The sequence below is a fragment of the Ambystoma mexicanum genome, chromosome 6p, assembly GCF_040938575.1.
Source record: "Ambystoma mexicanum isolate Mex_15411 chromosome 6p, UKY_AmexF1_1, whole genome shotgun sequence".
NCBI classification, from domain to species: Eukaryota; Metazoa; Chordata; class Amphibia; order Caudata; family Ambystomatidae; genus Ambystoma; species Ambystoma mexicanum.
The window spans coordinates 103,852,769-103,996,947 of NC_090935.1; the positions used below are offsets into that span (position 1 = coordinate 103,852,769).

The 144,179-nt window shown below is 45.8% G+C and overlaps 1 protein-coding gene across 1 annotated transcript; it reads right to left on the reverse strand.

The window, feature by feature from the left end:
- Window positions 1-39,972: 39,972 nt before the first annotated feature.
- Window positions 39,973-104,270, reverse strand: LOC138511246 (endonuclease domain-containing 1 protein-like). Its single transcript, XM_069626787.1, has 3 exons — window positions 104,140-104,270; window positions 50,619-50,945; window positions 39,973-41,602 (listed from the first exon to the last, which is right to left on the reverse strand). Exons 2-3 carry the CDS (start codon window positions 50,904-50,906, stop codon window positions 40,928-40,930), a joined length of 963 nt encoding a protein of 320 aa, XP_069482888.1. The 5' UTR covers window positions 50,907-50,945; window positions 104,140-104,270; the 3' UTR covers window positions 39,973-40,927.
- Window positions 104,271-144,179: the final 39,909 nt, after the last annotated feature.

Sequence of the window (144,179 nt, forward strand, 5' to 3'; positions counted from 1 at the left end):
AATAATACATAACGTCACATTAGTCAATTACCTTCTCTTGAGATCCCATGCACCAAGGATCAGATTTATCCACTAAATGCAGTACTTTTCTGGACAAACATTACCTGTATTCATTTAAGTACATGTAAATATTATGGCATGGTATATAAACAATGAAAGTTAAAAGGCAGCAACACGTCTCACAACATGACAATGGGGATAGACACGGTAAAACGTTATTACTTCGTCAGGTATTTTTCAGCTGAGTTTTTTGTCGAAAATATGGTGTTGGGGATAAGGGGATGTAAGGTATGAGGGGATCAGGGAATAGGGACGAAATATTAGTGAAGGGGTGGGGTTGAGGGGAACCCTGCCACCCCACCCCACATTTATTTGTTTTAAAAATCGATGAGTTTTTTCGGCCTAATATTTTCAGCAAAAAACTCAGCAAAATAATACCGGCCGATGTAAGAACATAGAATCAATAGACACAGAAACCTGGACCACAAAAAGCAAAAACACAACATCTCATATCACAGTGTTAGTACCAGTTATCTTGCATGAGAACTAAAACACGGTGCAAATGTCGCTGTATGCAGATTTACATTTTAAAAAATCCTGAGACCCAGGCATTAAAACATAACTGTACACTGGAAGTAAAAATGGAACAGAGTTATATTCTATATAAAAAGGCAGTCATTTCTACATGAAAGGAATTCAGAAATCTCCAGCCAAATATTCTTGACAGGCTTACCCGGTCCGGTGGCAATTATTTCGTTGTATTTGAACTCCACCAATATTAATGCCCCCTTTTGTCCTTGAGCCTTATTGTGATAGCTCCTCTGTAACAATTGGCTAAGCTTATCTGCCCCCATGCTGCCCTGCTTAACACTTATACTGACGACACGCAGTTCATCTTTGAATCCAGAGGGAACTAGTTCTCACAATATGCAGATGCAAGCTCTGTATCACAGCCCTCAAGGTTAGCATGTGGCTGAAACCCAATACTCGTTAAACCAATATTATTGTTATGGATAGCAGAGGCATTCTTGAGGTTGCCAAGCTAAAACCAAAAGGTGAAGGATGGAAGACTTTCAATTAATCATAACCACTAGCATTCCTCTAGGAAGCTTACCATGCCATTCTTGAAAAAATATTTAAATGCAAACGCAGGTTTGATAAGGAGGCAATGATTGAAAGAAATATCTAGTGGCGCTCTCATCCCCTCCCAAATATAAGCTTTAAATTACAAGCAGCGAGCATCGGCAGGGCTGAACTGAAGCAAGAGAAAGATAGATCAGAGGGTGATCGGTTCAACAGACCTTCTTTTTGTCCTTGGAGGAGGCCTCAGATGTGCGGTTTCCCGCGACACTCATCATGGAACAAGCTGACCTCTCTGTTGAATAGATTTGTGAGCTTGGCTTCCAGCTCTGCAACAGTCATGTCAACAGCTTCTGGAATTGTCTACAAAAGCTGTCCAGGATTTCACTCTGCTTTCACTGACGACACAGCAGGCCGCCGGTCAGATATAACCTGGTACATTGACCCGCCCATTTTATATGCACTGGTTTCCAGGGACAGCTCCCATGAGCACATAAGTGTCAGCACAGCCCAGGCTGTTCCTATGCATTGTCTGCTCTTCAAATGCTTTCCACCCACTCTAATTGAGTCCGTCAGCCCTTTTGCTGTCCGTATTGTTGTGGTGTAGGTTCGGGTTGAGATGGCCTCGGTTATACGTTGAAGAAGTTGCCTTGTAATCTTGACTAACAGCTTGGCTTTGTGCAAGTTCAGTTTTGCTAGCCTTGCTCTGCCCTTCTTTCACCATGGCCTTATGGAAATGCTGGAAGTTCACTAGCTGCAAACGGATGCAATGGGATTAGTTACTCTTTCCATGTAATACTAGTTATTACAATCTTTGAACATATTAAAACAACTCCAATATAGACACATTACATCTGAATTTGTTCCCGCCACAACATTGACATATCATTATTATCCGCCCCTTGACTGCTTTGACTCCACCAACTAACAAGAGTCTATTGATTATGAATCTCCCTGCCTTTCTTTCCTTCCTCCTGACTGGCGTTTGCTATGTTGTTGAATTTACTCTATGATCATTTTTCATTAATAAAAAGATTTAAATAAAAAAAGAAAAGAATAAGAAAACCAAGAGACAATTGTGAGATTCCATGGGTGCATGAATGATACGAGCATGTGCATGGAAGGAGCTTGGTAATATGACAGTATAAGTAATTTCTGAGAGGATCATGTATTCATCGATATAGAGCTAAAACCCAGGTTTTTCTGAGGGTATTTTCACTATTGACGATCACATGGACACCAAACCCATATTGCCAGTCACGACAATAAATCTACTAGCTTCGCCACCTCATAAAAAGAAATTCCAGAACCCTTAAGATTGGCAATTCATGTAATTTTTGCAAACAACGCTGTATTGTATTACAACCAATTTCGCATACTTACTCAGATTCTTCTCAAGGTCACAGTCGACACACGATTCAAGTGTTTTACTTTTCCTCAGGACTCCGCGTTAATCTTACACACAGATTGAAAATAAATGTTTATGGTGTCAGTACTGGTCTTGTGCATATGGGGAGTACTTTGAAAATGGCGTAGTGGGGTTTGGTTCTCCAAGGGAACCTCTTACGATGGACGCATTTTTTATTTTTGTTTAATGTGATATTGGTCCGAATTTTTGACTTTTTACACAGAAATACATTCTACAGATAATAACTTTTTATAAACCAGCACAAAAAGAAGAATCAAGAAGGAAACAAAATAAACATTAATAACAAAAGACATTATGTATAAATTAGGAAGAACTAACTCCAACTAAGCAATGACATTTCTTTTCTTACCTAAATATCCGAGATCTTTAAAAAAAAAAAACAAGAAGAATGGCTGCATTCAGACTTGTGTCTCCAGCTGTGTCTGCAGTGCAGCACGGATCTTGTTTTTTTTTGTATTGTGCATTATCTTTAAAATACAAACCGTAGGCCCAAAAATACATATTATATACAACTATTTAAAAAACACATTAACAAAGACAAGAAATACATCTTAATATCAACAAATTCATCAAAAAATACAATATTAAGTCAAATAAACATGGCTAAAGTTACATGATATTCTATAAAAGTCCTACAAAAATTCATAAAAGCTTTTCAAATTTCTTATCATCTGGTTTTGTAATACCAGCGGTGCACAATGGCCCTTCTGCTTGTTCATGAGACCTGTTGTCTCGTCGAGTGACCTGTGAGCGATTTCTTTCTTTTTCCACTATTGTGTATAGACCTCAGAGGAAAAAGTGACTGCACCTCTCCACTCACTCTGTGGTGTGGCACTCGATGGAACCTACACGGCGCATGCACAAGGTTTTGCCTGATCCAAGTGCATTGTTAGGGTGGGCACTCGCAAACTCATCTGTGCGCTCCTCCTGGCTTCGCCATCGCACAGTTTGTTTCAAAGTGATAAGATTAGTCACCTCTGGTTCAGATTCGCCTCCTCAAAAATCTTTTTAAATTGCCCTTTTCTAAATATTTCTTTTTGGTTCTTTTGTTTGAAGTTTCAAATAAAACAAATATTACATATGAAAATATAATCTAAAAACACAAATTGGCATAACGCCGCCTTAGTATGCAGTCAAGGCTTATGAACGATTAGAGCTACAATCAATGTCATACTTGATGACCGAAGCGTTCGGTGCTTGCACTTGCACGCACCTGCAGATAGTACAATCCAGTTTCCTCGCTACGCCGCTTCATATCCAATCCCAATTTTCTATAGCTTTCTAAAACACTAAGAATGTAATGCTCACCTGACTCCCACGGAGGCGCTGGCCTGGTTTGCGCTGCTGTGACCTCTTCTAGGTGATGCTCAGGGTTCGGAAGACGGACTGGACCGGGCCCCCAAATCTTGACTGTCTGGCTCGCAGAGGTACCCTTCTGTAGGCGAAAATAGGGGATTAACTGGCTGCGGGGTAATGCAATCGGCCTCCCACTTTCCCCTCTCACCCTCCTCAAAACCCTTCTCTGATTCCCCGTAGCGTCTCACCTTAGGGTCTGGAAGGACGAGCTCTCCATCCTGCTTCTGATGCAGGGGCGCGTTGGTATCCAGTTACTTCACTGGATTTTCGGATTGGTGAGAACCAAACTTGCTTGGCTTCCAGGTACGTTTTTTGATGAGAGATTCCCCTTGTGTCCATGCATTAATGCGCTAATGCTAGTGTCTTTTTCCCCATAGGGGCCGGGGTACGGAATGCCGGGGAAAAGGCACCGACCCGAGATGAGAGGTGAAATCCTTGTAGAAATCAGGTAAGTCTTTAATGAGCGTTTTGGTAATGTCTTTCATTTGCTCATTAACGCTGATGTCTCTTTTTTCCCCTTAGGGGCCGGGGTCCGGAAATGCCAGGATGCGGCGCGGACCCGAAATGAAGAGGGAATGAACCAACTGTTAAGTCTTAACATGGAGATTTAGCTTTCCATATTCCCTTCTCTCTCTCACCTTTTGTTCTTGTCTTTTTCTCCCTAGGCGCTGGGGCGTGACTGCGAATCCGGATGATCGCTGCTGAACATGGAGGCGCCCTGTAAAGGTGAGTGGAATGCGGCGCTGCAGCGATCGAGGCGATGTGCTTTTAAATAAAAGTCTTCCTTTTCAGGATTGTCGGCGAGATGTCTCCGGGATGCGGATTTTAGGAGGTAAGGACTTTTCCTTCTTCTGTTCTCTTCTTCTCTTCCTTTGCAGGTGATCCAGGATGCTGGCAGGCTTGGCAGAAGTCAGGATGCAGGAGCAGACACGGTGAGCGTCCAGCTGCTAGATGCAGAACAACGCGAAGCACGTGTGGCTGTTCGGGTGGGGTTTAAATAGCCTTGGAAGAAGTTCCAGGTATGTATCCTTCCTCCAATCAGGTATGTATCCTTCCCCGACCACGCCCGGGTGGTAAATTAGTCCCATAGGTAAAGTAGTTCCTTACAGGCCTCAAGGAGGCCGGGATCCTGCAGCATGGTCTGCATCTGGTAAGTGCACCCATGACAGCACTCCCCCCCAAGGCCCCTCGCAAGGTTGAACCCTCCGGGGGTTTTGGTTTGTCTGGGAAGAGTCGGTGGAATTTCCTGACTAATCGAGGTGCATGCACATGGTCACTGGGTTCCCACGACCTCTCCTGAGGTCCGTACCCCTTCCAATCAATTAGGTAGAAAAGTTTTGACCTAAACATTTTTGAGTCTAAAATGTTCTTCACTTCGAATTCGGGCTCCCCATCTATTAGAATAGGTTCTGGAGGTTTGAGTAGTCGGGTTCCGGGTACCACTGGTTTCAGAAGTGACACATGAAAAACAGGGTGAATTCGCATATTAGCTGGTAAATCAAGTTTAACAGCCACTGGGTTAATAATTGCCGTAATAGAATAAGGTCCCAGATATTTTGGGTTAAAAGTTCGAGGCCCTTTGAGCGGTAAATGTCTGGTAGCTAACCACACTTGATCTCCAATCTGATACGGAGGTGCTTCACTCCGATGTAGGTCAGCATTCTCCTTGTATTTTCTCTTGGCTTGTTGTAAATGCGTAGTTGCCTCTTTGAAGGCTTGGGTAATTGTAGAATGCAGATGTTCTACTGCAGGCATTCCGAGGTTCTGAGGTGAGTCGAGGTTTGAGGTTCGAGGGTGATGCCCAAACAAAGTATAAAAAGGACTATGGCCAGTTCCGGAGTGTACCGAATTATTATATGCGTATTTGGCTATCCAAAGAATGTCTTTCCAGTTGCTTTCAGATTGCTATAACATACACCGTAAGTACTGCTCAAGGGTCTGATTTGTCCTCTCGGTCTGACCATCGGTCTGAGGGTGGTGACTGGTCGATAATCTTACGTCGATCTGCGCCATTTGACAACATTTGTGCCAGAAGTGGGAAATGAATTGGCTTCCCCGGTCAGAGATTAGTATAGATGGGAATCCATGTAGCCGAACAATATTTTCGAGGAATTCTTTGGCTAGGACAGAAGCTGAAGGTAAACCTTTCAAAGGAATAAAGTGGGCCATTTTGGAAAACAAATACACAATTACCAGAATAGTACTGTACCCCGAACAAGGAGGCAGGTCCGTAATAAAATCCATTGATAGGATGTGCCAGGGTGCTGGCGGTATGTCTAGAGGTTGAAGGAGACCGGCTGTTTTTTTCTTTTTACCTTTATTTTGGGCGCAAACACCACAGGACATCACAAAAGATTTAACATCTTTTCGCCAAGAGGGCCACCAGAATTGTCGTTTCACCTTTTCCTCTGTCTTGGCAATACCAGGGTGTCCCTCTATCAATGTATCATGATAACCAGAAATAACCAGTTCGTGTAACTCCTTATGAGGCAGGAATAAGTGTCCTTGGAACTAAGGCAAACCATTATCTATGGTAAAGTCTGATCCCTTTAGTATCCAATCCTGTAAGGTTGTAGGGTCCAGGAGTTGTTTCACTCTGGCTTGAATGTCTTCAAGCGTCTGTAACGAAGTCCTGCCGAGAATCCTCTGTTCGGGAATTATTGGTACTGGTTCTGAGTTTGTATCAGATTCTCACATTCCAATTCGGGATAAAGCGTCTGCTTTGCCATTCTTGCAGCCAGGTCGATAGGTAATCACAAAATCAAATTCAGCGAAAAACAAAGCCCATCGGAGCTGCCGTGATGACTGAGCCTTGGCGGTTTTCAAATACTGTAAATTCTGGTGATCAGTGATCACTGTGGTGGTATGTCGAGCGCCAAGCAGATAATGCCGCCAGGCTTTAAAAGCGCACTTAATGGCTAACAGTTCTTTGTCAGTGATCGCATAATTAACCTCGGGTGCCGAGAATTTTCTGGACCAAAATGCTACGGGATGCAGTTGGTTGGTTTCGGGATCTCTTTGAGACAGGACAGCTCCCATGGCTAAGCTGGATGCGTCAGTCTCGACGACATAAGGGAGATCTGGACGCGGGTGTTTCAATATAGGTGCGGAGGTAAACTTAGCTTTTAAATCCTGAAAGGCCTGCTCGGCTTCTTCATACCATTCAGACCATTTATTTTTCCTCAAGAGTGCAGTAATGGGTTGTACCACGCGTGAAAATTCCGGGATAAACCTGCGATAGAAATTGGCAAAGCCGAGCATGCTTTGAACCCCTTTTACAGAGCTAGGTGATGGCCATTTGAGGATGGCATCCACTTTTCTTGCGTCCATTCGGACTCCTTTGGGTGTCAGGATGAAACCTAGAAACTCGACTTCTGTGGTATGGAAAACACATTTCTCAAATTTAGCAAATAGTTTGTGTTGGCGCAGTTTTTCAAGAACTGCCCTGACGTGTTTTCTGTGATCAGATTCCGAAGAGGAGTACACCAGAATGTCATCGATATATACGACTACACAAACATCGATGAGTTCCCGAAGGACATCATTCATGAAGTATTGGAAGGCAGCCGGCGCGTTACACAATCCGAAAGGCATCACCTGGTACTCGAATAATCCGTATTTAGTACGGAAGGCAGTTTTCCATTCGTCGCCTTCTTTAACTCGTACCAGATGATAAGCCCCCCGGAGATCTAACTTGGTGTATATGCAAGCGTCCTTCACCTGGTCAAGGAGTTCAGGGATCAGAGGCAGAGGATAACGGTTTTTAACCGTTATCTGGTTCAATGCGCGGTAATCGATACAAGTTCTAAGGTCGCCTTCTTTTTTGGGCACGAAGAACAAAGCCGAGGATGCCGGGGACTTTGACGGGCGAATAAAACCATTAGTTAGGTATTGATCCAAATATTGTCTCAAATGCAGGTTCGGTAAGGGCATAAATCCTGCTACAAGGGGGTTGTGCACCGGGCACCAGATCGATTTGGCAATCGTATGATCTGTGAGGAGGTAACGTGTTGGCCTGTTCCTTTTGGAAGACGTCCTGAAAGTCTTGGTATTCAGGAGGTAGTTGCATGGAGGTAGAGGTTACAGATGCTAGATTAATCTTCAGGTTTTCTGGGTAGCAGGTTTGTGCACAATCCGGGAAGGATATTCTCTTAGCTCGCCAATCAATTCGAGGATTATGTGTCTCTAACCAAGGAATTCCAAGAATAACCTGAAACTGTGGAGCCTTGATTACATCAAACACAACTGCCTCCCGATGGCCATCGGGACCAATAAGAGTCACCTCAGTAGTGGAATGTGTTACCGGTCCAGAGGCAATTTCAGTTCCATCGACTGTGGTGATGACATCTTTGCTGGTTTTAGGACGGAGAGGGAGGTTAATCCTAGAGACCAATTCACGCTCCACATAGTTTCCAATAGCCCCACTATCGATGTATGCCTTTATTGCATGCAACCGCTTAGGCTGTTCTGGATCTACGAGAACCATTGGCACAATGAAATGCGAGGTCTGAGAGTTAGTTTTCAAGCTCGGCAAGCGGACCCCTACGCTTGTCGGGCGGAATTGTTTCCCGAAACAGAGTCTTCATGGTTTTTAACAGCGGCTCCTACCGCCTTTCGGGGCGGTTTTGCCAGGCAATCTCGTAGAAAGTGTCCGGAGTTCCCACAATAAAGACATAATTTTAACTGCCGCCTCCTTTCACGTTCCTTTTGAGTTAAAGGTCCTTTAACCCCTCCAATTTGCATAGGCTCAGAGACATCAACTCCTTTGGGGTTAGCGTGGGTCTTGACCAACACCCGGGTCTCAAACCTGGACCGATCTGCTTTTCTGTTTTGAAGTCTGTGATCCAATTGGACCACTAAGTCTATATACTCTGTGCATTCTTGGGGTGGATTTACAACTTGGGCCAAGACATCTTTAAGTTCTCCGCGTAGGCCTCGATAAAATAATGTGACTCTTTTATCCTCTGGCCATCCCGTTTCCACAATTAGTCTATTAAAGGTTGCAATATAGGATAGGAGGTCCTGATTGCCCTGTCGCAGGGATAGAAGTTCGTCATCCAGAGCCTGCCCCTGAGAGTGTTGAGCAAATAACCTTTCCATGCTTGCCTGAAATCCTTGAAAATCACAGAGAATCGGGTCATCTTGAGTAACCAGTGGAACTGACCAATCGGCAGCACAGCCGCTGAGATATGACAATACAAAGGCTACTTTGGTCTGATCATTAGGGAAGGCCCCAGGTCTGCATAGGAAGTGTAAACGACACTGATTCATGAATACGGCGAATCGTTTGGGGTCCCCAGCAAAGCGTTCGGGTGGGGCCAGCGGCATGTTTCCAGGTAGATTAATCTGCACAGGGTTAGTGGAAACCACAGGAGCGGGGTTCCCTCCGGAACCGGGTAGAGGAGTTTGTCCAGCTTGACCTTGCAAAAGCTGTCTGGCCAGGTCATCAGTTCTTTCCTTTGATATTATTAATTCCCTCCTGAGGGCATTAGTCTCTTGACGAGCGGCATGTACTTCGGCCCGTAATTCCCCCAGTAATTGGGCCAAGTGATCAGTCTCAGAAGTTTCCATAGCGCCTGGGTGGGAATTTGTAGGAAGGCTTCGCGTTCTGTAACGCTCACCTGACTCCCACGGAGGCGCTGGCCTGGTTTGCGCTGCTGTGACCTCTTCTAGGTGATGCGCAGGGTTCGGAAGACGGACTGGACCGGGCCCCCAAATCTTGACTGTCTGGCTCGCAGAGGTACCCTTCTGTAGGCGAAAATAGGGGATTAACTGTCTGCGGGGTAATGCAATCGGCCTCCCACTTTCCCCTCTCACCCTCCTCAAAACCCTTCTCTGATTCCCCGTAGCGTCTCACCTTAGGGTCTGGAAGGACGAGCTCTCAATCCTGCTTCTGATGCAGGGGCGCGTTGGTATCCAGTTACTTCACTGGATTTTCGGATTGGTGAGAACCAAACTTGCTTGGCTTCCAGGTAAGTTTTTTGATGAGAGATTCCCCTTGTGTCCATGCATTAATGCGCTAATGCTAGTGTCTTTTTCCCCATAAGGGCCGGGGAACTGAATGCCGGGGAAAAGGCACCGACCCGAGATGAGAGGTGAAATCCTTGTAGAAATCAGGTAAGTCTTTAATGAGCGTTTTGGTAATGTTTTTTATTCGCTCATTAACGCTGATGTCTCTTTTTTCCCCTTGGGGTCCGGGGTCCGGAAATGCCTTGATGGGCCGCGGACCCGAAATGAAGAGGGAATGAACCAACTGGTAAGTCTTAACATGGAGATTTAGCTTTCCATATTCCCTTCTCTCTCTCACCTTTTGTTCTTGTCTTTTTCTCCATAGGCGCTGGGGCGTGACTGCGAATCCGGATGATCGCTGCTGAACATGGAGGTGCCCTGTAAAGGTGAGTGGAATGCGGCGCTGCAGCGATCGACGCGATGTGCTTTTAAATAAAAGTTTTCCTTTTCAGGATTGTCGGCGAGATGTCTCCGGGATGCGGATTTTAGCAGGTAAGGACTTTTCCTTCTTCTGTTCTCTTCTTCTCTTCCTTTGCAGGTGATCCAGGATGCTGGCAGGCGTGGCAGAAGTCAGGATGCAGGAGCAGACACGGTGAGCGTCCAGCTGCTAGATGCAGAACAACGCAAAGCACGTGTGGCTGTTCAGGTGGGGTTTAAATAGCCTTGGATGAAGTTCCAGGTATGTATCCTTCCTCCAATCAGGTATGTATCCTTCCCCGACCACGCCCGGGTGGTAAATTAGTCCCATAGGTAAAGTAGTTCCTTTCAGGCCTCAAGGAGGCCGGGATCCTGCAGCATGGTCTGCATCAGGTAAGTGCACCCAAGCACTCCCATAATGAGCCTGGCGCCTATGGCGCCTTGACTGATGTCTTTTTATGAGCCTGGCGCCAGAGGCGCCAGGACAATGTCCAAAGGGCCCCTATATGGGGTTGCTGGGTCCTTCTCTGGGGACTGGATGTCCGCTTTCGGGGACGCAGGGCCTGAACCGGCTCCCCGGGAGCGGGCATCATGACAAAGAATTAGTGCCTGATAGTCCATTTTGTTGACTGATTCATTCATTCATGTACCACAAGGCAATATATGGTCAAAGCTTAAGACTCAACCAGTATGAAAGAAAAAGCAAGAGGCCTGCACTGACTCTCTCCGTCCCCAACTTCCATCCATGCTGTGGTATGTCTACTCCATCCTCCACTTCTATCCATGCTGTGGTATGTCTACTGCATCTTCTCTAACTTGTATCCATGCTGTAGTATGTCTACTGCATCTTCTTCAACTTCTATCCATGCTGTGTTATGTCTACTGCATCCTCTTCAACTTCTATCCATGATGTGGTATCTACTCCATCCTCCTCTTCTATCCATGCTGTGGTATGTCTACTGCATCTTCACTAACTTGTATCTATGCTGTGGTATGTCTACTTTGGTCTACTGATATGTCTACTTTGTGGTACAGTGAGCGGGGGACATCCCCCGCACACGTCTGTTAAAAAAAAGAAAAGAAAAGGACCCTGCACTGTCGGATCCCGATCCCGGAAGTGAAAGGGACCTGGCGCTGCAGGGAACCAGCATGAAGATGAAAGTAAGTGGGGTTTGCGTATTTTGGGTGTGTGGGTGGGGGTGGGTGTTATGGGAGTGTTGTGTGTGTGGGTGTGAGAATGTATGTGTGTTCGCATGAGAAGGTGCAAACCTTTGGTAGTTTCCACCTTTCTCATGCAAACGTTTTGCCCGCGGGCAAATCACTTGGATTCAAAATATTAGCTAACAGGCAGATGAAAGGTAGGTTAAGAGGGTAACTCTGAGGTGAGGAGGTAGGCTTCTAATTTGGTTTTGAGGAAATCTGTATGGGCTGTTTCTCAGATGTACAGAAGAAGAGATTCCATGCAAGTGGAGCTAGAACAGAGAAAGAGCGGAAGCGAGAAAAGGCACATGGAGGGTGAGTGGAGGTGGCAGAGCGCAGATTACGAGAAGTCTTGTAGAGTTGGATAGAGGAGAATAGATATAGTGGTGCCTTTGCATGGATAGATTTGTGAACCAGGAAAAGAAATTTAAATCTGGCCCTGATATGCATCATCAGCCATCCAGCCTGGTGGAGGTACGATGAAGTAGGTGAGAAATGAGGGAGTTCAAAGAGAGTCCTGGTTGCACAGTTAATGATCTTGTCAGGCAGATAGAAAGCATAGTTGTAGATCAAACAGGATGCTGGCACATTAGTCCAGTTTAGAGAACACAAGAGTGGTTAAGAGGTCGTTGGCAGTGTTGAAAGGAAGGAGGTGCCTGATTTTCCTAATATTTAGGATGTTGAGGCAAGCTGCTGTTCCAGTTTTGGAGATGCAAGTAGAGAAGTTGTGAGAAGGGTCATAGACGATGCTGTGGTTTCTAGATGAAGAAGAGTAGGAGAGAGTGTTAGGTGAGAACTGGATAGGCAGAGGAAGACATGAGAGAGAAGATTTGGAAGGGAAGAAGAGAACCTCTGTTTTGGTAGAGTTTAACATCAGAGAGTGCAGATCCACCCATTATTTAATTACAGAGAGACAGTTGGACATTTTGAAAGAGAGATCAGAGTAGAGTTCAGGAATAAGAGAAGTAAGATTTGAGTGTCGTCCGCAAAGAGTTGGTATGAGAACTCAAAGGAGGAGATTAGTGCCACAAGAGCAGAGATGTATAGTGTAAAGAGAAGTGGGCAGAGGCAGAGCCTTGTTAGAGGAGTGAGTTCAGAGGTGTTGTTGCTCCAGAAGACAGAGAATTTGTGCAGTGCAAGTAAGGATTCAATCCAGACAAGGGCTCAATCTGAGGATGGTTGTAGAGTTGGGGGAGTGTAAAATGTAGAATGAGGCAATGCTCTTCTCGAAGGCCTCCCATCGTCCTCCCTTATGCCTCTGAGAACTGTCATACACGCGTCTGCGCACCTCATTAATGGTCTACACAGATACAAACACATCACCCTGACCCTCATTGACCATAACTAGCTGCCACTGTGAGCACGAATCACCTTCAAGTCTTGCTGCATCATCTATAAGACTTGAAGTTACCCAGCTACCTCGCAGAGAAACTCAGCATCTCCAGTGGAAAGCACACTATCAGAAGCCAGGACACATGCAGACTTGGAATCTGCTGCTGAAAAAAGGAAAGGACCAGAAAACAAGCCTTCTCAGCTTTCTCTGCCTATGCCACAAGACTATGTAACCTCCTACCCATCTGCATCAGACTGGCCCGACGCTCTTGCTATTCAGAAAAGAACTTCATGGAGTATTTCCTCCTCAGTACCTAGGCCATCATGTCACGTAACCCCATGCCACCTGATTTGACAGATGGGGCCCCCCTTTGCTCCCCACCACCTTGTACAGCTGTATCCCCATTGCCTCTGTTTCCTACCTCACGCTGTGTATCTGGCCTGTCATGACCTCTGTAAAGCACTATGTTGTGTATCTGTATTGCTCTGTTACCTCTCAAAGCTAGGTCCATGCTCAATAAATACAATAATAATATAATAATAATAATAATAATAATAATAATAATAATAATAATAATAATAATAATAATAATAATAATAATAATAATAATAACAATAATAATAAGATGGATTGTGAGAAAGGTCAAGCAACAGTCTCGATTTTTTGTAATGTTTGCAGTAAAGTATTTAGCTAGGGTATTAGTTGTGAGAATGGAGTAGATAGCCATAGACTTAGGAGAACTGGGGCTGAGTTTAGGGTGTCCTGTAGGCGGGGCGAGGATGGTTGGAGTGAGAGTCCATGAGGGTCAGGTAGAATTCCTTTTCACTCTAAAAATAGTGGACTTGCGAGAGTTCAGGGCAGAGAGGTAGAGGTGCAGGTCCACATGGAAGTGGGTAGGCCTCCATTTGTGCAGTAGCCAATGCATGTCAGTGCTGCGAGAGCGCATGAATGGGGTGACCCATGTTTGAGGATTCTGAGACTTAGGGGTGAAAGTAAGCATTGGTGAAGTGAGAGGAGAATGAGTCATATAGTAGGGATTGGATCTGCAGAAGGCAGTGTTGGTGGAAGAGTGAAAACTGTAGGTCAGAGAGAAAGAGGAAATGGCAGAAGGTTTAAACTTCCTTTTTGATAATAGGTGAAGTAAGTGGTGAGGAAAGGTCAGAGGGTGGAAAGGGTGGACACCCGGATCTCCCAAGCTAATTCCAATATGAAAGAATTATTCATTATTCTCAAAGAATTAGAGACCCCCATCACTCCAGACACATGTGACAAAGATAAAAAATGATGTTCAGACATCCAACATGCACTGGCTAATAAAGTATCTACTCTACAAAATAAAATATCCCAAGACAAAAATCCTTAAAGAACCCACCATCTCCCAAAACAACTGGGAAAACAGCTGAAGCCCAACCCACCCGATTTAACTTCTCCAAAGTATCTACCCTCGAGATTGAAAGAATTATTCTGTCCCTCAAACCATCCAACTGTCAGGGTGATCTTTGCCCGGCACAGCTCATCAAGGTTGCGGCTCAAGACCTATCACCATTCATATCCAAGCTTATCAACGCCTCTTTTACCACCGGCACTATACCCACCAACCTCAAACAATCCTGGGTACTTCCACTCTAGATCCATCAACACCCACCAACTACAGGCCAATCCCAACAGTCCCTTTTCTTCTAAAAATGTTAGACAAGGTGGCATACACGCAAATACAAAAATATTTAGAGTTACACCACCTACTAGGAGCTAGACAGTCAGGATTCCGCCCACAACATGGACCGGAGACTGTCCTCATTGATCTCAAGACCCAAGTCGATGAGCACAGAGACAATGGAAAATCAGCCTTGCTCCTCCTCCTGGACCTCTCAGCTGCATTCAATCTGGTGTATCATACAATATTATGTAACCATCTCGACACAGCAGCACACTTCTCTAAGGACGCTGTAACTTGGATTAGATCCTTCCTAAGTGGCAGAACCATGAATGTTTTTTCACCCTCCGCAGCTGCAGACCCTATACCCATCACTTGTGGTGTTCCACAGGGATCCTGCGTTCGCCCACACTGTACAGCATATTCACCAAGCCCCTTTTTGATGATCTGGACCATCTTGGTATCACCTACACTAACTATGCAGATGATACCCAGATCCTCCTCCCACTTTCAGGGGATTATGACAAGGATTTGGCCTTGGTGAACAGAGTGTACATCATCATCCAGGCACGGTCTATCCCTGAATGATGATAAAACAGAAATCATCATGCTGGGTACACGTACCAACTTAAAAAAACTGGGACCTGACTACTCTTCATTCATAATCGACGGCAACCGTATTATGGTAGCACAGGAGATAAAAAAATTAGGTTTTTATCTCGACTCCACGCTATCATTTTCCAAACAGGTCAACACGCTAGCATCCTCTACTACCTATACGTGCAAACTTATAAGAACAGGTTAGCCAATTCTCTCCAATAACAGTTGTACCATCCTGGCCAGAGCATTTATCCTGTCTCGCCTGGATTATTGCAACGCCCTGTACATAGGTTCCAACAAATTCATCATCAGAAAAATTCAAACAATACAAAACAATGCCCTTAGAGCGGCACTAGGCATCTCTAAAAGAAACCACATCTCTGAGAATAGACAACAGAATAACTGGCTCCGACCCAATGACAAAATCCTTCTAAAAACTCTGTCACTCACCCATAAATCACTCAATAACGCCGCCCCTATCTACCTCTCTGAGAGATTCCACAAACAGACATCCATAAGACCCACCAGATCAGCAAACAGGGACCGCTTGTCCATCCCTAAATTCAAACTAACCACGATCGGAGGCAATAGTTTCCCCGTTAAAGCAGCTAAACTATGGAACTCCCTGCCTCCCACACTGAGAATAGACCAACCCTATCTCAACTTTAGAACCAACACCATCCTGTGGCTGAAAGCCAATTACTATTAAATCGCTCAATATCAACTGAACTGTAACGAACAACACTCTTCCCTAGCTGCAACCCCTATCTGGTGCCCTATCTGGTACTCCCAGGATATAACAGCTGTAAATATTTGTACATTTTGCCATTGTAAAAATGTACTTCACTTTCAAGACTTAACATATGTTTCCTCGCGGGGATTACTACAACATTGTACATTATGCCTGGAATTTCTGTAAATAAAAATATATCCTGCTCTGTAATTTATGCCTCACACATAAGCTTTGCATTATTTTGTAACTGTTGCACCCTGATACCTCTGGGTCTGGCACTCATTATAAATAATAAACAAACAAACAAACAAACAAACAAAGGAGATGGTGGTGTAAACACTTGGGTAATCAGATATGAATTGATGAATGGTGTGACAGTAGTATTAGTGGCTCAGAGAGAGAGGTGGCGATTAATAAGAGATTCAATTAGTTACCCTGGCCCTCATTACGACCCTGGCGGAAATCGAAAAACGATGGCGGAAATGCAATACCGCCATCGAATAGCGCTCGGTGCGATTATGACCCGTCACCGCAAAGTACGATGCCATTAGCGACACCGTAGTGAACGCAAACGCTAACTGCACCAAGTACGCGCGCGCGCGCCATGCCAAACCGTAAATACCACCATGGCGCAACGGTACGCGAATTCTGACCCTAGCGGACATGCACCTAACGCCATCAAGCACGGCGGAAAGTACCATTCCGCCATGGTGAGAAGTACGGCATCGCGAACCAACCGTAAACGGCCCCACTGAGTGCCTGTACACCGCTCCCTGGCCACATTGTACAACTCCCCGTAGGTGCAATGAAGTCACAATGCAACCAGTGAAATGTACAAGTCACCCATGCATGCCAACGAACAAAAGAATCTCAAGAGGGGCCAATGGGAGCTGCAGGGCACAGATGGCACGAATACAGAAGCTATTCCAATGGACATGACCTCAGTCTCCCACCAAGAAACGCACGCAAACACAGGCACCTGTGACCAGCAATATTCCGAAAATCACATCATTCCACCAATCCACCTGGCTGACCGGCATCTGTTACACAAAACCTAATCCCCTGCCCCTGAGCATGACATCATTCAAACAGTCATATTGGCAGCCCTTATCCCTGACCTCACTGGGCTTCGTAGGCAAACGCGCCCAGCACAGTACCACGCAACTATACTCCGAAGCTGGAACCCAATGCAGATCTCCTCACAATACATCGCTCCCCAAATAGGAATATGCCACATCACTTGCAAAGAAGAACGCTACACGGCCCATATCAGAATAGAAATTTAATGCACAACAAATTCACCAAGCCCATACAGCCATTAGGCCATGAACTCCAAAACACATTTCACCATTGTGGGCTGCATCCGCAATAAATGACCAGCTACTTCTTGTGTGACGACCTGTTCCTTCATGGTACACAGGGCCACATTCTCGTACGAAAAGGCAACATGGAAGCGCCCAGAACCGCAGGGCCGTCCCAATGGGGAGGCACTAGTCCAGCTGAAAGGCCGAAATGTTGCTCCGAGCCACTAGTACTGCGTAAGGGCATGTGGCCCATTGGCGATCGTCCCATAAGATCATAATGCTGCTCCACTGATTAACACGAAGCAGCAGGTGTCGGGAGTAAAATCCATCTGCAGGAGTGGCATACAGATGGCAGTGGCAAAAGGGGAGGAGATACCTGTCAACCAAATGAAAAGAAAAAGAATAGAATGGCCATCAGAACTACATTAGAATAACTCACTTCAATGATCACACCAAATCCACAGCCATATGCATGCTAGCCCACTCCAAAGGATCATCACCACCCAAAAACCACTTGCGACTCATAACTATCTATATCGAGGTGAAAACACCATCACAAACGAGTGTACCTGTGCATGCGTCTGTTAAAACAGAATCCATCAGATGGGATTGGTAACGTGCATGGACACAAGTGTCTGAAGGCGCGTCGAGACAGGGAGGGCTCAACAAGGCCAGATAGACGATGGTCCCACTATGGCAGCCCTGCATCACATAGCGCAGGGGAGGCGGACAGATTCCAAGAAGCCCTGTACATGGCAAACTCTGTATCAAATCATCTGTCCATGCATCCATTCATCATTCCCTCATCCCGTAATGATAACGCCTGTTTCCATACTCACATAACATGTGAAAATTCCATTGAGTCTGTGCGTTATGCAGCCTGCAAAATCCACTGTGCCCCAGCCCGTAATTCCAGTGTTGTGAAGTAACATGTATTTGGGAACGTCCGGCCTCATCGTCCACTTCGCTATTGCGCATCCCAAACTATTCATATCAATAATTGCATCCTCGCCATGGCCCCTGTCCCAAGGACATTGAACAATAGAACGTTATATTTGCAGTCAGACCTGTGGGCATCTCCTCGCCGCTAGCTGAAAACCGAAAGCGCCGCCCTTTGAATTCCTCATTTGCAACATCACGTCGAAAAGGCATCTGTGGCCGCTTGAAATCACAAATTAATCCATCTAGTGCGGCTGTGTGTGAAAATGGCAAATGCCTTCACTCACAAATGGGACGCCCCGCCCGTCGTTGAAACTCGGTACAGTGATGCATGAGGGTCCACCGTTACTCGAGTACTACGTTCCACTGACCCTTCACAAGTCTGTTCGCGACTGCTAAGATAGTATGTGAAACAATGGGACCATAGCCGAATGAACATATCAACCAATGTTACACTGCCATCGGGTACAAATACATGATTGTAATAGCAAGATGCCATTCCTCGAATTGCAGCGTTGTGTGCGGGACGTGCTCGCCCAAAGGGGAGAGCAGCTTGCACAGGTGGAATGAATCACCACAGGTGGAGGCCATACAGCCTGAAAACACATAAATAGCACACCCAGTCTCCTCCCACAACCACACCCACTCCGAAATGCTACCGGCAGGACTCGCGATGTTGGCCCTGGGGGACCTGATACCACTGCAAGTACTCCAACTCCAAGAAGAAGACGAACACCAACTACAACCGGCCGCACGGAGGAGACGCAGGAGGAGGAGGAGGGCAAGGCAGGGCCAGCAAGGGCCGCCAGCACAGCCACTACCACCACGCAGGCAGCCCGCAATCCCACGCCTCCGAGCACATCCGTTCAACCTCACTGATGAGCAGATCCACACCCTCTACCGTTTGGACCGGGACACCATAGCCGCCATTGTGGACATGACACAGGCTGACCTTGTCAGCATGATAGATAGCCCAACCGCCATCCCACCCCTACTGAAGGTGGTGTCTGTACTCCACTTCCTGGCCACAGGCACCTACCAGCACACAGTCAGACAGTTGCATGGCATCTCACAGCCACTGTTCTCACGGACACTATTGCAAGTGCTCGATGCCCTCCTGCAGCACGCAGACGACTACATCTCTCTACCACGCTCGGAGCAGGAAATTACCAACACAAAAGTGGGATTCCATGCACTTGCCGGCATACCGGGTTGCATTGGTGCCATCGACTGCACCCATGTGGAATTGGTCGTCCCACATGCCATGGAGGCCCAGTACCGCAACCGAAAACAATTTCATTCTCTGAATGTACAAATGGTGTGTGACTCCAACAGGATCATTACACATTGTTGTGCCCGATTCCCTGGATCAACCCATGATTCTATGGTCTTGAGGAACTCAACAATACCACGCTACATGGAGCGACACGCAGGGAACAGATCCTGGCTACTCGGTGAGTCTCATTTCATGCATGATGATGTGGGGTATGTGATGCGGCAATGACCTGGCAGGAAGGGGGGGGGTGCGTACGTAGCAATGGCATTCCACATAATTCGTTTATCGTCCACATACAGGTGATGCCGGATATCCACTGAAGAGATGGCTCCTCACACCAGTCCGGAACCCACGGGACCAGCATGAGGAGGACTACAACCATGCCCACTCACGTACCCGTGTAGTCATTGAACAGGCATTCGGCCTACTGAAGACTCGTTTCCGGTGCCTCAGCAGGTCTGGCGGGGCACTCCTGTACCGCCATGTGAAGGTTGCAAAGATGGTGATGGCATGTGTCATGCTACACAACATGTGCGTACGTAGAAATGTGCCCATGCCCCCTGACGCAGAACTGCAAGCACCTGAAGATGGTCATGATGAGGGTGGGGATGTGGCAGCACCTCAAGGAGTCTGCGAGGCACAGGAGGGCTGTGACATTCGTCAGCATCTCATAGATGCATGCTTCTAGCACTCACGCCTGGTGGCTGATACATGGACACGGGACTCGTGGCACTGTGTGTGTCTGGTACATGCACAATATGGACTGTACGCCTATAATGGCCTCGTACACAAAGATCAATGTCCACACATCTCATTGGTTGATCGTGCATTGTTTATGGCATATGGAATATCATGTTGAACACCCTATCGACCCGCCACCCAAGTGAGCCCAACACACCCCCTCCACCCTCCTACCTCCCCCCCGAACACCAGTGTCCAAAGATGCTCATTGTCAGTGGGCAGTCGCTATTGCAAGCCCCCTCTGCGGGTATCAGGGGCACCCCTGCCTGTGGAGCGCAGGTTCCTCCCAGATCTACGTTGGGGGCTGCCCTGGACGGAACTTGCAACGGATGATGTCTCTGCCTGCTCACGTCCATGCATGTCCCTAAGGGTTTGTGAGAGCTCAGTGAGCACACGGCGCACTGCGGCAAGTTCGGCACATACGTCTTTGGACGTCGCATGCAGTTCCCCCCTCAGGCTCTCGGTGCTTCTCTCCATTTGTACTCTCAGGCTCTCGGTGCTACTCTCCATTTGGACTCTCAGGCTCTCGGTGCTACTCTCCATTTGTGCCCTTAGTGTCTCTGTACTTCTCTCCATTTCTGCCCTAAGTGTCTCAGTTGATGTTTCTATGTCTGCCTTAGTGCCCCCACATTCATCGGCATGGTCCTTGAGGAGCGTGGCCAGTTGCTGCTGTTGCACAATTAACTGGTCGAGGGACTGTCACCTCTGCTGGGCCATGGCCATTTGCGGTGGTGTCACAGAGTGGCTGTTCGCCTCATGTTGCCCTGCCACAGGGCTTGTGGGGGATGGCCAGTCGTCGTCTTGTGGGTGCCCCTGCGTGGTATCCTCATGGTGTACGGGATGGAACAGACAGGGGGATTGGGACAGGTCATGGATAGATCTGACTTCGACATCCCCGTCTTCTGTGTCGGAGCATGCTGCCATTAATGGAGTGTCACCTATGGTGCTGCTGCCACCAGTGGCAGTGCCTTCTGTGGCATCCATTGGGGGGACCTGTGGTGGTGCTGTTGTGGGCATGCTGGCTGCTGGGGTGCCTGTTGGAGTTCCCTCCTCTGTGCTGCCACTTGATTTGTGCTGCTGCCGTGTCTTGATGCGTGCAGCTGAGGTGGAGGGTCTTTGGCCGTTGGTCTTGGCCCTCTTTGCAGGTGTGCTGGTAGGGGTGTCCTGAAGCTCGTCGTTTGGATCGGACCCTGTGGTGGAGTAAAGGAGGGCGAGCGTTATTAATGGGTCTGTGGGAATTGGAATGGCAATGTATCACATGCATTGGGGTGGTACCTGAGGGTGATTTGGGTCGGGGCCTTGGAGGTGCTTTCATTTGTGTGTGGAGTGAGGGTGCAGTTGTTTGGCAGCCTGCAGTTAGGGTGTGCCTGCTGCACGTGTAGAGGGTGTTTTTGGGGTTTTTAATTATTTATGTATTTATTGTGAGTTTTAAAGTGCGCTGTCAGGCCAATGTGTGTGGACGTTCTCCTGGACATGTGTTACTGTTGCGCTATGTGGACACATGGTGATTCACATGATTGGACATTGTGGATTTGGCATGGTTTTATTTGGGCCACCTACCGGATTCTTCGGATGTCTGCACTCCTTTCTCCATCCCTCCGACTCCCTCTATGCTCTCCATTCCTATGGTGGAGGCACAGATTTCTTCCCAGGGGGTCAACTTGATGGGTGATTCCAATCCTCCCCCGGTGGCTGTGGCAATGTTGCGGTTGGCAGAAAGTATGCTACGGACGCGTATCCGCAGGTCGTCCCATCGCTTTCTGCATTGCTGTGGGTTGCGGGGTGCGGTCCCCACCGCACTTACCCGCTGTGCCACCAGGGCCCATATGGCCTTCTTGTTCGCAAGTGCCGTCCTGGTCATTTGCGTGGAGAAGACGGCGGCAGCATTCTCCTGGAGGGTCTCTGTGAGCACGGTGAGTTCCTCACGGGAGAAGTGGACCTGCCGCTTGCGGTCGCACGCTTTCTTCGCTACTTTTCCCATTTTTCTTGGTTTCACTGGGGTGGATGACGGGTTGGGATGTGTCTCAGGGGAGTGTTTTTAGTGGTTGTGTGGATTTTGTGGTTTTATAGGTGTACGGCGTGATGTTTCCCGTTCCGGGACCATGTTTTTACTTCCGTTTCCGTATATTTACGGTCACCGTACTTTCCGGTTGGCGCTCACTGCGGTGTCCGCTAAGATGGGTCTCGGTATTGCACCTAGGGCGCCGTACGGCGGCGGTGTGGGCCGTTTTGGGGTCATTTCCGCCATCGCGGACTTTGCACTTCCGCCATGGCGTGGTGCTCGTGCCCGATGGGTCGGAATGGGCCGCACTTTGCTCCATCGTGCAATGGCGGAAACGCTATTTACGCTGTGGCGGTCCGGTCAGTCACTTTCCGCCAGGGTCGTAATGAGGGCCCCTGTGTGGGTAGGCAGGTTATGGATAGAGTGGAGAGTGTGGTCACTAGGAAAAGACTGAAGTTAAGATTTCTGAGAAGTGATTGGAGAGGAAAGGTTAAAGTCACCTTAGAGAATGAGGTGATGTTTAGTGGAAAAAGAACCAGGGAGTTGGCCAGGATCATCAAAGAATGGTCCAATGAGAACAGGAGGGTGATAGATAGGGGTGATGGTGAAATGGTGAACTGAAAAGAGGTAGGAGAAGACATGGCATCAGATATTTGTGAGACACTGAGGCATTAAGAGAGTAAGTGCACCTCCTCCACCTCAGTCAGTCCATCAAGGCGAGTGAATGAAGCATAGTTTGGAGTCATGTAGGGCTGCCAGGGTGATAGTATCAGGGTGACAGGGTGGCAGTGTCAGATGGAGAAATTCCGGTTTCAGTGATAGCAAAAGATCTAGGGGAGGAGATCTGGGGTGAAAGTAGTCAGCAATAAAGGACATTTTGTTTGCAGACAGACTGAGCATTCCAGAGTACAATGTTCTCAATATATACCTTATTTCACTTGTTGGTGAGGAGTGAGCGATGGATGGTACACTCATTCAAAGAGGAAATGCTCGGAGTAATGAGGATCACATAGGACCAGTCACAGGAGATTCAACGTGCTAATGTCAAAGCCATTAAACTTCGAAATAGCTCCCCCAGTTCACACCAGGTCCATCCTACATACCTCACACTTTGGTCCATTGCAGCTCTTTCAGCAGCAATCCAACCCCTTCCTAAACTGGGACTTTGAAGTGTTGGAAAGAAAATAAACAATATAAGAGCTAGCATTGAAAATGGATCTTCGTGGTGGTCTGCTTGTGGATATGTATTTATTGTGGGGGCCATTACACAAGACTTGCAGGTGCCATATATTTGCTGTACTCTTAGGGTACCTACAAATGCACCTGTTTGATGATGCCGAGGAACACTAGAATATCAATGTCCTATGGTGCTCACATGCCTGTCATAAAAGCATAGACCTTTTGGTAAACAGAATAGGACTGAAGCCATTTTGCATTACGTTCAGTAGAGAGAGAAAAGTGAAAGTGAAGACATATGAAATAAATATATAAACAGCGATTGCTAGTGCATACTGTTCTGGTAGCAATAATTAGTAAGGTTAACTGCTTTCGCATGAGAATCCCCTTAGGGAGTTCATTTTTTAAAAAATATTACTTATTTTCTTGGTTAACTGGTCTTGCCTGCCTCAAAGCACAATGAAAGGCTACATAAACCAATTACACTCCACCACAGTTGCAAGCTTATCTGTCTGCTAACAATGAATGTCTAAGCTATACTGATGCAAAATTAGTCTATTGAACATGTAATATCTACACTTCGCACTGCGTCACTGATGTGACAGAATTTTCCAGTATATTCTTGTATTAACGACTTTTCGATCTAAAACATAAAAAAGTGTTGATAAATAAAGGATTTCTAGCATGACCCAACCCTAATTGGAGTTCTGTGGTTCTTTTACACAACGATCTTGGTTCCATGAAGTCTCAGATCCATTGCCCAAATTGGCATCCCTGGAACAGGTAACACAAATGTGTCTATTTGTTGAAGCACACTGGATGGTATGCCCATAGGGCTTGGTGAACTAGGAAATTAACCATTTTATTTCAGATCCGTTCACAAATCAAGGCCAGTCTGTCTTTTCTTTCTGTTAATTGTAAATTTGGGTATCTTCTTATTGCATCTTGAAACCCCGCCTGAAGAAAAACGTTATTGGGTACTGTCTGAAAAGCACTTTCGTCCATGCCCTACACTCTGGGGTTGAGTGTACGGAGCTAGTTTTGTTATTCTTGCATGAATGTAGCCTGGTTCAAATGTGTTTTGTTGTTTTGTCCTTTTATTTAGCATGATACCTGCAAAGTACTGTGTGAAAGGATGAACCTACATAAATACACCATCTCACACAACAAAACGGAAAACCCAGTGTGTCGACAATTCACATAGGATGCTCATTCATTGCATGATCTATTTGTGATGAGTCTAAAAGGTGGCCTCTTAAATTAGTACCTGAAGAACCTTAACCTGAAAGACTCTCAAATGCCACAGACAGAGGTGCCGCGGACCGCTGTGCTTGTGGTGGGAGATGCAGCTACAAACCACTCCAATCTCCGGGGCATTGCTGCTACCTCTGTGACCGGAAGACTCATAAACAACCAAAACTGAAGAAATAGAGATTCCAAGGAAAGAGAAAAAATATACTTTGAGAAAAAATATTGATCAGATGATTTTCTCTAAATAGGACAACAAATGAGAGGACGCATATCTATTGTGGTCCGGTGGGAGCTTTTATAACTGGAATAGAAGTTATTTTGGGATACCAGTTTGGTTCCTGATTGTGAATTCACCAAAAGCATTCCTGGTACCAATGAGGGATTTGTTCCATCATATCTGCTACACCCCTGAATTAATTATACAGAGATTGTGAGGCTTACTCCAGTCCATGAAAGGCAAGACAACTAATCTTGACTTTTATGTCCTGAGGAAGGTCTACATAAGAAAGGGACATTACTATCAGTTCCAGGAGACCGAAACACGCGACGACTATACAATCTGTTTGAAATTATAACAAACTATCTAACAACACCAGTAATAAAGACAGGGTCGGAATATGTTGCATAAGTACCTTTACGAGATGTGTGTAATATAAAGTTCTGTTTACACCTAAAATAAGGAAAGCCATTGCTATTCTGCGAGGGTTGATGGGAATGAATGAGACTATTTGCGTATGAGCCAGATTATTTGTAATATGTTTCGTTTTTATGCTATGGATATGCATTAGTATCCCAATAAATATTGCACATATATCTTTGTGCTGATTAAATAAAATGTATATGTAATGTAGTGGGTTAGTAGGACTTGTTATCCTTTATTCACCAGAGAATTTAAACCTACTGTAACCTACGCCGTGATACCTCAGGGTTTGAGCGTATAACACATGCAATAAAATAAATAAATTGAGACTTTGCGCAGACCTTGGGGAGTTAGATAAATGGGTCCACATGTCAAGATGACCCCTTCCCTACATCGATCAGGCATTGGCGAGATCCAAGGGTCCAAGGTGTATACCGTTGTTGACCTGACCAACAGTTACTGGACAGTACCTGTGAGTAGGGAAGACCAGTACAAGCTTGCCTTTACCTTAGGGAGGCAGCAATACACATGGACCTGAACCACCTTTGGATACATAAACTCTGGCAACAAATGTAATATCTTCCTACATAAGGCTATGCCTGACTTGGGCTAAAGGTGAAACCTAGCCTATGTAGATGATGTCTTAATCAAGAGCCCAACTGTGGAGGAACATATAGCTGAAATACGCTATGTTCTGACCCAGGTGCAGAAAGCCAGAGCAAAACTGTCCTTTCAGAAGGCACAGTGGTGTAAAACCAGTGTGAACATCTTATTGCATGAAATCACCCCTGAGGGTCTCAGTCCTCAGGCGAAAAAGGTAGAAGCATTATTAAAATTGAAAGACCCGACTACTCTGCGTGAACTAAGAAGACTTTTTGGACTCAGTAATTATAGTAGAAAGTTCATTGAAGACTACGCAGAGGTCACGCGATCCTTGGACCATTTATTTAAGACAGTGGTCAAGTGGGAGTGGGGTCCACAACAATCTGAGGCAGTAAAACAACTAAAGAGAAGCCTTCCCTAAGTGCCTTGTTTGGCTTACCCTATAAAGAACAAGAAATTCTTCTTGGAGACAGGGTTCTATGATAATTGCTTAACAACAATATTCTACCAAGTAATCTTGCACGTGAGCAAGTCTTTGTCCTCTGTGGAGGAAAAATTAAATGATTGCAAAAAGGCGCTCCTGGCAATGGTGTGGGCATTGAAGAATTACTGCCCATTCATCCAGGGGGAGCACATCATTGTCGAGACTCCTCGCCAGCCCTTGCAATATCTCCAAAGGAACCGAATCCGAACAGGGAACGTGAGTAATTCCAGAATTACTTCCTGGATTCTGTCCATGCAAGGCTTTCATGTGGAGGTCAGATATGGCCAACACAAGAAGAGACCCCTAGCGCAAGGTTTGGCTGACTTGCATGACTGTGCTCAAGAAAACTGTCTCAAGTACGAAAGTCTAAAGACCAAAGACAACATGGAGGCATGCCTTACTTCCCCGCACAAAGTCTATAAGGAATACATGTGCCAGGGGATACCAACAGTTTGTGTTGTTGGATGCTCCTACCATGTTGATAATCACGGAGAATCACGCCCTAAGAATCAGTCACATCTTCTCTCATTTCGGCCTTCCTCAAAGGATTGAGTCGGACCAAGGAAGTAATTTTACCAGTGAGCTGATGACAAAGATGTGGGAGATACTAGCTGTAAAGCGAAAACTCCACATTGCCTACCACCCAGCCTCGAGCAAGAGAGTTGAGAGGTACAGTAAAACAATTGTGGCCATCTTGAGGAAATTCATGGCTGACTCTGGACCTAGTTGGGACATTTGATTATTGCTTGTCCTGATCGCCATTAGGTCTACACCATCTTCTACAAAAATGTGTTCAAATGGTGCTACCTCATCATCTGCTTAACAGAACTCAAGAACAGTCCCTGATCAATGCGTCCACGGGCCATGAATACATTGAAAATGTATGAAAAGACCATAAGCACACTTTTAAGAGACAGGGTCTAACTGTACAATTTCCAAAAGAACCAGACCAAAGAGCGGAAGTTCCTCCCCTCTTGGTGTAGTGCTTTTGAAATTGTCGACAAAATATCAACTGTCGCCTATAAGATTTGCATTCCTAAAGGATAACAGATGGACGAGAAATGGGTCCATATCGGTTGAAAAGCTGTCATCCCAGATAGACTTTGCGACTGATTGAAGAACCCAGTGAGGGTAGAGCCCAGGAACCAGCTGAAGAATAAAAGAAAATAATGGAAACCCGGATGGAGGAAATCACACATTTACAGGGAGTAAAACAACTTATACTAATCAGGAATGTACCAAAAGTAACAATAATGTTCTGAATTGTATATGTGAAGTGAAAAGTAATGCGTAACTGGTTGTTTTGTTGTCAAATCGCACGTCGATCATAGCAGGGAAATTAGTACTGTATAAAATACTTAACCTCTCTTTTATTCACTGCAGATTAAATAACTCCTTGGCTCTACAGGCCGGAGGCAGAGCTACCGGAAAGGGAGGGGTCAGTGACCAAAACCCCAAAATCAGAAAAGAGTGGAGTGTAGACCAGAGCGTCACTCCCTCAGTACAGGGGAAAGTGGTGTGTGCGCTGGCAAGAAAATTCCTGGGATGAACAAAGGCCACAAGGAAACAGAAACCCCACTCTCTCCTTGCTCTTCTCTCTGTATCAATGGACATGTGGGGTACAATGTAGCCCCTGAATGCCAGAAATAAAGAGGCTTGAGTGATTTGTGAAGTTCTATTGAAGTATAAGGCCAGCACAGAAATGGTGATGTCAGACATGAGGCCTATTGAACCAAAAACAGGCATAAATCTCAACAGTGCGGAGATATGTGCAATGCATTTCAGCAAGGAAAAGAAAGACATGTGGCTGACAATGTTGTTTTACTAAATCCATGGAAAATCTACACTTTCTACTGAAAGAGACAGATAACAGTGTGTACATTATCGTCAATGTAATACCAGAATGTGATCCCAAAAATGAAACCAAATTTATTGCATTTATAAGATATAAAATAACTTCCTTTTTTCTCATTCCAAAATGACATTACCCAGAGAGAAGTGCCTACTTGGTTTCAAGGTGAACATGGTTTTCTCATTTAAATGCCCTATACATATGGACAATCCATAAGTGATACTCATATCTTCTGCAAATCTGAGATTAACGAAGTACATTACACATGGCTATATGGTCCAGATGCCTTGTAAAATGAACTGTGTGAGTTAAAAGCCATTTCTCGCATGATGACACCTGCAGTTGGGCATTTCTGCTGAAATGAAACTTTAACCTCAAATACCTTTCCTCTGCTGGTCCTGGAGAGAGGGATGTCTGGTTGTTAACAATCAATCAGTTCAGTTTCTTAAATAAATAAAAAGAAATACACTGCCTAGATGTAAACCACGGAGGAAATAGATGAAGCCATGTCTATTCTTTCAGCAGAAGTGACCTTGAGGTCACAACTCCCATAGAATGTGCATTAAAGCTACAGCCAGGACCATTACAAGGCCAAGAAGGGATAGGCTAAGGTAAACATGAAGCTCACATCTCACACAGTTGTATGGGTAAATGCAGGAGGGGGAGCCAACAATCAGAGTGTAACTATGTAACCCTGCTGGAAGCACACCCTGTCCCTACGACAGGGTGCCTATCCCTAGGCAGCGTGTGGTGCAGCGCCTATCTAATAGGGATAGAATGGGAGAAAAACTGTCCCTCCAATAACCAAATGTATGGGTACCACCAACCTGCATTGGTTTATGTTTTGACAAAATGAAAAAAACTGTATCTAAAAAGAGCAACCAAGCAAAAACCACTACTCCTAATATGTTCAGAAGTGACAGAGCTAGGTATTAGATCACTGTCGTTCTCAGTTAAAGGTAGCTTGCATGAGTGCTTAAAAGACTGTGGGAATTTCTCTACCATGTTTTACTCACCCATAGGCAATTTAGTCAGATCTCATCTGGAGTAGTGGGTGTAAAGAAAGACTTAAAATGGGGGGCATCAAAGTGTGGTATTGATGATGCCTACTAAATATAGCGTTCTATAAAAAAACTCACAGCTTGTGAGTCAAACAATTACTGGTAAACTTTATTCTAGGATATCACCCCTTGTTATTGAGGATATTTGTAAAAGGTCATGGGTCCGCCCATGACCAGAGAGGTCGACCGGTTTCGATGGGATAAAGTGATTCTAACCATCTTCTTCAGGACGAATTCGTCAATTTAGCGGTAAGTCATCTTCCGGCCATGCCCAGATAGTGGGGGCACAGGGTGGGATGGCTGTCCAACTGTCAGGCACACTCCTTGAATCAGCCAACTTCACCCCAGTCTCCCGGGTGCCCCTTGCACCCTCCTGCTCACCTGTGGTCTCCTGGTCCGATTTGATCCCAAATCTCTTTTTCCACAATGCCTCTTCTCTGGAGTGTAGATGAGGTCTGCCTCGAGAGGAAGCCACCTTGCCCCTCCAACCTGGGGCCAAGGGGGCCCCCGAACCGGGGCAGACCGGTTTAGGGGAAAAGCCGAAGGACGCAAAAAAAACCTTCCTTGCTGATAATGGCGACAGGTTCCTAGGCAGGACTGCGTGAGTTAGATGGATCCAGGTGTTCGGGATATCCACAGAGAGTAGTGTTTGGTAGCAGTTCCAAGGGAATTTAACACTACTGATGATTGAGCATTATGTGAATGAGCAGAGAGGGGATGAAACAGGGGAACCAGAGCGAGTGAGAAAGCTAAAGTAAGTGGAGCGAGAGAGGAGCTCCCACAGAGTGAGGAGGGCAGAGAAACAGAAAGAATGCCTGGAAGGCAAACGGGAGAGGAAGAAAGGGAGCGGAAACTGCAGCGGAGGAAAGAACTTCAGCGTACCAACCCGGAAGCCTTCGCAAATAGGTTGCAACGCGCGGGCTTCCGGGTTGGCGCACGTAAAAAGACGCCACTGGGCGGAAGGCGGAAAGGCTGGACCGCTGCAGTCGGACGCGTGCAGCGTGACGGCTCATGTCAATGGCCGCTCCAACGCCAGCGTCTCCACAGCTGCCAGCGACCGCCATGCGTGACAGTATGCCCCCCTCCAGATCCGACCCTTCCGGGTTTACCTGGATGTGTCCGGTGAAAACGCCTGACTAGCCTAGGTGCATGTACATAAGACCCGGGCTCTCAGGATTCCTCCGAACTGGGATAGTCCTTCCAAGACACAAGGTATTCCAACCTGCCCCTACGATATCTGGAATCTAAGATGGCAGATACCTCATATTCTTCAGGCATAGACTTGGGATTACTCAACAACCCTGTAGCCTTCATAACTGGAGTGCCTGGATCCACCGGGCGGAGAAGGGAGGAGTGAAAGACCGGGTGCTCCCGATGCATGGACTTGGGGAGTTGTAATTTGTAAGCCACTGGATTAATCCTCTTGATAATCTTGAAGGGTCCTACGAATCGGGGGGTTAGTTTGGTCGAATGTACCCATCTATGCAAAAATCTAGTAGATAACCAGACCTGATCGCCCTCCTTTCTATCAGGACAGGGTAAACAAGCTCGATCAAATAGATCTTTATACCTGCGTTTAGCAGAAGCTAAACTCTGTTGAGCTGTAGTATGGGCTGTGGTTATTTGATCCAGGGTGGATTCAATGGTGGGTATATTAGTGGGTGAGGAAAAAACCGAGAGAATACTGCGAGGGTGAAAACAGTAAGAACAGAAAAAAGGGCTAAGACCCGTTGCCGAGTGCACTGCGTTATTATACGCAAATTCGGCGGTGGGCAGAAGGCTCACCCAATTGTTGACATAGCACCGGAGGTATTGCTCAAGAGAGGCATTGAGACGCTGTGTCTGACTGTTGGTCTGGGATGGAAGCCTGATGACAAGGCCCTCTCTATCCCTAACGGTTGACACAGGGCGCCCCAAAATCCAGATGTATACTGACTACCTCTGTCAGATATAATCTTGTCAGGCAGTCCATGGAGTCTAAAAATGTCCCTGAGAAAAACTTCAGCCATCTCAGTGGCAGACAGCACTCCCTGCAATGCGGAGAAATGGACAGTTTGGTGAATGTGTCAATTGTAACCATGAGACAGGTCGACCCCTGGGATCTGGGCAGGTCTACTATAAAGCCTGTAGAAATTTGGGACCATGGCCGGCCTGGCAAGTCCGGTTGCAACAACAACCTGTAAGGTTTGTGGGTGGAGTTCTTATTCTGGGCGCAAACCACACATGTCCTACAGTGTTGCCTTACATCTCGAGAGAGTGAAGGCCAAAAAAAGGAACGAGAGATTAACTCTAATATACCTCGGACTCCCCTATGTCCTGCGGTTATATAGTTGTGACGCCACTCCAGAACCTTCAGTTGTAAAGACTTAGAGGGAACGTACAATCGCTGCCCCACCAGTAAAAGACCTTCCGACCAACGGATTTGAGAACGTAAGTCACCAGGTACGGCGGTTGCCAGTTCAGGTTTGGTGCCCGTCTTAATCTCTTGAAGAAATGAGGAGACTATCCCCACGATTCTGTTTCGGGGAAATAAAGGGTGACTAACGGGAGGGGAATGGCAATACTGGCTGAAGAAATGCACCCAGCGAGCCTGTCTTGAGTTGACGCATTCCATGTTTCTGAGAATCTTCAGATTCTTATGGTCTGTACGTAATGTAAATGGATGGGCTCTGCCTTGTAGCAGGTGTCTCCACTCTTCACAAGGCACCTTGAGAGCCAAAAGTTATTTTTCGATTACAGAGTAGTTCCGTTGACTTGTGGAAAGAGTCTTAGAAAGGTATGCTACAGGATGTTCCTTGCCATCCTTGAGTTGAAGGAGTACAGCACCTAAAGCGCTAGCAGAGGCATCAGCCTCAACTATGAAGGGCTGGTCTTGATCCGGTTGAGATAGAATAGGAGCGGAGCAGAATCTCCTTTTCAGTTCAATAAAGGCTTGATTGGCTGGTTCCGACCAGTGAAAAGGTTTGGCGTCTTTCTTAAGTAGTGTGGTAATGGGCAGCACAATCTGCGAAAAATGTCCGATGAATTTCCTGTAGAAGTTGGTTAGACACAGGAACCGTTGAACGTCCTTCAGAGAGGCGGGTGTGGGCCAGTCCAAGATGGCAGATACTTTCCTCGGGTCCATGGTGATGCCTTCCTGGGATAGAATGTATCCTAAATATGGAACGGAAGACATATTGTAGAGGCACTTCTCTGGTTTAACCAATAGGTGTTGTGACTGTAAACGAAAGAGAACTGTCTGAAGATGAAATGTATGTTCGGAGGTGGACTTCGAAAAACCAAGATGTCATCTAGGTATACTATGACACTGAGGTATAGCAGGTCAGAAAACAGGCGATCCATAAAATGCTGGAATATGTCAGGAGCGTTAACCAAGCCAAATGGCATCACCCGATACTCGAAAAGGCCAAACGGAGTCCGGAAAGCAGTCTTCCATTCGTCCCCATCTCTAATTCGGAGGAGGTGGTAGGCACTCCGGAGATCTAGCTTAGAGAATATGGTTGAACCCTGGACTGCTTCCAATATGTCCGCTATCCAAGGCATTGGGTAGCGGTCACGAACCGTGACCTTGTTCAGACCCCGATAGTCTATGCAGGGCCTTAACTCAGAGGAATCCCTCTTAGGTATGAAGCATAGAGAGGCTCCAGCCAGGGATTTGGAGGGTCGAATGAGGCCATTAGTCAGATGGGAGTCCAAATAAATGCGAAGAGCCCTCTTCTCCAGTAGAGACAAGGAAAACATGCAACTAAACGGAAACAGAGCATCTGGCACCAGCTCGATGGCACAGTCTTCAGGCCTATGTGGAGGTAAATCTAAGACAGGATTGTCTTTGAAGACTTCCTTGAATTTGGCCAATGCCGGGGGAACCTTACAGATTTCATTTACCCCTTCTTGTTGGGGAGTGAGGATTTGTACCAAATCTTCTGAAGGATGAAATAAACAATTTTGTTTACAGTATGAGGAAGTAAAGGCCATGGTGTTCTGTGCCCAATCGATGAGCAGATTATGCCTCCTCAGCCAGGGAATTCCAAGGATTACTGGAAAATGGGCTGCTCGAATTAAATCAAATTGCATCTGTTCCGAATGCTGGAGAATGCAGACCTTCATGGATACGGTGGAATGGGTGATAGGCCCCGACGAAAGTGGGGAACCGTCGACTCCTTCTACCTTCTGAACTTCTTCCCTTTTTAACATAGGGAGACCCTGTTTGTGTGCCCACATGGTATCCATAAATACCCATGCAGCGCCACAATCCAGCAGAGCCATGGTGGTAAGTACTTCTGTCGGAGTTTCCAATTGAATTGGAACCACCATGAGGCGTGAGTCCAAGGTGGTTGGGTGTGAAGCTACTGTCACAGTGACATAGGGACTAGCGCTCTGACCTCGATTACTCGTCCCCTTTAGTTCCGAGGTCGTTTGTTTCCCGACCGCCTAGGCGGGACTTCTGGACAGTTCCGAAGTAGGTGGGAATCTGACCCACAATACATGCAGAGCCCAGCATCCCTCCGACATCTTCTCTCTTCGGGTGTTAAGGGGGATCTTGCGGACCCAACTTGCATAGGTTCTTCCTTGTTACTGGAGTGAGGCAGAGAGGGCAACGAGTGGGCACTTGGTGGAAGGGAGACAGGGGCCTTATGCTTCTTCCTTTCCGCCTTGCGTTCACTGAGGCGATAGTCAATCTGAGTGACAATGGAGAATAAGTCAGACAGGGTAGTAGGGCGGGCTATCCTTGCCAGTTCATCCTTTATCTCCTCTTTCAAACCTCGACGGAAAATTGTATACTGGGCCTGTTCTGGCCATCCTGCTTCAGACGCCAGTCGTTTAAAGGTGGAGATATATGTCAGCAGGTCACTGGAACCCTGTTGCACATCCAATAGCTCTTCAGCAGCCACATGTATTATCTCGGGTTGTTCAAAAGTTTGGCGCAGTAAGGCCAAAAAGCCCCCATAATCTCTGATTCCTGGATTGTTGTTGGTCACCAGAGGGGTGGCCCAAGCTAAGGCATTTCCTGCCATGTTGGATACCATAAACCCCACCTTGGTGTGATCATTAGAAAATAACTGAGGTCTAAAGGCAAAATAAATGGAGCAGGCTTCCAAGAATTCCTTGTGGCGCTTCGGGGTTCCGTCAAACTTGCCCGAGGATAAGGCCATGGGAGGTAAGTCGGAATCCCTAGTTTCCTGAGCAGAGACCATCTGTCTCAAGACAGCGTTGTCAGCCTTCATGGCTTGAACTGCGGCCACTAGTTCTTGTATTTGTTCGGGGGTGGCCATCTTTCCCTTTTGGCGTTGCAAACTGTCAGGCACACTCCTTGAATCAGCCAACTTCAACCCAGTCTCCCGAGTGCCCCTTACACCCTCCTGCTCACCTGTGGTTTCCTCGTCCGATTTGATCCCAAATCTCTTTTTCCACAATGCCTCTTCTCTGGAGTGTAGATGAAGTCTGCCTCGAGAGGAAGCCACGTTGCCCCTCCAACCCGGGGCCAAGGGGGCCCCCGAACTGGAGCAGACCGGTTTAGGGGAAAAAGCTGAAAGGCGCAAAAAAAACCTTCCTTGCTGATAATGGCGACAGGTTCCTAGTCAGGACTGCGTGAGTTAGATGGATCCAGGTGTTCGGGATATCCACAGAGAGTAGTGTTTGGTAGCAGTTCCAAGGGAATTTAACACTACTGATGATTGAGCATTAAGTGAATGAGCAGAGAGGGGATGAAACAGGGGAACCAGAGCAAGTGAGAGAGCCAAAGTAAGCGGAGCGAGAGAGAGGAGCTCCCACAGAGTGAGGAGGGCAGAGAAACAGAAAGAATGCCTGGAAGGCAAACGGGAGAGGAAGAAAGGGAGCGGCAACTGCCGCGGAGGAAAGAACTGCAGCGTACCAACCCGGGAGACTAACTCGAATAGGTTGCAACGCGCGGGCTTCCGGGTTGGCGCACGTAAAAAGACGCCGCTGGTCGGAAGGCGGAAAGGCTGGACCGCTGCAGTCGGATGCTTGCGGCGTGACGGCTCATGTCAATGGCCGCTCCAACGCCAGCGTCTCCACAGCTGCCAGCAACCGCCGTGCGTGACACCATCTCCTGCAAGGGAGACAAAAGGCAGATGCAACAAAAGAGGGTGTAAGTGTACCCCGTTAGTACCCCTAACTGAAAACACCACTAGTGTATAGGTAGTAAGGGTTTTGTGGGGAGTGTTTAAGATAGCGAAGGTTTCAAGTTGGGGTGGACCTATGAACTAGGATGTGCTGCTGGCTGTGTAGCATAGCGTTTATTTCTACCACTCCAAAGTAGTAACTCATTTGGGGTCCTTTCCTCCCTAGCCCCCGTTCCACACTCCTGTCATCCAGCCGCCTCTTATCCACCCTCTGACACACCCAACGAACCCGCGATCGAGCTACAGACACATCAGACACCGTGCTATGCTGCGATTGGCCTACGCGAATTAGTCCCGTCTACCTCGGCACGCGACCAGGAAGTAGCTTTCCTGGTACACGTGGATGCAGACGCGATCTTCTCCTCTGTCGGATGGCTGCTATAGGGCTATTTTCCAGCAATGCAGCAGGTAAGCAGCCTGTCCATGTGCCTAGTGCACACGATGCACACAGCGTGTGAGCAGCTGCTCCCTAACATGCTAACATCCTGTTATGGGTGAATTTCTTTTTGCCTCATCTGTAGCATTTTTGACATCAACACAGGCATTTGCGTTTGCCTGACGGCCCCTGACTAATGAGTTCCTCAGGTGGGCACATTTTCTCTTTCTCTTATGAGCTGGTGGCACGTGCATGGAGGGGGCTCTCCCTTTACACTCCTGGTCATTTGTCCCCCCCCACACTTGGTATTTTGGAGTGGTAGAACTAAATGCTACGCTACACAGCTAGTAGCACAGCCTAGTTGATAGGCCCCCCCACCTTGAAACCTTTGCTATCTTAAACACTCCCCACAAAACCCTTACTACCTACACACTAGTGGTGTTTTCAGTTAGGGGTACTAACGGGTACACTTCCACCCTGTTTTGTTGCATCTGCCTTTTCTCTCCCTTGCAGAAGACGGAGCAGCCATCCCACCCTGTGCCCCCACTATCTGGGCATGGCTGGAAGATGATTTACCGCTAAATTGACAAATCGGTCCTGAAGAAGATGGTTGGAATCACTTTATCCCATCAAAACCGGTCGACCTCTCAGGTCATGGGTGGACCCATGACCTTTTTCAGATATCCTCAATAACAAGGGGTGATATCCTAGAAGAAATTTACCAGTAATTGTTTGACTCACAAGCTGTGAGTTTTCTTATAGAACGCTATATTTAGTAGACATCATCAATACCACACTTTGATGTCCCCCATTTTAAGTCTTCCTCTACACCCACTACTCCACATGAGATCTGACTAAATTGCCAATGGGTGAAAAAAACATGGCATAGAAATTCTCACGGTCTTTTAAGCACTCATGCATGCTACCTTTAGCTGAGAACGGCAGTGATCTAATACCTAGCTCTGTCACTCCTGGACATATGAGGAGTAGTGGTTTTTGCTTGGTTGCTCCTTTTAAATACAGTTTTTTCATTTCGTCAAAACATAAACCAGTGTAGGTTGGTGGTATCCATACATTTGATTTTAGGAGGATCAGTTTTTCTCCAATTCTATCCCTATTAGATAGGCGCTGCACCACACGCTGCATAGGGCTAGGCACCCCGTAGTAGGATCAAGGTGTTCTTCCAGCAGGGTTAGATAGTTACACTCTGATTGTTGGCTCCCACTCGTGAATTTACCCGTACAACTGTGTGAGATGTGAGCTTCACACTACATACAGCCTTTCTCTTTGAAATCGTTCTTAATGTGATATAACATTGTTGGCATAACGATTATGGAATGCAATAATGTCTACTTTACTTTTGAATTTCCCTGATGTTTCACCTAAGATAAACATGAGCCAGCATCTGGCTGGTCACATGCTTAAGGGGAAATGCAACTTAAGAAACAAATTGGGGGCCTGAGTGAACGAGGCATGCAAGGCTGGAGTATAGTTAATCGAAAAATACATTTTATTGCATTAATAAAAGGCAGCATATATGCCACAGCGCTCATTGCAGACTTTTATTAAAGGTGACAGTAACCCCTTTTGAACTAATGCAAAACAATTGTTGTGGGATAAACTTAACAGACGTTATTAAGGAAAATATGGTTTGGGCCTTCCCATGATTACGAGAGATTTGAAAGTTGGTGTAAGGGTGAAGGACAAAATTAACATGCAAACTATGAAGTGCCATATTTTTCACTGACACAACTCCTAAGCAAACGAAGAAAAATGGTATCTCTGAACATAAAGGCAGTGCCGACTTCAGATTAGCATCATCTGATTTGCCTTAAAACATAGTTCTTAAAAATATATCCATACATGTAAAGACTTTAAAAATTAGTGTACTTGCCATGTTGATAGAATTTCAAACTTGCCAAACCCACATGTCAGTTTGTGATGTCATTTGCCCTATAAGTATAAGTTTGCATCAGAACTAGGTTTATCCACTTATTCCGGGAGGTAACCTGCTGCTGTACTCTTGCGAGAAATAGCCTAGCAGAGGCCCCAAATCTTGCATTGGAGACAAGGACAAGGAGAAATAGAAGCTGACTGGGAACCCTTGGAGGAGCCAGAGGGGACTATCCTTGACTGACACTTGCTGTCCCAGTGATGCCCTGCTGTTCCCTGATGCAAACTAAAAGGCCTCTCCTGTAAGTAAAACTATCCCAAAGCCATAGATTGTGCTGGCCCTGCATTTTACAAGTATTGTTCTAGTTATTGTTCTACCGTCTATCTGTTTACATCCTTAGCATATTTAATTAAAATAAATCAACTAATTCCCCTATAGAAATCACGGTATGTGTTTTGTTAGCATTTGAAACCAACAGGCTCCTCCTAGTATTTTGCGAGCCAGTATAGACAGAAAGATTTGATTGACTTTTTGTAAGAAAACCCCTGACTTGGGTACAGAAGTGTGGGTGTCCGGAAATCCAATAGAGTTAATCCCCAAACCTTGTTTCCAAGTGTGTGTGCAGAGTGCAAAATGAAATTCCCCATTGATCCCTTCCAGTTAAAAACAGAAGTGTGAAGCCTTGTATTTCCTTTGCATGTGTAGTGGAAGAAAACTAAATTGCCTCTTTGTTCCCATTGTGCTCTGACCCAAACCACAAAGCCCTGACTGCTCTTTTTAGGAGTGGCAAAACAAATGTTCCCATTGCTTTTCTTTCCCTCATATGCAGTGATGTTTCCCCTTGAATCCCTTTTCCAAAGAGTGCATTTTTATCAGAACCCAAAAAGATGTTCCCATTGTGTTCCTACTCTCTGCCACTGGCCTTCAATTCAGAGTGGTCAAGTCTAATTGTTGTTTGGAGGGTGGGGGTTGCTGGGAGAAAAAGTATTATAACCAAATCAGCAATCACTGTGTGTTTTGAATTGTTATTTGTCTGTATTGGTGCGTGATTTGAAAAGAAAGCTGCAGGAATTGTGACTGCATATCTCAGTATTATCTCTGTGTGGGTGCCATTATAGAAGTCATTTTTGTTCTTGTGTTGCCACAGCATTGATGGTTGATGTTAGTCTGTCAAATGTGTTTAAAATAAATTAATAAATATATATTCTTACTACACACTGGCCTGGTTCCTAGTCCATTGTGGCACTGGGTTTTTGTTGGGGTTGGGTGTCTGACGGGCTAGAGTCCTTACCAAAATTAATTTCAATAATAGTGCTTTGTTGTGCGCCACCTTGATTGGGGGAAAGGAACTCCCTGAGTTGAGTGTGGACGCATAATAAACTGCAACACCTGGGAGGACCCGCTCTAGCCAATGCAGAGCTCTCTACGTGAGATAGTATAAAATGTTGCATGGGCCAATGGTAGTCCTGCAACCCTACAACAGTGTAGCTTCCAACATTTAGACATCCGATATGGCTGACCAATCAACTCTTTAGCATATAGATTATCCACATGTAGCCAGCCCAAACTGAGAATATTAGCACCCCGTGGGTTTTCGGGGTTTGAATTGATTTTGTGACATCACACCTGTACAAAACTGTGTGACACATGCTCAGACGTTGTGAATGCTGGAGAATTTCTGTTTTCCTGTGTGATCCCTGTCTGCTTTGGATATTAGAAGACGGTAAACTTTGCCCCACGCCTGTGTCTTCCGTTCTTGCGGTGGGGAGTCTTTGATGGGCCCAAGTTTCTCTGCTTCTTACCAGGGTACCTAATGTTAGTCCCCCTGTGCCAGACTTTAAAACGGTTCCACTATATTTTACAAAACGGCTGATATTATAATCAAGCTTTCACCAAAAGGCACTATTATGTGTCACAATAAAGCTGATTGAAAACAAACCACTCTCCATACTTAAAATCTTTCGCAGGGAGATGAATGGCTCTCTAGCTTAATTATTTTGGTTCCCAATGCCACCCACTAGTATTTGCAGGGAATGTCGTAGATATCACACTGAGCTCTGCAATAATTTGCTGCCCCTACTAAAAAGCCAACTAATGTGAAACTAAATTCCTGACTACAACAGAAATCGTATATATCTTAGAAAAAGTTAGGAATGTCAAGAGATTCTTTAAAGAAATGGGGACAAAAAGAGACCTTCACAATTTCCACAAGTAAAAGCCACTATCTGGTAAGAAACAGTGAGTTTCAAATAATACAACTTGGGAGTAGAGGGGCTCTCCTGCTTACTTACTATCCCTAATCTTGCGTATATTTTTTAATTGGTTTTAACAAAATAAATATGATAAACACAAATAAAGGCAAAATGAAGACCTTACAAATCTTTTCACACATTAGTAACAACTCCTAGAGCATAAAAGGTAATTTCTGACAAATGTGTACATTTAATACATGATATATTGTTTTCTATACAATAAATGTATCATTTTTCATGAATAACAAAATAAAGACAGGAGGAAACACGATTTGGTCAGTTGAGAGCACAACATTTCAACCCCCCGGCTACAGATAATAGGGAGGAGATCACAATGGGGAGACTTCGTGGGACATTAGTTTACTTTTTTTTAATATAACAACTATTTCAACATTCTTGTATTCATACTAATAAAAATGCTCTCATCACAATATAGCTGCAAGTCCGATCTGTGATTTGACGCACATTTTTATCCTACTGATGGCCAAAGACTTCTAGTTAATCCAAAGGCCTCTTGGTGAGCAGGTTACAACTAGGTGATACCTTGTAGTATAGTTGAATTCATGATTGTTGACAAGATTAACCGTATTCAAAACACTCATTTGCCTCTTGTTGGGTAAATTCAAGGTGTTCTCTTTGTTTGTATCCATGGTCTTCCTTTTACCAAGCACACAAGGATGATAGATGAAGTTAGCCTTATCAGGATTAAGACCTCAAGGTTATGCACAGGTCTCCTATGATATGAGTACAAAGTGAGTACAAAGTGTGTTTGGAAAATGTTATTGTTTCTCTACTGTACTGAAATTCTTTCATACTGTCTCTTTAAATGCAGAGGAGTACTGTTCACTTAGATCAAGGATCACTAAGATTACCAGAGAAGTCCAACCCACAGGCAACACCGTATTCTAGTCTGGGACTTTACTTTGCAATTACTCTATTTAATTTGTATGAGTGACCCAAGTCAACAACTCTCAAGATAAAATTAATTGAGAACCAAAAGCTTCAGACTCACCATTGAATTACAATGGTATATAGTCATCTGGTAGCCATATTGTTTTGTGCATGAGAGCTGCACTAAATTATTTGAGGTATTCTGTCAAATTCAGCACTTATCCAGTAGCTTTATGTTGTATCATCCAAAGACTGGAGACTGAGGACTGCAGTGAATACAAACAATGGAATAAAGTTGATAACAACCCTTGTGGGTGGTGTCTTGTTATTGGGGCCTCCGTCTTTCTCCTTAAGGATGAAAGGTGGCGAATCAGAGACCCTGGGGCAGTCTTCATGAAGGAGCTGTTCATTCCTGTTAATCAGTTTGCTTATTTGCTCTTCTACCTCCCCCACGCTGGTGACCATTACTTCATTTTTCTCACTGTTCTCAGCAATGGCAGCCCAGGCCTTCAGCCCACCACTCTGAAGGCAACAAGCAGCAGTCCAGATATGGCTGGGAACATTAACGCGGCCATTAGATATAAATTGGCCCCCTGAAACAGCCCCCACCAGGACGAAGGTCTGATCACAGCCTGCTGTCTTATTTTTCATCATCTTATCTTCGTACAGATTCCATGAGCCCTGGTTAAGCTTGTTGTGTTGAGGCACTATATTGGTTAAGGTGAAGGTAGCTGTTTTGCTATTCTGGATGCTGTGATGAAGGCTTGGATTCAGGTGACCTCTGTCATATGTTTGAGAACTTTGTTTGTAGTCACTGGAAACAGCCTGGCTTTCTTCAAGTTTATTTCTGTCAATCTTAGTTGAAAATTCAATGTCCATGCTCTTGTTGTAGGATATATCCACAAGCTGCAAAATATAAAATGGATGAAAATTGTTAGCAGGGCTGCAAATGGGGCTTTAAGAGGACTGGACATATTAGATATTATAAATGCTGGTCAGGGACGTTTAACCACAAAGATAAAGGAGAGTGCTGCATTTACAAAATTGTTATCTTGTCCGAATCATATTTGACTTTAGCTGATGCGGGTTTAGATGTTCTACTTAATAGCTTACATTTTAAAACTTTTTTGGCATGACAATTTGCAAGATCTTCCTTAAAGAAACATTGTAAACAGAGACTTGTTGCTTCTTCTTGAAATACCTGTGATAGAAAATTACGGTATCTCGTCAATCCACTGAACACCAAAGCATCTAATACCAAACCATCAAATGATATGCAACGAAATTCCATTACATTGAATAGCCATTTCGTTGTATATAATTGAATCGATCCATCGAAATTAGTGGGGTTAGGGTTGGGGCTAGGGTTAGATCAGGGGTTAGATTAGGGTTAGGGCTAGGGTTGGTTAGATTAAGGGTTACATTAGAGTTATGGTTGGGGGCTGGGTTGGGGCTAGGGTTGGGGGTGAGGGTTGGGGCTAGGGTTAGATTAAGGGTTACATTAGGGTTAGGGTTGGAGCTAGGGCTAGATTAAGGGTTACATCAGGGTTAGGGTTTGGGCTAGAGTTGGGGCTAGGGTTAGATTAAGGGTTACATTAGGATTTGGTTTGTGGCTAGGGTTAGGGGTAGGGTTGGGGCTAGGGTTAGATTAAGGGTTACATTAGGGTTAGGGTTGGAGCTAGGGTTATATTAAGGGTTACATTAGGGTAAGGGTTTGGGATAGGGTTAGATTAATGGTTACATTAGGGTTAGGGTTGTGGCTAGGGTTGTGGCTAGGGTTAGATCAAGGGTTATATTAGGGTTAGGGATGGGGCTAGGGTTAGGGTTAGATTAAGGGTTACATTAGGGTTAGTGTTGGGGCTAAAGTTGAGGCTAGGGATAGGTTTGGGGTTAGATTAAGGGTTACATTGTGGGTTAGGGTTGGGGCTAGGGTTAGATTAAGGTTTATATTGTGGGTTAGGGTTGGGGCTAGGGTTAGATTAAGGGTTATGTTAGGGTTAGGGGATGAGGTTAGGGTTGGGGCTAGGATTGGTTAGTTTAAGGGTTTCATTAGAGTTAGGGTTGGGGGTTAGGGTTGGGGCTAGGGTTGGGGGTTAGAGTTGCGGCTAGGATTAGATTAAGGGTTACATTAGGGTTAGGGTTGGGGCTAGGGTTAGATTAAGGGTTACATTAGGGTTAGGGTTGGGGCTACGGTTAGATTAAGGGTTACATTAGGGTTAGGGTTGGGGCTAGGGTTAGGTTAAGGGTTAGATTAAGGGTTACATTAGGGTTAGGGTTGGGGCTAGGGTTATGTTAAGGGTTACATTTGGGTGAGGGTTGGGGCTGGGTTAGATTAAGGGTTACATTAGGGTTAGGGTTGGGGCTAGGATTAGATTAAGGGTTACATTAGTGTTAGGGCTAGGGTTAGGGTTGGGCCTAGGGTTAGATTAAGGGGCACATTAGGGTTAGGGTTGGGGCTAAGGTTAGATTAAGGGTTACATTAGGGTTAGGTTTGGGGGTTAGGGTTGGGTCTAGGGTTAGATTAAGGGTTACATTAGGGTTGGGGTTGGGGCTAGGGTTAGGGTTGGGACTAGGGTTAGATTAAGGGTTACTATAGGGTTAGGGTTGTGGCTATCGTTAGGGTTGGGGCTAGGGATAAGGTTAGGGTTTGGGTTAGATTAAGGATTACATTAGGGTTAGGGTTGGGGCTAGGGTTAGATTAACGGTTACATTAGGGTTAGGGTTGGGGCTAGGGTTAGGGTTGGGGCTAGGGTTAGCTTGAGGGTTTCTATAGGGTTAGGGTTGTGGCTAGCGTTACGGTTGGTGCTAGGGATAGGGTTAGGGTTGGGGCTAGGGTTAGATTAAGGGTTACATTAGGGTTAGGGTTGAGGCTAGGGTTAGATTAGGGTTTACGTTAGGATTAGTGTTGGGGGGTGGGTGTGGGGGTTGGGGGATTGCTGTGGGGGGAACCACCCCAATATACAAAAAAAATCCACAAAATATGAGCACTGGAGAGCTCATGTAACGTTTTAATGCATCGACAGGCTATATTTTACATGTAAAAGTGCATTTCCATTGAAACCAGTCCATTTATATTCTCGATGGACTGGTTTAGATGGAAAGGCACTTTTACATGTAAAAGATAGCCTGTCGATGCTTTGGCATTCAATGCTTTTTATTGGATGCTTTGGTGTGTCGTTGCTTTTTTTTCGATGGAATCGCTATAAACCAATTACATCATGTATAGCACCCGTGTTGCAGCAGTAGCAATCGCTCTGTATCATATGTGTTAGAAGAGCGATTACAATTTATTTCTCCAAGTTGATGAAGGTCTTTGGCTTGGGATGCAAAGCTATGAGGTTGAAGATTATACTGATTACAATATATAACGGGGTGTTTTGTCTACATGTAATGTGGTTGTTGAAGTGAAAGGGTTTCATGAACTGCAAATGATGGAACCCATTCACTCATTCACTTCCAACCGTAAGCTTGAATATCACACAATAAAAGACACAACGTTCACATGTGTAGGTTAGACCCGAGTCACAAAGCGAGTTACACACAATTCACATTAGAATGTACACGCTGAGTACATGTGTGCGCTTCTGCCCTACTACATATGCTACAAAAGTGGGTATTTAAAAGGGGGGGGTGTCATAGAGGGGCTAATGCATGGCAATCCAGCCCTTGGGGAGCAGTGCCCACCAAGTGAAACTTAATATGTGTATTTACACATGCAGTTCCTACACTGATCCATGCAACTAGCTATTGACTGATCTAGAGATGGTGCTCTAAGTGTGGCGGTGCCGCCATTGCAAGCTAATTGTACATGCATACTGTCAAGTTGTCAATCCATCAATGGCCAGTGGCCACTTTCTGATATTTAGGGACTGGGTCAAAGATGCCTGAGATATTTACTATGTTTTAGCAGACATTTTAAAAAGGATGCTTGTGTCTCCATCTCCTTTTACTTAGTGGTGTACACAAAATAGTCTAATTCTGTCAAAGAATATGAAGCAGAATGGTTGTTGTATTTAAAAAACCATGCACTAAACTTGAAAAAGGCATTTCAAAAAGAAAAATGGAAGCGCTATTTTAAATATGTGTTCCCATGATTCATGTAATTGTAATTGTTTATTTATACAGCGCTTATACACAGGTGGGTGCTTCAAAGCACTTCAAGTCGGGAAGGGAACAAGGGAATAGAGTAATCATTATTAGGCCTTGAAGTTTCCGAATGATCTAAACGGAAAACTAGCATACTATGCCTGACGGTATTTCTCCTAGTGCAAGTGCATGAAGTCTTACAGTTTCGACCCAGCTAGGGAGGGGGGAACAGAAAAAGGTGGGGTGAGGGGGACAGGACAGACAAACAGGACAGACAAACTTAGTAGTCCTAGTACATTTAGGTAATGCATGCATACAGATGGAGGTGCAAGGAAGAGGGGGTGGGGGAACAAACACGTCCAGTCCAACAGGGCCCTGGGTTGAGTGCAGAGAGGTTGCCTCGCTCATGGAGCATAAGCTGAAAGTGCAGTAATGCTGAACATAGTGCAGTGGCCCTGAGGCAAGTTCAAAGATTGACGGGGGGTCCTCGGACCTGTACAGCTCTGAAGGTGAACCAGGCAACCAGTCACAAAAACTGAGCAAAGTTACGAAGGAGGAAGGAGGGTGGAGAAAAAGAACACAGGTTAGCAGGGTAGAGGGTGAGAGAAGGACGAGGAGAAGAGCAAGCTCTTGAGGAGTGTCCGGAACTTAAAGTGCTATGACTCATGACAGAGAGAGGCAGGGAGGCTGTTCCAGAGGGAGGCACCTGCAGAGGATAAAGATCTACCCCCAAATCTGTGTTTGTGAAAGTGGCTCACGGGGAGGACGAGCAGAGGACTCTAGATGAGAGTATTTAGGAAGAGAGCATTGAAGTTTGTGTGGGCCCCGTCCCCAGAAAGCCTTGTGAATTATGCAGAGGGTCTTCAAATTGATCTGTGCAGCCACAGGGAATCAGTGGAAGGATTTCAGCACTGGAGATATGCGGTCCCTGGGCTTGAGGCCAAAGATAAGTCTTGCGATTCTGTTCTGGGTGAGCTGTAGAGGATGGAAAGTAGAAGTAGAAGGTTGAGAAATAGGTGGTTGCAATTATCCAGCCTAGAGAGAACCAGGGCTCTTGAGGTGGTGAGACTCAAGGAGAAAGTGAAAAAGGTCTTTCTCTTTATTTTAATCAATATCTCAAACTATTTTCATGAAAACAATCCAGAAAAAACTAATGAACAAAAAAGCAGGCACAACATGTTAGGAAGGATACTGCATATGCAAACCCGGTGCTACTCATAGTAGCAGAGTTCACAAATGCAAAGTGGTAGGTTGAAATAAACAAAATCGATACTGCAATTTCATTGAAAATCACCCACACATTGAAATGCTGCGAGTTGCAAGGAAGCTTATGGGGAAAGTGAATTCAGAACCTTCCTTCCAGCTCACATCCAAATGCATAAATGGCTTCTGTCCTCTCATGCAGGACACAAGTCGAAGGTACATGCGAATTTAGTGGCCTCCAAGTAGTGTCTCCTTCACCCATACACCACCACGAGCATAAGAAGGCACTTGCCTATTCGGCAGTTTTGCAATTCCACCAAATTCCAATCCACATCCTCTTACCCCAATTCCTTCCCACTACGCTACAGGATGCATGGCTCTATAGCTTTTTCAGTGTTTCTTTTTTCAACCCCATCTTATACCAGCAGATGGAGTGCTCTCTATCACTCTCCGCCTGCTCTCCCACATTGTATGGTGGGGCAGACTAGCCTTCAATATTATTTGAGAGATTCCCCACTAATCAGGTTTGCCAAAGAGGCCAATATGCGGAGGAAATGTCAGCCACATTTTATGCTGCCTAACACCAGACTGCCTCGCCCCAGTTATAATTGATATAGAAAAGGCATTCCACCTGTTTGTAATTCTTCTAATTTCCAAAAACCCTTCACTCTTTCCTATTTCAACCCAAAAACACTCCTCTCATACAAAGTTTAAATATAGGCACAAACACATTGTATCTGCCTACTACCAATTGAGTTAGGAAAATAATACTCTCAGGTATTGACACATGTGCGTGCAGTCTTCTCAGAATATGTGTGTGCAGCTTTCAATAAACATGTGTGTGCAACTTTCAATCTATGTATGTGCTCAACTTTTAATCTACATATGTGTATGTGCAGTTTTCAATCTATTTATTTTCATTTGCCTCCAGATCTACACATTTTGGGCAGAGGATATACTATTCTCCAATAAAAGGTACGATCTTAGAGCACCTTTGCCCTTTCATATTACACTGTACACATTGGTCTCCTGCTGCATATTAAGACAAGGAATTGCATGGGTTTTAAACTTTTCACACATGCCTGTGAATAGAATGTATTCTCTCTATACTTCTTTTGGCAGACTGGCCCACAGGGGATCTGGAAATATTTCCTAGCATGCAGTTCTCCAGAAGCCTTCGCCTGTGTCCAGCCGTGCCATTGGGTACCGTCTCTCGGGACTGTGCAGAAAGCGGTATGGAATATTTCATCTTCCTAGCTGCCAATTCTTTAGCCTGGGAGGTCAACTCTGAGATACCTCGCCCACTCGTGGGGAGGCTTGCACGGAGACCTAAGGATACCTAAGGAAATGATAACCATGAATTCCAGGTGGGGTTGCCCTTGGAAATTCAGGCTTGCACTCTACAACTCCTCTCTGGGCTCCCTGTTGTCTAAGTCTCCTTCTTCTCTTTCAATCACGGTTTGGACGCAGGTGGGCTAGTCAGCCTTCGGTCTCTGGATCCACATTGACAGAAACATGGCTCAGTCGCTCAACAAAATTGATGGTGGTCAGAACCACACTGAATTGGTCCCAAAGGAAAAATTGTCAGTAAATGTTCATGACATCATTATTAAGATGCTTTTGGTCCTGCCACAGATTGATCCCCTTTTATCTTTTCTGCTTCTTCAATGGTATTAAATCGGGGAAACTCTTACATCAGCAGTACTAGGTTGTGTAAATGTTAGCGGTGCACTATGCACTATGCAAATCGCACATAATATAACTGTCAGAGTTTTGATTCCAGCTTAATGACGTTAATGAGGGAGTATATCACATATTATCAATCAAATATATTTAAACTTCCATAATTCACTGTGCATGCTGTGGATGATGTCTGTGGAATTAAGGAGGTGCACACCACAGTTTTTAATATTATACATTTCATGGCACATACATTATATTTAACGCTCATTAGGTAAACAGTCTACAATTCAGATTAGGGCCATCTCACATCTTTATAAAGGTATTTCCCTCTGATTTCCGAATACGCCCCTCATGGCTGAACTGGGACATTCTTTGCATCTTGATAAGGAGCAATCACAAAATAAATGAACCAAATGACCAAGTATAACAGTCACTGATTAATTGAAGTATAGGCCCAATCATCTCTTACAAAGAATTAGAAAACTTCATCTGCAGGTAATGGCTTATAAGAAAATGATTCTGTTCACTTTGGGATGTTCTACCGGTATCTGTTCTGCACACAGGCAGATTTTGAACCCAAGCTTGAGAAACAAATATTATAACTAGTGAGGAAAACGAAATCCTGCACTACTTCATATTCTGCTCAGTTGAGAGTGACAGAATGGAACTAGGTACACTTTGTACTCTCCAACCTCACAGACAGCTACTCCCAAGCCAACATGCTACCATAGTGGTACGGCTTATTAACCGTACGAAAGGATATCCTACAGCCTATATGATAACAACCCACCTACACAGCTACAGATATACACCCACCCTCTACACACTTAAAGATAATGGCCAGTTGTGTAATCCAGTGTCCAAAGGTAAACTAGCACTGGGCTACAGTCGAAATGAATGTTGCTCAAAATTGTACTGTGTAAAGCAGGCCTTTAGCTAAATCATAGTTCTTCCTGACATATTTATTGCAGAGAGAGCTTACCTTACTTAACAGCAAAACTTTGGTGGCATCAACCCGTCACCTTACTGCCGTTAAGAAAACAAGTGTCAGACACACCTACTCTTGTATTCCATGGACAAGACAGCGTGGAATGATCTGTGCATCCACTGCCTTCCATAAAATCCCATCAAGATAGCCCCCGGACGCCCTTGCAGAGGTGCTACATAATCGCCTCCATCACCCCAATCGCTGAAGACATATCTCCGAACCGGCACAGCAGGACACGCACCATTTGCAGCGGTATCTGGACCATCAACTGCGGAGTCCCTCAGGAATCCTGCACTGCACCCACCCTTTATAATCTGTTTACCAAACCGCTCTTTGACTTGTTGGATGCACTCGGCATAGCATACACCAACTATGCAGACGACACCCAAGTCCTCCTCCCCATCACCGGGGACTACTGCCAAGACACAGAAGCCCTCCTCCAAATATATGCTACCATTCAAGCATGGATGGCCACCAATGGCCTCTGCCTAAACGATGAAAAAACCGAGATCATCATCCTAGCCCTCAAGGAAATTCTAGAAAAACTCGGCCCTGAATACTCCCACTTCCCCATTGACAACACTAACATACCAGTTTCTGCATCTGTAAAGACTCTAGGAGTCTATTTAGACTCCACACTCTCAATGATGAAACAAGTCAGCGCCATCTCCTCCGCTTCCGCACTCACCACTAAACTCATCTATGCCATAAAACCATTCCTAACTTCCCAAAACAGCCTCTCCATTGCTAGGGCCCCCATAGGAGCGAGGCTAGATTACTGTAACACCCTCTTAGCAGGAACATCAACCAAAAAACTATGCAAACTCCAAATAGTGCAAAATAATGCAATCCACCCTGCACATTCCTAAATACGACCATGTATCCCAAGCAAGACGAAATGCACACTGGCTCCAGCACTCACCACTAAACTCATCTATGCCATAAAACCATTCCTAACTTCCCAAAACAGCCTCTCCATTGCTAGGGCCCCCATAGGAGCGAGGCTAGATTACTGTAACACCCTCTTAGCAGGAACATCAACCAAAAAACTATGCAAACTCCAAATAGTGCAAAATAATGCAATCCCCCCTGCACATTCCTAAATACGACCATGTATCCCAAGCAAGACGAAATGCACACTGGCTCCCAGTTAGGGAAAGAATCAAATTCAAAATCCTCACTATTACTCATAAATGCTTTAACCTCACCGCACCTACTTACTTATCCGAAACCATAGTCAAGAGCTCCTCAGACCGCCCCAAAAGGAGCCATCACACGACTCTGCATACCCACCATCAGAAGAGCCAAAGCCGGTGACATTGGCTTTCCCCACATTGCACCCAAGCTCTGGAACGCCCTTCCCAACACACTCAGAGCAGAACCATCCCTGCTTGCCTTTCGCAAATCACTTAAAACTATCTTATTTACCTAACCCCCTCTTCCACATACACCCTTCCACTTCACCTCATTCCTGAAGTTGTTCCTTATCTCTATCAATGTGTCTCTACAATCTGCTCTATAAATTTACAATTTCCATCTAACCATCCTCCTCTCCAATGTAACCAGCAAGCTTGTTCACCTCTGTAACAGCGCCACGATGCCCACGGGCTGTTGTGCGCTTTATAAATATGAATAAATAAATAAATTATGCCCACCCAGACCCAAGACCTTCCAGTCTGGGGCTTCCCATCCACCAATGACTCACGATGAAACTAATTATCTCAGCACTGAACTCTTGGAGCGATCACCATGGGATTACCTGCTGTTGCCAAACATTGCCCCATCTCCTCTGGGGCTACCTGCCCAGAAGGTGGATCAACAAAGGTCCTCAAACCTAAGGAGGCACCATTTCCTCACAAATGCTACCTCCTCGACCCATAACAGCCCTCTGCTGAATAACCTGCTAGAGAAACACTGCTCATTCTGGCACAGCCCTAGCAAGTGTGGAAGAACAGGCCTCACCTGTGGCTCTATCAACCAGTCGGCTCTGCTGCCAGGCCCAGGTTGGTAGATGTACGCAGAGTAGACTGGAATTCGGTTCTTCCTGTCATACAAAGTAGCAAAGTGATACTGATTTCCATACCGCTGGCAAATCCATGCTGCACTCTTGGGTACCAGACTGCTGCTGGGCTCGGTTCCCTTGAAGAAAAACTTGGCACAACCAGTGTTTGTAAAGGTATCAAGGAATACTTCAGCATGCCCAGCGGTGAAGCAGCCCAACGTCACCAGGAACCATGGAGACAGCAGCATGATTGGTGAAATGGGACCACGAGGATCTGGTTCTTGCCACTAAAGGAAAAGAGAAAATATGACAGGTGGTACATTTCCGAAAACTTGCACAGAATGCTGTGATTATTCAGTCCATAAGTTACAGTCTTAGGTGAGGAGTTATGGAGAGTTGAGAGGGAGCTGGCCATGCAGCCATACATTCTTGATAGGTGCCACGATATTACTAGATATAGATAACAGACAATCACCAGGTCACAATGGAGGAGGACATTTTCTTCATAGATTAGAGAATTGCATGCCAACCATCTTCAATTCAACTGTATACATTTATACAATTATAGTGCAAAGTCAATTTTGGCATGCATAGAAGACTGTAGGAAGCTTGTCTTTTCGAATAATACAATCATGAGCAAGACATTGATTGTTTTGGCAATAATTACTTCAGTGACATGACAGCCAGCCGGTAACGAACCACCAGCCCCAAGTAACGGGCTGAGTGATGCATGGAACATTATCAAAGTAACCTGCTAATTCCCCATCCATTACATCCCACCACAATGGCAGGACCCAATTATGGCCATTGGGTCCTGCTCAAAGTGACTAGAGAGCAAATACAGTGATTTGTACCTAGGAGGGCGGTGGAAGATAGGCTTGTTTTGCGTTTTCCGTTAGATTGGGGAGTGGGAGTAACTGTGGAAGGGGGATAAGGCCGAACCAGTCGTGAGGTTGTATGCAGCTCCAAGACTGCTGAAAATGGTGGGTTATACTTAAGTTCTGAGTAGCCTGGATGGCTTCTGCTCTGACAGCAGGTGCTACGTGAAAGCTGAAACTTCACATCTTTCAAATCTGATGAGAATATGGCCTTCCATGAGTTACTGAGCATCACTGGAGTCTTCCCTGCGCTTGCTCAGTACTGACGCTTCCTTTTTGCACTTTCTTCTGGGTCCCAGTGCCACCAAATGAAATTCCCATTGTGACAGGTTTCAAAAGTGTGTAGTGATTACTTGTGAGATTGCCAGCTGGTGAACCTGATACAAAGGAAATGTGGACTGTCAACAGTGTTTACTTTTTCAAATGTTTTTTTAAAATAAAAATGCATATACATTTGTCCTTTGACATTTCATTCTGTGCTAGATTTACAAGGTTGTTTTTGACTACTAGCAAGGACAGGAAAAGGGCCTTTTGGCTCATTATTTATTTAAATAATGCAGATGGTAAGAAAAGAGAATTGGGTATGTATTGTGACGTCATGGTGAATAGAAGGGTTTTAGACTTTTTAAAGAAAATACTTGAATTAGTATGTGTAACCAAAACAGGGTTTAAAGAATAAAATTAAGTGTTCAAACATAAATGACTTAAAAGTCCATAAAGCAAATTTAGGATGCACTTTACCCATGAACTAAGAATGTACCCAAAGTACTAAAAACCCTTAAGTAAACTCGCCAATCACGACTAATCCTCAACGTAAAATAAAGGTTTACTGAATCACAAATTCCTAAAGAGTGAGCTGTCAGAATAGCCATATCAAATGGTGCAATGAGGAAAATGAGTTAAGATCTCTAACTTGAAGTCCTTCCCTAAAATAACAAACTCCAGCAGTTCAAGAAGTTTTCTGGCAGCGTCTCCCAACATGGGCTTTATACGAAAACTCAAACTGGGGCATGTAGTTGCCTTCCATGTGCATGGCCTATTAGGCGAGGGATCACATGGATCTGTTGGCTGCTGATTGGACAAAAGCCCTGTTTACAGGATTAGCTGGCTGGGTGTTTCCAGTACGGTCCTCCTGGGTTAGGCTCTCTTTCCATTGGCCAGCTGAACTTCTATTAGTTCAATTGTAGTTTTGATTTCTTTATTTGTTTTTTTTATCCTTGTTTTATCCTGGGCTGCTTTTAAACATTATTTGTCTAGTCCTTGGGACTGTAGTTTTTCTTTTATTAATTTAAGTACCCCTTACATTTCCCCAGGTTCCTCTTTGGGATTTGAAACCGGGTCCTCTCATAGGCTCTATAGTGTTCCAAACATTCGGGACTTGTCCTGGCACTGTATAATGAGAAGGCTAGGGACTTTCCACTGAGGTCCTGAAGTGTCTTTCTGTCATCAGCCACTTCCATCTCTCAGAGCAGAGCATGCTGCCACCTCGGCTCCTGGTGTTGCAGCATAGGCATGCTGAGGAGTGGATACCCCTTTGTTCCTCCACGAGTCATGAGCTACGCCACTGCTGCTTTCGTTATGCCCCAGTGGGCAGAGCTGCTACCTGTAAGCGGATTCAATTCAACAGTACAGCTAAGTCAATGCCTAGTCTGGGATACTGAGGGAAACCCTTATTGATATATTTGTATGTCCAGTTTGTTTACTCTGGATGACAACCCTTATATAACACCCCTCTCTTAGAATCCCCCTGATCCCACTGAGCCAAGAAGTAGGTTTGTTTTGCAAATTAAAAGGTTTATTTGAAAATTAAACAATATATATCTATCACACTTTTATAGTAAATTAATATTTGATAGCACACTTGTGAGGATGATAGTGATCAGCAAAAGATAATGTTACAGTGGTACACTCTTTTTGATGGCTTAGAAGTGATATAGAGAGGATAAAGTAGCTTAGAATGCTTTTATGGCTTCAGGGACAATGTGACTTCAACAAAAGACAATGTAATCACTTTTCTTTGACAAATCCCGCGCCCTTTGTGTAATGTAAAGAGATGGAAGGAAAGCATACAGTTCTCAGTAATGCAATCAAATATAATTCAGTTCCCCCCAGCAAGCTTAGAGGAAAACAGGTAGGAGTTTAAACACAGGCAAGATACTATGATGTGGTTGCAATTAAGTGAAAAATATGCTAAAAAGGCTTTTAATTCCCTAGAGGGGGTTCAGGGTAGTTGATAGATACTTTGAATCAGTTCAGGATCACTTTAGCAATGCTCTATGAATGATTGTCAGGTTGCAAACGAATTTCAGCAAATGTTAAATCTGTATAAAAATTACACCAATGTACACCCTCCTTCTACACACATTCCAGTAATTTACTAGGTTTCTAGCATAAACCCGGTGTCTGTAATATCAATAAATAGCGGGGTTTTGCCTCAGAACATGGTACAAAGTTGAATCAAGTCTTGAATTGTGGGTACATTTCTTAGATTGAGATTCTCCAAATTGCATATTTTTGTAAGCGTAAAACTTAAACATATATTTGCTGCAATATGATTCCACAAAAGTGTCTGAGCCGACCCCCCAGAAACTTGGGAGTACCACGTGTCTCTCCTCTCCCAGGCAGGGCTCTGTTTACAGTCCACACTGAAAATCAACATACCCCATTCAAGTGCAAGGGTCTATTGTGTCGGCTGAGTTCAGCAGGCCAGGGGGCCACTCTGCATTTGGTTAGCATGTTCATGTGATCTCCTGGGCTGTTGTGTGGGTCTCTGAGGTGAGAAGGTTTCCCAGCCTCTTGGCCTGTTAATACAATCAGATTGTCTCTGGGAACAGCAGGTGGTTAAGAGTTTTAATTAACCAGAGTTTTAATTAACCAGCAGACCTTTGAAAGTGTCCAGCTGTCTCAGGAGGCTGATTAGCTTCTGAAGTAGCAGTTCTCCTGTCAGAGTTTAGACCGCTAGCGCCGGTTTGTGGACAAAGCTGGTACTGCACCCATTTTTGGGATCTGTCTTGAATTAAGGCATTTCAATAGAGTGGTCTTTTGCTTGATAGTATAGGATCCTTGCTTAACATTGTTTTGATGGCATCCTTACAGTAGAGTGGTGATGTGGAACCCCCCCACAAGAAGGTTGTATCTTTAGAGTGGTCTTGTGCCCATGATTTTAGAAACTTTTTGACATCAATAAAAACAAATTTTGAACAGAACCATCTTTCTTTGCACTGGTGGGTGGCAGATTAGGTGACCATTTTGGTGTGCACAAACTGCGCGGTTCTCCTGGATTCTGGCGTGAATGTGGGCGGGGACAGCTCATCCCCACATCTACCCAGTCTATTGATTTAGTTTGTTCAGGGATAGAATAATGGGCGGCGACAGCTCATCCCCACATCTACCCAGTCTATTGATTCAACATGGGTCAAAACCCTTGACAAGCCCCCCCGCCCGACTGCGCTTTGATTTGGAGTTGAGGGGAAGTCGGGTGCAAAGGATGTTTTTGATCCACGCGCTGGTATGTCCGCATCATCCAATTCCGTAGATGGCACAGTTCAGCATCTTTTCCTCCATCCGGTTCGATCGATCGGTTCTCCTCGCCGGTCCTGATGGGAATATTGGGCGGTGCCCCGGGCCCCTCGGATCTCTGCTCCCGGTCCCCGGTCGTCCTCTTTGGTCAGTCTCCATGGTTTCATCTCTCCTAGGATGAGAAAGCAAAAGCGGCAATACCTATTCGTAGACATTTCTCCACCACTATTAATGGTGTGGCAAACACATACATTTTATACATCCGGTTACATTTTCAGTTTTGTTTTAAAAACAAGATATAACAGGAAACATTTTCCTACCAGAATCATGATATTTTAGAGACTATCTGTGGGATATTTGAGGGTGGAACTGAATTAATCTGGAGCGGCCCCCTCTGGTATTACAGAGGACTCCTCCAGTTGCTGCAGAGTGTGCCTGGGATGGCAACACTTTAGCTGATTTATATGTACCCACTTGTCTTCCCCTTCCGCCGAACTACCTTTGGGGATGCAGATCTTGTAGGCTACAGGGGAGATTTTGTCTATAATTTCAAACGGTCCCTTCCATGTAAGCAAACATTTTCGCTGTTTGGCCTGGTTCTTTTGGAAATTGTATAGATAGACCCGGTCTCCCACAGTATATTCCTTCCTGGTGGTCTTCAGGTCGTAGTGGGTTTTCATGCTATCAGCTGATCTTTCTAGATTCCGCTGAGCATAGGCAAAAGTATGCTGGAGGTGTTTACTTAAATTCTCCACATACTCATGAGTTGTGGAGGCATTTATCAGTGTCTGCTCTTGGGTCCTGTAGAGCAAATGCTGGGGAAGCACCATCTTGCGTCCGGTCATCAACTCAAATGGTGACATTTTAGTTGCAGATGAAGGGGTAGATCTGATGGCCATTAGGACCAGAGGTAATCGGATATCCCAACTTAGCCCAGAATCTGCCACAAACTTTTTTAATATGCTCACAATGGTTCGGTTGTATCTCTCTACTGCTCCAGGAGAAGCTGGCCGGTAAGCAATATGTAGCTTCCTTTTGACCCCCAGTATCTCCCACATCTTTGTCATTACCTCGCTGGTGAAATGACTACCTCTGTCTGACTCAATCCTTTGAGGTAGACCAAAACGGGAAAAGATGTGGTTAATCATCAGGGCAGCTGCTGTTTCTGCCTCGCAGTTTGGGGCCGGGAGACATTCCACCCACTTGGTAAACAAGCATGTGACGGTCAACATGTACTTGTTTCCTCTAGACAAGTGAATTACAGGGCCTACGAAGTCGATTTGCAAATCTGACCATGCCAGTGTCATCCCCCTCTTTTGGAGAGGTGCACGGTGTGTGAGGGATGATGGCTGAAATTGTGCACACATCAGACACCTCTTCAAGTATTGGTTGAGGTCCTGGCCCATATGTGGCCAGTATGCAATCTCTCTTAAGATTTCAAGTGTTGTATGAAACCCCCTATGACCGGCGGTGGCCGCACCATGGGCGTGACTTAACATCAGGCTTCGGAATGAGGTAGGAACCACCCACTGATCATGGCCAGCTTGGGATTTCCTTACCAACAAACCGTCTTGGATTGGGAACCTTTTTGGACATTTCATCAACACTCTTAGGTCCTCTTTCCCAATGTAATCGGTATCCATCAGGGGAAAGTTCTCAGGGTCCTCAATGTGTTGGTAAAACGTACTAATTATTGGGTCCCCCTTCTGAGCTGTAATCAAATCAGCATCAGGGGTCTCCTTACTCCATTGTGCAGTTGAAAGATCATTGTGAGCATTTGTCTGGGACCTAGTGATAGCAGTGACCTGGATTTCCCCCAACAGGACTCTATTTCTATTAGATCCCCTTGGATGGTGCTCCACGAACCCGTTCCGTACATAATCCGAATCTGTGATTATGACCAGTTTGTGGAGTTGATGTTGGACAGCAGTGAGGATGGCCTGATGCACAGCCATCAACTCTGCCACCTGACTACTTCGGGGACCAATTTTGTATCCAGCGGAGGGTTCTGGAAACTCCTTCACCCATGAATTCCCCACGCCGGCCACCAGTTCTTTCTCCCCATTGTTGTCAACATGGTAAGAGCATCCATCCACATAGACAGTAGGCATTCCCTCACACTTGTCTTCTTCAAAGACTTTGTGTGGGGAATTAAGGTATGCCTCCATGTTGTCCTTGATTTTTAGACTTTCGTCCTGGAGACAGTTTTCTCTGGCACAATCATGCAAGTCAGCCAGACCTTGCGCGAGGGGACTCTTCTTGTTTTGGCCATATCTGACCTCCACAGGAAAGCCTTGCATTGACAGAATCCAGGAAGTAATTCGGGAATTACTCACATTTCCGGCCCGGATTCTGTCACTTTGGAGATATTGCAGAGGCTGGTGTGGAGTCTCCACTATGATGTGTTGCCCCTGGATAAACGGGCGGTAATTCTTCAATGCCCACACCGTTGCCAGGAGTGCCTTCTCACAATCGTTGAATTTTTCCTCCACAGAGGATAAAGTTTTGCTCGCATAGGAGATTACTTTATTGACCTTGTCATACTTTTGGTATAATACTGCCATCAAGCACGTATTAGAAAACCCTGTCTCCAGGAAGAACTCCTTGTTTCTGACAGGGTAAGCTAGGCAAGGCGCTTGTGAGAGGCTTCTCTTGAGTTGTCTTATTGCCTCGGATTGTTCTGGACCCCATTCCAACTTGACCCCCCTTCAAGAGATGAATCAGGGGTCTGGTGATCTCCGCGTAGCCCTCAATGAACTTTCTGCTGTAATTAGTCAGTCCAAGGAGGCTCCTGTAACGCTCACCTGACTCCCACGGAGGCGCTGGCCTGGTTCGCGCTGCTGTGACTTCTTCTAAGGTGATGCGCAGGGTTCGGAAGATGGACTGGACCGGGCCCCCAAATCTGGCTTGTCTGGCTCGCAGAAGTATCCTTCTGTAGGCGAAAATAGGGGATTAACTGTCTGCGGGGTAATGCAATCAGCCTCCCACTTTCCCCTCTCACCCTCCTCGAAACCCTTATGTGATTCCTCATAGCATCTCACCTTAGGGTCTGGAAGGACGAGCTCTCCATCCTGCTTCTGATGCAGGGGCGCGTAGGTATCCAGTTACTTTGGATTTTCGGATTGGTGAGAACCAAACTTGCTTGGCTTCCAGGTAAGTTTTTTGATAAGAGGTTGCCCTTGTGTCCATGCATTAATGTACTAATGCTAGTGTCTTTTTCCCCCAAGGGGCCGGGGTACGGAATGCCGGGGAACAGGCACCGACCCGAGATGAGAGGTGAAATCCTTGTAGAAATCAGGTAAGTCTTTAATGAGCGTTTTTTGGTAATGTCTTTTCATTCGCTCATTAACGCTGATGTCTCTTTTTCCCCTTAGGGGTCGGGGTCCGGAAATGCCAGGATGCGGCGCGGACCCGAAATGAAGATGGAATGAGTCAACAGGTAAGTCTTAACATGGAGATTTAGCTTTCCTTATTCCCTTCTCTCTCTCACCTTTTGTTCTGGTCTTTTTCTCCCTAGGCGCTGGGGCGTGACTGCGAATCTGGATGATCGCTGCTGAACATTGAGGCGCCCAGTAAAGGTGAGTGGAATGCGGCGCTGCAGCGATCGACGCAATGAGCTTTTAAATAAAAGTCTTCCTTTTCAGGATTGTCGGCGAGATGTCTTTGGGGTGCGGATTTAGCAGGTAAGGACTTTTCCTTCTTCTGTTCTCTTCTTCTCTTCCTTTGCAGGTGATCCAGGATGCTGGCAGGCGTGGCAGAAGACAGGATTCAGGAGCAGACACGGTGAGCGTCCAGCTGCTAGATGCAGAACAACGTGAAGCACGTGTGGCTGTTCGGGTGGGGTTTAAATAGCCTTGGAAGAAGTTCCAGGTATGTATCCTTCTTCCAATCAGGTATGTATCCTTCCCCGACCACGCCCGGATGGTAAATTAGTCCCACAGGTAAAGTAGTTCCTTTCAGGCCTCAAGGAGGCCGGGATCCTGCAGCATGGTCTGCATCAGGTAAGTGCAAGCAAGCACATCCATAATGAGCCTGGCGCCTATGACGCCAGGACTGATGTCTTTTGTGAGCCTGGCGCCATAGGCGCCAGGACACTGTCCAAAGGGCCCCTATATGGGGTTGCTGGGTCCTTCCTTGGGGACGCAGGGCTTGAACCGGCTCCCCAGGAGCGGGCATCATGACAGCACTCCCCCCCAAGGACCCTCCCAAGGTTGTTCCCTCCGGGGGTTTTGGTTTGTCTGGGAAGAGTCGGTGGAATTTCCTGACTAATCGAGGTGCATGCACATGGTCGCTGGGTTCCCACGACCTCTCCTGAGGTCCGTACCCCTTCCAATCAATTAGGTAGAACAGCTTTGACCTAAACATTTTTGAGTCTAAAATGTTCTTCACTTCGAATTCGGGCTCCCCATCTATTAGAATAGGTTCTGGAGGTTTGAGTAGTCGGGTTCCGGGTACCACTGGTTTCAGAAGTGACACATGAAAAACAGGGTGAATTCGCATACTAGCTGATAAATCAAGTTTAACAGCCACTGGGTTAATTATTGCCGTAATAGAATAAGGTCCCAGATATTTTGGGTTAAAGGTTCGAGGGCCTTTGAGTGGTAAATGTCTGGTAGCTAACCACACTTGATCCCCAATCTGATACGGAGGTGCTTCACTCCGATGTAGATCAGAATTCTCCTTGTATTTTCTCTTGGCTTGTTGTAAATGCGTAGTTGCCTCTTTGAAGGCTTGGGTAATTGTAGAATGCAGATGTTCTACTGCAGGCATTCCGAGGTTCTGAGGTGAGTCAAAATTTGAGGTTCGAGGGTGATGCCCAAACAAAGTATAAAAAGGACTGTGGTCAGTTCCAGAGTATACCGAATTATTATATGCCTATTCGGCTATCCAAAGAATGTCTTTCCAGTTGCTTTCAGATTGCTGTAACATACACCGTAAGTATTGCTCAAGGGTCTGATTTGTCCTCTCGGTCTGACCATCGGTCTGAGGGTGGTGACTGGTCGAGAATCTTACGTCGATTTGCGCCATTTGACAACATTTGCGCCAGAAGTGGGAAATGAATTGACTTCCCCGGTCAGAGATTAGTATAGATGGGAATCCATGTAGCCGAACAATATTTTCGAGGAATTCTTTGGCTAGGACAGAAGCTGAAGGTAAACCTTTCAAAGGAATAAAGTGGGCCATTTTGAAAAACAAATCCACAATTACCAGAATAGTATTGTACCCCGAACAAGGAGGCAGGTCCGTAATAAAATCCATTGATAGGGTGTGCCTGGGTGCTGGCGGTATGTCTAGAGGTTGAAGGAGACCGGCTGGTCTTTTCTTTTGACTTTTATTTTGGGCGCAAACACCAAAGGACATCACAAAAGATTTAACATCTTTTCACCAAGAGGGCCACCAAAATTGTCGTTTCACCTTTTCCTCTGTCTTGGCAATACCGGGGTGTCCCTCTATTAATGCATCATGATAACCGGAAATAACTAGTTCGTGTAATTCCTTATGTGGCAGGAATAAGCGTCCTTGAAAATAAGGTAAACCATTATCTATGGTAAAGTCTGATCCCTTTTGTATCCAATCCTGTAAGGTTGTAGGGTTCAGGAATTGTTTCACTCTGGCTTGAATGTCTTCAAGCGTCTGTAATGAAGTCATGCCTAGAATCCTCTGTTCGGGAATTATTGGTACTGGTTCTGAGTTTGTATCAGATTCTCCCATTCCAATTCGGGATAAGGCGTCTGCTTTGCCATTCTTGCAGCCAGGTCGATAAGTAATCACAAAATCAAATTCAGCGAAAGACAAAGCCCATCGGAGCTGCCGTGATGACTGAGCCTTGGCGGTTTTCAAATACTGTAAATTCCGGTGATCAGTGATCACTGTGATGGTATGTCGAGTGCCAAGCAGATAATGCCGCCAGGCTTTAAAAGCGGACTTAATTGCTAACAGTTCTTTGTCCGTGATTGCATAATTAACCTCGGGTGCCGAGAATTTTCTGGACCAAAATGCTACGGGATGCAGTTGGTTGGTTTCGAGATCTCTTTGGGACAGGACAGCTCCCATGGCTAGGCTGGATGCGTCAGTCTCAACGACATAAGAGAGATCTGGACGCGGGTGTTACAATATAGGTGCAGAGGTAAACTTAGCTTTTAAATCGTGAAAGGCCTGCTCGGCTTCTTCAGACCATTCAAAACGTTTATTTTTCCTCAAGAGTGCAGTAATGGGTTGTACCACACGTGAAAATTCCGGGATAAACCTGCGATAGAAATTGGCAAAGCCGAGCATGCTTTGAACCCCTTTTACAGAGCTAGGTGATGACCATTTGAGGATGGCATCCACTTTTCTTGAGTCCATTCGGACTCCTTTGTGTGTCAGGATGAAACCTAGAAACTCAACTTCTGTGGTATGGAAAACACATTTCTCCAATTTAGCAAATAGTTTGTGTTGGCGCAGTTTTTTAAGTACTGCCCTGACGTGTTTTCTGTGATCAGATTCCGAAGAGGAGTACACCAGAATGTCATCGATATATACGACAACACAAACATCGATGAGTTCCCGAAGGACATCATTCATGAAGTATTGGAAGGCAGCCGGCGCGTTACACAATCCGAAAGGCATCACCTGGTACTCGAATAATCCGTATTTAGTACGGAAGGCAGTTTTCCATTCGTCGCCTTCTTTAACTCGTACCAGATGATAAGCCCCCCGGAGATCTAACTTGGTGTATATGCAAGCGTCCTTCACCTGGTCAAGGAGTTCAGGGATCAGAGGCAGAGGATAACGGTTTTTAACCGTTATCTGGTTCAATGCGCGGTAATCGATACAAGTTCTAAGGTCGCCTTCTTTTTTGGGTACGACGAATAAAGCCGAGGATGCCGGGGACTTTGACGGGCGAATAAAACCATTAGTTAGGTATTGATCCAAATATTGTCTCAAATGCAGATTCTCAGGTTCGATAAGGGCATAAATCCTGCTACACGGGGGTTGTGCACCGGGCACCGGATCGATTTGGCAATCGTACGATCTGTGAGGAGGTAACGTGTTGGCCTGTTCCTTTTGGAAGACGTCCTGAAAGTCTTGGTATTCCGGAGGTAGTTGCATGGAGGCAGAGGTTACAGATGCTAGATTAATCTTCAGGTTTTCTGGGTAGCAGGTTTGTGTACAATCCGGGAAGGTTATTCTCTTAGCTCGCCAATCAATTCGAGGATTATGTGTCTCTAACCAAGGGATTCCAAGAATAACCTGAAACTGTGGAGCTTGATTACATCAAACACAACACCCTTCCGATGACCGTCGGGACCAATAAGAGTCACCTCAGTAGTGGAATGTGTTACCGGTCCAGAGGCAATTTCAGTTCCATCGACTGTGGTGATGACATCTTTGCTGGTTTTAGGACGGAGAGGGAGGTTAATCCTAGAGACCAATTCACGATCCACATAGTTTCCAATAGCCCCACTATCGATGTATGCCTTTATTGCATGCAACCGCTTAGGCTGTTCTGGATCTACGAGAACCATTGGCACAATGAAATGCGAGGTCTGAGAGTTAGTTTTCAAGCTCGGCAAGCGGACCCCTACACTTGTCGGGCGGAGTCGTTTCCCGAAACAGAGTCTTCATGGTTTTTATCAGCGGCTCCTACCGCCTTTCGGGCGGTTTTGCCGGAAAATCTTGTAGAAAGTGTCCAGAATTCTCACAATAAAGACATAATTTTAACTGTCGCCTCCTTTCAAGTTCCTTTTGAGTTAAGGGTCCTTTAACCCCTCCAATTTGCATAGGCTCAGAGACATCAACTCCCTTGGGATTAGCATGGGTCTTGACCAACACCAGGGTCTCAAACCTGGACCAATCTGCTTTTCTGTTTTGAAGTCTGTGATCCAATTGGACCACTAAGTCTATATACTCTGTGCATTCTTGGGGCGGATTTACAACTTGGGCCAAGACATCTTTAAGTTCTCCGCGTAGGCCTCGATAAAACAACATGACTCTTTTATCCTCTGGCCATCCCGTTTCCACAATTAGTCTATTAAAGGTTGCAATATAGGATAGGAGGTCCTGATTGCCCTGTCGCAGGGATAGAAGTTCGTCATCCAGAGCCTGCACCTGAGAGTGTCGAGCAAATAACCTTTCCATGCTTGCTTGAAACCTTTGAAAATCACGGAGAATCGGGTCATCTTGAGTAACCAGTGGAACTGACCAATCGGCAGCGCAGCCGCTGAGATATGACAATACAAAGGCTACCTTGGTCTGATCATTAGGGAAGGCCCCAGGTCTGCATAGGAAGTGCAAACGACACTGATTCATGAATACGGCGAATCATTTGGGGTCCCCAGCAAAGCGTTCGGGTGGGGCCAGCGGCATGTTTCCAGGTAGATTAATCTGCACAGGGTTACTGGAAACCACAGGAGCGGGGTTCCCTCCAGAACCGGGTAGAGGAGTTTGCCCAGCTTGACCTTGCAAATGCTTTCTGGCCAGGTCATCAGTTCTTTCCTTTGATATTATTAATACCCTCCTAAGGGCATTAGTCTCTTGACGAGCAGCATGTACTTCGGCCCGTAATTCCCCCAGTAATTGAGCCAACTGATCAGTCTCAGAACTTTCCATAGCGCCTGGGTGGGAATTTGTAGGAAGGCTTCGCGTTCTGTAACGCTCACCTGACTCCCACAGAGGCGCTGGTCTGGTTCGCGCTGCTGTGACCTCTTCTAAGGTGATGCGCAGGGTTCGGAAGACGGACTGGACCGGGCCCCCAAATCTGGCTTGTCTGGCTCGCAGAAGTATCCTTCTGTAGGCGAAAATAGGGGATTAACTGTCTGTGGGGTAATGCAATCAGCCTCCCACTTTCCCCTCTCACCCTCCTCGAAACCCTTCTCTGATTCCTCGTAGCGTCTCACCTTAGGGTCTGGAAGGACGAGCTCTCCATCCTGCTTCTGATGCAGGGGCGCGTAGGTATCCAGTTACTTCACTGGATTTTTGAATTGGTGAGAACCAAACTTGCTTGGCTTCCAGGTGAGTTTTTTGATAAGAGGTTCCCCTTGTGTCCATGCATTAATGTACTAATGCTAGTGTCTTTTTCCCCATAGGGGGGTACGGAATGCCGGGGAACAGGCACCGACCCGAGATGAGAGGTGAAATCCTTGTAGAAATCAGGTAAGTCTTTAATGAGCGTTTTTTGGTAATGTCTTTTCATTCGCTCATTAACGCTGATGTCTCTTTTTCCACTTAGGGGCCGGGGTCCGGAAATGCCAGGATGCGGCGCGGACCCGAAATGAAGAGGGAATGAATCAACAGGTAAGTCTTAACATGGAGATTTAGCTTTCCTTATTCCCTTCTCTCTCTCACCTTTTGTTCTGGTCTTTTTCTCCGTAGGCGCTGGGGCGTGGCTGCGAATCCGGATGATCGCTGCTGAACATGGAGGCGCCCAGTAAAGGTGAGTGGAATGCAGCACTGCAGCGATCGACGCGATGAGCTTTTAAATAAAAGTCTTCCTTTTCAGGATTGTCGGCGAGATGTCTCCGGGATGCGGATTTAGCAGGTAAGGACTTTTCCTTCTTCTGTTCTCTTCTTCTCTTCCTTTGCAGGTGATCCAGGATGCTGGCAGGCGTGGCAGAAGACAGGATGCAGGGGCAGACACGGTGAGCGTCCAGCTGCTAGATGCAGAACAACGCAAAGCACGTGTGGCTGTTCGGGGTGGGGTTTAAATAGCCTTGGAAGAAGTTCCAGGTATGCATCCTTCCTCCAATCAGGTATGTATCCTTCCCCGACCACGCCCGGATGGTAAATTAGTCCCACAGGTAAAGTAGTTCCTTTCAGGCCTCAAGGAGGCCAGGATCCTGCAGCATGGTCTGCATCAGGTAAGTGCACCCAAGCACATCCATAATGAGCCTGGCGCCTATGGCGCCAGGACTGATGTCTTTTATGAGCCTGGCGCCATAGGCGCCAGGACACTGTCCAAAGGGCCCCTATATGGGGTTGCTAGGTCCTTCCTTGGGGACTGGATGTCCGCTTTCGGGGACGCAGGGCTTGAACCGGCTCCCCGGGAGCGGGCATCATGACAGCTCCTTAGTTCCCGCAGAGTTGTGGGATCCTTCAGTTTCTGGAGTGCTTCCACTTTCTTTTCTTGGGGACAGAGACCCTGAGGAGTAATCTCATGCCCCAAGAAATTAACACGGGTTCAACTGTGTCAGAACATAACAGATCTCCGCTATGTGTTCTTTCACAGATTAACTTTTGATGAGGACATCATCTACATAAGCCAGGTTAACCCTTGCACCCAGGTCGGGCATGGCCTTATGTAGGAAAATGCTGAATTAATTGCCGGAGTTGAGGTATCTGAAGGGAGTCCGGGTCCATGTGTACTGCTGGCCCCCAAAGGTAAAAGCCAGTTTGAATTGGTCCTCCCTACTGACAGGCACGGTCCAGTATCCATTGGTCAGGTCTATTGCTGTGAATACCTGTGACCCCTGGATCTGGGCCAGCCCTTGGTCAATGTAGGGCAGAGGCCATTGGGAAGTATGGACCCGTTTGTTGGGCTCCCTAAGGTTGGCACAGAGTCTCCACTGGTCGTTTGGCTTCAATATTCCCAGCACCGGATTATTGAAGGTGCTGTGTACTGGACGGATTATTCCCCAGGACTCAAGGTTCTTAATTATTTCAGTAAGGGACTTCATGGATGCGAGAGGCAAACAATATTGCTTCACAAACACTGGAGTCATTCCAGGGTCCGTGGGAATTGTTGTGGTGTGGATGTCGGTGCGACCACAGTCATATGAGTTTACCGCAAAGAGATCTTGGAAATCCAAGAAAACTTGTTTCAACTTTTGCTTCTGTTCCAGAGTCACACAGGCATCAGCCAGGTTGACTCTCTCTTCCACCATCTGCCTGAAGCCTGGACAGACTTCTGGTTTTGCTATCTCAGCGGCCTCCTCCAGCTGGGTAGAGAAGTCCCTGGTCAGAGTGCTGATTTGGACTGGAGGCTTCAGGTGGGAAAGGCAGCCCTCATGGACCTGGAAAATCACCTCATCCCTCCTGAAGTCACAAGTCACATCTTCCTTACCATAAGGGCAAGAAGTGTACACCAGGAAGTTCCCCCCATGCCGGGTGAAAATCCTGTCTGGTGTTGTATTGTCATCACTGTCACTGTCAAAACAGTCCTTGGGGATTGGTCCTAACAGTTCATTTCCTAAATCAATGGAGAAATGTCGGTCGCCATTCCAATAATGGTGCCTGCGGCTAGAGTAATACTCTTTAAGTCACTGTTATCCACCTCTATTGGAATGGTGTCATGTTCTATGTTGACTAATGGTGTTGGGTTTACCCCTAACTCTTGCTGTTGAAGGAAAACATTTAGATGAATATAAGCATAAGGGTTTTTCAATTTTTGTCCTCTTTTAACTTTCACTTCCAGGGAGAATTGTCGGGTCCTTTCTGGGATGGTGACTTCCTCTTTAATCTGAATTTCAACTGCATAAGGTAGCAATTGAGCTGACCTAAATGCTTTTTCTGGATCATCAAAGCACATGGGATTATCCGCTAATCGGGACCAAGCTTTGAAGTTTATTAGGTCCAAACTAATGGCAAAGCGATTGAGAATGTCACTGCCTAAGTAAAAGGCGGCAGTGACATCTCGCACGACCCAACAATTATGGACTATGCTCTTGTTGCCAATGGAGATTTTGAGCATACACCTGCTTGGCAGGAGATGTTTGGAATTAGGTGCTTCCAGGTCCATTTCCCATTTGTCTATCAGTTTGAATGTGGGAATGGCTGGATCTTTTGGGAGTTGGCGGAACATGGCTTCGCTGATGAAGCTCTTACCGTTGTTCACACACACTCGAGCGAGAACAGAGTCCTTCCCATCATTTAACTGAACAGGGATGAACTGCTCTCCAATTTGCTGAATATCAGCCAGGCTCTGAGCTGATCTCACATCTTTCTGCACTATAGGAGTGGGAGTGTCTGATTGTGGATTGGTAAAGCATTTCAGAGTGTTTCCTTCCAGTGTGGAATACCACCTTAAACTGGAAGGAAGGTTGATTTTCAGAAATAGAGAGGACCCCCCATCACCAGTCTGTTGTCCTACTGCTATTACTGTCACGTCTGGAATTTGGTTGTTCTGGAAGTGAAATTCTACTTGGTCAGATTTTTGTTCAACCATGTGGCAGGTGCCGTTTAAACTAACATGGTTGACACTTTGTTTTAATTTTATTGGTCGGCGGTCTGGGTCCAGAGCACCTTGTTCACGCAATCTATTAGGGGTGACAACCTTCTCAGGAGGTCATTCCCTAGTAAAGAAGGGGTGCCCTCTGGATTCACTACTATGACCGGGTGTTTCACCTTGTGTCGCCCAATTTTGATGTCCAAATCTGCAGTCCCCTCGACGGGAATTTCCTTCCCATCAAAGTTCTGCAGTTGTCCAGGAAGAGAGGTGAGATGAATGCGGTAATTCTCCCCCTTCCTGCATTTAGTTCATCAAAGGCCCTTTTGGACAGAAGGGTAGCTTGGGATCCAGTGTCCACCAGTGCCAAAATTGTACCCTGCCCCTGTACTTGTACCGGGGCATAGTATCTTCCCTCCTTCTCCTCAAGGGGGCACAGATAATGCACATTTTTGGACAACTGGTGGGCTAATTTTCTGGTTTTGGACATGGCGAGAGAAGAGATTTGGGCAGAATTCTGTGAAGAGCCTGGGGAATCTGAAAGAAAAAGTTGGCAACTGGAAATGGTTTCGGGTTCTGGGGCGCCCCCCCCCCTTTTTGGAGGCAGTCATCAGGATGGGTTTGACCCATGGGATTTTGGTATTGTTGGTTCTGGGATAGAATGATGGGCGGCGACAGCTCAATCCCCACATCTACCCAGTCTGTTGATTCGGTTTTAGGTTCCCCTGGTTCCGGTTCTGGGCCGCCCCTGTCTTTTTGGAGGCAGTCACCAGGATGGGTTTGAACCAGGGGTTTTTGGTATTGTTGGTTCTGGGATAGAATGATGGGCGGCGACAGCTCAATCCCCACATCTACCCAGTCTAGATTGGAAGCTTTTGGGACCCATTTTTCCTTGGGAGGAGTTCCCCCATCTCTGAAGGAGAAGATCCTATTCCCAGGATCTTCCGAGGATCCCTCTGCCTCAAATTGGAAGACCTGTACCTCCTCCACAAAGTGGGTCTGTTTGGGTCCTTTGTTTCTCCTATCTCCTCTCTGCTCCTTGGGTGGCAGACTTTCAGGGGTAGGAGATTTTGTTTCCGGTTCCTGGTTTTCCAGGGGCTGTTTACAAGTTGGGAAGGAAGCTTCCTCCAAGGCTTTACATCCCCCTTCCCCTTGTGCCTCCTCCCTGGGAACCGGTGGGTTATCGGGGTGCTGCCCACATCATTGTTCTTGAGCACCAGGCCCAGAGTTTGGGGCATTCTGTGGTGGCATGCTCATCTGAGGGTTCTGTTGCGCCCTCAGCATGTGACCCAGATCCCATGCCATGATTTGGACCTGGCGCTCTAACTGGGAAACCCGCTCAGGCTGATACGGGGTCCAGTTTTCTCCCCTTGGCTGCTCCTGGGAAGGGTAGCTATCCCTTCTCTGGTAATACCCTAGGTTGGGAAGATTTGGGTACCCCTCCACCCTTGACCTCCCCTCTCCCGGATTAGGTTGTCTGGACTCAGGGAATTGGGGAAAGAAGGATGGATGAGTTTGGGGCTGGAAACCTTGTGGATACCTGGGGAAAAAGTTCGGCCCAGGGTTTGGTGAATTTCTGCCCTCCTGTGGGAAGTTTGGAGTGAAGTTCTCTGGGTTAGGTGCTTGACTGGATCCCTCCCTTGGGCTGGAGGAGTCCACACATAACCCAGGATGGGTTGGTTTCCCTTGTAGCGGGGACTTACGTAATCAGGGGAGCGAGGGACCCCATTTGTGGGACTACCTCCTCGACTCCCTGTCTGTGACTGGCCCGAGGGCCTTCTGGGCTGTGAATTATTTGGTGCAGGCAGGTTTTTAGGCCCCCCATCTCCAAATTTAAAACGGGGGCAACCATTACCTCTGCAGCCTTGGCAGCAGCAAGGGGTGCTGTTGGTTTTGGGGTTTTTCTGCGCATTACTTTTATTTTCTATGGGCTTCTGCACCTCATAGATCCGGGTGGCTTGCTCAATGACCCAGTCTAAAGATCTTTTCTTGTGAAAATCTCTCACGAGCTGGGTCATTATGTACTTAGGAAGAGCATGGAAAAATGAGTTGATGAATTCTCTGCTGTCCGTGCGCACCCTTCTGGTGGTCTGCGCAAAGGCACGCTTCAATTCTTGCACAAATTCTTGTGGGGCCTGATCCTCCCCACATTGCAAATTGTAGGCTGCCTTGCGAGCCTCTTGGCGATTCCTATGTACAGAAAAATGTTTCAAGATGGCCACCCTATATGTGGACCATCTTGAATGGTGTTGGTCCTTCAGCCCCGCAAAGAAACTGGAGTATTCAGGGGAGAATGTCCATTTGACGTACTGGATGCAGCTACTGCTGTCCTTCAAATGGAAAGTCTCCACCATTTGCTCATAGAACTCCAAGTGTTCCCAAACAGAATACTTGGCGTTCTTATGATAAGGCGTGATGACACTCCTGATTGCCTTAATCTATTTTAAGGGGTCCTTAAGCAAGGCCCTTTTCACCTTATTGGGCTTTTTGGTTCGGGTATCCCTGGTCCATTCATCCTCTGATTCAGAAGCACTGCTCCCAGAGGTGCCCGTCTGATCTTCCAGGTTTTCCCGGATTCTGCGAGCCTGGGAATAGCTGGCAGAATGTGGGGACCTGGTCTCCTGGGCCCTGTGACGCTCAGAGGAGTCTTCAGATCCCTCCTTGCTACCAGGATTTGATGGGTACCCCCCACTGACCTAACTGGGCAGAGGTTTTCAGGATGCCCTTAGTGGGCCTACTCTCCTGGGGTTCTCCACTAAATTGCACTGTACTTAGGTGCACATACCCGGATGCCCGTCCTTCCATTCCTGGGTGGTACTGGCCTATGAGCCCCATCCTTTTGGCTGGATAGTAATCTGCCATCCCTGTGGCCCTGTGCTCATGTGCGCCAGGGGACATGGGGGTGGCAGAGTCCAGGGACTGGGAGAGATGAAGGTCTCTGGTACTAGGGCTCCTGAGGTTATGCTCAGGCGTTTCCCTTTCCCAGCAAACCTCATCTCTATCAGCCCCTGCTCCCTGTTGCAATGCAAGAGCCTGTGCTTTCAGTTCCTCAGTTAAGGCCTTACTAGACTCAGTCTCTCCTGCATGGCTACCTGTTGCTGGAGCCTATCATTGTGCTGACAGAGAGCCTCATTCTCTCTCTGTGCCTCCTGATTGGTCCTGGAGTACTGGGCCAGTCTTTGCTGCAGGAGGGTTACCTCCTGAGACCCATCCCTACTGGCCTGCTCCTTTCTTGCCAGAGCCTCTTCCACCCTCCTGGTGTGCTCTAACAAGTTCTAATGCTCTTTTTGGAGGTCACCCAGCCCCTGGAGGGCCAAGTGATTTTCTTCAGTTTTTCTTTTTAAATGGCAGACTTCCTGGCCTTAGGTGCCCCTTTCCTGACTAAGAGTCTGCATCTGTGCCGCCAGGTCGTCCCTTTGCCTTTGAAAGGCACCAGCTTTCTGGCGCTCCTGATCAAACTCTGCCTGGGTATCCAGGTCTTTCAGGATCAGTTTATTGCTCTCTGCCTTTTCCCTATTTAGGTGGCTTTGCAGGGTGACTACCTGCTCAGCACATGCCCTATTGAAATCTAATTGTTACTCCAGCTTTTTCTGGCTCTGCAGTAAGGAGTCCAAACCTTCTTGGTACTCCTTCTGCAAGGCCAGAAATCTGGTATCCTGGTCAGACTTTTCCTGTTGCAGGATACACATGTCCTCTTTGATTTTAATGAGATACTGTCTGCTCTCATTTTCTGACTCCTGGCTTCTGTGCATCCTCTGCTCAGAAGAGACCAGGTCAGATTGGGCCTTCTCTAACGCGATCTGTTGCCTATTTGCCAGATCTTGGCCTTCAGCATGTTTGTCCTGCATGGCTCCCATATAGATACAAATATGCCGCTATCCTAACGATCTTTTCGTGTTCATCTTTAGCTTTAGGAGCCATGTATAGTTCACTCAGGGCCACATGTAAGGGACCCTGATCTCTCCAGATATCTAATCCAGTTGCAGTGACCTGTTGTGTGATTGCCTGCAACCACGCATCCTGGCCCAGCTCAGTCCATTCACCTCTCACAAATAGCTTATGTAAGAAGTGCTCTCTGGCTATTTTGATGTCTACCAGTGTCGTCATTCTGGAATTTGAGTTCCTTCCTGACTTACAGAAGTTTGTATTTTATTTTGCAAAACAGACCGTTTCCTTAGAGCGTTCCTTTGAGGGGTGCTTTCACAGTGTAAAACAGCTTGGTGATCTAACCGGATATGTGTTTCCGGTCAGTTGGCACACTGTATTAAGCTGCACAAGTGGTAAATCTAACCCAGGATATCCCGGCTCCGAGCCCACACTTTGTAAGCGACTTCAATTCAACACCACAGCTAAGTCAATGCCTAGTCTGGGATGCTGAGGGAAACCCTTATTGATATATTTTTATGTCCAGTTCGTTTACTCTGGATGACAACCCTTATATAACACCCCTCTCTTAGAATCCCCCTGACTCCACTCAGCCAAGAAGTAGGTTTGTTTTGCAAATTAAAAGGTTTATTTGAAAATTAAACAATATATATCTATCACACTTTTATAGTAAATTAATATTTGATAGCACACTTGTGAGGATGATAGTGATCAGCAAATGATAATGTTACAGTGGTACACTCTTTTTGATGGCTTAGAAGTGATATAGAGAGGATAAAGTAGCTGAGAATGCTTTTATGGCTTCAAGGACAATGTGACTTCAACAAAAGACAATGGCCCTCATTACGACCCTGGCGGAATCCGCGGTGCTAAATGCACCGCGGAGCATGGCGGAAAGCCGCCGATAGCGCCATGGGGGTTGGCGGATTTACCACCCCATGCCGACCTTGGCGGAGCGGTAAATCCCCAATCCCCATTTTACCCTTCCCCATTCCCATTCTTGCCCCATAGGGTATAATGGGAGTGGGGAAGGAGTTAATTACGCCGCCGTAAAGTACGGCGGCGTAATTAACAACGAGGTCCCTTAGTGCCATGGTTTTCTCCGCCCGGTAAAACCAGGCGGAGAAAACCTCCATGGCGCTAAGGGAACTCGTAGTACGGCGGACGGGTCCGCCGCGATTAGCGCTGGCGGAAACCCACTCCGCCAGGGTCCTAATGAGGGCCAATGTAATCACTTTTCTTTGACAATTCCCCCCCCCCCTTTATGCAATGTAAAGAGATGGAAGGAAATCACACAGTTCTCAGGAATGCAATCAAATATAATTCAGTTCCCCCCTAGCAAGCTTAGAGGAAAACAGGTAGGAGTTTTAAACACAGGCAAGATACTTTGATGTGGTTGCAATTAAGTGAACACATATGCTAAAAAGGCTTTTAATTCCCTATAGGGGGTTCAGGGTAGTTGATAGATACTTTGAATCAGTTCAGGATCACTTTAGCAATGCTCTATGAATGATTGTCAGGTTGCAAACGAATTTCAGCAAAGGAAAGCAAGGACGAATATTTTTACACGTGGCTGAAATTAAGCGAAATGTCAAATCGCGGCAATTTAGTGGCGTACGTCGAGCGCAATTACGGAGGCACTATAAGGAGTAGGAAGTCGGATCTAGGCTCGTTAGGAAGCTTAGAATCTTAGCCTTAAGATGGCAGTTAAAACTCGCTACTAGCACAAACGTTTCCGGAGATACGGCCGATTTAGTAAAGGTCATTTTTCGGATTTGAAATTTTAAAACTCAGAATGACAGATGACAGTTTTCAGTTTTAAAGATGACCGAATGGCACGATTCTAGGAGGCAGTTCTAATAGGCTAAAATAGTTTGGATTAGATTATTTTAAACTAAGAGATTGATTTTGGCACAGTGCTAGCTGGGTACTCACACTAGATTTTGGACAGGAATGCGCCTTCATCACCGATCGGGTCAGGATTGGCTGGACTTCTGCTAGCGGTTCTTCACAGCGATCTGGTCTCTGGGTCTCTGGTTCTGTTATCGGTTCTGCTAGCGGTTCCGGACACAGCGGTCTCTGGTTCTGCGGGTCTGGATCTAGTGGATTCTTAGCAAGCGCAAACCGCACAGCCCGGCGGTTGAATAGTTTGCAAATGATTTTTGAGGCCTGCTGAAGGGAACTCAGCTTGTGGGTTAGCCTCTCTGCTACAAGTTCTGAAGTAAAGTTCTGGATCCCTGGAGTTCTAGATTTGAAGTCTGGAGTCTCCCAGCAAAGCATCCCGCAAGAAAGTGGAAAGTGAATGTCTCTACCTGTCCCAGCAGTCTTTTTTTTTAATGTGTTTAGAAAGTGGGTGAGTCGGCTAATTCTGCATGCCCAACCCTCTCAACTTATCATTGGCCAGTTCCTCCTCTCTTCCTTGATTGGGGAGCTGGGTTGTGTGTCATCTTTATGGCTTACAGAAAGACACTGCCCTTTTCAATGGGCACACAAATCATTTTTCTGATCCAAATACATATTTCCTAGATACACACTTTGTTGAAATTACATGTACATATTACAGATTCCTTATGGTCCATGCTTGTCCGACTCTGATCTTCCTGGGGGCTTGCATTAAAAAAATGACAACTTAATTTCGTTTTTAATTGGTTTACCAATGTTAAATCTGTATCAAAAATTACACCAATGTACACTCTCCTTCTACACACATTCCAGTAATTTACTAAGTTTCTAGCATAAACCCGGTGTCTGTAATATCAATAAATAGCGGGGTTTTGCCTCAGAACACGGTACAAAGTTGAATTAAGTCTTGAATTGTGGGTACATTTCTTAGATTGAGGTTCTCCAAATTGCACATTCTTGTAAGCTTAATAGAATATTTTAGAAGCATTTAACTTAAACATATATTTGCTGCAATATGATTCCACAAAAGTGTCTGAGCCCACCCCCCAGAAACTTGGGAGTACCACATGTCTCTCCCCTCCCAGGCAGGGCTCTGTTTACAATCCACACTGAAAATCAACAAACCCCATTCAAGTGCAAGGGTCTATTGTGTCGGCTGAGGTCAGCAGGCCAGGGGGCCACTCTGCATTTGGTTAGCATGTCCATGTGATCTCCTGGGCTGTTGTGTGGGTCTCTGAGGTGAGAAGGTTTCCCAGCCTCTTAGCCTGTTAATGCAATCAGATTGTCTCTGGGAACAGCAGGTGGTTAAGAGTTTTAATTAACCAGCGGGCCTTTGAAGGTTTCCAGCTGTCTCAGGAGGCTGATTAGCTTCTGAAGTAGCAGTTCTCCTGTCAGAGTTTAGACCGCTAGCGCCGGTTTGTGGATAAAACTGGCACTGCACCCATTTTTGGGATCTGTCTTGAATTAATGCATTTCAATAGAGTGGTCTTTTGCTTGATAGTATAGGATCCTTGCTTAACATTGTTTTGATGGCATCCTTACAGTAGAGTGGTGATGTGGAACCCCCCACAAGAAGGTTGTATCTTTAGAGAGGTCTTGTGCCCATGATTTTAGCAACTTTTTGACATCAATAAAAACGGATTTTGAACAGAACCATCTTTCTTTGCACTGGTGGGTGGCAGATTAGGTGACCATTTTGGTGTGTGCACACTGCGCGGTTCTCCTGGATTCTGGCGTGAATGTGGGCGGGGACAGCTCATCCCCACATCTACCCAGTCTATTGATTTAGTTTGTTCAGGGATAGAATAATGGGCGGCGACAGCTCATCCCCACATCTACCCAGTCTATTGATTCAACATGGGTCAAAACCCTTGACAAACCACCGTAAGGCAGTCCTGGGTCAGTCTCTTGTGGGGACCGTGGCACTGCGATTCACTACAGTATTTAATTTAATTTGTCATAGATTAGAAGCAGTGTGTTGGAATTCATCAAAATATGCCTTTTGCTTTTTAATTCTAGTATTATATTCAACAATGTATACCCCTCTATTACATTATAAGGATATTAAAAGCCATTTGAGATCTACATTGCTCTATAAAGCACTTAATGATGTTGAGCAGTTTATTATAACATATAGGTGCCCATCTCATATCTTATTACCTATCTTAGTCGTTAGCTCTAAAAAGGTAAAGTTACACTTAATGCCCAATTTCTCTGCAAACTTGTGGCAAATTTCCAACCAAAAGAAATGTAACTCGGTTTCCCCACTGAAAATTAAGTTTTTTATTTTTGTTTCACGAGACAAGTTTGCTTTTCTGGCTTCTCTACAGTTCACGATCTCGGTATCCAAGAGATGGAATACTCGTTGGGATTACCACTTCTTTCTTGTATGTCATTTCAGTCTGTCCTCAGGTTTCTTGACAAAGCCACTGGTACAATGCTAGAAAAGGGTGGTTGGGGAACTCTAAGTTGCAGGGTGAGCCACCAGCTCCTTCAGGCGATCACTGGAGGCATTAAAAGGGGGATCCCCCAGAGCTCCCATGACCCCCACCATGCTGATCAGAGAAATGAAAATGAAAGTCAGAGGCACACACATCTTAGTTTGGCCAAGGTTTGTGTGTTCAGGTGTGTAGTGTGAGTCTCATAACCCAATGTATGCTTCAAGGACTGTTAGGCAGAAACCTGTGCAGTTCCCTTAGGGACCACGGCAAAAGATTTAAGACTACAGGTGTTAGGCAGTAAACCCACTTGGTAGAGGTCTGCACCACACAGGTTCACTGGTAGCTGTGGCTGAGCAGTCAGACTTCCCTCAACAAGAGTTAGGCAGTATACAGAGCATACAAAATAGGTACAGAAATACAGTAGCACAAGCAAACACTGGCCAGAGCTTGGGTGTAAAAGTATATCATTATTTATTTAACACACACTTATAAAACACACTAGCACTATTTGGTAAGATAAGTTCAAAACACAGTCACTATTATCATATGTACATCCCTGATTACTTGTTGGACAAGTCTTAGTTAACACCACTTATTTCCAGACAGAGGTGAGCGCTTTACGTTCGATGGCACTCCAACAAGTTAAATAAAAAGGGAGGGAAAAGCAGAATTATGGAAGCATACACACTAACCACTTTTTAAAGAACCACAGCAAGTTAGGAAGGCACAGTCTACTGTTGAGCAAGGAAGTTTAGGTGCCAGGCCCACTTTCAAGGGAGCCAGGCAGAAGATGCCCAAGATCAGACAGTTACCCAGAGTCTTCAAAGTTTGTGGAGGGAGTTTGAAAAAGGTTTAGTTCAGTGCACATTCAAGAGACGAGGATTTAATACACCCCATTCAAACGGTTGCAAGGGAAGCCGGGCGTAACACGGTACCTTAAATGGAGAGGATCCTCCAGCGGGGGCAGTTGTTCCTGGCAGCGGGTGCAAATCGCAGCGTCGTCCAGAGGAGGAGAAGATCTCGTCATGGAGGAAGGATGAAGGTCGTTGCACTGCCAGGGAAGAAACCAGCCGCGGAGTTCTCCGGTACAAAGGTACTACCCTTTCGGTTTGCAGTAGTGGTGAAAACGTGGAATCCCGGTTGCCGGGGTGCTTGGCACAGGCAAGGCGGCCACGAGATGCTCCAGGAAGGCGAAAAGAAGGTAGACTGGTTATCCCCACCAGTCGAAGGAAGAAGACTCTTCGGGCTGGAGATCTCCTCTGTCGTTGGGAAAAGTGGTGAGACGGTTCAGCAGGTCCCACCGGTGGTGTCGTCGTTGCAGGCCAGCTCAGCTTCTCCCTCCTCGGATCCTTAGGTCCTGTGGCGACTTCTGAAGTTCCAGTCCCCAAAGCCCTGCTTTTATGCAGCATACCCCCATTCACTCAGCCTAGCTGTCTATCAAACATGCTAAGTGGTGAGCCGGCCGGCTCACCACTTGGGCCAATCACACAAGAGTTTGACTTGAGTTACTAAGGTAACTCAGTCCAGGGTGCCTAAACCCCCTCCCACAACCCTTGTGGTACCCAGACAGAGTGGCACCACTTTTGGAGGCTTCTGTGGAGAAGCCCGCCAAAAAGTGGAAAAAAGTGCTTGACTTGGGTTGGAGTCACAAAAGAGAACACAAACGCCATTTTTAGAATCAAGCTCTGGCAAAAAATACCAACCGGTGAATTCATATTAAATAAATAAACAGACGGTATGTTCCAGGCTATAAGAATTAAATAATTAAAGTTGGTAGCCTCGAACAATGGGAAAATCCCATATAGATATATTTGCGGTCGAATATAAAAAGTGTTGTCCACTGCCACCAGCCAAAACTCGATCAGAGCGGACGGAGACGTGTCCCCTCGAACAACAGACCCCAGGTCAATCGAATTGCCCCGACCAGTACGTCCACAATATGATGGTTTGTACTGGTTTCTGTTCATAATTTGGGACTAGCAAAGCCAATTGGTGACTTTACATGCCCTGGGAGACAGTAGTCAGTCCCAGGGTATGGAGTCTATGTTGGGGGGTCGCTATGACACCCCTGGGTTACGGCACAGAGGGTGCTGTGTAACCCACATCAAAAAACACATGAGACCCTATGGAGTAAAAGACCCCATAGCCCATAAAACACATAGGCCCTCATTACGACCCTGGCGGAAAGTAACTGACCTGACCGCCATAGCGTAAATAGCGTTTCCGCCATTGCACGATGGAGTAAAGTGCGGCTAATTCTGACCCATCGGGCACGAGCATTACGCCATGGCGGAAGTGCAAAGTCTGCGATGGCGGAAATGTCCCCAAAACGCCCCTCACCGCCATCGTACGGCGCCCTAGGTGCAATTCCGCCACCCATCATAGCGGTCACCGTAATGAGCGGTAATCGCAAAATACGGTGACCGTAAATATACGGAAACGGAAGTAAAAACATGGGGCCAGAACGGGAAACAGCACGCCGTACACCTATAAAATCAGAATCCCAACACAACCATTAAAAATCCTACCCTGAGACACGTCCCAACCCGTTAGCCACCCTAGTGAAAACAATCAAAATGAGAAAAGTTGCGAAAAAAGCGTGCGACCGCAAGCGGCAGGTCCACTTCTCCCATGAGGAACTCACCGCGCTCACAGAGACCCTCCAGGAGAATGCTGCCGTCGTCTTCTCGACGCAAATGACCAGGACGGCACTTGCGAACAAGAAGGCCATATGGGCCCTGGTGGCACAGCGGGTAAGTGCGGTGGGGACCGCACCCCGCAACCCACAGCAATGCAGAAAGCGATGGGACGACTTGCGGATACGCGTACGGAGCATACTATCAGCCAACCGTAACATTGCCACAGCTACCGGGGGAGGATCGGAATCACCCATCAAGTTGACCCCCTGGGAAGAAATCTGTGCCTCCACCATTGGAATGGAGAGTATAGAGGGAGTCGGAGGGATGGAGAAAGGAGTGCAGACATCCGACGAATCAGGTAGGTGGGCCAAATAAAACAATGCTAAATCCACAATGTTCAATCATGTGAAGTACCATGTGTCCACATAGTGCAACAGAAACACATGTCCAGGAGAACGTCCACATACATTGGCCTGATAGCGCACTTTAAAAGTCACATTAAATACATAAATTATAAAAAATCCTAAAAACACCCTCTACACGTGCAGCATGCACACCCTAACTGCAGGCTGCAAAACAACTGCATCCTCAATCCACACAAAAATGAAACCACCTCCAAGGCCCTGACCCAAATCACCCTCAGGTACCACCCCAATGCATGTGATACATTGCCATTCCAATTTCCACAGACCCATAAATAACGCTCGCCCTCCTTTACTCCACCACAGGGTCCGATTCAAACGACGAGCTTCAGGACACCCCTACCAGCACACCTGCAAAGAGGGCCAAGACCAACGGCCAAAGACCCTCCACCTCAGCTGCATGGATCAAGACACGGCAGCAGCACAAATCAAGTGGCAGCACACAGGAGGGGACTTCAACAGGCACCCCAGCAGCCAGCATGCCCACAACAGCAGCACCACAGGTCCCCCCAATGGATGCCACAGAAGGCACTGCTTCTGGTGGCAGCAGCACCATAGGTGACACTGCATTAATGGCAGCATGCTCCGACACAGAAAACGGTGCTGTCGATGTAGGATCCATCCATGACCTGTCTCAATCCCCCTGTTTGTTTCATCCCGTACACCATGAGGATACCACACAGGGGCACCCACAAGACGACGACTGGCCATCCCCCACAAGCCCTGTGGCAAGGCAACATGAGGTGATCAGCCCCTCTGTGACACCACCGCAAATGGGCATGGCCCAGCAGAGGCAACAGTCCCTCGACCAGGTGATCGTGCAACAGCAGCAACTGGCCACGCTCCTCAAGGAGCATGCTGATGAATGTGGGGGTACTAAGGCAGCCATAGAAACATCTACTGAGACACTTAGGGCAGAAACGGAGAGAAGTACAGAGACACTAAGGGCACAAATGGAGAGAAGCACCGAGAGCCTGAGGGTACAAATGGAGAGAAGCACCGAGAGCCTGAGGGGGGAACTGCATGCGACGTCCAAAGACGTATGTGCTGAACTTGCCGCTGTGCGCCGTGTGCTCACTGAGCTCTCACAAACCCTTAGGGACATGCATGGACGTGAGCAGGCAGAGACATCATCCGTTGCAAGTTCCGTCCAGGGCAGCCCCCAACGTAGATCTTGGAGGAACCTGCGCTCCACAGGCAGGGGTGCCCCTGATACCCGGAGAGGGGGCTTGCAATAGCGTCTGCCCACTGACAATGAGCATCTTTGGACACTGGTGTTCGGGGGGGAGGTAGGAGGGTGGAGGGGGTGTGTTGGGCTTTCTTGGGTGGCGGGTCGATGGGGTGTGTAACATAATTTCACATATGCTATAAACATTTCACAATCATCCAATGAGATGTGTGGACATTGATCTTTGTGTACGAGGCCTTTATAGGCGTACAGTCCATATTGTGCATGTTCCAGACACACACAGTGCCACAAGTCCCGTGTCCATGTATCAGCCACCAGGCGTGAGTGCTAGAAGCATGAATCTATGATATTCTGACGAATTTCACGGGCCTCCTGTGCCTCGCGGACTCCTTGAGGTGCTGCCACATCCCCACCCTCATCATGACCATCTTCAGGTGCTTGCAGTTCTGCGTCAGGGGGCATGGGCACATTTCTACGTACGCACATGTTGTGTAGCATGACACATGCCATGACCATCTTTGCAACCTTCTCATGGCAGTACAGGAGTGCCCCGCCAGACCTGCTGAGGCAGCGGAAACGAGCCTTCAGTAGGCCGAATCCCTGTTCTATGACTACACGGGTACGTGAGTGGGCATGGTTGTAGTCCTCCTCATGCTGGTTCTGTGGGTTCCGGAGTGGTGTAAGGAGCCATCTCTTCAGTGGATACCCGGCATCACCTGTATGTGGACAATAAAGGATGTTTGTGGAATGACATTGCTACGTACGCATCCCTCCCCCCTTCCTGCCAGGTCATTGCCGCATCACATACCCCACATTATCATGCATGAAATGAGACTCACCGAGTAGCCAGGATCTGTTCCCTGCGTGTCGCTCCATGTAGCGTGGTATTGTAGAGTTCCTCAAGACCATAGAATCATGGGTTGATCCAGGAAATCGGGCACAACAATGTGTAATGATCCTGTTGGAGTCACACACCATTTGTACATTAAGAGAATGATATTGTTTCCGGTTGCGGTACTGGACCTCCATGGCATGTGGGACAACCAATTCCACATGGGTGCAGTTGATGGCACCAATGCAACCCGGTATGCCGGCAAGTGCATGGAATCCCACTTTTGTGTTTGTAATCTCCTGCTCCGAGCGTGGTAAAGAGATGTAGTCGTCTGCGTGCTTCAGGAGGGCATCGAGCACTTGCAATAGTGTCCGTGACAACAGTGGCTGTGAAATGCCATGCAACTGTCCGACTGTGTGCTGGTAGGTGCCTGTGGCCAGGAAGTGGAGTACAGACACCACCTTCAGTAGGGGTGGGATGGCGGTTGGGCTATCTATCATGCTGACAAGGTCAGCGTGTGTCATGTCCACAATGGCGGTTATGGTGTCCCGGTCCAAACGGTAGAGGGTGTGGATCTGCTCATCAGTGAGGTTGAACGGATGAGCTCGGAGGCGTGGGATTGCGGGCTGCCTGCGTGGTGGTAGTGGCTGTGCTGGTGGGCCTTGCTGGCCCTGCCTTGCCCTCCTCCTCCTCCTGCGTCTCCTCTGTGCGGCCGGTTGTTGTAGTAGTTGGTGTTCGTCTTCTTCTTGAAGTTGGAGTACTTGCAGTGCTATCAGGTCCCCCAGGGCCAACATCGCTAGTCCTGCCGGTAGCATTTTGGAGTGGGTGTGGTTGTGGGAGGGGGTTGGGTGTGCAATTTATGTGTTTTCAGGCTGTATAGCCTCTACCTGTGGTGATTCATTCCACCTGTGCCAGCTGCAATCCCCTTTGGGCGAGCACGTCCCGCACACAACGCTGCAATTTGACGCATGGCATCTTGCTATTACAATCATGTATTTAATCCCGATGGCAGTGAAATATTGGTTTATATGTTCATTCTGCTATGGTCCCATTGTTTCACATACTATCTTTGCAGTCGCGAACAAACTTGTGAAGGGTCAGTGGAATGTAGTACTCGATTAACGGTGGACCCTCATGCAGCACTGTACCGAGGTTCACCGACGGGCGGGGCGTCCCATTTGTGAGTGAAGCCAGTTGCCATTTTCACACACTGCCGCACTACATGGATGAATTTGTGATTTCAAGCGGTCACAGATGCCTTTTCGACGTGATGTTGCAAATGAGGAATTCGAAGGACAGCGCTTTCGGTTTTCAGCTAGCGGCGAGGAGACGCCCACAGGTCTGACTGCAAATATAACGTTCTATTGTTTAATGTCCTTCGGACAGGGGCCATGGCGAGAATGCAATGATTGATATGAATAGTATGGGATGCGCAATAGCGTAGTGGACGATAAGGCAGGACGTTCCCAAATACATGTTACTTCACAACACTAGAATTCCGGGCTGGAGCACAGTGGATTTCGCAGACTGCATTACGCACAGACTCAATGGAAATTTCAAATGTTATGTGAGTAAATAATCAGGCGTTTTTATACCGGGATGAGGGAATGATGTATGGATGCATGGACAGATGATTTAATTGAGAGTTTGCCATGTACATGGCTTTTTGGAATCTATCCACTTCCCCTGCGCTATGTGATGCAGAGCTGCCATAGTGGGACCATCGTCTATCTGCCCTTGTTGAACCCTCCCTGTCTCGACGCGCCTTCAAACACTTGTGTCTATGCACGTTACTAATCCCATCTAATGGATTCTGTTTTAACAGACGCATGCACACAAACACTCGTTTGTAATAGTGTTTTCACCTCGATTTATATAGTTATGATTCGCAAGTGATTTTTGGGTGGAAATAATCCTTTTGAGTGGGCTAGCATGCATATGGCTGTAGATTTAGTGTGATCATTGAAGTGAGTAATTCAAATGAAGATCTGATGCCCATACTATTCTTTTTCATTTCATTTGGGTGACAGGTATCTCCTCCCCTTTTGCCGCTGCCATCTGTATGCCACTCCTGCAGATGGCTTTTACTCCCGACACCTGCTGCTTCGAGTTAATCAGTGGAGCACCATTACGATCTTATGGGACGATCGCCAATGGGCCACATGCCCTTACGCAGTACTAGTGGCTAGGAGCAACATATCGACCTTTCAGCTGGACTAGTGCCTACCTAATGGGACGGCCCTGCGGTTCTAGGCGCTTCCATGTTGCCTTTTTGAACGTGAATGTAGCCCCTGTGTACCATGAAGGAACAGGGCGTCACACAAGAAGAAGCTGGTCATTTATTGCGGATGCAGCCCACATTAATGAAAAATATTTTGGAGTTTATGACCTAATAGCTGTATGGGCTTGGTGAATTTGATGTGCATTAAAATTTTATTCTGATATTAACCGTGTAGCGTTATTCTTTGCAAGTAATGTAGCATATTCCTATTTGTGGAGCGATGTATTGTGAGAAGATCTGCATTGGGTTCCGGCTTCTGAGTATAGTTGCGTGGTACTTTACTGGCCGCGTTTGCCTACGAAGCCCAGTAAGGTCAGGGATAGGGGCTGCCATTATGACTGTTTTAATGATGTCATGCTCAGGGGCGGGGGATTAGCTTTTGTGTAACAGATGCCGGTCAGCCAGGTGGATTGGTGGAATGATGTGATTATCAGAATATGGCTGGTCACAGGTGCCTGTGTTTGCGTGCGTTTCTTGGAGGGAGACTGAGGTCATGTCCATTGGAATAGCTTCTGTATTCGTGCCATCTGTGCCCTGCAGCTCCCATTGGCCCCTCTTGAGATGAGCCTGGCTGCTCAGTCACTCTGCCAACTTGTGTGGTACATGCTTATGCTGATGGTTGGTTTGTTTACTGGCAAGAGTACAGGGCTGGTGCAGTCTCCCTCAGGATACTGCTTTGAATGTTGCCTTACACTGGTGTCAAGCGATGGGGGCCTGTTGTTGTTTTGTCTCATATTTCAGTTCATATTGCTGTACTTGAACCTTCACATGCCTCTGCTGCATCAGTACGGCAATGGTGACATGCCAAATATGGATGGCCACTCACAAGGCACTTGGAGCCCCTACATTCATTTGTTCGTTGGCATGCATGGGTGACTTGTACATTTCACTGGTTGCATTGTGTAACTTCATTGCACCTACGAGGAGTTGTGCAATGTGGGCAGGGAGTGGTGTACAGGCACTCAGTAGGCCCATTTACGGTTGGTTCACGATGCCGTAATTCTCACCATGGCGGAACGGTACTTTCCGCCATGCTTGATGGCGTTAAGTAAATGTCCGCTAGGGTCAGAATTCGCGTACCGTTGCACCATGGTGGTAATTACGGTTTTGCATGGCGCGCGTGCGCGTACTTGGTGCAGTTAGCGTTGGCGTTCACTACGGTGTCGCTAATGGCATCGTACTTTACGGTGACGGGTCATATTCGCACCGAGCGGTATTCGATGGCGGTATTGCATTTCCGCCATCGTTTTTCGATTTCCGCCAGGGTCGTAATGAGGGCCATAGAAAGTTAAAGGAACATCTCAAATCATGTCTAAGAGTGGGAGCAAAAGAATATCACTCTTAACAGGAGAGAAAAAAATAAACCCCAAAAAATCCAGCAAAGCTGCTAGGGGACTCACTAGGTTTGGGAAATTAGCCTTACAGAGAATTCTCCCTAACAAGGACAAAGCCCAACATGAATGGTGGACTGGGCCTCCAAGAAAATCATACACAGCAGAGACAGTAATCAAGTGCTCACACTTGCTGCATTACCACAAACCAAAGTTGTCAAAACCCTGCAAACAAGTAAAGAATGCACATTCTATTCCTCACGACTCAGGCAGGAAGACTGCAGATATGGGACACCGCCAAAAGTCCCCTGTTTGTTCTTACCATGGCAGACCCAAGTAACAGCTGGTCTTCGACTTCACATAGCTACTCTCATGTGGACATAAAGAAGGAGAGAGTCTACCCACAAGGAGAGGAGCTGTTGGCCCAGGAGCAAAGGCCAATCATGAACAGAGACCCGAGGAGCTCATTTTGAAACCAATCAGAGCACATATTCCCCTATCACCTTATTAAACAATTAAGAAAAGGCCACAGCATTGAGAAGGTGCAGATGGCATTTCCAGTGTGGACAAAGTGTGAAGAGAGAGGAGGAGGTGGAGAATCAGGAGAGAGTGATGCAGCAGATTGTGATGAGGGTCAGGACTAGGAGTGGATGCAGTAGGGGGCAATGGAGCAGGATTAGGTGCACTAGAAGGAGAGAACAATCTGGGGTATGAAGATAAGGAGAGTCACCTAGAGTTGGACCGGGACAAGAACGGGATCAGTTCCAAGGAGTCCCAGTGATCCCATGCCTAGGTGGAGAATCACATACAACTGACAGGGGACAGGCAGAGGGGGCAGCAGATCTTTCTGAAAAATGTGAGAGGGTTGTGTTTTAAATTCTAAATAGGGCAGGGTAAGCTTGGGGCCATCTACTCGGTAATGCCAGAAAACAGGGTGTGTCTCCAGACTAGGGTGGAAATAAAAGGGACTTCAGTACTACCTCAAAGCCCTATTACTTTGTTCCTATGCGGTCAATGCTGTATCTGCAAATCGTACTTCACTGTAACCATGACCGACAGATGCTATGTTACTTTCAACCTAATACCAATAAACACATTTGAAAACAAGTAAACTCAAAGCCCTAGTGATAGTACTCACGTAGAAGGGAAGAAAGATCTACCCATCCCAACCCAAGCAAGAGGGAATACCTTCCTAACTTTACGTTAGTTGGACAGCAATGCACAGGAAGCAACAAGGGCAGAAGGGGGTATTGTGCTCCTTCCCATTCCAGATCCCTGAGGACAGAAATGGTTCTCAGTTGTCTGAACCAAAAACTGCCAAAGGCATTAACTATCCGAGGACGAGACGGGGCCAAGGCAAAAATGATGAGCTTCATCAAGGTCTTGGAGGCACAAACTTGTGCACTTCTTGACATAATAAGTTGTGATGATTCCTACGGATCCCTCACTAATTCCCTGCCTAAAGTCTCCTCCCAGGTGTCCAGGGAAAGGCAGACACTATCTGGTCCTAACCTTGGGAGAGGTGTTCTGTGTGAGGATAAACTGGGAGGAGAAAAGGCCCAGGGGAGTGAGAGGAATATGTGGGATGAGACACCGTATTTGCCATCTTTTGGGGAGGATAACTCCATAATGCCAAAGTATGTAATAGCTTGTTGCGATAACCATTTAGCTATTCCACAAGGTCCGCCTGTCAATAAGAATGTCATCAATTATAAACTCTCAGGCATTGGGAGGCATAAAACTCCTTATAAAGATCTTAAAACTTGGAAAGCTAGATACCTCTCTGATGCCCAGCGGTACAGTGAACGAATGTCTAAGAAAATAATAGTTTAAAAGAATTGCCCATTCCTTGTCAATTAAGCTTGGTGTCTGATTTGTATAACATTCCTTTAAAGAATATTGTGAGGAACCAATGTGTGTTTGAAAGTGAAAATCAAGCCCATAAAACTAACTTTTTTCCCTATGTATTGAGACGAGGAAGAGGACTGAAGAGGTGCAAAGTTGTAAGAGTAGTCTCATTAATCCCAATGACCCAAACCTGAAGGAGATTGGGAGGCTTAAAAAGCCCCCTCAGGTGCAGGCCAGGAGAGCAGGAGAGAAACAGTAGCAGTTGGAATCAGCAGTGTGACATGCGCTGCTGGAGGAGAGAGAGGACGCTGGGACACCTGTGCAACAGATTGCTGCTGCTGGTCCTGAGAGGGTCCATGCCCCCCACAGTTGGAAAGGCAGAGGTTATGCAGCGGGAAGCATGCAGGGAAGAAGCTTTCTCATGGGAGACCCTTGTTGCAGAGGCTGCACAGTGGGAAGCAAAGAGAATCCACCAAAGCAGAAGTCCTGAGAGCGACAATGGGAAGGGAGGCGTTTGTACGATCCAGTGAATTCACAGGTTTGTAGTGATCCCAGAGCGTTCCATCCCCCATAGCACAGCCCATGAAGGCATTCAACGAGCATTCACTACTCACGTGAAAGTGACAGAAGCTCAGAGTGCAATTCTGAAAACGAACTATTGAGCAGCAACAGACGCGGTACTCGCGTAGAAGGAAAGTGATTCCCAAGGCGATTTTGAACATCTAACGAGTGAAAAGCAAGTTTGTAACCAATGCAAATTACTGTAAAGTTAAAGGTGTGATTCTCTGGTAAACCCAGCAAACCAGTGGGGTGATATTAAAAGCTAAAACCTACAAGTATTTCAAAAGCCAAGAGATCCTATTGATAAAAGAGAAGACCTAAAAGCATTGCCCAAGCCAAAAGAGTTTGAATCTTAGGCAAGCGCAATTTAGTCCAGATGGCCAAATGCAGAAGGGGCTAATGGAAGGTCTACAGGCTCGGAGACATATATATTGCCCATATTTTGTCCAACATTTGGTGAAAGCTGGTAGAAACTCACATTGCCAAAGCCAAGGGAGAAGCAGAAAGAAACCCGATCCTTGGCAGTCATTGGTCACTGGTGTTTTGGGGAAACAAGAGTAACAAAAAGGCTGCCCTTCTGGGGAAGGGATATCCAGAGGGGGAACATAATTTGTAAAAGAATAACAAAGAGCATCAATCTGAATTGTGTTTCCTCTGAGAGATGTTGCAATTGCTGAACTACATTTTGTTTAACACTTTTAAATGTTATGAACCTCTTGTCAGTTGATCTTAACCACCAAAGCACTGTTGATGTGAAACATTGTTCGGGCAGGGGAGTTTTCCCAATTGACAAACCTTTGGAAAAGTAGGCCTGTCATGGCAGTACTCCATGTAGCAGGTGAAGAAGTGCTATGGAGTGGTTCTGGTGGAGGCAATTTATGTTGTTTGTGGTACTAAAGAAAAGCTGAGGAAAAACCCTTGCAAATTGTGAATTGTATTTCTTTGGAATTCATCTTTTTGTTGTGGCAAAAATCTTGCTGACCAAGACAATTATTGTTGCTATTTGTGAACTGAGAACTTGTTATGGGTGAAAGAAAAACCTTGCACTTTTCGTGTTGGAACTTTCCATTGACCAGTTGAAGCAGCATAAAACGGTGTTGGAACTTTTGTTGAGATCCAGGATTTCTTTGCGTTCTGTTTTTGCACTAAAGCACAGACTCACTTTTGAACCAGCTTTAAGGGAATTTGCCCAGGTTGTGAAGAGAGAGGGGATTACATTGTAAATTCAATTGTGTGTTATTTTGAAATGCCATGCATTTCCTTATTCATGTGCTGTGTGTAAAGGTGTGAGGGACAGATATCCTTTGTAAGAGTGTTTCCTTTCGTTTATTTTAGGCAGAGAAATCCTCATCAGGGTGGGGATAGCGAGGCGTTCATCTAACCTTTAAATCAAATAAAATGTCACTTATTGAGAAAACTTTACAACGTGGTCCGCCTCACATTTTTGACCCCTCACAAAGTCTACAAGGACATTTAAAATTCCTAAGACAGTGGCTGACTTTTTTGAGCACTATTAGATGGTAATACTCAGGATCCTGGCTTTCTAAAACAGGGTGTTGTGTTGTGAACTCAAAACCGTTGGTCTATCTAAAGCAGGAAATATTCTCTTTGACCATTCTGACACTTTTGTTTTGTTGATTGAAAAGCTCTCTTTTACTGTTGTTTAACCAACACCAACACCTGGGTCCCATAGAAATGCAGCAAATCTGTGGTTAAATAAACCTCTAGGTCACATAGGAGCGCTCTCCTATGGTCTACAGTTTATTTAGAACACCATTTCCCAGCATACAAATCACATACTCATTCATCCCTTTTATATAGTTGCTGGTTCTTGGATATTTGTTGCGAACATGCAACTTAAATGTATTCTTGTTTTCTCTTAGGTAGTCATTGTTTCTTGTAATAACTCTATATGTGAATCAACTGATTTGTCACTATGCTAGTATTTCTAAGAGGACTGCTGCGTCATTTGGACCACATGCCCCAGCATGCAGCTCAAAACACCTGTGTGTGCTATCTGTGAGGGGTCAGTAATGCAAGGCGGACAACTGCTGGTATTTTTCCCAGAATTAAACATTTTATTAACAGACAAATGATGCAAATAAATCGATGCTAACCCTACTCTAGCAGGGAGTTACCTACCTAGTCTAAGAGTAAAGGGAGACACTACTAACAGAAATGAACTGGCGCTCACATTAAACAACAATAACATACAAAGTAAATCATAAACAAAGTAAATTAATAAATAACCAACAACCAGTAATTTGGATGACCTGCACCTGTTCTGGGTAAATCCCTTCCCCAGGATTGTCACAGGACAATTCCTCCAAATGTTCAAACAGAAGAATAAAGTCTTGATCCAGTTCTTGTAAGTTCCAAATAAAACAAAAGTTCACCAAACAAAAATCCAGTTCTTCAGCTTTCAGTTGAAAAGATCCCTTTCCAATTCCAGCCAAGGATATAGCACCAATGGCAATACTGGATGCCTTCCTTCCCAGATTTCTATGCCACAGTTCAAACAATATATTAGCCACTTTTTCTACAAGTCTACAGTACATTTGGTATACTTGACAGGATGCTGCTTCTTGGGGTGTTGTTCTCCTCTTGACAACAACCCTTCTACTACTGTCAATTTGGAGACTGACTCCTTGGTTCCACAGTATGCCACTACTTCAACCAATTTCAATGTGATATCTACTGACAGTGTTAAACACAACCAGAGTTCAGGTATTTCTGCTTCAACTTTATATGTTAGAATAGTTAGGCATTTTAAAGACAAGACACTTCGACCTCTGCAGGTAGGCAGGGCACTCTTCTTTCCTATGCCCCAACAAAAGGGGCGCTTCTTTGCCTCTTCTGTCTGCCTTACTGCCACAAGGATATCCTGCCTCTGCTCCCAGACTGATTTTCTCTCATCTTCAACAGTCTCAGCATTACAGGTTGTTTGCTCAATCTTCTTACAAGCACCCAGCACCCTTTCCCAACTTTGTACACACCTTCTTGGTTCCAGTAGCTACCTGGAAGCTGTATTGCCACACTTTCAACTTCAATTAACAATGTCCCTTTTGTGTCGGAGGATACTGGGCCTTTAACAACTTTGCCCGTTAGGTGGATGCACTTAAACAGGGTTCTCTTCAATATAGAAAGGGTTCGCCTCTTGGCTTCGGTAATGCTTGTTCGTCTTATTAATATGACAACTCCTGCATTTATAGAATGTGCATTCTTAGTGTTACAATATTCAGTCTTCATTGAGAAAACACTTTCAGGCATACGCATTCACTCTTTAAGGTAGTTCTTTGACCTTAAGCATTTGTAATTGTTTATATTCCCAAGTATTAATACCAAGGGTATCACTACATATTATCCCCACTAAAAATACAGTCTGGAACGGCCATAGACAATATTTTTGTGGGGGTTAATTTATGGGGGTTTTTGGTAGCAGGGGTTGCGGGGGTGTCCCCCGCTCCGTTAAAAATAATGCTGGGGTTGTGGGCGTGTTTCCCGCAGGTTCCATGCCTTAATATCGCCGCAGAAATATGGCAATATTTTTGCGTGGTGATATTTATGCGGCGATATTAAAACATGGAACCAACACCGAGACACCTTCTACTCTGGTCAGGAATCAACATTGGTCACACACAACCTTCCTTTGTTGTCTTAAGATCTTGTAAAAAGTGTGAAAGTCAGCATCAGAGTTTTGGGAGCACTTTGCAAAGCCTTTCCCTTTTTCATTGTAGACACGCAACCATTCCGGCAACATTTAAAAGTTCGACTGAGTGAAATCAACTGCTTTTCTTCAAACGCAAGCACTATAACTTGTACATGAAGTGCACCTGATAGTTTCCATTGTAAAAAATGGCTTTCACAAGGACAAACAGTTTTTAACCGCTTCATGTTTAACGTGAGCCACTTTGGAGCTGGTAACAATTACTGGCAAGGGTTTATGATTGAACCTGGGTGCCAATTTTCACTCACCGGCTCCAGGAACACTGCAATTGAGGGCAGCTTCCACTTCCCAACTTCTTCCTCTTCTACTACACTTTTAGGCACACTTGGGACCTACACCCCTCTAAACCCTTCTGCAGCATGGGTGTCTTTGGTCCGGCCTCACTATGATGCGGGAAATGCATTGGAGAGGATTGCACACTTTGGTAATTTTGTACATTCCCCTCTGTGCCTCTACTCTGCCATATAGAGGGCGGAAGTAGAGATACCCCCCTCCAATCTTTACACTCACCAACTTGGAGTCTCCTGCCTCCTTTGACCCTCGGCGTGCTTCTTGCCACGGTCCTCAGGTTCCAGCACAGTGACGGCTCTGCAATTACAGCCAGTAACTGCACCTGGGAAGACCTTCACTTTCAGCACATTTCTCTCAGTGCAGCCACGGCAAGGCAGGGTTGGTGTTTGTGAACACAGGATCCTCTCAGAATCTGCAGGTTAAATCAGCTTTTTCCAGTGCCTCATGAACTACAATCCTTGTGCACCTCTACTTCTATTACTACTTTCAGCCTTCCAGCACTTGCTCCAACTCCTTCCTCCTTCTTCCTCCTGCTGCAGCCTTTTATGCCTCTTATATGGGGCAATTAATTTCAGGTGCAGGCTGTTACTGTTAATTGCCTGACCTTGGCAAAGGCTGTTAAGCTAAATTGCCTGTCCTCCACTTCTACATGCTTCTTCAGCCCTCTTCTTTGTCTCAATCTCTATCGGATTCTGTGACACATAGTTCACATTATTAAAGTTAGGTTTTTCCACTTCTTGTACATTTTTAAGGGCAGATTTAATTCCCTTAGTATTTTTAACAGAGGGGCTGTAGGTTTTGACTGTATTAGGGAAAGATGAGGTAGAGAACACACTTCCACCATTCTGTGCGGCGTACCTTTGGTATTGAGGAGGGCATTTGATTTTAGGGATACAAAAGATGTGTTCTTTTAGTACAATAGGTTTGGGTGTTACAACCTTAGGGTTTACCATCTTAGTTTTAGCAGGTTTGAGAGATATTAAAATGACAATAGGCCATAACCACTTCTGGTATAGTGGCAAGGATATACCCTTCAGTGGTAAGATTCTGTGGGCCTCATTATAGGTTTGGTGGTAGCCTTGCCGATAAAACCGGCAGGCTGCCACCAAACTTGCAATTTTTTCTGGCAGCCGCGAATGGGCAATTACTGGGTCATTAGGGCCCGGACGGACCAGGTAATTGCCCATTCCCAATTGGCACCGGAATGCATTACTCCCCATTCCCATTGAGCCCAATAGGGCTCAATGGGAATGGGGAAGTTGGATGCACCGGCACCATTGAGAATGGTGCCAGTGCATCCGACTTGCTCTGCTCGCGGGTGCCAGTACGGCTGCCAGGACAGACCTGGCGGCCGAAATATCGCGCACGAGCAAAACTCGTAGTTGGCCGGTCTGGGAACTACGGTACCGGAAAGTTTACCGGTACCGTAGTTCTTGGACCGGTAAACTTGCAATGACCTCCTGTGTCTCATCCCACAGAATCTCCTCATTACCCTGGGCCCTGTCTCCACCCAGGTGACTCTCCCACAGTAAACCACCCGCAGGGTTTGGATCAGGAAGCATCTGCCCTCCCACGGCCACCTGGAAGAAGAATAAAGGCAGGGCTTTAGTGGTTTATGGTCTTTCCATCAAATTTTTTGCATCGAGCAACATTTCCATCGAATGTTTTGCAATGAAAAAATGTGCACCAAGTGCTTTTTGTTTTGTTTTGGGGGTGGGGAGGGGGGTCCCCCTCCAACCCCCTGTTTTTTACCCTTTAAAACCCACCACAAAACAATTAACCTTTTACCCCCCAAAGACATACATTCGATGCATATTTTTTCGTTGCAAATCCCTCGATGAAAATCCATTCGATGGAAAGGTATTCGATGCAAATTCCAGATACCGGTTTTAGTGAGGGATCAACAGGATTCTTCACATATCACTATTGTTTAACTGAAATGTGCAAGTATAGTAATCAATTTGAGTCAGTCACACCTATTTTCCATCACTGGAAGTTGACCTCAATGTGAACCTTGACTCCAAAATATTTTCTTATCTTACAGGGCAGTGCTTTTTTGGTCTTGGGAGGATAGCTCAGGGGCAACGTGCTCACCTTGGAAGTAAGACGACACGGAGCACCACAGGTTCGATCCCTGGGTCTGCACTTAGAAACCTCTGGGTATTAAGTGCATTATAAATATCATATCCCAGAACATATACAACATGTTTGCCAGTTCAGATCCACACCATGGGCAATTGGGGGAAGCCTGTTTATTAAATCTTGCAAGCCGATATGGTGTCATATATGTCCTAAAAAGAACATCCAGTTGGACCAGTCTATGTAATACATTTCTGGAGACACGCTTAACAATTATCTACGCGCATTCCCACTTTTCAATCCTCGAGTGACCTAGATCTGTTTCCCAGGCTTGTTTAGTCTATGGCTTTTTAGCACTCATACCGTACAGCAAATTCCTATATATCCTTAAAACAGGGGGTCATTATGAGATTGCCGGTATCCCACGGGTAATTCGGGTGGGATACCGGCAAACTGCCCCTACTGATTCCACTGCCTGATATCTGGCATTACCGGGATATTCCAGGCAGCGGAAACCCTGGTAAACCCTCATTACATGGAGTCCCATAGGACTTGAATGTGCATTGTACAAAAACCACACAGAATACCAACATGACAATATACTTATAAAATCCTGATTGACACTACTAAGCAAAATGAATAGGACAAAAGCTTTAGTTTCCTCCATCATTAATGGTAGCTACAAGAACCAGAATGCAAAGTGACGTGAGCCTAAAATGACATATAACATGGATTTGATACCCAGTGTGCACTTAGAAGATGGAGGAGTCTGGCATGAAGCGATATATAAAGAGGAAGGAAAATGTGTGATACATGCAGCTACTTATACTCATTGTTTCACAGAGACGTGTATGTGCCATTTATGCCGTGAGGGACATTTGAAGTTCTACAAAACAACAAGCCAATATTCTGTCAGTCAAACAAGGAGACGCTTTGTAACTAAACAGTTTTACAAAGGGCATGTATTTTGTGATATCTTAATAGAATTCAAATATGTGGTAGCTACCTGGAGATGTCTAGGGGTTTTGAGTTCAAAGCTGTGCTAATTGTAGTCACCTAAACATTAAAACCCTAGCTCAATGGACGTGTGTCAGACAATGGTCACTACACTGCCTTGACCCAAATACTGACTTGTTAATATTTTTGCAATGGCAACATGAGGCCCTGCTGGATCAAGGACACAGAGAAGCAATTCACATGGCACTGGCTGGATATACATGAGCTCTCAGCACCATACTCGTAATGCCTCTAGCCTCGGCGTGCACGCTGCAGTGTACAGCATAACACGATTGGCCACAGTGTGAGGCCATGTGTGTGAGACATCATCTTGCTTCCTACATGATAGCTTACCTTTAGGCTGGCACGGTAAAGAATCGAACCCTTGATTCTGGAGACCCGGCAAACCTTATCCCTATTTAGCAGCTCGCTATCCCTAGTAAATAGCAACCCCGAAGTTACAGGCATTCATTGGCCTATTGATGACTTTCGGGTGGGCTTCATGCCAGGGCATGGGTCAGAGTTGGACAATCTAAGTGGAATGGGGATGATGGCAGTGTCTTTGCCCTCATCCTTTAAGATCTTCTACCAAAAATATACACCGCCAACCACCCACCATGGGTGGAGCTGTATTCCTCCTCTGTATTAGGTACCAAGTTCTAGCCTGGGTTCAGTCTTTTCTAACCCGGTGTACACAATCTGTCACCTTTTGTCTAATCACTCCTAGTGAGCGCTTGCAGAGCTTATCATGGAGCCCTTCATTATTTTATGTGTATACTGTCAAATTTGTTACCTGCATAGGAAGCTCTGACAGAACCGATTCACGTTCATGGTTTATCTTTTCATTGAAACATTGAGGACTCTCAGGTCGTATTGGAGCTAGTTCAGGAGCTACATGCCGCAGCAGAGAGGTTCTAATGCTGTGATACAACACACGATACACACACTGGCATCAACATTATGAAATATAAAAAATATATATATATATATTATAAAACTAAAACGGTATCATAAAACAATGTATATTTTGTGGTCCTCAACTTTCTGCTGCCCCACTGTATTTAGATATTGGGAGAGGGCACACATTACCTCATTGCAACAAGTAGACAGTGAGAAGAACAATTTTTCCAAGAACCGTCTCAACTCAGTGTCTCTCAAGACCAGTACTAACCAAGATGCCAGGAGGCATGAGTAGCTTGGATGGAAAAATATGAAATTAACACAGGTCAAATGCTGGCAGATGTGTGCACTGGAGCACATATCAGAGAACTTAAGGGGACAGAAAGCAAATGTATCAGAATCAGGGGACAATTTCTAAAGGTAGCTTCAGCCGATTGCATGCTTTTACACTGCCCCAAAAGAATACAGGCGTAGGGCGTTGTAGATTAAAAAGTTAAAAGGGGTAAAGATAAGGCGCCATGGATGAGACGATTGTATAGAGCTCACACTAGTAAAAAGGTCTCAATTTGGACTTTCGGATACAAGCAAATCATGAGGAAATTACGGAAAACAGTGATGTACCTGGAAGTGTCCGGGGGGAGGAGAGATTGAGGGGCGGTTCCAAAAATGTGATACTCATTAATAAGCAACCAACAGTGATGGGGGTAGATACGAATACCCGTTTGGAAAGACACTCATTCATTTACTGTATTCTGACTGTGAGATTTCCAATCATGAGGTTGTTTTGTTTTATTTATGAATGTGAATTTTTATATAAATTCAATTTGGGGAACACAAAAATGAACAAAGGCCTCTGGTTCACCAGACCCACAGTGAGGCAAACAATCTGGTGCTTCTATCGTTACTATTCTTATAGCATCAGTTGCCCCATGTGGCCACAGGTTTAACAGAAGTGGATGAAGCAGAACCGATTGAAGGTCAATACATTGAAAACATAAGAAATGCTGTGTGGCTCTGCATTGAAGAATGCATGCTGTTTAGATCATGAAGCAAACACTGATGCTGCTGAAATCTGCTCCTCTCTTCTCTGACCCTGGTCACTAGGGCCACGTCTATCGCCTTTTAGAAATGACAGAGTGGTCTCTGCCTTATCAATTATCGAGAAGGTGTGACCCACTATTTTCATCTTACCCGACTCCTGTATATTTCATGACTACTTTCCACAGAGTTCAATTGGTTAATGCTTCTATTGGCAGCCATCTGGTTTATTCCAAAGCCATTCATTTTGAACTCCCCAAATTCACAGTGTAAGGGTGCATAGGTAGGCTCAGACACAATACTCGTAGAATTTTGGATAAAGACTTTTGTTGATAATGAGTGGGTTACGAAATGCCTCGGCATCCCTAAAGTTTAGAGGGGTTTCCCTACCTCAGAGGAAACTAAGGAGATTGTCAGCAAGTCCGAAACTAAAAAGTCTGTCATTGTCGTGTCCTAAAAACCTGCATCTGTCCCTAACACTAACAAATCTAATATATGTGTGCAAGGTTGAGCTCTTCTCAAAGGAAAAAAAGGTTCTTTGTGTTTTCAAACCACAGAAAAGTTCCAGGTTTCCTTGGTAGTAAAATGTGTTGCAAAGATAATATTCCAAAATGCAAGGTTTCAGTCTTAGGGTTGTAAGTGGTTATTTGTACTGCGCTTAATACCCAGAGGTTTCTAAGCATGGACCCGTGGATCGAACCTGTGTTGCTCTGCGTCGTCTTGCTTCCAATGGAAGCACGTTGGCCCTGAGCTATTCTCCAGGAACAATGGCAGGGTGATCCAGTCAATATCTTCTGTTATGATAGATATGAGCTGGGGGATCATTCTAGAAACATCCAGGATACGTGATTTGTTCAAGGACGTTATTCCATTGCTTGTCTTCCCCACAGCCCATCCCACCATATTATTCCCGCCCACAGTTCCAGGCTAGTCCGTGACTGTGTGGCGTACAGAACCCTGCGCCACGCTTGCAAGGGTAAATCAAAATGCAAGATTTCAGTCTTAGGGTTGTAATTGATTATAATGCACTTAATACCCAGAGGTTTCTAAGCATAGACCCGGGGATCGAACCTGTGTTGCTCTGCGGAGCGTGTTGCCCCTCCCTGGTACGCCTTTCCCCTAGCTTGCTTCTTATATTAAGTCTCTGAATGGCTGCATAGGCACTGTTGTCTGTTTTCACAGTTCCTTTTTCTTACTGGCATGATATGCTCTGTTCCCAAGCGAAGGTTCCCAATGCTAGGGTTATACTCCTTTCCCCCTAGACGTCTTTTGAGAATACAACTCAAGAGGAACTGTTTCTCAGCTGTACAGTTCCCATATCCTGTCAGCTAGGCATGTCCTGCTACCAGGTTCAGCATTCCTTTACTTTCAGTCTTTCTTGATCTTCTTATTTTCAATCTCTCATGTTGGTACGGGCCCCTGACTCGCAATACTTTATGTGACTTGTTCGGTTTGCTTCTTAAGCACATGGTTATCTCTTGTGTTATCTCTTGTTTGGTGTAAGGTTCCAGACCCTCTTTCTCCATCTCCTTATCTCACCCTTGCCTCAGACCTCTAGCAGCTCCCGGGCGCTCAGTGTACAATTTTTTCTCTTCCTTGGTGGTCTACACTACTTCCAGGAGGCTCTAGCAGCGTTAAGCCGTCCAGCGGGGCCTGCAGCGTCCATGCAGACGGAGGCTTCTCTGCAATTGCGCGTTCTGTTCCTTCCGCACTTCGTCTCTCATCTGGTTCTGGCTCCTGTTCTCCTGGCATTCCCTCTCTCGCATCTCTACAGCACATTTGTTTGCGCCTGAGCTTGAACTGCGCTGGAACTCCCACATTGGACTGATGTATTCTTTGAAGCTGATCTTGGAAAACTAGGCCAGAGAGCTTTTTATAGAAGGGCAAAAGGGGCACTTGCTCATGGCCCCCACCTTGGAGAGGGTGCCCCACAAGGCTGCCTGATCTAAAGAAGTAAGATTCCATTGTTCACCAGACTTAATAGCACGTGTCCGGATATTTTATGGCATGTTGATGAGGTTCTAAGCCCATTACCTGTCTGTTTTGACAAGCATATCCTGCCTTGATCAATTAATCATGTAATGCCTTCTGTGTTCACGGTGGCATACATAGTTTATGTGTTCCTAACGGCATTTTTTCCTTCCTGCAGGAATTATGTTTATCATGTGCAAATAGCTAAAGTTGAAATGCATATTGAAAAAGTGAATGGCACAATCGTTTAGAAGTTAGCTCAGTGTGTCAAGCACTCATTGCAGAGATATGTGTTCATATGAAAGATTAGAATAGCATATTCCAGCAAAGCTGGATGAGCCTTTGCTATGTTTGAAGTTTATAAACCTACCTGCATATGTACTTTGTTTTATAGAACATCAGGTGCTATTTTCAGCAATGTACCTGCACCAGATAGGGGTTGCTATACAAACTAACATACCATCTGAATGGTGAAGGTCTAGAAAGTGGTTTGTTCAGATGGGGTGTTGTAAAACCTAGGCAATCGCCTCCAATGATGAGCCTCAACTGTTAGTCCAAGAGATGAATAAGTATCCAAATTCAAGACTGTGGAACAAAAGCATTCATGCTTGTATCCTGGCTTTGTCAGCAGACGATACAGTGATCCTGGTCAAATCATCTAATATATTTTACATTACTGTGCTGTCTTTTGTGAGGTTTGCCTTCTTGCATGCAGTAGTATTGTTTAGCCCATTACTTGATCGTTCTTCTTATGTAGGCCATTTAACTGGGGTGGTAGACTGAAGAGAGCATACCAGATGTTGCAGGGCTCAGGCAAGCATATTTTAAGTTCTGCTTGTTTGACAGACAAAACGGTTTGCTTTTTTGTAAAAGTCAAAGGTTTTTATGCACATTTATAAATGACAATGTCACAAGCCATTGTTTTGGAAGTATTTAAAGCTTTAGAATACGAAAGACAAACCCAGATTTAATGTGTTAAATCACATCGATTGGTATGCTGGTACTTATATCCTTCCCTTGATGATGGAGAGAATGTAGCTAGAATCATTCCCATTTTGCATAACACCCTTCTATAATATTTTGTTTTTCTAAATGGTCATGTTTGGTAATGTGATTTGTGTACCCTCCAAATCAGATGTATACAATGAGATTGTTTTAGTTCATGATAAGAACTGGAAAAGAAAGTGTTCAAATGCAGAAATTGCAGAGTTGGCACACATCCACTCCTTAACCAATGTTTGATCCTGGCCATCTCATTTAATCTTGTATTGCCTAACCTCTCAAAATTGCCAGTCCCTAAAACTTTCCAAATTGTCAGCCCTTGAGAGGGACTTCCTTCGCAGGGTATGATCTTCACAAAAGCCTCACTCATAGGTTCACTGGCTATAGTGTTGCTTCCATTATGATAGTGAGCATTGATATATTGCACACCACAGCCCTTGTTCCCTTGATATCTAATGGCAACACTATGTGAAAACCATATCCCACTTCTTATCTCAGTCTGTCTGGATACAGACACCTTCCTGGTAGCTTCTAATCTGCATCTACTATCCATGCTGTGGTATATGTAGCTTTCTCCTTCCTTCCAATTGGTCTCTTCTATCCATGCTTGAACACTTTTGCATTCTGTGAGGCAGCTAATGTGAGTTCTCTGTCTATTCTGGGTTACATGTACCTTTTACATACGGTCCTGCATTAATACTACAGGCTGCATACCTTCCTGGATGCTATTGATAACAAGTATCCTGTATCTATTCTAGAACAGAAGTAACCTCTTTGTAGACTGCTAATGTTAGCCTTCAAATACTACTAGCGCATTATTCTGATTAGAGCAAGAATGAAAAGGATAAGGGGACTTAAAGGGAGTAAACGTGCTTATTTTGAATGCTACAAGGCAGCATATCAACCTACAGGTTTTGATCAGGACGAGGGGGTGGGGGGTGCTACCAGATATCTTGATCACTTAATTCCTTTGGTTTGGTAAAGGGCGGTCCCAAAGATGTCCATGCCCAGAGCCCCAAAAGTGGTTAAGATGGCACTGAACTAGGCTGCTTGTTTGGTTGGTCGAAAGTGATCTCTGTACTCCTGGCCATCTTCTTCGTTACAGTACCATCTTTCAAGCTGCATGCACGATATTTTCTATTATCTGACTTGTCAATGCTGTTAAGTAGGTCAGTTTGGCTATATGCATAATACTTTGTGTTATTTGGTTTTTCCCTTTCATTATGTGGGATAGTTTGGCTACATGCATAATACTCTGGGTTTTCAATATTGTCATGTAGATTGATTTGGCTACATGCATGATATTTTTAGTATTGTCATGTAAGTTAGTTTAACTTGAAAAGAGTATATATTAGCTGCATCCGGCTGAATGACTTGGAGTTGTGAAAGGGATTGGTTGCGGTAATGCTGGGTGATGCCATGATTTTGGATGATGATTGGCCCCAATCCCATAAGGGAGCTCCTATCCCAGGGGATTTTCCATCGGTGTACCTCCCCTAGAGGCACTATTGTCAGAGTACGCACTGCCCTGGCCCAATGGGAAAAGTCTCCACCTTGGGAATAAGGGACGACATCCTCATATTTGTCACAACAGCCTGCAGAACATGAAGAGTGAGGCAGGCAATTTGCTAATGAGACTGGAATGGAGAGGGCAGTTTTCCTCTACCATGCCAACTTTGCACTTGCTGCCACAGTTTATGACCCTTTGAATGGCTCACTATGTGACTCAGCAACAGGGTTCTCCGCTTCTTCAGGATAGAGTCAAGCCATGCATTCCACCTTGGATACCAAGATCGGCTTCTCTACAAGTGCTCATTACACCTAAGTTTAGATTATCCAAATGTGGCAGCAGCTCCTTTGCTGTACGGTCAGACACACTCAACTCTATTCCAGCAGAGCATAGAACAACAGATTAGCTATAGTTTAGATAGCTTCACATGGTTGATTGGTAGAAAAACATGACTGACTTTGTTGACTATTTCCTTTGATGAGGTAGTTTACTCTAGCACCAAGATACCCTTGGTACCAAGATTCACTTGAGCTGAGCAAGCACGTTATACATTCCTTAACATATCATTCAAATAAAAGGGGGCCAAGGACTGGTAGAGGTATGACAGAAGATGTTCCAGTATTTCCAGAGGCAGAAAGAAATCAACCCGCTAGGCCAACCCAAGCAAGGGCTTTGCCCCAGAGGCCGACTAGAGAGTCGGATGGCAAGTCGTCAAGGCAGGAGAGCGGTCAAGAAGCATAGAGAATAGCTGGCATGATGAGTGTGGGTAGTGAGGAAGTTAGAGACATGGGTGAGTGCTGTTTCCATGGTGCAATGACTAAGAACAAATGTGCCTAATAAAATATATACAGACAGGCCACTTTCACTGCAGCAGTGCAACAAGTCAACACACTCAGGACACGAAAACTGAAATCCTGAAGGGTGACCCACAATGCAGGGAGTGAAAAGTTCAGATAAGTGCACGTCTAAATGAACAGGCCATCAATAACGCAACACTGAAAGGTGACACTACTAAATTAAAAACAAGTGTGCCACCTGCACGATACACCAGTAAAATATCAACAAATCACCAGCACTGCAGTACTGAAATATGTGTTACTCATAAAGGACACAAACACTCCAGTACTGCAAGAGGACCCTCACCTAAGGACTCACAAAGGACCAGATAGCAGCACTGTACTGAGAAGAGATCAGCCACACAGCAGGACCATAAGCAGTGCCCACTGTGTAAGTCATCTCTTCAATTATTAAAAGTTGGCCACATTGTAGGGCGAAAACACGAACACCTCCCACTGGTCCTGACCAATTACAATAATGAAATGATGAAACGTGGCCACGACTGTAGGGCTGATATAAAATCACCTCAAATGTGGTGAATGCATGGAAGTTGTCTAACGACGAGGCCCGGGATTTCACATTCTATTCGCATCTACATGGTGGGCTCTCCAGGATGGACCACATACGTGTTTCCGGATCACTGTTCCCTTTCATAGTGAGCGTTCTATCCACCAAGGGCTACATCGGATTATGCCCCAGGAGTCGCTTTGGATAGAGAGGCTCAGCGACTGGAAATCACAATTTCTGGAAGTCATACGATCCAATATTAAAAGATGGTGTGCTATGTCAGGAAATTGCAGACACTTTCTCAAACTTTTTTCAAGACAACAGCAAATCAGGGCAATCCTTGGTGACCATTTGGGGCGCTATGAGAGCAGTAATACGAGACGAGATAATAATACTTACGGCGATTTATACAAAGTCCCAAAGACTAATTTGATCACAATTAGAAGTTGCAGTTTGCAAAGCAGAGTCCGAACATAAATTGACTAAATCCTGTGCAGAACTACAAAATCTGAAATTAGCTTGGAGTAACCTGGAAGTACACATAGCAGATAGGTCAATACAAGCACTGCTTAAAACTAAACAGTGATAGTCAATAAGGCCAATCACCTGTTAGTTTATAAATTAAGAACGATCCGAAGCGCAATAAGAGAGATGAAATACGACGAGGAAGGGAAGTCGGATATACTTCACGCTTACTTCACAAAATTACTGACTGGGGAGTCATGACAAATGACAGACCTGACGCGTTATGTACAGCGCACAGGACTTCCCCGTCTGTCGGTGGAAAATCAACGCGAGTTAGAAGGCCCCATCTTAGCAACTGAAGTAGTATGAACAATTACATCCCATAAGGCTTCGGCCTGGGCACGGTGGCTTCTCATCTGCATCTTATAAGAAATTACAGTCAAACTGATCCCACACTTGAAAAATAATTTTCAGTCACGGTTATGATTACACCATCAATGGAGGAGTCTGTCATATTCAACACTGAAGCCTGGTAAAGACCTAGCATGCTGTGAATTGTACAGACCAATTACATTGATGAATAATAAAGCAAAAATCTATTCAAAGATCCTTGCACGCTGAGTAATGGCAATCCTCTCGGTAGTGATGGATGAGGACCACACAGGGTTCATAACAGACAGAAATACACAGGACAATATCCAGAGGCCACTTAACATTATAGACATCAAGAACATGCTTTGACATGTTTGACAAAGTGGTTTGGGAGCTCAGTCGCATATCACTGAACACATTAAGGTTTGGCCCAAACATTGGGAAACTGATACTGGCTAACTATCAGAAACCCTCAACGACTATCAGAATACACGGGGCCCGTACACCCAATCTAATCCTCACTCGTGATACCAGGCAAGGTTGCCTGTTTCCCCCTCTGATATTCGCCATGTCAATGGAATCATTTGCAAACAGGATCCGGGGTAATAAAACGATAAAGGGGATTGAGTGATGGCGAGGAGTATAAACTATCCCTTTATGTGGATGATGTTATGGTCACAATGCAGGACCATGACGCGTCTCCGCCAGCATTTTTAAAGAAACTGCTAGCAGCCGAAACCACAATTGCCTGCAACCGGAAGAGCTCAGAGAGCCTGATTCTGCAGATGTGGTGGATAAAGATGTGGGGTGTAATAATAGCAGAGAACATTACAAGGCTTAGAATGGGGTGGTATGGGCAATACCTGCATGCTTGGGCACCGTTTATAGAATATTCAGCAGAACACCAAGGATTGACTGTTAAACCGCCTTGATCAGATCCAACACCTTTGAATGACAAAATGGCGCTGGGTCGTTGTTTTGTATAAACTCAGATGTGAAAGGTGCAATGATTATAAATGTTGTACTACCATGTACCTTGCATGGGATTCTGTGACAGGACAATACAGAGAATATGTTGCGGAAGAAAAGATGCATGAATTATAAGTATCTTTACAATGTCCAATGTACAGTGTGCTTATCTGAATTCCCTCTGAGCCCAACTCATGCAGAAAGGCACACATCAATGTACAAGCTGTGCTCTAATACTGTGAAAAGAACCTGCTCTGGAGCAGATACTTCCAACCAGCTCAATCTTGCCTATGAAATTAAATCCCATGGATTCTCAATGGATCCATGGCATCTTGCCGCATGGGACATGTTACCGTATTTTATTCTAATGCTTTTGTAATGGGGCTAGCCCGTATACCCACAGTTCTACACCCACCTACCCCATCACACCTGACCACCCCCCAACCCTAGCCCATCAACCCTACTGCCGTTCCCCCCCTAAACCTACTCTGGTAAATTGTCCCACTGACCCAACGCAGTCGATCGGCTGTGGCCAGAAGGCGTGATATCTTCTCAACAACTAAAGATTCCGCCAGACTCATACTGAAGTCTCCTACTCTGTAATTTCAGACTCAATGACATTTTAAGGGGGTCATCAGTTACTATACCATAACATAAGATTCATTAGCATAACCTGACATAGCCTAACATATCATAACATAATGCAAGATACTACAACAAAGACAAGCCTATATCAGCGACCTGTCCATTATAAGCATGCTGAACTATAAGCCCGATAAATGTAACAACTGAATTCTTTTGGTTCTATTTTTCAATACTTATTGACCCATTTATGCACTGCAGCATTGCAGCACTACCTGAAAATAAAAGAGCTTTATAAAACAGTGACGTAGTATGAATACATAATCTGAATCTTTGGCCTCATTTAAAGCCAGTGATGAACTCACCTTTCTGTGGGCCAGATTTTAGATGGATGTCAAGTCCGGAACATCACTCGCACAGTTGTCCTGCCTCCCTCTCTTGTTATCTATCCCCTTTGTGGACCTCAGTGTTCTGTGCAATCGGTGTTCACTGCTCGACGTGAAGGGCAACACGTGACAGGTCACTTCTTTCAAACTCATGCGCAGTGCCCCTGTCCACGTGCCAAGTAAACAGGCGCAGCTTGGCTGCTCTGTGCAATAATGGCCGCGACCTTTTCACGTCTATTTCCATTTGTCTGCCTGCCTCTCCATCCGGAAGTCTTTTCATCTCTGTCAGGGTAGAGATTCCAGAAGTGTACTCAACAGCGCACTTTCACAAAGATTTTCCCAGGCAAACGTACTGATTGTCACGCTCACACTCTGCACGATTCCCAAAGGTTCACACGTAAAGCATGCATTTATAACCTTGCATGACAATATTTTGGATTTCCCGAGAGAAAGGTTTTGTCACGGAAAGAGGGAGAATTGAATGTTCCCATTGATTTGCATTGAGTTTAGGGATTTGTTTTAGGAGGGAGACAGTAAAAAACTGAAACAGTGATAAAACAGCAACATTTTTACCCAAAAAATATGGAGTTTTTCCGCCTAAATCAGGAGCGTTTGAATACATGTTGCATTTCTCATTTTGAAAACGGACCTTTAACTGCGCATCACCTGAGCATTGGGATCTTCAGGACGCTGCGCCTGTGCCTGGAGTAAGCGCTGGGAGTTGTCATCACTCGCGCACCCACAGGCAGTCACAGACAACTGCTCGCTTCCTGGAGGAGGCGGAGCTTTGTGGCTCACGTGACCGCTCACGTGACATCCTCTGCCACAAAAGCAGAGACAGCGCTGCCGAGCGGCGTTGAGCCCGATAGGAGTAGAGGGCGTCGGCTGTTGTGTGGCTGTTTGGTGGCGTGGTGATTGCGTATATCTCTTCACCTGATCCCTACTTAAAATCGTCGCTGGGATGAAATCATTCCTTGCAGCTTCAAATAAGCCGGAGACGGGGCTGAGAACAAGGCTGCAGGTAAGGCAAAGACTGGCGTCACTCCCAGGGGTGACTGAGAGCAATGAATATCCCCAAAAATCGCAAATGCTGAAACAGACTCGTCTACCTTTCTGTAAAAAGCGAAAAAGCGGTTCTGTGGGGGATATTACAGACATGGGGAGTATTAGCCCCCCTATAAGATCAAATTCAGACATTCTCTTATTAGTACCAAATACCCCGACTCAACCAATGGCCTGTACGGTTCCTTCAATTGGTGGGCTTACACCCCAGACAATCGGAAGTCAAGCACAACCTATAACACTCAAAAGGTCATTAGATTATGTAAAGGGATGTTCGCACCTTAGTGGGAAGCCAGAAGGAAACCACCATTGTGAGAGGGGTACTCCCCCTAATGATTATACTATCAATCCAGCTGAGCCCCATCTCCCACTGGAAGATCGACCAGGGGAGACCTTGGATAACCTGAATAATATGGGATTTGAGGAAATAATCGAAGGACAGGTTCCTGAAAGCAACCTAGAGGTGAGAGAGGCGGTACCGGGACCTCCTAGCGAAGAGACCCCCTTTTCGGGTGAACTAGGTGATGACCCGATACAAAGATTTAATCAAACAGGCATCGAACTTGAGGCAAGTATGGAAGGCTCACAAGAGGTAGGGGAAAAGCCATGTATAAGTGCCTCCCCTAAATTACCAAGAGAACCAGCAAATAATCTGGAGGTGGAGAGGGAAACACCCAATTACATGAGCAAGGATCCTCAAGTGTTTGAGGACTCTGGAGGCTCCTGGGAAGACCATGAACTGGCACAATGGGAAAAAGCCCAGGTCGATTCTATAACTGTCAAGGAGGGGAAAACATCACAATTGAACCCAAGGGGGTCAAATTTAGAAACTTTTGACATTTTTCAACCTTATAGAGAAGAGAACTGTGTTCCCTTAGCTAAGGTCAAAAGTATTCAGAAAACACAAGATGGAAACCAGGTAGCACAACAAGACTCAAAACCAAAAGAAGTCATCGAGAGGGGTTGTACATACGGGCACTTAGAAAAGTTAACGATTGAAAAGCCCACTTGTAATGAGAACTACCCTCCAAAGAATTGTCTAGATAAGCGAGGTTCAACGGAAACGGAAGGGATGACCCTCCCAGGTACTCCGGGGACCAGCAGCAATTTGATGCAATCACCAATAAAATTGACTAACTTAAGCCTGGCAAATAAAATCAAGTATGATATCATGATACTGACGGGGTAAATTGAAAGGGAAAAAAGGAGAAGCTTTTCCCTAATAAATGAGAGGATGGCCGCCCTGGACAGGGATCAAACCAAAGGGAGACCCTGCATGACGGATGACGTGGAGACTACTTTGAACTCCCAATCAGTCATCATACCGCTGCAAATGACCAACTTCGAGAAAACCAACTCCTTTTCAGATAAGCGATATCAAGACCCTAAGGGACAATCAATGGTCAATGATCACAATAGGGCATCTAAAATGACACAGACCTCGATAATAGATGAGGTAATGACACCGCCAGCTCTCCTTCAAAAAGATCAAATAATACAACTAATCAGTGAGGCCTGTTCAATCGATCGAGCTAAGGACAGTGAACATATTCAAAAAGTGGTGATGACCTCATTGAATATTTCGCTGGCCCCTTTTCTCAACCTATATGAAGTCATTAAAGACTCAGTCCAAGAGGTAACCACGACGATTCTGCAAATTAAGGAAGCAAATCGGCAAACGGGTCTCTCTCTACAGAATTTAAACTCAAGAGGAGATAAAGAAGCAGAACAAACTCAGACTTGGCAACATCGTCTGGGTGACTTGGCCAGAAGGGACGCTAGTGATAAATCACTCCTTATGGAAGCAGTATTAGAATACTGTAAATGGATGAGATCCCAGCACAAACAAAGTAAATTGGACCTGCAAGTTGTAGAACAGCCTAACCGAGGTAACGGGCCAATGAAATTGAAACAAGGAAAAGTCACTAAGCCCATCGAACCAGAACAGCTATGTGGAGATGTAATTCTTATCTCCCCGAGCAGTAAGGAGGGCCAAAAACAAGACAATTCCCCCATAAAAGAGCAATTGAGCTTTGCTATCTTTGCAGGTACGGGTAATACATCCAAGGAACATCAACCAGAAACCTTGCCTGCAAACAATTTTAAAGAAAAGGGGAAAAAAACTAAAAACGAAATACTTAAACGAAAGGTGAATGGATCAAGAGCATTCCTGAGGAATTTAAGAACACCACCGAGAAGGGAAAACCCACAGTGTACCAAGAAGCCAAGAAGAGAACTCGTGATGGGTGTCTTGGATTGCATAGAAGCCGAGGGTGAAACTGCATCTAAAACATCTGTGCCATCAGCAGATGAAAAAATGGAGGACTTGGAACAATCAGCCGTTTTGAGTGACTTAATCGAACTTTTCTCAAATAACAGCGATGAAGATGGGTGGGGAAACATCATGCCGTCAGAATGGAAAACAATTGACAACTGGGATAGGGACGAGCTGAATTGCCATCTGAAGGACAAGCAGACAGAGAAAAAGGATCGATCTAGTAAACCTAGGAAAGGAACAGGAAAAAGTACTATCTCTCCTCGGAATGATTATGACATGGAAATAGAATATTCGAGGTTTAAAACACTAGAAGAAAAAAGGAGGGAGTTGGCTCATAAGGGAAAAACCGTCCACTTTGAACCAAGGAAGCCTAGTCTAAAACAAAGAAGTCACAGTAGAGAAAAAGATCGTATGGCAGTAAGAATAGTAGAAAGTCGTTAACTGATAAGCAAACAACCTCCTCCAAAGACCACTTTGTGAAACTGGGAACTACATCGAAGGGGCCGAGGAAGGTCCTCTTGAATAGATGCTACGTGATGTCTCTATGCAAACAAACTCCAGCGCTCAGAGCGATTTCAGCTGACGATATAAGAATTGTGGAATTCCCAAAAGAAGGAAGGATGGATCAAGTAATATTACATCTCGTCTCAAAGGAAGTAAAACAAAAATTCCTAAAGGCTGAAGACTGCCTTAAACAAAAGGGCTATCGACTGGAGGACGTAGACTGGAGTAGTCAACTGAAGAATCCAAAAGAAACAACAAGGGGCAAAGGGAGACCCAGGGAAGTGTGGATGGAGGACGGCAATAATAAAAAATATATGGTGAAGGACCATAATAATAAAGGACGAGATATGGAGGAGTTGGGGAAAAGGCCCAGAAAACTAAGTGACAAAGTGAAGGAGGTGGAAATAAAGAGTGACGTTAAATCTCAGAAAGCAAATGCCACCTCGCTGAAGTTCTCAGATGAGAAATTGAAAAATCTGAGATTTACGGTGGACAACTCGGATAACCCAAGGAAGGGTAAATCTACATTGAACAAAAAAGGCCTGAAAGCGAATGAGCGGCCAGAACCAAAGAATACGAGCACCACTAAGAAGAAGCAATAGAGTGAGGAGGCCCAGCAAAGATCGGTCTCCTGTGCCTCGTGGAATACCCGAGGCTTTCAACACTTATTCTCTAAGGAAAGTGACTTCCTGGCTGACTACGACCTAATTTCGATCCAGGAGTCGTGGCTGCGTGAAGCACCTATGTGTGAAGGCTATGAAGTCTACTTTAACCCGGCTAAGAAAGGCCCTAGAGGTAGACCTTATGCAGGCCTCATGGTATTAAAGAAATTGGACTCGCCACTACAAGTTTTGGAACATGCGGCCCCAAATCCCTATGTGCAGATACTAACAATCAACCTTAAAGAAGACATTAAGGAGAAATCTGAGAACATGACAAATAATCAACAAAAAAAAAAATGACGATGACTCTAATCAATACCTATTGGAGTGAAAATATGCCGAACCAGAAAAATTATCTAAAAACCATCATGAATGCAATAGATAAATCTATGATTGAAGACAAAGAACGGCTAATTTTATTAAATGGGGATCTGAATATCAAACTCCTTGACAAGAAAGGAAAAATAAGAGATATAGAAAATCTACGAGGTAAAGAAAGTCTCTGAACGAAGGAAATGTGTACTCGTGACATGAGGATGTTAAATAGTCAGACCCAGGTTATCTATTGGGTGCGAATACATGGCATAGCGGTAAAAAAGGAGCCTGTTTAGATAACTGCTTTGTCGGAAACAACACGCTACCCTGGATCAAAACATTTACAATAATCAAACAAGCAAATAGCGATCACAGCCTCTTGAGAACTGAACTAGCATGGAATATCACATTAACATCATCGATGAAAAAATGGAAGGAAACAGAAGTATCCTGCGGAAGAAACTGACTGAGACTTAAAAATCAAGTAATACCGAAGCTGGTGAAAGACTTTAAAGAAGCGGGTAACAAAGGTGATGAGACAGTAGAAGATAAATGGCTCCTGGAAGCTTTTGTAGTTAAGTATGAACCAGCAAAAGTGAATAAAATTGAAAGAAAGCACGCGTACGATGATTCTGTGGTCACTAAAAGGAAGCAATATAGAGCGGAACTTAAACGTATTAAAAAGGAAAATTCCCCGGTGAAAGAGATTCTCCTGAGGAAATGCCGGCAAACCTATAAAAACTGGCTGTGCTCGACCCGCTTCTTAAGAACTCAAAGAGACGCTGAAAAAATGTTGGCGGCACTATCTACCAACAACTCAAGAAGTACCTGGGACTTAATTAATAATAGAGATCTGAATCAGTCGGCAATTGGTGTAAATCAAGTCTCAGAGGAGGACTGGTATCGGCACTATAATGCATTGTTTAAGGGGAAAACCATGGGTATACCCCTAGAAAAAAGAAATACGACTTCAGCATGGGATTTTGAATTCGACAGAGAAGATATACGGATGCTTATTAAAAAGCTCAGCAGTTCCAGGGCAACTGGTCCGGATGGCATTTCCAACAAAAACCTAAAAGAGAACTGCGGAGATTGGACTGATTTGATCTATGTCCTTTTCAAAAAAATAGCAAAAAAAAGGCAAATTCCAACAACATGGACGGAGGCATATATAGTTCCCATCTTCAAAAAGGGGGATTGATCTAACCCCAAAAATTATAGGCCAATAGCCTTGTTAGACTCTATTGGGAAACTCTTTGCGGCCATTCTACTAATGAACTTAAAAAAATGGGCCATAAGAATCAACATCCTAGATGAAAGACAAACCGCTTTTATAAGCGGGGTGGGGACATCTCTAAACCTGTTCTTGTTAAACCTTTTGAAAGCTAAGGCATTGAAAGACAATGCAACAACTTATCTGGCTTTTATTGATCTTCAACAGGCATTTGATAGTATCAACAGAGAGCGACTATGGTCGAAACTGAGAAGCTGGGGATGCCCGAACGCCCTGTTGGCAGCAATCCAAGCGCTGTATACCAATACCTCAATCCAGGTCCAAATTACTGCTAATGGAGGGTTATCTAGAAAAATCTATACCACTCGGGGAATTAAACAAGGAAGTGCTCTGGCTCCCTTTCTATTTGTTCTCTACATGGCGGATATGAAGACATCCCAAGAAATGATCCGTGCGTTCCCTCCAAAAGTGAACGGTATGGAAGTCCTGTGGATGTTATACGCAGATGATGCAGTATTTGCAGATCAGACCCCTATTGGTTTGCAACGTAGAATTGAAGCTTTCAACAAATACCTGAAAGAAAACGACATGCAAATCAATGTAAAGAAATCAATGATACTGTGCATGAAATCGAGTCGTGGGAAAAAACCTGCAGGGAAACGACAGATATGGATGCTGGATCAAGAGAAACTCGAAGAAGTGGATACTTCCATCTACATGGGTATTAGGATAAATAAAAATTGCAATGAACAAGCACAATATACCCTTATTCGAGAGAAACTTGCAGCGTTAACTAATCAAGGAATCCTACTGCACTACAGATATGGAAAATTTTCATTGCAGCCAATCATCACATTTTATAAGCAAAAGGTGGTGGCTGTATTAACATATGGAGCAGAGGCACTTTTGTCTTTGAGATGGGAAAGCTGGAATCTGTGCGAGGCCTACTTCTGGCGAAGGATTTTACATCTTCCGAATTCACTGCCCTTAGTTCTGATAAGATCGGAACTTAGACTTCAATCTATGGTTTCAATCACGGTGTGGAAATCTCTTTCATTATTTCGGAAGTGTATTTTGGACAAACCGGCGCAGCCATTTAATGTTTTAGCAAGACCTGGTCTGCCCAATGAAGATATAATTTTTCAAGACTGGAAGAAGAGATGTGAGGATACCTTGGAACATCTAGGTATCTCACTGGAAAATCTGAAGTGTAACCCTGACAAGGCCAAAAGAATCCTGCGGGAAAAAGACTGGGAGGAAACCCAGGCCACTAAATTGGCAGGAAACTGGGCTCACAACATCGTCTGGGAACGTAAAGCATTAAATATCCTCCCACCATACCTTCAGAAATTTCCATCTAAACATTACAGAGATCTGCTATTACGATGTAGATTAAATATTTGGCATTCCCGAGAGGTTAAGCTGAGAAGACGGCTCACTGAAAAAGCATCAGCGCTCTGCAGGTTCTGCAAAATGAAGGACCAACTTGAATCAGTGCGACACGTGATGCTAACGTGCCCGGTTCTGGTACCAAAGCGACTAGCGTTTTTGGGCAACTATATAAGTAACATCACGATGGAAACAGAAGAAGAATACTGGGAACGCCTTCTAACAGCGGAAAAGGTGGGTCGAACTATTGACGCACTAAAGTTTGTCGAATCCCTAAAGGAAGAAACGGAAATGGAGGAGAGACAGGAGCCCTAAGACTACTGGGTGTATCTGTTGCGGTGAAGGCTTCCATTGGAGGGATAACTAAACCGATTGGAACTCAAATAATACTTTAGTTGAGGAACTTTGGACTCTTGTTTCTCGGACTCTTATTTGGCGTTTGTTAAAGGTTTACCTATGATTAACCAATAAAACAAAAAAAAAAAAAAATACATGTTGCTGGGTGCTAATGAGCCAAAAGAAAGTGGAAGACCATTTCAAAAAGAGCATCTGAATCCCCTTATTCCCTTTTGCACAAGGGTCTTGCCCCTGTGCTTGTTCAGAACCATACTTGCCAACCCTACAGAATTAGGCAGTAGGCTACTGCTTGCTGCCTACAGATTTCAGTGACAGAGCCTACTGCTTTTTACAGTGGCAAGTAATTTATGTGAATCTAATGCAGGCTCCAGGACAAAGCAGGCAGCACATTAATTAGTCTGTCTGTACAGTGGGCTGGTAGGTGAATTCTTTGATTGGACTCAGACCAATCCACTGACCTGACAGCTACCTGACTCAATCCTGTACTCTTGCCGGGACAACCCTTAAGTGAACCACTAGTGAGGCCAAGTGGCAGACTGTAACACCATCATAGCTCTCAACTCACACGCTTTTGGCGGGTGTCACCCGCCTTGTAAAGGGCTGACTCACCCGCCAAGACTCGTGCACGCCCATTCATTCCTATGGGCGTCTCACCCGCCAAAAACAAAATCGGGTGATTTCACCCGCCTTTGCGTCACAAATGGTTGAGAGCTATGCACCATCACAAAGCATCTGCCTATGCGACCGAGGGGGGTATCAGTCGCCATGTCATTCAGTGTTCAACTTGCAATAAACATGTACTGCCCCGGCTGCTGCTACAGAGCAGTGGCAGGCGTTGCCTACCAGCTCTGTGTGATTACCTTCTGTGAAGTTAGGTCATTGAATTTGGTGTTAAGTTACCATTCAGAATTATACATTTTTAACATTTGAACAGCTTTCCATGTTGTGCTGTTTGATGGGTTGTGTATGTTAGAATAGTCCAATGGTGCCAACAATGTATGTTTTGTATTTTCCTGTCATGTCATTGTTATGGGAATTAGTATTTTTGAAACTTGAAGAATCCTACATCTGTCTGGTCACAGAATGTTGGCAAGTATGCAGAACAGGCGCAGGGGGAGGCGCAAATCATGGCAGGGTCACTTCTGATTTGTTTTTGAACATGGCAGGAACTTGTTTCCACCACGAAATAATACTGAAATACTTCACACAGTTATTTGCCAACAGACACCCTAGTAGGGTAAGTCACACAAAGGACTATCTCTCAAATACTACGAGTCAGTACTCGGAACAATCAATCAACTAATATGTATGATTTAGTCACAGGACAAATAAAATAGCTTCTTTTGATTTAACACATATAATAATGATATGATATGGCATTTGTAATGCATCTTTACACAAGCGTTTCAAGGCGCGATGAGGCAAGGAAGGGGGAACAGAGGGAGGACAGAGACAACTATCTTATTAGGCCAGGTGACACTGAGATCGAGCAAGTGCAGGGGAGAGGTAGGGGAAAGGGGAGGGGGCAGTGCCATACATGGGATCAAAACAATAACTAGAAGGGCAGCCAGCAGGTGGCAGGTGCAAGGGTAAGTGCCGACAGCAGGTGTCCAAAAGTGAAGGTAGGGGGACTGTATGGTTACAGATAAAAACCCAGTGCAAGGGTCTTTATCTGTTATCAGACATGAAAACAGCAGGGGAGAGGAAGAGAGAAGGCAGAAGCAAAGAGGAAGTTCTTGAGGTGTTTCCGGAACCGGAAATGGTTCTCCTTAAGTTTCAGAGAGGCAGGGAGGAAGGCTCCAGTCAAAGAAAGAGATCATCCACCAACTCGTTGCTTGGCGAAGCGACTGACCTTCAGGGAGTTGGAGGTGGAGGAGGGAAGAGCTCAAATGCTAGAAGAACATCATACATGAGATGACAACAAACAAGAAATACACACAAAGACAATAAATAGTACATTAGATGAATCAAAACAATGTTTTGCACAGTTTCTTGACTTAAATCAATATTGGTAGAATTCTAGCCTCTAGAATAAGTCCAACTGAGCTTAGTTACAACCAAAGCGGCTCATATAATCATCCGATTAAATATGCATGCAGTGAACAAAAAGCTCTGGGTAAGTCATTTTTATGTCAGGGTCGATGTTTGCACTGCGTGACGTACAAACTATTTTTCAGCGGAATGGCTGAATTCACCGCCTTCGTCAGGACCACTAAATCAAAGCCTGTGTGTAAAACAAAACAATCAAACATAAGGATATTGTACACAAATGTTTCCGTACAGAAAACCTGAGAGGAGATTGCCAACACTTACCAAGGGGTTTGCCAAGAGTCTGTGAAGCAGCCAACCATTGTTGAAGGGCCAGGTCAAATGTAGATATAGAAGCATTTAGATTTGATAGCGTCCCATTATGGGTATTTATGAAGAGAGGACAGTTAGAACTGGCTAGCTTAAGTCGCTATTGCAGCCACAAAGATAGGCAACCAAAGAGTAGATAGTGCATCTACGTGAGCAATACAAAGTGTATCTCAAGGGGATGGAAGTTGTCCAAAACAGTTATAGAACATTCAAAGGAACATCCTTATATGCACAAAAAAGCAAGACACCATTAGGTTCACGCAAGCAGAGTGAGAGGCTCCAACAGCCCGCTGCGCGTACCAGGGAGATGGTTTGCTGCGCTTACCCAAGGAGCCGGTCCATTGAGGTGTAATTGTTGGGCTAGACTCCGGCACAGAAAGACCAGATGCGTCTACAGGTGGAGAGAATGAGCGTTATACTAATAAAGCCAGGGATTGCGTGGCCATTTAGACGCCGAATGACGTCCTCATGAATTGTCGCACCAGCATATCCACCCCCCAAGAGGGATGGAAATGCTTTTATTTGTTGTTGTCATTTCAGCAAGGTGAGTTCTGTAATGGCGGCCCCTCCAGAATTGCTCAGGTCACCTTTGTGAATAATGCTATATATGCGTTACTAAAAAAAAAGCGCAAATAAAAGAGCGCATTCTCTGCGCTCCATTTACTTGCGCTACGTTTTGAGAATCTGACCGATAGTTTATATGTGGACGTGGAAAAAGTGATCGTTCACAGGAGCAGCGTGCATATGTGTGGAACGACAAAATGAAAATCACACAGTGGGTAGTTTTGCAAAATATGTAAATTGGGAGAGGACTGCAACGGTTCACTTACGTCTGTGCAAATGATTTCTGTATAAGCCGTTGAAATCAAGTTTACGTGCAGTTCTTGCAACTCGTAGTACAAAGAAGTGTAAATCCCCTTTCCCAATGAACGGTTGGGGAAGGCATTAACAATGGACTCCTGAGGTGCTCCGGACCATTGAATCAATCATGCACCGTAGTTTGCCAATGGGCCCGGGGGTGATCTTGCTGGGAGGCCCGCAAAAATCACCTTAACCCAGAAGTGGTATTCGCGCGAGTGCCCTTTGCTGCAGCTGTGGTGGACGAAGCTCAGGGACATCTTAGTAGCAGAGAAGGTCACAGCAGCGAAAGAAGGAGCTCTTCACCACTTTACAGACTGTTGGACCCCCGTGCTGGAATACGACCAAGAGTTCCCGGCACTCACCCTCCAACCACAACTGGCAAAGCTGTTCCTAGGCCCCTTGAAGAAGTTGGACCTGAATGGAAAAGCGACAAGAGAGACGCTTATGGGAACGGGTAAAGCTATGATAAAGCTTCAATACTGTCTTGTCACACAATTATGTACGTACTCTGTTGCAACCGGCTTTATGTGTTAACAAAAAACAATGTATTCCTATGGCCTCCTCTTACTTACTTAAATTAGCTTTCACGTTTGGGAATCTTATTATTTCAAAATGACCATAAAAATGTGATGCTAGCATTTAGCATGTTTCTTTTAGCAGAGCGTACAAGGCAGATGGAAACATTTATTGTGTATTGTGCCCCTGCTCGGCATCAAAAGCAAAGAAAATGCCACAGGGTGTTAAAATAGGTGCAAAACCAGGCATGAACATCCACGTCATGTTTCTACACTTGTTTTAACACTCTAGGGACTTGGAAAATGAACTGCAAAGTGTGATTGTGCAAAATGGGGGTGCTTGAATGTATTTATGTATATAAAGGTTTTTCACAAGGTAATCCTACCTCGAGGTCAACATGGCTATCCAAAAAGCAAGGGATGCAGAGAGAAGGAATAGTAGGGATGATGGAGGTGAGAGGTAGGGAGAAGGGGATGCAGAGTTGCCTACTAGAACAGGGACACACCATTCATCTGGAGAGGAGGTCCCTTGAAGTGCAGGGTCTTCATTCAGCTTGTCTTGGGGTACAGGAGACTAGGGGAGGTAGCCTGATGTTAGTTAATATATTGCTCCAGAGTCTAGTAGCATTGAAGGACTGCTTAATGTTCAATGGGGGGGGGCGAGTAAAATATAACAATACTCTCACTCTATGGGCCTCATTACACGGAAGGCGGTAAGGGTTAATGGTCACCGGTAAGGGTACCGGTGACCGTTAACCCTTACCGCCTTACTACGAGGTCCCTTTGCGGGACCCGACCTTAAGGCCTGGTGTAGACCAGCCGTTAAAGTTGGGTCCCGCAAAGGGATCTTGGTGCTAATCACGGTACCGCAATTTGTGGTACCATAATTAGCTCCTTCCCCATCCCCATTATGCCCTATGGGGCAAAAATGGGAATGGGGAAGGGCCATGGAGAAAGGGGGAATTACCGCCCCGCCAACCTTGGAATGGGGTGGTAATTCCCCTTTTCTCCATGGTGGTACCGGTATGGTACCGGCGGCGAACAATGTTGCTAATAGTACCATGGTTTACCGCCTTCCGTGTAATGAGGCCCTATGACTCATTACTCATTACATTCTATGTCCCTGTCTCTCTCTCTCTCTTTGTCTCAATCTATGTCCCTGTCCCTCTCTCGCTTTGTCTCTCTCGCTTTCTGGGCGAGAGTCACATTGACAGGTGTGCGTTTGCTCGCAGAAGCGAAGACCATAGAAAAAAACAAAGATCTCTTCACAAAGGTGGGGATGTAGTGATCTGTCTTCATGGAGAAATGTAGAGTGACTGCAGAAGTGACAGAGGCCTGCCCGAGGTGGGGACAGAGGCATGCATTGTCACTGCGCGTGTCCTGTTGAAATGTGTCCATTACAGTAAGAGCATATTTGGCGAAGGTGAAGGGCACGTGTGTAGAGTGTTACGGAAAGCAAATTATGTATTTGCACCAACACTGTAAAATGTCTCTTTGAAATGTTACAATGTCCTTTTCTAATGATCCCCTCCAATGCGCATTGTGCTCATGAAAATAACTTTACACTTGTCTTAATGATCATTGCACATTACCAAAACCTTCAACAGCTATTTAAAGAATGTTCTGATAGAAGGGTATTATTCCAGACTGGAGCATATAGTACACTACTGTTCAAACCCTATGCAAACACATTTCACGTCAACAAACCCAGATGGACTGGGAGGTGATGAGAATAGAAATTAGGATTTAAAGTTAATGGGAAAGACCACTAGAATACTGCACATCTGCGTTGGCTATTACCCCACCCACCTTTCAGACACACCTTGACATTCAAGCAGCTGGCAAAAGGGTAAGTGCGGGCATCAAGTGTCAAGTGCCGGTAAGGGACTGTAGGGATACAGAAAAAACAGTCCCCAAGTGCAGGGTTGCAAGGAAGGCAGTGCAGGTGTGCAACTGGCGGGGGAGGGGACCTGGGCCCGAGATCAGAGGGGGCCAGGTAGCCAGTGCAAGGTCAGTTTCAACCAGGAAATCAGCAGGGGAGAAGAGAAGAGAAAGCAGAAGCAAAGAGAAAGGTTTTGAGGTGCTTCCGGAACCAGAGATGGTTCTCCTCAAGTTTCAGGGGGACTTGAAGGCTGCTCCAGAGGGAGGCCCCCGCCAAAGAAAAAGATCTACCACCAACTCGTTGCTTGGAGAAGCGACTGACTCGGAGGGAGTTGGAGGCGGAAGAGCAAAGAGCTCGAGAAGGAAGATTTTTAGGAAGAGAGACTTGAAGGTATTGAGGCCCCAGGCCCCAGAAGGCATTGTGGACAATGCAGAGGGTGTTGAACATAATCCTTGCAGCCACTAAGAGCCAGTGCAGAGATTTCAGGCCTGGAAAGATACGATCCCTGGGCTTGAGGCCAAGGACAAATCTCGCAGTCCTGTTCTGGATGGGTTGCAGAGGGCGAAGGCTGGAAGCAGGCAGATTTAGAAAAAGGCTGTTGCAATAGTCCAGCCTAGAGAGAACCAGAGCTCTGGAGACAGTGAGCTTCTGGGGAAAGGAGAGGAAAGGAAGAATACCCCTGAGGATGTGCAGCTGGTAGTGTGACTTGTTGGAGACGTCGGAGATGTGAGGAGTGAAGGAGAGTGTGGAGCCTCCCTATCGCCGACAACTACATCAGTGCCTCCTCCAAGGAAACTCTCAATGACATCCTCTTTGTTGTGCCTTCACCAGATCTATGGACCCCTCATATGCTCTCTGTTCTCTCTCCTTTCTCCTCTCCTCCCATTAATGGTGGTACTACTCCTTGGGACGTCCTCCTGGCCTCCTTCCTATCCTTTAAGGTCATCATTAATGTCTATTCTAATGGGACCGTCTTGGTCCAAGGCACTCAAGCCAACCTTCATCTCTTTGATAGACGCTTTCCGCGCCTCATCAACTTCCTTTCTTCTCCTGCTGTCCCCTCCCCCCTTTTCCTGGCTACCTTGCCTCCCCCTTCCCTCTCTGCCCCCCCTTGGGCACTTTCTCCACTTCCGCAGGGTGTACCTCTGATCTGTTCCCCTCCCAGGAAAGTCCTTCAAGGAGGGCAACCTTCTCCACATTGCCACTCTTAACTCCCGCTCCGCAGTCAAACACTCCTCTGATATCTGCCGCCTTCTTGAAGAACTTGAACTTGATGTCCTCTGTCTCACTGAGACATGGTTTACGGCCAGCTCTGTCACCAGCTTTGACACGCTCCTACCCGATGGCTTCAAGATCCTCTCCGCTCCCAGGCCAAATCGCTCTGGTGGGGGTGTAGCCCTTATCTTCCCGGAGTGGATTCCTGCCACTGTCATTCCTACACAGGCCTACTCCTCTTTTGAATGACTCGTCTGCAGGCTCTCTCTCTCGCCTAGTCATTCCCTTACCGTGGCTACCATCTATCGGCCACCTGGTCAGGTCTCTTCCTTCCTCTCTGAGTGGGTGGATCTCTCCTCCTCACTTCTGGCCTCAACCACTCAACTCCTCCTCCTCCGAGACTTCAACATCCGCCTGGATGCCTCTTGAACCCCTCTGAACTCTTTCGCGACCTCTGCAACTCTCTCTCACTCACCATTCTCCCCTCTGGCCCGACTCATTCTGGAGGGCACACTCTCGATGTTCTGATCTCTTCTGACCTTCCCCACTCTGTCCCTCTCTCCACTCCTCTCTCCTGAAGTGAACACTTTCTCCTATCCTCCCACCTCACCCTCCCTACCCCGCAGGCCAAGCCACCTCCGTCACTGCCACCCGCCTTCTCGGTCATCCGACCGATGAAGCGCGTTTCAGTTGAGGCTTTCGCTGCCACCTTCTCATCCCCTCCTCCTCCCCCCCTGGCTGACTCTCACCCTGACGTAGCCCTCTCCACACTCCACTCTTCTTTATCTTATACTCTGGATATCCTTGCCCCTGTCACGAGAATCCGCCTGAAGCCCAAAGCCAAGTGTAACTCCTAGTAGGACTCCGACTTCATCACCCTAAAACGCATGTGTAGGGTTGCCGAGAGGAAATGGTGTGCCTCAAGTTCATCCTCTGACAAACTGGTCTGCCGCCTGCTACAAAGGCAATACCGGCTCTCCGTCCTCACCAAGAAGAGAGCTCATATCCAAGACCGTGCCTCTGCGGCATCTAACAACTCGGCTGAACTCTTTAAAATCTGCAAGGAACTGGCCCATCCTGCCACAGTCTCTACCTCTCCTGTCCCTTCCCAGGCCCTCTGCACGGCGCTGGCTTCTCATTTCATATCTAAAACCCAGAACATCCTGTCCTCTCCCCCCTCCTTTCCCCTTCCTTCTGCTACTCCCTGCTCTTCCTCTGGCCCTTCTTTGGCCTCCTCTCCTCCCCCCTTCTCAGCCTTTCCCCTATTCTCTCCAGGCGAGGTTTCTAGACAAGTGCCATCTATGAAAGTCTCGTCAATACAGGTGCACCCCTGTTCCTCCAAAACTATCAAGGACCACATTCACTCCGTGGCTCCTGCCCTGGCCGACTTCTGCCACCATTCTTTCACCACTGGCGTCTTCCCTTCCCCTCTGAACCACTCCTTTGTTCACCCCCTTCTTGAGAAACCCTCTGCCGAACCATCCTGTCTGGCTAGCTATCGCCCAATCTCCATTACTCCTTTCCTGGGCAAACTCTTGGAAAAGCTGCCCATCTCCCAGCTGAATCTGTTGGTTGTCTCTGTGATCATCAGTCTGGTTTCAAAGCTGCCAGGAGCACAGAAACTGCTTTCCTGAACATCCGTGAAAACCTGCTCTTCAACCTTGAATCCAACACCCCTTGTGCCCTCATCGAACTTGATCTCTCCTCTGCCTTCAACACGGTCACCCATGCCATCCTGCTCAACTGTCTCTGTGATAACCTGGGGAGCAACGGTCAGGCCCTGGAGTGGCTGACTTCTTTTCTCTCTGATCGACCCTCACAGATTCAACTTGGGTCCTTCCTCGTCTCTAAAAAGTCACACTACCAGTTCCCTGCAGATTTTAAAGAGTTCAGCCAAGTTGTTGGATGCCGCAGAGACACGGGCTTGGATGTGGGCTCTTTTCAGACAGATAGCCGGTATTGCCTTTGGAGCAGGCGGCAGGCTAGTTTGTCAGAGGATGAAAATGAAGCACACCATTTCCTCTCAGCCAGCCTGCACTTGTGCTTAAGGGTGAAGAGGTCTGAGTCATACCAGGAGTTGCACTTGGCTTTGGGCTTCAGACAGATCCTCATCACAAGCGCAAGAACTTCGAAAGTGTCGAATATAGCAGACAGTTGCATGGAAATGGCTCTGTCAGGGTATGAGTCAGCCAAAGGGGGGAGGGGTGGTGAAAAATTGGTAGCGAAAGCCACAACAGACACGCGCTTCATGGGTCGAATGATCATGAAGGTGGGTGGCAATGATGGAGTCGGCTGGGCCTGAGGGGTAGAGAGTGTGAGCTGGGAGGAAAGTAGAAAGTGATCACTCCAGGAGAGAGAAGACCAGTCAAGAAGATCAGACAAGAAGATCGGACAAGAAGATCATACAAGAAGATCATACAAGAAGATCAGTCAAGAAGATCATACAAGAAGATCAGACAAGAAGATCAGATAAGAAGATCAGACAGAACGTCAGACAAGAAGATCAAACAAGAAGATCAGACAAGAAGATAGACAAGAAGATCAGACAAGAAGATCATACAAAATCAGACAAGAAGATAGACAAGACGATCATACAAGAAGATCAGACAAGAAAATCATACAAGAAGATCAGACAAGAATATCAGACAAGAAGATCATACAAGAAGATCAGACAAGAAGATCAGATAAGAAGATCAGACAAGAACGCCAGACAAGAAGAGCAAACAAGAAGATCAGACAAGAAGATAGACAAGAAGATCAGACAAGAAGATCATACAAGATCAGACAAGAAGATCAGACAAGAAGATAGACAAGAAGATCAGACAAGAAAATCATACAAGAAGATCAGACAAGAAGATCAGACAAGAAGATCAGACAAGAAGATCATTAATTGAATGTAATCAGTTGGCTTTGTCTTTGAAAGTTATGTTAGGCAGTAAATATATAGCAAATATTCATACCTTCTTTGTCGGTCTCTCTATGGAAGACTTGGTTCTTTCAAGTTGTGTTGACCAGTTTATGTTCCGAGAGAAAGTAGTGTTTAGTTTGTGCATGGTGGACAGGCACTGGGCTTTTCCTGAGTCCTGGGTGTCAATGTTGACGTGAATTTCTTCATATGTTCATTGCGTGCATGTTGTATTGGCATGGGATGTTTAGGCTTTGGACCTTCTATTAATTCATTCTAGGTGTCAGAATATATTTGTTCATTTTTATTTAGGAATTGCTCAATTGATCTTTTGCCCCACCTCACCACTTTAACCACTGCTCCCCATCAACCCACATTCCTCCCACTGGCCTCTCTTGCTTGCTCTCTCTCTGTTTTTCGCAAGTAGATACATTTTATACTTTGGCGCCAGTAAATTCCTTCATTTATTTAGGTGTTGTGTAAAGTGTCACGTTCTAGTGAGCGCCTCAAGGCACTGGAAGGGCACAATACATTATCTGATCCCATTCCTGGTGCACATTCACGGTAGAGTCAGGATTGGATCATCATACAAGACACAATAAAGAAAGCAAAGAACTTCCATTTTGAAAGAATGAATCATGGGGTGTACATGTTTTCAAATATATACAGGCCCAGAGGTATGGAGTCATTGAATGGCAAGGGAGTTACTGAGCAGCAGAATCGATCAGGGGGACTCTTAGTTTATGATGAAAGGCGGTGTAGCAGGCCTCATTCTGAAGTTCTGGGCCACGCATGGTCAAGGAGCAGCAGTCATGTCTGTTGCTGGCGAATTTAGTGGTGCAGATTTTGGGACTAGGGTCTTCTTGGTAACAGTATGGCTTTTTCTTGATGGCAGCAATTTGACACGAGTCTGTCCACAATCCTCTTGTGGTTAAGGCCTAGAGCTTTTAGGTGGTTTTATGTTCTGTAGGTAGGCAGTTCAGCGCTTTCAAGCATGGGAAGAAAGGGCCCCACGGTATAAGAGAGAAAAGTAGCCTTCTTTTGAATTTGAAATTGGTGGATAGATACCATGGCCTCAATACAAGGTTGGTAGTGCATGAAAAAGTGGCAGTAATCCGTTAATGCCACTTTTCCCGCACCAACAAATTATAATTTTTGGCGGATTTACTGCATGGTAAAGCCGCTGATTTTTGGAGGAAAAGGGGAAGATTCCCCCCCCCCAGCTTGTTGCTGGAGGTAAATCCCCCACTTTATCGCAGAAAATCCGCAGATTTAACATGACCCATCTATCCCCACTAACTATAGACCCATTACCACAGTACCCTTTTTCCTTAGAATAATAGACTGAGTAGAATCAACAAAATGGACCAGTGGGACAAGGGAATGGTCCATGTTTCCCATTTATCTTTTTACAAATACCAATAAATGTCACTCAATAGATTCACATTCATTTTATTATCATATATAACAAAAATTGCAATTTATTAAAAAAAAACACATATCACTAAAATACTTAATACACTAAATCAACTCACTCTCAATCATGCCTACCATTCATTCATTTGTTTCTTTTAAAATCTAAATCACATATAACTCGTTAACCCCTTGGTCATTGGTTGAATAAGGTTGTTGTAGTCGAGGATCTTGTCTCTACTGAAGAGGAGGCTCTTTCTATGCTCCGCAATGGGCTGAAACCTGATCGGTTATCATGGAGCAGGCTGTTGTTTTTGCTGTCATCTATGAGCTGAGAGGATGTGATGTTCTGCAAGGCTTTCCTATTTAATGGATGTGTCCAATGTTAGAGACGTGCCATCAGTTATCAGAAACTGCAGGATTAGCCGCAGGTTTCTCTAGAAGAACAGTGATAATAGCTGATTTAAGGTTCCTGCCTTAAAGAACAATGCTCCCTGGGTCTACCCACAACCATGTCTGCATCCTACCTGCAAGTCTGAAAGCCATCTTGAGCCCTCTGTGGGGTCTCCCTGGGTGTCCTGATAAGATGTCTGCAACCAAGAGTCAAAAGCTGCATATTGCAACTCTCAATTAGGTTTGTTAGGGCCAGAAAGGGGATAGGCCCAGATCCATGCTTAGCTAGTCCTTTGCCTGACCTCTGCATCCACATGGATGGATCCATCAACCCACTGACTCTCCATTCACTGGCGGGGCAGCTGTTGCCTCTAAGGTCCAAAGAACATCTCTGTTTTGGACCTGTTATCTGTCTTTTGGTTGTCTATAGTCCCATTCTATACCAACTCTGAATTTACACCTGCTCCTTCCCACACAACCATCCCCGCTTCTACCCTCAATCATGCACCCTCCATTACTCCACTCCACCTTGTGCTCACTCTTCAGCTTTCCTACCCTTGTAGCCTTCAACCATAACTAGGTCTAACCTCTATCTCAGTCTCCCACTTCCCCATCTCCCTCCTGTCCCTTCTCTCCTTTCCATTAGCGCCCTTTCTCCTCAAACTCAACACAAGTGTCGTAGGCCCTCCAAACATCTACCCCCCCTTGCCTACCACACAACACCTGCTCCACTCCCTCACCTACTATCACTCTCTCAGTTTGCTGTTGGAATGCACAATCCCTGTTCAACAATTCTACATGACTAACCACTTTGACTCTTACCACTCTAAACATTCACTTCTTGCTATCATAGATACCTGGACTCTGCTACCTTCTTCAACTTGTTAGGAAGGGTGAGGGAGTGGGGTTCCTTATCAATACGGTTCCTTACTGTCTACTTTTACAACACCTTTTCCTTTTAGAATACTCTTTCGTGTCTGAACTGATCGTTCTCCTTGAGTTACTTCCCACCCCATCCCTATTGTCATGCTGGGGGAGTTCAAACCTTCCCAAGCCCTCTGCAACAACCCCCTTGACCTTAACTCGCTCCTGTTTGGCCATTCCCCCTATCTCTCCGCGACCAGCCTACCCAATCAATTGGAAACTCCCTTGGCATTGTCCCTCTCCATGCTCCTCCTTTGATCTATCCATTCACCTATTATACACTTTGATGTCTCAATCCCTCCACCCTCTACTTCTCCTCTCCCCTTTTCAATGACCATGAGGAAGTTCAGGCAGGACTCTCTTGCACCTCACCCTGATGATGTGAGGACCTCACTCCTGTATCTCTCTCCTACCCATGCCCTTTTCATTGTCTGTACCTTTTCTGACTTCCACTTACTGCCCGGCACTGCCTCAGCAAGCCCACAAAGTCCTTTGACCAGAACTATAAGGCACACATGTTAACATCTTCCCACTCCTTTGCTCAGCCCTCTATCACCTCTGGTATCCAGACCCTCAAATCCAGATTGCGCCTTGACCTATGCTGTGGTCTTCAAATCCCAGTCCTCCACCCTACTCATAGCCTAAAACAAATCCCGTGCAGCCTTCTCCTCTGCACTGGATTCTTTCAAATCTTCCTACCTCACAAACCAAATCTCCTGCCTTCACAATCACCCCACAAACGTTTCTCTACCCTCCATTGCCAATATCTCTGCTAATGAGTTTTCTCCCAACATTTCCTTTAAAACCCCTCAAATTCATGACACGCTCACAGACCTACTGTCTCTCCATCATCCTTCTGTGGTCCACCAACTTTCATACTACCCCTGCAACGCTTGATAACTTCTCTACCTCTACTGCTGAATTAGCACCCACCCTTTGCAGCGCCAGCCCACCTCACACTCCTATTGATCTGTTTGCTCCCCAAATGATCAAACAATAGGTCTCACTCACCTGCTCTTATCTCTGAGTTCTTTAGCTTCTCTCTATGCTGGACGCTTCCCTGCCAAATCTCCAACTGTCCTACCCCATTTGAAGAAACTCTCTGCCTGACCAAGCATCCTGGTGGACTATCACCCAGTTTTGGTCCACCCCCATTATTTAAAGGTCCTTGAGTGGGTGCTCTTCACTAAGTAACTTGAGGATAATTTCCTTGGAGATCCACTTCAATCTGTCTTCTTTAGTAAGCGTTCTAACATGACTTCACTCATGCATGTCTTCAACTTTCTTTCTCATTCTCACCACACCAAACTGTAGCCCATAGCCCACAAAGGGCCCAGCTAGTAAGGCTGCATGCTTGCCCCCTAAGGGATAACCGGGAAAGAAAGACATGGACACCATGGGTGCATAAAGTGTTTTATTAAATACGGTGCGTGTGTTTATTTCTCTGTGTGTATGTATGTATGTGTTTCAAAATGGACCAGTACATCCAGGCCACCATGGGTCTGGATGGAATGTTTAAGAGAGAAAGAAAGGAGAACAAAGGAACAGGACTACCCTGCCCAAAAATGGGCTGCCCAGGGGAGAAAAGGGTTTGAAAAAAGAAACAGTTGAAAGAACATTTGAAGAAAAGGAGAAACAATAGGAAGAAGAAAAAAGAAGAAGAGGGGAGAACACATAAGAAATTATCTTCCTGGGGGGCCGCTGCCTTCAGGGGCTTCCAAGGGCATCAAAACATCAAGGCACTGTGCACCTGTGTAGGGAGCCACCCAACGAGATATAAGTGATGTCAGGCTGTGTGGCAGGCACAGCCTGGCTGCCCATGGGGATATAGTGCCAGTCTGCCCACCCGGGGGCCAGGCTGGACAAGTAAAGGGCCTGGGCAACATGTGCAGGGCTGAAAATAAACAGTCTAGTCTGGCCTGCGTGAGGGTTTATCCTGAACCAGGCTGCCCGGCTGTGCCACTTTTAGCCCGCCTCATGGCCGTCGAGGTGGGCCCTTCCTGAAAGTCCTTCCGGGTCGAATGAGCAAGGCAATGGCCCGGGAGGTGAAGAGCACAAAGACCACTCCACCGCAGAGGGCAGAGTGGTGAAGGTGAAGTGCAGGACTGCCTCGCAGGGCAGCCCGGGTAAAGAGCAGGATGTGGTAAGTCTTGGGCTGCCTCATGGCGGCCTGGGTGAAGAGAAGTCCCTGCACCACTGTGACGAGGCAGACTGAGTGAAGCACCAGCAGCCCGCCCTCTGTCTCTCTGCAATGCATTGCAGATTGGACGGGATAGAAAGAGGAGCGAACAAGGCGCTGCAGTGGCCACATCGGCATCTACGTTGCTATGGGGGCACAGCCTGACTTTAAAATGAGGCTGTGGCATCACCATACCAACTGGGACACTGCGTGAAACAATAATGGCACGCTGGGTGCGGTGGTGACACGGGTGGTCCCCACGCCAATGGGGATGCCCAGAAGATCATGATGGGGCTGCGGGAGCAGCAATGAATGCAGGGGCCCCCATCCTATTGGCCGACCCTGAAGAGTGAGGTCAGGCCTCAGGATACAGCAGTAGCGAGAGGGGTGCCCCCATGTGTTCAGGGGGCTCCCAAGAACCTTTCAAAGCATGGGCTGTACTGTGAGTGTGGGTGGTGCCATGTGGTAGGGGTGGTCACCCAGAAGAAAGAAGAAGTGAGGCCAGACCCCATATATTATCAGAGGACAGGTCCCCATTCAGCACCTCCAGCCACCAGAAGGACAGCCACGTAAGGTACTGAAAGAGGGTGACGGACTTCTGAAGTAACTCTCATTGTGACCTAATGCATTATATGTTTTGCATATGCTGGTGTTAGGGAAGGGGTCTGTCGCATCAGACCCACCCTGTGGATCCACTTCATAAAAATATCCTAGCAATCACAAACCTCTGAATCCACCCTTCTCCCTATCAATGTCCCCATGGATCCATCCGTGGACCTCTGCTCTTTACACTCTAAACATCTGCGTTAGGGAAACATACTTTGTTCTTTGGCTTTCATTATTTCCTCTTTGCTGACGAAACTCAAATCCTTTTCTCCATTCCCTCCTTCAACCCATTTATCTCACAAAATATTACAAGCTGTCTCACTGCAATCTGCCACTGGATGATTCGCCTCTGCCTCATGCTGAACTGTTAAAAAAAGGTGGTGACATTGCCTACGGGTTCTCTTTGATAGCAACCTCTGACTGCGATATCTCATCACTGCCATCACCTCCGCTGCTCTTATTAACCTTCTCAACATTGAGCAAACACAACTACTGCTCATGCCTACTCATTGCACTTCCTCTTTATTCCTTCCAACCTCTATACAAATTCCTCAACTTCCCTACCTGCATTCTCTTGAATCTGCCCAGATCCTCGACCAACACCATTCAGGTTGGCTCTGCATGCACAAGTTTCCCTGTTTTAAAGTTACTTCTCCTGGTGTCTAGAAAGAATGTTTTTTCTCCGCTGTATCCGTCTGTATCTCCGTCTTATCACCAACGTTCAAAAAATAATGTCCCAATATTAGGGGGTTGCTTCTTTCCCCTAGACTTCAAAAGGGACACATGTCTTTTCAGTCTCTTAATATAAAATACACAGTGATGTTCCAAACATTACTACAACACGTTTCTCAGTCTTAGGGTTTCAAACCCCTTTGATCAAGCTTTTTATTGTGTGTGCAAATCTCAGACTCACAATATTTGAGGTGTGTTGGTGTACTCTCCTGTCAAGATCCAGATGTTTCTTATATTCTCCTTTTTTCTCATGTATAGGGTTCAAGCCCCTGTTATTTCGGATTATCTTTGTGATCCCAGACTCTTTCATTCTTAGTCTCTCGTTTTGGTGCAGGTCCCAGACTCGCAATACAACTCTGGGTTTGGTTGGTTTGCTCTCCTGCTAAACGCAGCATTTCTTCTTTTCAAACTTGCTTTCATGCAGAATCTCTGACTCACTTAAGTGCTCTACTAAAATAGGTGCGGGTCCCAGATTCGTAATTGCTGTCCACAATAGCCAGGTTCACTCTCCTGCCAAGCTAACATTTTGTTTATCTTATGCTTACTTGTCATGTATTCATTTGCCATATCACAATTGTTTCTTAGAGTAACTACTCACCTGGTGTTCCACATTTTTCTCAGGAGTTTAGACCAAAATGTTCTCAATAAATACCTTATTCGGTCCTTTCTGTACTTTTCTCAGCTTCCACGGATCTCCTCTTCCTTCCCACCGGCACACGTACCTTTGTTCTTGGTCCACGTCCTCTAGCCTGCGGGATGCGCTTGTTTTTGCTTTGGTTTCTCATTTGCAGCATCAGCATTGCTGTGGACATGGTAAGACGCTCTTCCGTCTATTCGATAAGCGATCTTCAGAGTAGCTGGCTTCCAGGCAATGTTCTTTCTCTCTCCTTCTCCAGCACACTGTGTCTTCTCTCCATATCGGTCTTGTGTCTCTGTGGTCCACTCTCCAGCTTGTAGCTTCGTTTCTTCGTTCAGAGCATCCCAGAGGGATCTATTTGCTGTTCAGCTGTGGTACATTTAAATTTCGGCAATTGGAAAGGGAGTTCTTCTGAAGCAAAGGGATTCTGAAAAAAAGTATACTGCTCATTTTGTTTTACCGGAGTTCTCTTCATCATCACAGTCCTCTTCCTCATCTCACTAAATGACCTCAGATATAGTAAATGAATGCTGATTAGCTCTTAATTCTGCATGAATGAATGAGCTGGACTGGTTTTACAATAAAACATATCAGTCGTATCAGGGCAGATGCGAGGGGAATTGATTTCCTGACAAGGGGTTAAAGCACTTTCAGCTGGATTATACTGCGTCTCCTGAAGATGATTGTCCCTAGTCCCATGAGGGGCTTGCCTTACCAGGTGATCCGCCCACCGGGCCACCCTGTCCCCCTGGGAAAGGTCTCCCTCTAGAGGAGAAGCGATGGCATCCTCAGATTCGTCAAAGCAGTCAAGGGGTGATATGATATATGGTATGATATTTTATTTGTATCACGCTCGTACACAAGTGTTTCAGAGCGCGAAAAGTGGGAAAATGACCAAACATTACCTGCAATGATTCTGTTCTTCCTTATATGTCATCTCTCCCTAACTGTACTCAAATGCATTAGATTGGGCTTATAGGTGTAGCTAACCCTTAAAATGTTCAAGGCATCCAATTATTTGCAATCTCTAAATGCAGGAATGGTTTTTGTGATGCAAAAAAAGAGAAGTCATTAGTTAAGTAAAACCTGTAGACAAACTTCTCTAGTTTTTATTCAAAATCTGAAACGCCCCAATCTAAACAAGGGGAGAGAAATAGGAGGGACACCATATTGAATAGAAATCAGCAGCTTTCAGTGATGCTGGCATACTTGAAGTATGAGGCTAAACTACACCAGAGCGCGTGGCAGGAACGCAGCAATGCCTGGAGCGACGGCCGGCATTCCCCATCATGCCACAAGGGCTCCACAGTGAGTAAACCTAGAACTGAATATTCACAGTGGTATGCAGACCACACAGACCAATACCGGGCACTCGGAAGTGGCAGAACGCTTCTAGGCACTTGACTCTACAAAACGTTTGTGTCATGTCATGGTCATCAGGGTTGTGTGACCCCAACACCGTTAGGGTTATAGCGACTGTCCAAATGTTGGTCATACCGTGAAGGAAGCACGTCTTGACTAAAGTCAATGTTCGGCTGCTGAGAAATAAAAATGTAAAACGTGTTTTACAAGTCATCGTATTTGTTTATGAAGTGTGAATTCTGTTGAGCCTGTTACAACTATGGCGAGTTTCCTAATCACTTCTACTGTAAGCTAAGAATTTTTGTTTTGTTTGCTGCACCTGGACCTTGAAACACTGCGAATGCCCAGTGTTAAAACTTAACTTCTGAATAATAACCACAGGGACTCCTTTTGGTGCGCCCCAAAGTTAGATTTATCTCCTTAAATTCCAAATTTTGAAATCGCAATCGGACGATTCGACTAGATTCTCCATGCGGTCTCTGAATCTCACGGAATGCATTGACCGACGAAAATAAGGTAAGAGGAATGGGCAAGATGTGTAAAAACAGTTCTAAATGATAAGCAAAATTAGAACATCATAAAGAAAGCAATGATATATTCCGTCTTTCTTCCCAGAATAAATAACAGATAAAACACCATTGTTGTAAATTGAATAATACCGCATGGTGAAATCACAGACAAACGAACAGCAGTCCAAAAATAACTGAAACAATAGAACCTAACAGGGTACATTATGACAAGACAAATTAGATATTGAAGCGCTATTTGAAGTAAGTGCACATGATGAATTATAATGAATGCTTTGCGATATCTACAAATTAACATACAAACACAGACCCTATGTGTCTTTAGTTACTCACATGTTAACTCTTGTTCCCATAACCATGAGACAGATAATCACAAGGTAAAATTACCTAATATAAATATAACCTTGGACAACAACAATAAGGACAATAACATCTCTCCTGAGGAACCACCTGAAAGAATGGGGAAACCCATGTAGAGGGAAATTTCAACCAGAACTAATGTATGAATTGAATACATATCAATGCCAACTACCTGAATGAACTAAAAGGAAAAATCAATTATGAAATGATGAAATGTACTTTGAACTGATGTATGAATTGAATACAAATTTAAGGAGATAAATCTAACTTTGGAGCGCACCAAAAGGAGTTCTTGTGGTTATTATTCAGCTATTTGTTTATGAGTAAGAAATGCAGAAGGATCCGTAAATTAACATTTTAAATTTGCAAAACTCTTATTTAAGATATCAGGTAATCTGGTGTATCCGAATCAGCATTTGAGAATGATTCAAGTGCAGCGATATGATCAGATTTGGGCAAATAGCTGCATTTCCAGTGGTTTAAGTGGGGTAAGAAATTGAGGGGGGCTCTCATTTGAAACGTGGCTGGCATGATGGGCCTGGTCTAAGATTTGATGGCCATGGCCTAAAGAAGCAACAACAAAAGGACCTACCACTGGTAAATGTTAATATTTCATTGATCACAATTTAGATCAGATTCATTTGGGGTGGGCATTTTACATTCATTGTCCCACTTACCATCATCGGTCTCAGAAACACTATTTTTATAATTAGTTTGCATGTAATGGTTTAAAGTGAAACATGTGGGGAAGATAAAACAATGTTTGGCCAAATGTAAACAGAGAATTCATTAGTACATGAACCAATATTTCAAAAAAACATGAAAATCAATCTATGGACAAATCTTTCAAGTTATAAATAGGGGGAAAAAGAAGAATAGAAGGTTAGGTGAAAAATTAGACCTGAAGGGGGTAGTAAAGATAGAAGTGAAATCACATTAGCGAAGTGGGTCCATTAGTAGGGGTCAATAATATTATTCCTTATTGGCCTACACCTTAGGTGATGAATCACTGAACAAATAAAATACATTAGTTAGAACATCTTCGAAAGTTCAACAATACATTTCATTTGGAGAACACTGGTATGATTGTTTTCCTTGGCCCAAATCCTAAATTGAAAAGTGGTTCTTAGATTGTTACTCTCGTTAGTTGTTACACCCGATAAGTTACTTCATTGTTTACATGGCGTAGAACTACATTGGGTTTTATATCATCTTTTGATGTATTTCATAGGTTGCACTTAAGGAACATTAATTCTTGTCACTCAGCATCAGACTAATTGTCCTTTTGTCAGTAGGAGTTTGTAAGTCGTTTAAGAGGGTCTGCCAACGTGAGAAGCTTGCTTAGCAAGGTTAGCTGGGATAGGTCAACTGTGGACATGATTCTCCCAGAGCAGGTCACGTTTCGGCAGCTTTCTTGATAAGGGACCGCCTTCCTCAGGGTGTCAGTTAAAGACCTTGAAAGACATACATATATTTTAAGAGTGTCTGGGCCGTTGATGGTATGATAATAAATAAGGATGCCTCTAGTATGAACCCAGGGAACCTAGGGTCCTAACTCTATATCTCGAGCCCCTGAACGAGGGCAGCTGTATCCAGCAGACGACGTGGGCATCTCTTTGTCATTGAATACTGGTCCGTTTCAATGGTTGGGACAGGTAGGGATTCTGGGGTCCTTGTGTCCGGCTTCCAGTTCCTAAACGGGGAAGAGGCAAAGTCCAGGTGAGTTGTAAATTTATACTAAAATCAGGATCTGCCTCTTTAGCCCTACCCCGGTATTATACCCTTGCCCACTGCAAATACTGGAGCTTGATTGTCAGAGGTGTGTAAGGCTCCTTTAGTTTTGAGAAAGAGGTACATCAGGTTAAGCGTTAAGCGTTATGGCGTACCTTTAAGTGGGGGAAGCCTCTCTTGTAGATAACTTGTGGTGGCCGTGGCCTCACCCTTTGCTTTGACGTGTAATGGAGCCACTGGATCGACTCAAAATAGAAGAACATTTTTAATAAAATTACAATTAACTTAAGTCTCCATATGTGCCAGTGCAGCATAAATGCTCCATGGTACTGGGGAGTACTGTCTGCTGGGTTCTATTCTTGTGGGAACTAACCTGGTATTTGGTGTTCCTCGCTGCAACAGTGTCCGGGAAGAAGGAGCAGCATTTTGGGTCTCCAGTGGTACCGATGCTGTAAAAGTCTACGGTTACCATGGAGTCTGCGTGTTTTCCCGCTGTGATTGGTCCCCTTGGTATGGAGGCTTTCGTGCCGGCATGTCCTGGCATCATTGTCATGAAAAGCAAGATGGTGTATGTCAGGTGTCCGTGGCCCGAGTAAAGTGAGGTATGTCTAATGGCGGGCAGGTTGTTGGAGGTGCAGTGTAGTGACCCGAACCTCTTGGGAAGACGTGATATGGGCAAGGAGGTGAGTCCCTCTCAGGAATCGCATTTCAAAGATAAAACTGTCATCAGAGCGATCACCATTAAAACGTATATCAACCAGGATATGCCTGTTGGGCGTGGCTTAACAGCCACCTGATTGTGTTATTGGCGATGAGTGGGTCTGGGCCCCCATGCATATGTATGTGCGGGCTGCCGGAGGGCTGCCCGGTGCCCAAGAAGCAGAAGCTGCATCGGCCGCTTTGGGGAAGAGGCAGAAGCTGTGGCAGTGTCGGTCACGGTTAGAGTGGGCATGGCTTGAGGGATACCGGGCCCACAGCAGTGAGGCCACACGAGTGCTATGGCGTTGTTAGCAGCCACCAGCGTCTCTGGTTGGAGAGGAGCGGAGCCAAGGGGAGCTGTGTGGCCTTGCATCGCCCATCCGATCAGGAAGGTGGGCAGGCTGAGTTGAGGCCACGTGTGTGCGCAACCATCCCTGTGAGGTGCACACTCCATACCAGAGCTTTAGCAGGCCTGACAGCAGTCCCTATAGAAGGGGAAACGAATTCCAAGCAACGTGGTCGCTCGAGCCATCCTCCACCCAGGCCGAGCAGCGGTGAAGAGGGTGTGGCTGATTGTGCTGGAGCGTTGAGCCAGTGGTCCCTGGAGAAGGGGAAATCAAAAGGGAATAACGTAGAGGAACCACGTGTGTGCTTGGGCCCATTGCCACGCCCAGGCCGATCAGCGGTGATAGGGATGTGACTGCATCTACTGGAACGTTTTGCCAGTAGTCCCAAGGAGAAGAGGAAAGGAAAAGGACTCCACATCCAGCCACTTACCAGGGCTGCCTGGTGGTGAGTGCACTGGGCCCTGGGGTGGTGCAAAGACTGCAGGGGAGAAGAGCCCCTGCACCTCCTGCCCCAGATCTGAGAGTGAATGTTTTCTTCCAAAGAGTGTGTGCAGCCAAGGGGCAAATATAGGCCTGAGCTTGGCGCTGAGGCGCTGGGGAGGACTACACACTGCAGGTTCACGTGACGTCAAGTGATCAATCCTAGGGACCCTGAAGGCTACGTGGGTGAGTGGACGCCACAGGATTGCGGCTCCTAGGGAGTGCTCTTGTGCCTGTGACACAGGACTCAGTGCAACATCAAGAACCCATCATGAGGGATGATGAAATGATGCCCAAGGGGCGTATCGGCAGAATGGACAGCTTGCACCACTGCATGTCTTTGATGTGGTAGGAGCACCTGCCAGTCTAGGACCCCAGTGGACGATGTGGGTGGAGAAACTTGAGTTGTACTTTGAGGCAGTCGAGATTAAGGAAAGGGCCAAGCAGCCAACTCTGCTATATTCAGCGGGCCCAAATGCAGAAACTGTTTAAGACTTTGCGGGCCAGAGACCAATCGCATAATGCAATCATTGCCACACTGAACGAGTACTTGATGCCCATGATCTACCGGGATTAGGAATGGTTCAGAATGAGATGCGATAGGCAAGAGGAAGGGGAGAGCTTAGATGCGTTTCATGGCAAGCTGCGCAGCATCCTGTTGTCCTGCGCTCTGAGCAACTTTGAGGATGACGAGGTCAGGGCTCAGATAATTTATGGCTGTAGCTCTGCCAATCTGCAGAAGCAGTTTCTCAGGGAGCCAGGGCTGAGTCTGGGCCAAATGCTAGAACTGGCCCACACGCAGGAGCTGGCGGAGGTGCGGGCCTCGGCCATGGACATCTCTAGGCAGCAGCTCAAGTTGTAATCCCCCATGCAATGGGTGAAGTTGGAGGATGTGTGTGCCGTGGGCAAATGGCAAGGAAGTAAGCCAGCAAGAAGAGGGGAGTGGCCACGAAAAGAGATGGACGCCACGTTATGCCCTCAGTGTGGATGGGACCTGCCGCACACGCCTGAGTGCCCAGCCAAAGGACATACGTGCGGAAGGTGTGGAAATGAGGATAATTTCGCACAGGTATGCCCGGCTCCATCTCCGGCCACTGGGATGTAGCTGCCCTGAACAGCTGTGATCAAGGTGGCAGAGGACCAGAGGAGACAGTTTGACTACGCTGAGGATGATGAAGGCGAGGATGTGTTCTGTCTGACCTGCAGCAACACAAGTGGCCAGGGGTGGCTCCGATGAAGGCAGGACGACCGGAGCACAACTCCCCAGGCAGGACAGTTTGATCCAGGAATGTAGGGTCTCTGGGCCTCAAGTGGGTGCTCCGACTGGAAAGCACCAAAGTTTTCTGTGGTTTAGTACATATAGTATGGGTGTGCGGACAGGAATGCATCAAAACAGTGGGCTCGATTGCAGGGCCACTGTTACTGTGCTTGTTTTGGTTTTGTTATAGTAAAGGAGGAGTGTTGTGTGTCACCTCTTTAACTCGGGGGGGGGGGGTGTTGCCCCTTTAAGAATCCGAGTCATGATTTTGTCGTGACTCGTGCTAATAAAAGGGGCATAAGGGGTTGGAGAGCTTGGAGGAAAGTGAGACCCCTGCTCTGTAATAATGGTCTAGTTCAAAAATGGTTGTGTCCAGCAGCCGGGAACAAGGTTTGTTTGGGACAAGCTGCAAAATTCCTAAAGCGAAATAAGGACACAAGTAGAGGAGCAAGCCGTTTGGTTATGATGGCGCTGGACTTCATTCACATCATTAGTTATGGATTAGTTAAGGAAGGCCAGAAACGGAGAGCCTTGAAATTTGTTCCAAATTTGTTTTTTTATTTCTTTGATTATTGTAGTGCACACAAGAGCTCGTAATTGCCAGGCACATTTAGTGCAAGTCACATGTGAAAAAGCCAACACGTGTTTTTAGTGGGAGTGTGGAGCAGTCCTAAGGTCAGGTAGACAGTGGGAGACTAGTTGCGGTGCGGTTATGCACCCGGTGCATGAAAGCACATTGCTGAGCTGCAGCGTCATGATGGCGGTGGTTCTATTGCCCATCGGAATGTGTGGGTTCTCATCTCGTGATGTGCCAGTTAGGCAAATAAGGGTGTATTATACTGCCAATGCCCCTATAATTGAAGCGGGGTGGAGGAACTAAGCTGGGGGGCAAGGTGCGGCATCCTGTATCTGTGTTCCTCAGTATCTTGTGACTGAGCGTGCTGTACACTGGGCATGGTTGTGAGCAGGGTTGCTCAAGCAGTGTGTGCGGGCAGGTGGGGAGCGAGTGGTGCGTGTTGCATGGGTGCTTACTGGTAGGACAAAGTTGAAGTGGAGTTGTGTGGCACTGGTGACTGGAGTGCTTTATGCGTGGCAAGGGAATGGTTGGTGAGCTCAGAGAGTGCAAGGTCAGGCCCTAGGCGAGGCGAATGACATACTAGGAAGTGAGAGGTGCTTATCTGTGGTGCCAGAGCCTGTGTAATTAAGGCGCCACGGCATCAGTGATCTTGTGATTGCATGCCGTGTCCCTCTAGGGTTCATGAGGATAAGTCCTAAACATTGGTTGGGAGGTAGTGGGTCACTCAGCCAATAGCTTGTGATGTGGAGCAGGGTCGCTAGGCCATTTGCAAGGCGATGCAAAGGACAGCAATCACATTGATCAGCAGGTGTGAGTTAGTCCAGACTGGACCTGGTTGAGGCTGACGCATGTAATAAGTGCCATAGCACCAGTGTGGTTAGACCAGGTGATGGTGGGGCAGTGTTCTCCATTGTCAATGATTATTGATCACACCAGCATTTGCTGATAATGAGCTGGTTGATCACATAAGCATGCTTGTGGCGTGACAGGTCAGTGAATAAAAATAAGAAACTGACATCTTTATCAGTGTCTGATGGGATGATAAGGTTTGCTGACAATAAGCCTGACTGTGTTACGTGATGCTGATACAATAAAAGAAGAATTCTAGACACATCAGCGGTTACTCGTGGTGAGACAAGGAATACCATCTTATCAGTGTGCGGTAGATCTGTGAGCTTTGCACGGCACATAGCATGTGCGCTTGGATGGTGCCAAGAGTCTCGCTGCAGTGTGGTTATCAAGGACATCAGTATAGGGACGGGGGACATAGATATGGCACTGGTGCCATCATGTGTACGGTGAAGCCAGCATGGAAAGCCGGAACTATGCTTGCAAGGTGTTAAGATACTTACAATGTGCGTTCCGTAATTGCGCAATTATTGCTGTCGTTTAGACTATGTTGGTGGTGGCGATGGGCCAAGCTAATGCTCTTAGGAGGTGCACAAAGTGAGACAGTAGAATAAGATATAGAATAAGGGAGGAAAGTCAACATAGAGCAGTCAATTATAATTTAGAGGAAAACAAGCTCATGGTCGGAGTTGAGGCTTAGGGTGACACATCAGTATTTGCAAATTAATTTGGCTTCCTGTTGTCTCAGATACTGCTGCCAGTGTAGGGCCAGTGGATATCTGGAATCTTGAGTTCAGCAGTCCAAGGTGTTCCCTGATCCTGTTCTGAGTTCTCTTATGGTACTGCCAATGTATTTACGGTTGCAGGTACAGATGTTGGCATATACAACATATTTGGACATGTAATTTGTGAAATCAGTAACTTTGTGTTCACTAGTGTTGTTAAAAGTTAGAGTCTTGGCATTTCTCGCATGAGGACACATACTACACATTCCTATATCAAACAGGAAAAAATCCCTCGTGGTCTCAGAATTATAATCTTCCCTGACTTCAATGGCCCAGATGATGCTGGTTTGGCAGCAAAGTGGGAAGAAAATCTCATCATGGGTTCAAGAGTAATGCTGGAACATCTGATCGAACATGCTGACAGAGAGCATAAAAGACTTACTCTAGAGATAGACGACCTTAAAGAAGAAATTGAAGCATGCAACTCTCCTGCAGCTACAAAGGAGAAGAATTACAAACTGCGCTTTTTCTTTTGCAATGACTATATGGAGGCGCGAGATTCACTTCAGAAGCGCAAATGCTTTTTAGATTTCTTATGGCAATGTCCCTCTCAATGTTTCTCAGGAGTTGGCCTCTCAGTATCGAGTTTCAATGACCTTGGAAGCAACTTCACAGAGGATTCAGACAGCAATTAGACCAAGCAACAGTTTAGCCGAGCGTTCCTTCACTGTCTTTGGGTTCAACACCAGAAAAGAACCACATTGCTCCACGGACCAACACAGATAGTGTATGGGTCTGTGAGGGACATTTTGGAGTTGCAGTCTTGCAGTGTTTAAACCTGGATTACTTAGCTTCAGACATAGTGATGCAGTATCAAATTCTAGAATCAAAAGCAAGCATGTTCCGAGTAGCGTGATGAGCGTGCAGAAAAAAGGAACAGAGGTGTGGGGGCATTGTCAACGATATTGTGCGGCACTACGCCCCTGTTGAAAAATTACCCAGAGGAACTGATCCTGGCTAGGTATCTATCAAGATGAGGAATCTGTGGGAGAATGCATCCATTCAAATGGGACTTCTGGAAGTTCAGTGAGAAGCCCAAGTGTGAAGTAGGGAACAGGGGTCCTACAGGTGCCTCTATACCGGCTCTGGGACCTTCCTAGGATCAACCAGTCATCCAGGTATGGAAACACGTGGATGCCTGATCTCTTGAGGTGAGCCACCACTACCTCCATCAGCTTTTTGAAGACCCTGGGAGCGAACGATAGGCCAAAGGGAAACAATTACAATGACAAACCTTAGGAATCGCCTCGGCTTACAATGGATTGGCATGTGGAAATAGGCATTGTGAAGGTTCAGCGACACAAATTAGTGCTGGAGCTGCAGAGCTTGGAGAATGTCTCTCAACATCACCATCTTGAATTTGTCTTTCCTCGGGACCTTATTCAAGTTTTGAGGTACATAATGGGATGGACTCCTCCTCTTTACTAGGCACCAGAAAGTAGCGGGAATAGCACCCTGATCCTTTGTCCTTGGTTGTACCTCTTCAACTGCACCCTTCAGTAGCTGGGCTTTCAGCACTTCCTAGAGTTCCAGTTCTAGCGTCAGAAGAAGGAGTGGATGTTTTTCCATGGTCTTTTTTTAAAAGTTTTTTATGGATTTTTCTAAAGTGGTAGTTACAGGAGCTGTTGAGAATTCATAACAAAACACAATGGGAGAGAGACAGTTGGGGAAGTCTAAAATCATCAAAGAGAAATTCATCTGCTGTAAGTATGAAGTCCAAAGGCCTTGGGATAAAGTGTGTACAGTTCATGGCAACATCAAAACTTCTCTGAAGGATGGGGAGGGGAATGGGCCAGAGATATCATTGCCCATCATCATTATCATTACATGTCAGATCTTTGTCCACCCCACATCCATCAAGTGAGCATCTGGCACTTCAATTGTGGGCATTGGTGAGCTGTGCGGTTGTCAAAATATGGTTGGACAGTTTAGAGTGTGTTGCCACTAGCGTGAAAGTAACATTACCAATGAGTCTATGGGAAGCTGAATATCTACACATTTGCAAACTAGGTTAATGATGCCCCCTGAAAATGGTTTCATATTTGGACATTGCGCCCATTTGTGACCCATGGAACCAATGCTGCCGGGCTCCCTCCAGCAAGGCAGGGCAAGTTTGGGATGCATTTTGTGCAGCCTACCTCGGGTACAATCTTGTACAAGGTTTCCATAATTGTGGTGCATATAGATGTTTTAGATGTCTTTTGCCATATGGTTTCCGATGATGTAAGTGGAATTTGGCATTCAACCTCTTCCTCCCATCCCCTAATTTTGTGTATCAGCCCAGCCTACACATGACACAATTTTGTATGTTGGAGACCCTGTGTAATGTAAGTTTAAAGGAAATTCATTTTTGTTATATCCCTACCGCCACAGCTCCTAACATGTGCTTGGGATATCCAATGGTGCGGGTGTATGTACTGGAACCTTTCTGTTTCAGGGATGGTAAATATTTATTTGCATTGCTTGAATGCTAGCGGAGCACCTTCTTCATATAACTGGCCTAATGACCGAAGGCCTCCCTCCTTCCACCTCATGAAGCTATGGCCACTCAGACCAGGTGCGAAATTGGGATTTTGTAGAACTGGTATCAGAGGCGAGAGGTGAGTGGAGATTTGGAATTTGAGCGAAGAAGGAATATCTGCAGGCCGCAGTAAACAAAACTCACTATTTTTTGCAGTAGGAGATTTTCACTTGGGTGCAAGGGAGAACAGCGGCTCTAACACAAGAGGAAAAAAAGCATACAGGGAAAAGGTCTCAAAGGTGAAGGGCCTGGGTCCCTTGAAAATCATATAAAACAGTTTTAACTCAATTTACATAAAACACTTCAAGGAAGACAACAATTTCAAGTATATGATTCAACATAAATTATTCATATATTTTCATGAAAGACTTCAACTTCAGCAGAGTGTAGTTTGAGCTCAACACATTTCAGGAGAATATTCTCTTCATTAGTTGGAATTTGCCTATAGCCACGTCCAACTAAGAAAGACTAACTAGTGCAGAGGGACATATGGACAGTCTTGATGGCCGGCTGTTAGGTGTAAGCACTGGAGGGATCCCAAGTAAACAGTGAGATGCAATTGCTCAAATTCCTTCCATCATTTTGCCAGGTGAGTGCCACCAAAGTCTAATATACCTATATTTGTGCCGCTCTTAAGTAATTGCGCACGTTTGGCAATGCATTCTCCCTTGTTGTTTAGTACGGGTTAAGACTTTGCTCGACAGCCATGGGGATTTACCCTGCCAGATGAAGTCCCATCATTTAAATTTTCATTTCTGGAGCGGTTTTAATGGGTTCCTGACCGGATAACACAGCTGAGCACCTACCAAACCAAGAAATCTCAAGGTTTTGAGACAGCTCTCAGAAGAGACTGGGAAAGGCATGTCGGAAAAGAGTGTCTTGGGACCCCAAGATGTTTAATTTTGTCAGTTTCTGACATAAATGGGAACTGTTGGCTGAGGTACTGCATATCTGTGATAGGCACTGTTATTCTTGCCTGCCAGGACTTCTTTCATGGACTTCTTAGATGCCCTGCTATACTCCCCTGTCAGGTAACTTCCCACAATGTCAGAATCTCTTGTAACTTCCCCTACCAGGAATCTTTCTAAGGTGTTTTCAGATTCCCTGGTGTACTCCCCTGCCAGGTATCTTCCCACAATGTCAGCTACCTGGTGTACTCCCCTGCCAGGACTTCTTATTCGTTTCTCTGTTCTTCTTTTACTACACCACAGCAACATATACCCTGGGGTGCTCGGTATATTTGCCTATGGCAACACTTGCTTCAGCTTTCCCCCACATTAGCATCTCATGCGTCTATACTTGCTTGGGGTTTGTTGCTGCGGTTTATCTTGTCTGCATTCAAATATTTTTCTTATTAGGTATTGAATTGGTATTGGGTTTTGTCTGCATTCAAACGACTTTTGAGTATTGTCCATACGTGCAATTTCATACCATTTAGTCATCGAGCTGCATGCTTGTCGGTATGCCTGTGGGACCCAACGACTTTGGGAAGACTCACTGGTCGTTCCCATCGTCTCTGACTCTTGGTGTGCCTCTGCAATAAAGCTTCCTTACTGGTCCGGCGTCTCACGCTGTGCAGATGCTCTCCCAACAGTCATAGATGGGGGCTTGACTAGAGTGACAGAGGAAAGGTGTTCTCATTTTTATTATAAGGGGGAACCGTTAGGTGACAAAAAGCCATTAAAACCTGGGTAATATAGGGTCAACCTCAGGGGGTCTCCTCCCATGTGATCCTCCCTTATATAGGCTTCCCCAGGGTCGAGATCAGGTAGCAGCGGCTGTCCACTGGCCACGTGGGAGGAGGTCAATAGCGGAGAATCAGTGACGACTCGACTGAATTCGTCAGGGTGGAGAAGAGTCTATGAAGAGCATATATGAGTTGATGGGGCTGTTGACGAGCGGTATCTAACTGTGCCCACTGTACCAGGGGACCTCCGGCAAGAGTAGTCACAGGAACAAAAAAACAATCCAAAAAAGGAGCGTACACCAAGCAAGAAGTAAATCAAATTTATTGGACCCAAACAGCTGGGAAGCACGGTTCAGACAGCCCCGTGGAACTGAATGACATGAGCTGGCCATGCCACCCACTGCGGCTAAATATTTTATACCCAAATTACAAAATGATCATACAACATTTTTGTTACATTTTTAGGGCAGGTCACAAAACTACGATTGGTAGAAAAACACCAGTCCCCTATGTGCTGATATATGTTACGTGTTCCTGATGCGGGAGACCATTTCTTTGGTGAAAAATCACATTATCAGACCTTGTGATGTCACAAACCTTCCCTCACCGCCCCTCAATTACATGATTGCGCTGATCAGTCAAAAATAATTGTTTAGCATTGGTTGACAATGCCCTATATACAAAAAGGCTTGAGATGGCAAGGGGCAAGACTTTCACAGAGTCTATGAGGTGCCCCGCAGACATCAGCAAGGACACTGTACAATGTTGCACCCAATGGACACCACAATTTCCCTCAGCTGAATGGCGCCCTGTCACATGCCCCATAACCCCCACCCCAATGCTCTGGCCCCCAAGCTCCATTCTCACGCCTTGCAGCCAAGTGTAGTCTGAAAAAACGATGCCACTCTGTGGTTTTAGTTTAACTGTATTTAATTCCTATTTCTCTGCCAATTCTGGTGCACCTAGGCGCCTCGCTCATTGGCCTCAAAGGTATCGCTAAGAGGGACTTCGGTGGGGCTGCGTTCTCCTGGGAAACTTCAGCCGTGCAACATTTCTGCACAAGGGTTCTGCTGAATGTTCAAGAAATACATACTGCTTGTCACACAAAGACCTGCAACACTTTCATTATGTGCTGTCTGCGAAAAATGCTATTCTAAAAAGGCCCTACAAGAAAATGGGTTCTCTACTGTTCACATATTGCTTAAAAGCCTACCACGTTACCCCCGAAGGCCCCTTGCACCCCCACTAGTGCCCACTCTATACAGCTATCCTTTACTACCCCAAAAGCACCCACCCTTCATTGTGTTGCACCGTGGCACTTCTCACGTTGAGCCTGCTTCTGTTTCCCCGTTTGCAAGCAGCACCGCATTTAATAATGTCTCCACCCCGGATGTCGACCATCGTGTCACTCTTGACGTCACCACATTACTTACGCAACTGGTACGTGTGCCCCCCTTGGCACACATAGAAGCAAGATTGCAGATCTTTGGGGCCGTAGATCGACAAAAGTATCATAGGTTTGACTGCAAAATTCCTGAAAGTCCTATGTAAAGCCCTTGAGTGTCTTTTTGGGAAAGGGTGTTCTGGCGTTAATCCATATCGCTATCCCTGTCTGCTTACAACCTGTCCTGAAGAAGCATAGGCGCTATTTATCTGCTTTCCGTAGGTGAGGTTCTTTAAGCAGGACAATGTCAGCATCTTAATGGGTCAGCCTTTGCAAAAGCGCTTTCCTCATTAATCCTTGTGCATTGAGAGAGAATATTTTAAGGATACATGGGTATGATTTTTTTGTAGGCGTCTATATTTGCGACATAGATTCATAGTATTATGATGGCATCTGGTTGCGTTTGTTCCATTATCAGTGTTCACCCATGTTTCACTGGAGGATAAATCGGTCAGGGGCCACCTCCATGGTATCAAAGCACGTATTCTAAGGTGTTGTGTAGTCCCTGTCAGCTGGTTTCCAAAGTAAGTGCTAAATCTGGGTCTGCCACAACACTGGGCCTCATTCCGAGTGGGGCGGTAAGGGATACCGGGCACCAGTAAGGAGACCGGTGCTGGCAATCCCTTACCACCCTACTACGATCTGACCTGGTGTTAAGGACGGGACCCGTTAAGGGACCGGGGCACAAATAACGGGCTTGGCATACACCGGCCCGTTATTTGCACCCGCCCCATTCCCATTGAGCCCTATAGGGGCTCAAATAGGAATGGTGAATGGTTCGGTGAATGGGGACTTACCGGTCCCGCCAAGGTCGGACTGGACCTGTAAATCCCCATTTCACCAATCCAGACGCGGTACCGTTAATGGTGGTAGTCATGGCACAAATAGCCCCATGACTACCACCAACCTCTTAATGAGGGCTGCTGTCTCACAATTTCCCAGAACAATATAACAATGAAAAACACATTTTC

What these genes read in the sequence shown, in the direction of transcription:
- LOC138511246 (XM_069626787.1), bottom strand. Translation starts at nt 50,906, where the DNA reads ATGCTGCTGTCTCCATGGTTCCTGGTGACGTTGGGCTGCTTCACCGCT. An exon ending in ACTGGTTGATAGAGCCACAG is followed by an intron (nt 41,603 to 50,618) that starts GTGAGGCCTGTT and finishes TATATTTTGCAG; the next exon opens with CTTGTGGATATATCCTACAA.